The 144,179-nt window shown below is 37.4% G+C and overlaps 1 protein-coding gene across 1 annotated transcript; it reads right to left on the reverse strand.

Moving 5' to 3' along the window:
* Positions 1-59,228: 59,228 nt before the first annotated feature.
* MAP3K7CL (MAP3K7 C-terminal like) lies at positions 59,229-120,487 on the reverse strand. The gene is made up of 5 exons (XM_053705983.1): positions 120,100-120,487; positions 118,784-118,889; positions 78,576-78,637; positions 75,328-75,443; positions 59,229-60,356 (listed from the first exon to the last, which is right to left on the reverse strand). Exons 2-5 carry the CDS (start codon positions 118,848-118,850, stop codon positions 60,176-60,178), a joined length of 426 nt encoding a protein of 141 aa, XP_053561958.1. The 5' UTR covers positions 118,851-118,889; positions 120,100-120,487; the 3' UTR covers positions 59,229-60,175.
* Positions 120,488-144,179: the final 23,692 nt, after the last annotated feature.

Consider the following 144,179-nt stretch of genomic DNA (forward strand, 5'->3'; position numbering starts at 1 on the left):
TGTATGTATGATGTTAACAATAATACAAACATGTACATGTAACAGTCATTGTGCCTGAGTTGGGGGCATCATATTTGTGTTGGGGGCATCATTTTATTGCAGGGGAGATGGGGCATATTTTTATTTCAGGGGCATCATTTTATTGCAGGGGGACTGGGCATCATTTTATTGCTGGGGGCATCATTTATTGCAGTGGGGCTGGGGGCATCAATTTATTGCAGTGGGGCTGGGGCATCATTTTTTTGCAGGGGGCTAGGGCATCATTTATTGCAGTGGGGATGGGGCATCATTTTATTGCAGGGGGGGCTGGGCATGATTTTATTGCAGGGGAGCTGAAGGTTTAATTTTATTGCTGGGGGCATCATTGCAGTGGGGCTGGGGGAATCATTTATTGCAGGGGGCTGGGGGCATCATATTTTTGCTGGGGGCATCATTTTATTGCAGGGGCATCATTTTTGTGCAGAGGGGAATAATTTTTTGCTGGGGGCATAATTTTTTGCAGGGGGACTGGGCTTCATTTTATTGCAGGGGTCTGGGACATCATTTTATTGCAGGGGGATTCATTTTATTGCTGGGGCATCATATTTTTGTTGGGGGCATCATATTATTTTAGGGGAGATGGGGCATAATTTTATTGCTGTGGGGCTGTGGCATCATTTTATTGCAGGGGTGCTGGGGGCTTCATTTTATTGCTGGGGGCATCATTTATTGCAGTGGGGATGGGGCATCATTTTATTGAAGGGGGACTGGGCATCATTTTATTGCAGGGGGACTGGGGGTTTAATTTTATTGCTGGGGGCATCATTGCAGTGGGGCTGGGGGAATCATTTATTGCATGGGGACTGGGGGCATCATTTTATTGCAGTGGCATCATTTTTGTGCAGGGGGCTGGGGGCATAATGTTTTGCAGGGGGGCTGGGGCATATTTTTTTTGCAGGGGGCTGGGGCATAATTTTATTACAGGGGGGCTGGGGGCATATTTTTTTTGCAGGGGGCTGGGGCATAATTTTATTGCAGGGGGTTGGGACATCATTTTATTGCAGGGGAGATTCATTTTATTGCTGGGGGCATCATATTTTTGTTGGGGGCTTAATAGTATTGCAGGGGGCATCATTTTATTGTATGGGAGATGGGGCATAATTTTATTGCTGTGGGGATGGGGCATCATTTTATTGCAGGGGGGCTGGGGCATCATTTTATAGCAGGGGGGCTTCATTTTATTGCTAGGGGCATTATTTATTGCAGTGAGGATGGGGCATCATTTTATTGCAGGGGGGCTGTGCATCATTTTATTGCAGGGGGCTGGGGGTTTAATTTTATTGCTGGGGGCATCATTGCAGTGGGGCTGGGGGAATCATTTATTGCAGGGGAACTGGGCTTCATTTTATTGCAGGGGGCTGGGACATCATTTTATTGCAGGGGGGATTCATTTTATTGCTGGGGGGCTGGGGACATCATTTTATTGCTGGGAGCATCATATTATTGTTGGGGGCATCATTTTATTGCAGAGGAGATGGGGCATCATTTTATTGCTGGGGCATCATTTTTGTGCTGGGGCATCATTTTTTTCCCAGGGGGGGGGGCTTTATTTTATTGCTGGGGGCATCATTTATTGCAGTGGGGCTGGGGGCATCATTTTATTGCAGTGGAACTGGGGTATCATTTTATTGCTGGGGGGCTGAGGGCTTCATTTTATTGCAGTGGGGCTGGGGCATCAGTTTATTGCAGTGGGGCTGGGTGCTTCATTTATTGCAGTGGGGCTGAGGGCATCATTTTATTGCAGTGGAGCTGGGGTATCATTTTATTGCTGGGGGGCTGAGGGCTTCATTTTATTGCAGTGGGGCTGGGGCATCAGTTTATTGCAGTGGGGCTGGGTGCTTCATTTATTGCAGTGGGGCTGGGGGCATCATTTTATTGCAGTGGTGCTGGGGCAACATTTTTTTATTGCTGGGGGGCTGGGGGCTTCATTTTATTGGTGGGGGCTTTATTTTATTGGTGGGGGCATCATTTATTTTTTTGTGTGTGGGGGAGCTGTGTGTGTGTGGGCTTTGTGTGTTGTGTGTACACCTGTGTATGTATATATTTGTGTACCTGTGTATGCGTCTGAGTGTGTGGATGTATGTGTATATAAGTATCTCTGTGGGTATTATATCTGTGTATTTGTGTGGTACAATGCATTGCTCCATTTCTTTTAAGTTTTTTTTGTTCTGGGTAGAGGCCCCGGGCTGTCATTCGTCATTCACAATGTTATAGTGCTCCACATTAGTGGTTTTATATTTATATATATATATACACACCTTAAATGATTTTTCTTCATTTTTTTTAATTTTATTTTAAAAGCTGTGGGGCGGAGATTGGGCGGGGTTAGATGCGGAGATTGGGCGGGGAGAAAGGGGGCCCCATTTTGTCATCCTGCCTTGGACCCCGCAATGGCTTGGCCCTGACAAAGAAATTACCAAAATTAAAAAAGTTATTCCAATTCTAATACCCCAAAATAAAAAAAGCCTCCCCCCCAGAAAAACTATTCTAAAATAAAACTACAAATAGCCCTTAAAAGGGCCTTTTGTAGGGCATTGCCCTGAAGTGATCAAGCTCTTTTTCTTAAAAAAAAAAACAAAAAAAAACTACAATCCTCTAACATTAATCCCACCCCGCCGAAAAACGTTCTAAATAAAAAACTAATCTAAATGTGCAATTAATTGCATTGCCCTTTTGCTGCCCAGATAAACAAACTAATTTAAAAAAACACCCAAAAAACTAACACTAAAGCCCAAGATGGTACTCACCAAAGATGATGAGGGCAGCACTCCATCTTCATCCCAACGGTGGTCCTTCTTCATCCTTGCACCAGTCCATCTTCTTATCTTGATCCTGGCAGCGGTGGCGGTGGTAATTTTGTGCGGATGGTGATGGCATGAAGAGGACCTACGTGTTCAAGGTCTGAAGATGAAGACCACCGTTGCCACGCCACCGCCGCCGGGATCAAGATAAGAAGATGGACTGCTGCCGTGATGAAGAAGGACCACCGCCAGAATGACGATGAAGCGCCACCATCATTATCTTTGGTGAGTACCATCTTGGGCTTTAGTGTTAGGTTGTTGTTTTTTTTGTTTGTTTTTTTAGTGAGGTTTTTGCAAACAAAGTAAATAGGCAATAAAGTTTTTCATACTCACAAATCAGAACAGAGAATTATACATAGCCAGATAAACCAAATCAAGCATCTATAAAGCATGGCCATACAAAAGATATATCAAAAGCGCCTGTAAAAAAACATCACCTCAATTTAAGGGGAGGAGGGGATATATCAGTTCCTTCTAGATTTAAACACATCAAAACATAATTAGGAGTTTCAAGTGGGGTCTGTGCCCCTAAGCTTAACCAGTAAGCTATATAAACAATATAGAGGGGGGAATAACAGATCATAGAAGAAAAAAACTGTTTATGCATATATCTTTTTGTGCCCAACTATGTTTTACATAGCATACCTGCTATCTGCATATCAAGCCAGGTAGCCATTTGCCAGAACAGTATAAGCCAGTATTGACCCATCGTGGTGCAGTAGGAATCCATATTGTAATACAAAGGGACTATGAGCTTATTAGCATAGGCAGTGCGGTGATAAGCTGAACATTTTAGGGCTACCAATTATAACTTCAGGTGGAGGTTGGGTTTTAAGATATGGGTCTAAGCACCTTCAATAAACATCTATAAGAACACTGCTCGCTAAAAATACTGTATAAGGGTTCATAGCAACCTAGCTGAAATATAGGTACGATTGATGATTAATTTTACTCTATCTCTGCCGCTGGCAGGAAAATTCAGAGGACTAAAGTTAAGATTAGTATAGCAATGAACTGTGTACAATGCCCGCCAAGATTATATTGAGGGGGACAAGTCCGGAGTCTCACTATAGCACAGCCTTCAAGTATTGTAAAATCCAAGAACAATTCTATGTAAATGAGTTTGTGTCAGCATATCTATCTATCATCATATGGGGTCATCATGTGGTCACTACATGTTAAAGGCATACGTATTTCTATAGGCTGACATTGAACAGATATCAAGTATTTAAACACTCTAGAGAACACTATCACATCCATTCTTAACATATTAAGGGGGCAATACCTCCAAAAAAGTTTGTCAATGACTGCGTAATTTCCCAAGAGTTCTGAACCCATTAGGTGCTTGGCAATAACTTGGCGGTTTAAATATAGCCGTGAATCATAACTAGCGGTGACATAAAAAACTATAGCAATAAAACCATATTGAAATTAGAAGAAACAATATCAATAAATATCTATATACGTCTTAACAGCTCTTATCATACAGACTTATATTGCTTATACTACAGGTGAAGTTCAGCTCAAACTAGCCATGGCAATATATAGGTTGCTACAGATTACAGCACAGCAAGGTTCATATGATGATGTAGAGTCCCGTAGCAACTTGATAAAGCTATTAAAGTACATCACTCTATTCCCGACCTCCAGGATTGGGCCAAACATCCAGCTTTCACCCCACGCTCCAGAGTTAGTCTCAGGTAGTCTCCTAGGGAAGCTGTCACCCAGAGCATGCCACATAGCTGGGGTAACTCAGTGTCTTTTAATAAATCTGTAGGCTTAGCTACCGAAGTGTTCACCAGCCATGAGGAATTCATATTCAACAGTTTCCAGCTGATCCTCAAAATGACATTATTTCCTTTTTCACTTGTTCTTACCGATGTCGCATTTAGAAAAGCATAGATCCCGTAGGGCTCCAGCTCCTCTGACAAGCGTGGGACCTCATTCTCCTGCCTTGACGGGAAGCCAGCGAAAGTTAGGGTTTGCTGCTCACATATCGTAGCCTCTAGTTTGCCCTTGAGCACATGTGGAGGGGCCATTTGCCGAACGGCAGCCACAGAATCTTCAGCGGGAGCAATAGATGTCTCCCTCAATGTCTCCTCCATGGCAGCTTGGAACACATCCAAGAGTCTGCCTAGTCTGGATTCAATCCACGCTGCAGTCGCCATGTGGGTCATCAGTATTCGTTCTAGAATTCTTTAAAAGCTCCCAGTTAATGGCACTTCTTAACACGTTAATAAAGGGTTCTTTTTAGCATGTAAAGCTAATTAAACTGAATGATCAGTATAATCGGAAGGGTAGATGAAGGTCCAGGCCCTTCCTAGGCCTCCGCTGCGTACCTCATCAGGTCTGCTTAGCTGCTCCAACTTGGAAACCAAAAAGTTGATCAGGTCAATCTACAAGTGTCCATGTAGCCTATTAGACAAAAACCAATGCTCAAACTGTAGATTGAAGAAGCTATAAACAGCGGGTTCATTAACTCCTATGTGCAGCTGTAGCTAAAAGCAGCCATCTTAGTCGGTATTTGGACACACCCCCAGGTTGTTGTTTTTTTTGGGGGGGGTTTGGGTGTTTTGTTTTAAGATTAAGGTTTTGTTTTTATTTTATCTGGGCAGCAAAAGAGCTAAATGTCCTTTTAAGGGCTCTGCCCAGCCAAATTCACTTTTCAGGGCACTTATTAGATTACTTTTTTTTAGATATTATTTCTTTTTTAATGTTAGAGGATTGTAGTATTTGTTTTTTTTTTAAGAAAAAGAGTTTGATTACTTTAGGTACGTTTTATTTTTTTTAAAAGGTAGTTAGTTTTTTTTTGGTAAGTTTAGTCTATTTTGGGGTAAGGGGGGTGTTAGGTTAAGGGGTTTAGATGTTAGTGGGTTATTTTGCATTGGGGGCCTGGTGTTTTAGGGGTTAATAGTGTAGAGGTTTAGTTTGCGATGTGGGGTTTGAAAGTTTAGGGGTTTATAGTATAAAGAGGTAGTTTGTGATGTGAGGAGGTGGTGTTTTAAAGGTTCATAGTGAAGTAATGCAACTGTTTTATCCAGACAAATTATTTCAGGTTGTGTAAAAAGTTTCACGCGATTGCAGTTACTTTCAACTTACTACTAGCAGATATTACTGCTCTACGCTAACAATAGAAAATATGGGGAACATAAATTACTGTGAGTTTGCAGAAACGAATTGGCAGTAATTTTAACAGCGCGCCACTTGTAATATGGATTTCAGCATAAAGAACACTGTGATCTCGTGATTGCGATTACACTCCTCGCGCTAACAATAGCACTCCACTTGTAATCTGGCCCTAAAGCTATTTCAAATGCCAAAATAAGACTAAATGAGCTAATTGTAAACAATTTAATATACTCCAGTAGGTAAAATGGATCACTGGGAACAAATTAAAGGGTAGAAAAATAAATTTAGGATAAACTGTCCCTTTAAGGCTTCTAAAATATTAATCTGAAACCCCATGTATTAGGAAGCTAGCCATCCCTGTTTTACACTAACTACATGGTTATTGGTGACTCTCAGTTTCATTTAAATACTTTGGAAAGTATTATAAATTAATATGGAAAGGTTTATTTTTGCAAATATAGGGCCAGATTAAGTTAAAAAAATCTATTTGTATGAAAACGTTATTGAAATATTACATATAAAATATTTTTTAAAATTAATAAAAATTATTTAAAATGATTAAACATACTGTAAAATATTCTAAATAATCCATAGAATATATCAACTATTTTTTTTAAAAAGTGCTAATACCAATGTAAATTAATATTCTCAGGGATTCCTATGCTGTGTTATAACACCAAGCAATAGTATTAAATACACCAATTGGATACATGCAAAATCTATAAACAAAAATACATTTGATGAAGTCCAGTTGTAATCCAGATGAAACACATAGAGGTGTTACTTATTGACTGACTCTCGTCCGGAACTCGACCTGTGGAAGCGGCCACGTGGTTTTGACGCTTACGGCTGAGAATGCAGCTTGGAACTTACCTTGCGATACAGGACAAACTTTGAACCCAGGACCGTTATACCAGGCAGACCGGGAGGTCATAGACACTCAAGTTTTTGCTGATTTTTACCGTAATAAATTAAATTGAATCAAAGCTGCCCTTCTTCCATTTAACTTTGTACTAGACTATGGCCTCTAGTTATTCCGCAGCGTATTTTTAGCGAGGCTGATTTGCCTTAGTTATCAAGCCCTACACACCGGCAAAAGTAGAATTTAGTGACGTAAGCTTCGATCCGCCAGACTCAGTCCAACACAGATCGATTCTTACGTCACTCCAGATGTTCCGAACACAAGTTCGGCACAATCTGACTACTTTTGCTAGTTATCAAAAAACTAGCAGGTACGCTCGGCACTTTTCCAGCCCAGCGTACCTGGTTTTCAATCCGCCGCCCTGGAGGCGGCGGATCCCATAGGAATCAATGGGAGTCTGACCATAGCGAAAGTTCATGTTCGCTGCTGCCCGACATCCCATTGATTCCTATGGGAGCTTTGTACACCTAACACCCTAACATGTACCCCGAGTCTAAACACCCCTAATCTGTCCCCCCCTACACCGCCGCAACTAAATAAATGTATTACCCCCTAAACCGCCGCTCCCGGACCCCGCCGCCACTATAATAAATATGTTAACCACTAAGCCGCCGCTCCCGGACCCCACCGCCACTATAATAAATATGTTAACCCCTAAACCGCCGCTCCCGGACCCCGCCTCCACCTACATAATACCTATTAACCCCTATCCTGCCCCCCTACACCGCCGCCACTATAATAAATTTATTAACCCCTATCCTGCCCCCCCTACACCGCCACCACTATAATAAAATTATTAACCCCTAAACCTAAGTCTAACACCCCCCTAACTTAAATATTAATTAAATATATCTAAATATTATAACTCTTATTAACTAAATTAATCCTATTTAAATCTAAATACTTACCTTTAAAATAAAGCCTAATAAAGCTACAATATAAATAATAATTATATTGTAGCTATCTTAGGATTTATTTTTATTTTACAGGCAACTTTCAATTTATTTTAACTAGGTACAATAGCTATTAAATAGTTATTAACTATTTAATAGCTACCTAGTTAAAATAAAGAGAAATTTACCTGTAAAATAAAAACTAACCTAAGTTACAATTACACCTAACACTACACTATACTTAAATAAATTATTCCTATTTAAAACTAAATACTTACCTGTAAAATAAACCCTAAGATAGCTACAATGTAATTAATAGCTATTTTAGGATTTATATTTATTTTACAGGTAACTTTGTATTTATTTTAGCTAGTTAGAATAGTTATTAAATAGTTATTAACTATTTAATAACTACCTAGCTAAAAGAAATACAAAATTACCTGTAAAATAAATCCTATCCTAAGTTACAATTAAACCTAACACTACACTATCATTAAATTAATTAAATAAATTACCTACAAATAACTACAATTAAATACAATTAAATAAATTAACTAAATTACAAAAAAAAAAAAAAAATAAGTTACAAACATTTCAAAAATATTACAACAATTTTAAGCTACTTACACCTAATCTAAGCCCCCTAATAAAATAACAAAGCCCCCCAAAATAAAAAAATGCCCTATCCTATTCTACATTAAAAAGTTAACACCTCTATTACCTTACCAGCCCTTAAAAGGGCCTTTTGCGGGGCATGCCCCAAAGAAAACAGCTCTTTTGCCTGTAAAATAAAAATACAACCCCCCCAACATTAAAACCCACCACCCACATACCCCTACTCTAACCCAAACCCCCCTTAAATAAACCTAACACTACCCCCCTGAAGATCATCCTACCTTTAGATGTCTTTAGCCAGCCGACCACCGATGGAACAGAAGAGGACATCCGCAGCGGCCGAAGTCTTCATCCAAGAGCGTTGAAGAAGTCTTCCTTCCGATTGAAGTCATCATCCAAGGGGCGCTGAAGAAGTCTTCCATCCGATTGAAGTCATCATCCAGGCGGCGTCTTCAATCTTCATCCATCCGGAGCGGAGCCATCTTCAGACGAGCCGACGCGGAGCCATCCTCTTCTACCGACGGACTAACGACGAATGACGGTTCCTTTAAGTGACATCATCCAAGATGGCGTCCCTCAAATTAAGGTAGGAAAAATCTGATTGGCTGATTTAATCAGCCAATCAGATTGAAGTTCAATCCGATAGGCTAATCCAATCAGCCAATCAGATTGAGCTTGAATTCTATTGGCTGATCGTAACAGCCAATAGAATGCAAGCTCAATCTGATTGGCTGATTAAATCAGCCAATCAGATTTTTCCTACCTTAATTCCGATTGGCTGATAGAATCCTATCAGCCAATCGGAATTCGAGGGACGCCATCTTGGATGACATCACTTAAAGTAACCGTCATTCGTCGTTAGTCCATCGGTAGAAGAGGATGGCTCCGCGTCGGCTCGTCTGAAGATGGCTCCACTCCGGATGGATGAAGATTGAAGACGCCGCCTGGATGATGACTTCAATCGGATGGAAGACTTCTTCAGCGCCATTTGTATGATGACTTCAATCGGATGGAAGACTTCTTCAACGCCCTTGGATAAAGACTTCGGCCGCTGCGGATGTCCTCTTCTGTTCCATCGGTGGTCGGCTGGCTGAAGATGTCTAAATGATCTTCAGGGGGGTAGTGTTAGGTTTATTTAAGGGGGTTTGGGTTAGAGTAGGGGTATGTGGGGGGTGGGTTTTAATGTTGGGGCGGGGTTATATTTTTATTTTACAGGCAAAAGAGCTGTTTTCTTTAGGGCATGCCCCACAAAAGGCCCTTTTAAGGGCTGGTAAGGTAATAGAGCTGTTAACTTTTTAATGTAGAATAGGGTAGGGCTTTTTTTTTTATTTTGGGGGGCTTTGTTATTTTATTAGGGGGCTTAGATTAGGTGTAAGTAGCTTAAAATTGTTGTAATATATATGAAATGTTTGTAACTTATTTTTTTTTATTTTTTGTAACTTAGTTTTTTTTTATTTTTTGTACTTTAGTTAGTTTATTTAATTGTATTTAATTGTAGTTATTTGTAGCTAATTTATTTAATTAATTTAATGATAGTGTAGTGTTAGGTTTAATTGTAACTTAGGTTAGGATTTATTTTACAGGTAATTTTGTATTTCTTTTAGCTAGGTAGTTATTAAATAGTTAATAACTATTTAATAACTATTCTAACTAGCTAAAATAAATACAAAGTTACCTGTAAAATAAATATAAATCCTAAAATAGCTTCAATGTAAATATTAGTTACATTGTAGCTATCTTAGGGTTTATTTTACAGGTAAGTATTTAGTTTTAAATAGGAATAATTTATTTAAGTATAGTGTAGTGTTAGTTGTAATTGTAACTTAGGTTAGTTTTTATTTTACAGGTAAATTTCTCTTTATTTTAACTAGGTAGCTATTAAATAGCTAATAACTATTTAATAGCTATTGTACCTAGTTAAAATAAATTGAAAGTTGCCTGTAAAATAAAAATAAATCCTAAGATAGCTACAATATAATTATTATTTATATTGTAGCTATATTAGGGTTTATTTTAAAGGTAAGTATTTAGTTTTAAATAGGATTAATTTAGTTAATAAGAGTTATAATATTTAGATGTATTTAATTAATATTTAAGTTAGGGGGGTGTTAGGGTTAGACTTAGGTTTAGGGGTTAATAAATTTATTATAGGTGGCGACAGTGTAGGGGGGCAGATTAGGGGTTAATAAGTTTAATATAGGTGGCGGCGGGGTTCAGGAGCGGCGGTTTAGGGGTTAAACAATTTATTTAGTTGCGACAGGGTCCGGGATCGGCGGGATAGGGGTTAATAAATTTATTATAGGTGGCAGCAGTATGGGGGGGCAGGATAGGGGTTACTAGGTACAATGTAGGTGGCGGTGGGCTCCGGGAGCGGCGGTTTAGGGGTTAATACATTTATTATAGTTGCGGCGGTGTCCGGGAGCGGTGGTTTAGGGGTTAATAACTTTATTTAGTTGTTGGGGGCTCTGGGGGCGCCGGTATAGGGGGTAGAACAGTAGTGTTGGTGCTTAGTGACAGCTTGTCAATAAAGCTGTCAAAAAGCCGAAGAGCAGTGAGATCGGATGAGTGATAACTATCACAGTCCGCTGCTCATCGCCCCGTATGTGGTGCACAGCTTTTTGACAGATTTATTGATAACTTTGGAGAGAGTATTCAGGTCAGCGGCGGCGATGGTAGGCGAGCTTAGGCGGACGTATTGGGGCCAGCGATGGCAGGTAAGTAGACACGTTGATAACTAGAGGCCTATATATTTTACAGTATGTTTAATAATTTTAAATAATTTTTCTCTTGTTAAGTGTATTCAGTCCACGGATCATCCATTACTTGTGGGATATTCTCCTTCCCAACAGGAAGTTGCAAGAGGATCACCTACAGCAGAGCTGCTATATAGCTCCTCCCCTCACTGCCATATCCAGTCATTCGCTTGCAACTCTCAACAAAGATGGAGGTCGTAAGAGGACTGTGGTGTTTTATTCTTAGTTTATTTCTTCAATCAAAAGTTTGTTATTTTTAAATGGTACCGGAGTGTACTGTTTATCTCAGGCAGTATTTAGAAGAAGAATCTGCCTGCGTTTTCTATGATTTTAGCAGAAGTAACTAAGATCCTTTGCTATTCTCACATATTCTGAGGAGTGAGGTAACTTCAGAGAGGGAATGGCGTGCAGGTTTTCCTGCAATAAGGTATGTGCAGTTAATATTTTTCTAGGCATGGAATTTGCTAGAAAATGCTGCTGATACAGAAGTAATGTAAGTAAAGCCTTAAATGCAGTGATAGCGACTGGTATCAGGCTTATTAATAGAGATACATACTCTTATAAAAGTCCTTCATTCCATTCCACGCCCGTCAGTGGCTCAGTGCATGGAAGTAATCGGCTTAATGGTAGCGGCAATGTACATAGTGCCATTTGCGCCCTGCATCTCAGACCGCTGCAATTATGCATGCTAAGTCAGTGGAATGGGGATTACTCAGATTTGTCCCCTCTACTAAATCTGGATCAAGAGACCAGAGATTCTCTTCTCTGGTGGCTATCTCGGGTCCATCTGTCCAAGGGTATGACCTTCCGCAGGCCAGATTGGACGATTGTAACAACAGATGCCAGCCTTCTAGGTTGGGGTGCAGTCTGGAACTCCCTGAAGGCTCAGGGATCGTGGACTCAGGAGGAGAAACTCCTCCCAATAAATATTCTGGAGTTAAGAGCAATATTCAATGCTCTTCTAGCTTGGCCTCAGTTAGCAACCCTGAGGTTCATCAGATTTCAGTCGGACAACATCACGACTGTGGCTTACATCAACCATCAAGGGGGAACCAGGAATTCCCTAGCGATGTTAGAAGTCTCAAAGATAATTCGCTGGGCAGAGTCTCACTCTTGCCACCTGTCAGCGATCCACATCCCAGACGTAGAGAACTGGGAGGCGGATTTTCTAAGTCGTCAGACTTTTCATCCGGGGCAGTGGGAACTCCATCCGGAGGTGTTTGCTCAATTGGTCCATCGTTGGGGCAAGCCAGAACTGGATCTCATGGCGTCTCGCCAGAATGCCAAGCTTCCTTGTTATGGATCCAGGTCCAGGGACCCGGGAGCGACAATGATAGATGCTCTAGCAGCTCCTTGGTTCTTCAACCTGGCTTATGTGTTTCCACCATTTGCCAAAATCAAACAGGAGAGAGCATTGGTGATTCTGATAGCGCCTGCGTGGCCATGCAGGACCTGGTATGCAGACCTAGTGGACATGTCATCTCTTCCACCATGGACTCTGCCTCTGAGGCAGGACCTTCTAATACAAGGTCCTTTCAATCATCCAAATCTAATTTCTCTGAGACTGACTGCATGGAGATTGAACGCTTGATTCTATCAAGGCGTGGCTTCTCCGAGTCAGTCATTTATACCTTAATACAGGAACGAAAGCCTGTCACCAGGAAAATCTACCATAAGATATGGCGTAAATATCTTTATTGGTGTGAATCCAAGAGTTACTCATGGAGTAAGGTTAGGATTCCTAGGATATTGTCCTTTCTCCAAGAGGGTTTGGACAAAGGCTTATCAGCTAGTTCTTTAAAGGGACAGATCTCTGCTCTGTCTATTCTTTTGCACAAGCGTCTGGCAGAGGTTCCAGACGTCCAGGCATTTTGTCAGGCTTTGGTTAGGATTAAGCCTGTGTTTAAAACTGTTGCTCCCCCGTGGAGCTTAAACTTGGTTCTTAAAGTTCTTCAGGGAGTTCCGTTTGAACCCCTTCATTCCATTGATATTAAACTTTTATCTTGGAAAGTTCTGTTTTTGATGGCTATTTCCTCGGCTCGAAGAGTCTCTGAGTTATCTGCCTTACAATGTGATTCTCCTTATCTGATTTTTCATTCAGACAAGGTAGTTCTGCGTACCAAACCTGGGTTTTTACCTAAGGTGGTTTCTAACAGGAATATCAATCAAGAGATTGTTGTTCCATCATTGTGTCCTAATCCTTCTTCAAAGAAGGAACATCTTTTGCATAATCTGGACGTAGTCCGTGCCTTGAAGTTTTACTTACAGGCTACTAAAGATTTTCGTCAAACATCTGCCCTGTTTGTCGTTTACTCTGGACAGAGGAGAGGTCAAAAAGCTTCGGCAACCTCTCTCTCCTTTTGGCTTCGGAGCATAATACGCTTAGCCTATGAGACTGCTGGACAGCAGCCCCCTGAAAGGATTACAGCTCATTCTACTAGAGCTGTGGCTTCCACCTGGGCCTTTAAAAATGAGGCCTCTGTTGAACAGATTTGCAAGGCTGCGACTTGGTCTTCGCTTCACACCTTTTCAAAATTTTACAAATTTGATACTTTTGCTTCTTCGGAGGCTGTTTTTGGGAAAAAGGTTCTACAGGCAGTGGTTCCTTCCATTTAAGTTCCTGCCTTGTCCCTCCCATCATCCGTGTACTTTAGCTTTGGTATTAGTATCCCACAAGTAATGGATGATCCGTGGACTGGATACACTTAACAAGAGAAAACATAATTTATGCTTACCTGATAAATTTATTTCTCTTGTAGTGTATCCAGTCCATTGCCCGCCCTGTCCTTTTAAGGCAAGTCTAAATTTTAATTAAACTACAGTCACCACTGCACCCTATGGTTTCTCTTTTCTCGGCTTGTTTCGGTCGAATGACTGGATATGGCAGTGAGGGGAGGAGCTATATAGCAGTTCTGCTGTGGGTGATCCTCTTGCAACTTCCTGTTGGGAAGGAGAATATCCCACAAGTAATGGATGATCCGTGGACTGGATACACTACAAGATAAATAAATTTATCAGGTAAGCATAAATTATGTTTTATTAATTTTTTAAATATTTAATATTTATAATTTAAATAACCTGCCTTAAGAATATCAAGTTCTCATGTGCGTTAACTTTACCAAGTTAAGATCTAAATCGAGAAACACGATGCGCAAAATGCACATTTTACATTCCTATGTTCTTCCCATTGAAAATAATGTACTTTTTATTATGAAATATATGTTTATATATATATCTCTGATACTGTACATGTAAAATACAATATCTATACCTATATATCTATAGGAATAGAAATGCAGGTATAGGTATATACAAAAATAACATTATCTTGTAAGTGAAGAACATTGGAATGTGAAATATATACAGTAAATATACAGTAAAACACATGTAAACTCATAAATACACATGTACACACACACACACATATATATATATATATATATATATATATATATACATATATACAGTGTATATATATATATATATATACACACACTCATGGCCACTTTATTAGGTACGCCTTGCAAGTACAGGGTTGGGCCCCCTTTTGCCTTCATTCTTCATGACATAGATTCAACAAGGTGTTGAAAACATTCCTCAGACATTTTGGTCTATATTGACATGATAGCATCACACAGTTGCTGCAGATTTGTCGGCCACACATCCATGATGCGAATCTCCCATTCCACAACATCCCAAAGGTGCTCTATTGGATTGAGATCTGGTGACTGTGGAGGCCATTAAAGTACAGTGAACTCATTGTCATGTTCAAGAAACCAGTTTAAGATGATGTGAGCTTTGTAACATGGTGCATTATTCTGCTGGAATTAGCCATCAGTAGATGGGTACACTGTAGTCATAAAGGGATGGAGATGGTCAGCAACAATACTCATGTAGGCCCTGGTGTTTAAATGTTGCTCAATTGGTACTAAGGGGCTCAAGTTTGCCAAGAAAATATCCCCCACACCATTACACCACCACCAGCCTGAACTGTTAATACAAGGCAGGATAGATCCATGCTTTCATGTTGTTTACGCCAAATTCTGACCCTACCATCTGAATGTCGCAACTGAAATTGAGACTCATCAGACCAGGTAACGTTTTTCCAATCTTCTATTGTCCAATTTTGGTAAATCTGTGCGCATTTTAGCCTCAGTTTCCTTTTCTTAGCTGACAGGAGTGGCACCCGGTGTGGTCTTCTGCTGCTGTTGCCCATCTGCTTTAAGGTTTGACGTGTTGTGCATTCAGAGATGGTATTTTGCATACCTTGGTAGATCAGCAGTTTTTTAAATACTCAGACCAGCCCGTCTGGCACCAACAGCCATGCCATGTTCAAAGTCAAATCCCCTTTCTTCCCCATTCTGATGCTAGATTTGAACTTCAGCAAGTTGTCTTCACCACGTCTAGATGCCTAAATGCATTGAGTTGCTGCCATGTGATTGGCTGATTAGCAATTTGTATTACCAAGCAATTGAACAGGTGTACCTAATAAAGTGGCTGGTGAGTGTATATATAAGTGTATTTGGATCCCACTGCAGTTAAGTAGCTGAAAACATTAAATATATTTAGGCAATGTTCATATTTAATAAAGTGTTTAACTGTGTATGTAGAGTAAATATTTCACATTCCAATGTTCTTTGCATAGAGGAATATGGTCTGAGTATTTATAAATAGATATTCATATATATATATATATATATATATATATATATATATATATATATATGTATACTGTATATATATATATACACACACACACATATATATATATATATATATACACATACTCATATACATATTTATATACACACTTATTTATATATTTTTATATATATATATATATATATATATATATATATATATATATACACATATATATTTATTACCACAAAAAACACCAGATATATAAAGAAATATGTATCTATGAATAAATAGAACATATTCTTCTATGAGAACATTGGAATATGAAATATTAATATTTCATGTCAGGTTAAGTGCAATCGGGTTTGTGCGACTTGGGTGTGTTTTTTCCCACTTTTCGCTCTCCATTAAAGTCCATGGGAGAATATGATAATGAGATTGCCATATTTTAACTACAGCTTTTTGCACGCCTTAGGTTTGCACTTGAGCGAAAACATTTTACTTTCAACTTGTAATACGTGCGGTATCCTACGCCCGCAAAAAGCAGAAGTCGAGCACAGTTAAAGGACTAAGCAAATTTGAAATAGAAGTCATTTGGAAAGTTGTTTAAAATGTCATGCTCTATCCAATCAGTTTATGTTTAATTTTGATTTTCCTTTACCTTTTTAAGATGACTGTTTGTTCAGCTAAATACCATACATAGTGGCCAACATACCCCTGACACTTAATACAATGTCTAAGCAATTGAGCCTTTAATACAGAGAATATAAATAATGTGTTAATGTATCTTGATGGTTATAAGTGATTTACAATAGCTTTGAGCTTAAATAAAGTGAAGTAGAATAACGAGAATTTAGCAAGAGCTCAAACACAATAGCAACAGAACTGATTACTGTTAATATTAATTTTGGGTTATTGCAATGAGGCTACCGCTTACTAATTGTCAACAGGATAATTAAGAGAATACCACAATGTATAACAACAATTTTGTAGTAATAAAGCAAACTTGTTACTCTCAAGTATATCTCCCATGAGATATAACCCTGAGTTTTTTTGGTAGTAGCTAAATATATAAATATATGTGTATTTAATGCTTTGCATACATTTAAGACTAGGCGCATGGGCATACTATAGGCAGATTTTTAAATTCTCTTTTCAAATACCCTGCTGTAATAATTTCTTTATATGGAGAGCATAAGTTTCCCTTAGGGCCAGATTACGAGTGGAGCGTAAATGTTTAAGAGGTTTATCGCAGGGGTTTGCACTCATTGGGCTTACTACTGGTATTACAAGTTGAAAATAAACGCGATTGCGCTCATTGATTACCGAGACTTCAGTGCTCTGGTTAACTGTTTCGCAAAACATAAAGGCCTAGATTTAGAGTTTGGCGGTAGCCGTGAAAACCAGCGTTAGAGGCACCTAACGCTGGTTTTAGGCTACCGCCGGTATTTGGAGTCAGTGATTAAAGGGTCTAACGCTCACTTTTCAGCCGCGACTTTTCCATACCGCAGATCCCCTTACGTCAATTGCGTATCCTATCTTTTCAATGGGATCTTTCTAACTCCGGTATTTAGAGTCGTGTCTGAAGTGAGCGTTAGACATCTAATGACAAAACTCCAGCCGCAGGAAAAAAGCAGGAGTTAAGAGCTTTCTGGGCTAACGCCGGTTCATAAAGCTCTTAACTACTGTACCCTAAAGTACACTAACACCTATAAACTACCTATGTACCCCTAAACCGAGGTCCCCCCCACATCGCCGCCACTCGATTAAATTTTTTTAACCCCTAATCTGCCGACCGCCACCTACGTTATACTTATGTACCCCTAATCTGCTGCCCCTAACCCCGCCGACCCCTGTATTATATTTATTAACCCCTAACCTGCCCCCCACAACGTCGCCACCAGCTACTTACAATAATTAACCCCTAATCTGCTGCCCCTAACACCGCCGACCCCTATATTATATTTATTAACCCCTAATCTGCCCCCCTCAACGTCGCCTCCACCTGCCTACACTTATTAACCCCTAATCTGCCGAGCGGACCTGAGCGCTACTATAATAAAGTTATTAACCCCTAATCCGCCTCACTAACCCTATCATAAATAGTATTAACCCCTAATCTGCCCTCCCTAACATCGCCGACACCTAACTTCAATTATTAACCCCTAATCTGACGACCGGAGCTCATCGCTACTATAATAAATGGATTAACCCCTAAAGCTAAGTCTAACCCTAACACTAACACCCCCCTAACTTAAATATAATTTAAATCTAACGAAATTAATTAACTCTTATTAAATAAATTATTCCTATTTAAAGCTAAATACTTACCTGTAAAATACATCCTAATATAGCTACAATATAAATTATAATTACATTGTAGCTATTTTAGGATTTATATTTATTTTACAGGCAACTTGGTAATTATTTTAACCAGGTACAATAGCTATTAAATAGTTAAGAACTATTTAATAGTTACCTAGTTAAAATAATAACAAAATTACCTGTAAAATAAATCCTAACCTAAGTTATAATTAAACCTAACACTACCCTATCAATAAATTAATTAAATAAAATACCTACAATTACCTACAATTAACCTAACACTACACTATCAATAAATAAATTAAATACAATTGCTACAAATAACTACAATTACATAAACTAACTAAAGTACAAAAAATAAAAAAGAACTAAGTTACAAAAAATAAAAAAATATTTACAAACATAAGAAAAATATTAGAACAATTTTAAACTAATTACACCTACTCTAAGCCCCCTAATAAAATAACAAAGACCCCCAAAATAAAAAAATGCCCTACCCTATTCTAAATTAATAGAGTTAAAAGCTCTTTTACCTTACCAGCCCTGAACAGGGCCCTTTGCGGGGCATGCCCCAAGAAAATCAGCTCTTTTGCCTGTAAAAAAAAACATACAATACCCCCCCCCCCCCAACATTACAACCCACCACCCACATACCCCTAATCTAACCCAAACCCCCCTTAAATAAACCTAACACTAAGCCCCTGAAGATCTTCCTACCTTGTCTTCACCATCCAGGTATCACCGATCCGTCCTGGCATCCGGTGCTGAAGAGGTCCAGAAGAGGCTCCAAAGTCTTCCTCCTATCCGGCAAGAAGAGGACATCCGGACCGGCAAACATCTTCTCCAAGCGGCATCTTCGATCTTCTTCCATCCGGTGCGGAGCGGGTCCATCTTGAAGCAGCCGACGCGGATCCATCCTCTTCTTCCGGCGTCTCCCGACGAATGACGGTTCCTTTAAGGGACGTCATCCAAGATGGCGTCCCTCGAATTCTGATTGGCTGATAGGATTCTATCAGCCAATCGGAATTAAGGTAGGAATATTCTGATTGGCTGATGGAATCAGCCAATCAGAATCAAGTTCAATCCTATTGGCTGATCCAATCAGCCAATCAGATTGAGCTCGCATTCTATTGGCTGTTCCGATCAGCCAATAGAATGCAAGCTCAATCTGATTGGCTGATTGGATCAGCCAATAGGATTGAACTTGATTCTGATTGGCTGATTATTTTATTAGGGGGCTTAGAGTAGGTGTAATTAGTTTAAAATTGTTGTAATATTTTTCTTATGTTTGTAAATATTTATTTATTTTTTGTAACTTAGTTCTTTTTTATTTTTTGTACTTTAGTTAGTTTATGTAATTGTAGTTATTTGTAGCAATTGTATTTAATTTATTTATTGATAGTGTAGTGTTAGGTTAATTGTAGGTAATTGTAGGTATTTTATTTAATTAATTTATTGATAGGGTAGTGTTAGGTTTAATTATAACTTAGGTTAGGATTTATTTTACAGGTAATTTTGTTATTATTTTAACTAGGTAACTATTAAATAGTTCTTAACTATTTAATAGCTATTGTACCTGGTTAAAATAATTACCAAGTTGCCTGTAAAATAAATATTAATCCTAAAATAGCTACAATATAATTATAATTTATATTGTAGCTATATTAGGATGTATTTTACAGGTAAGTATTTAGCTTTAAATAGGAATAATTTATTTAATAAGAGTTAATTAATTTCGTTAGATTTAAATTATATTTAAGTTAGGGGGGTGTTAGTGTTAGGGTTAGACTTAGCTTTAGGGGTTAATCCATTTATTATAGTAGCGATGAGCTCCGGTCGTCAGATTAGGGGTTAATAATTGAAGTTAGGTGTCGGCGATGTTAGGGAGGGCAGATTAGGGGTTAATACTATTTATGATAGGGTTAGTGAGGCGGATTAGGGGTTAATAACTTTATTATAGTAGCGCTCAGGTCCGCTCGGCAGATTAGGGGTTAATTATTGTAAGTAGCTGGCGGCGACGTTGTGGGGGGCAGGTTAGGGGTTAATAAATATAATATAGGGGTCGGCGGTGTTAGGGGCAGCAGATTAGGGGTACATAGGGATAATGTAAGTTGCGGCGGTTTACGGAGCGGAAGATTAGGGGTTAATAATATAATGCAGGGGTCAGCGATAGCGGGGGCAGCAGATTAGGGGTTAATAAGTGTAAGTGTAGGGGTGTTTAGACTCGGGGTACATGTTAGAGTGTTAGGTGCAGACGTAGGAAATGTTTCCCCATAGGAAACAATGGGGCTGCGTTAGGAGCTGAACGCTGCTTTTTTGCAGGTGTTAGGTTTTTTTTCAGCTCAAACAGCCCCATTGTTTCCTATGGGAAAATCGTGCACGAGCACGTTTTTGAGGCTGGCCGCGTCAGTAAGCAACTCGGGTATCGAGAGTTGCATTTGCGGTAAAAATGCTCTACGCTCCTTTTTTGGAGCCTAACGCAGCATTTTTTTGAACTCTCGATACCAGAGTTAATTTTATGGTGCGGCCAGAAAAAAGCCCGCGTAGCGTTAACAGCCCATCTACCGCCAAACTCCAAATCTAGGCCAAAATTTGCACACTATACATCAAAAATACATTGCAAAGTACAGTTTCACTCATAATAAGACTCATAATATGAGTGCATCCCGATGAGCACAAAAAGCTTACTTCTAGCGCTATTAATTGATTACAGAATATATAGTCAGTGCCAAAAATATGTACCACACAAACTACTCCTCATATATAGTGAGGTCTCTCAACCAGACCTCAAATTTCAGAGAAAAAGGGATGCTTAGAGGGAGCGCTACAACAAGCCTAGAAGGGGGTGAGTTGCTTAAGGTGGAATCCAAAAGATATAGTTAGGATAGAAATGCAAAGGGAATCCAAAAAAGGAAATCCAATGAGGGATGTATGATGTTCAAATAAAATAATAAGTGTGCAAATTATATAATAAGTGTGCAAATGATGCAATAGATGCTGCAATAAATATTGGATGTGTATCAATTGATATAGGATAAATTACAATGCTGGATGTGTATCAATTAATATAGGATAAAAAACAATTTATTGTTTGTTGTTATCAAGACCAGTCTTGAAAAAGGTCCCCAGGGACCGAAACGCGTTGACTATACTGGTATTATGGCTCAGGTTTAATTGGTAAGTTCAATAACTATTTTATTCACATATAGTAGCATTATTGCACTATGTCTATTTTTACTCTTTTCTAGGAGATTTTAAAGCCATCCACTACTGGACTTTCTAAACGTCATTTATTATTATCTACCACTGGTTTTCTAAACGTTATCCACTATGGCCAAATTCCATTAAGAAGAGGAACACTATTCCCCATCACCACTATATGGGTTATCATATGGGACATCATATTTAGGATTACAACACAAATTGCACAGAATATTTAATTTTTATTTTTAGATTTACACCTCATTTTTCTATATAGTTTTCTATGTAGTTTTCAGCTCACCATATTTTGACCACAATTTTACACAACTTTTTTGGTCTTTTTCACCTTATTTACATTTTTCCACGTAGATATTTTTATATTTTTGATTTCGATTTTTATATTTTTATTTTTCATATATTTTTTCTATTTTTTCACACACATATTTTTATTTTTTCATATAAACTTTTTTTACTTTTATCCAGTTTCTCACGGATTTGCTCTATACAATTTCACGGATTCACCAGCCAATTGGATTTACTAATTCATACTGCATAGACTTGGATCTTTGTTCATTTTGGACACTTATTGGGACGTTTCAGTTTGGACATTCCCCAACATTAGGTTTTTTATTGCTCTTAGCCATCCAATAGATAACCTCTTATATATCCTGTGCATTTTAGCCTTTGTTTTTAGCTTGATGTATTAGCCTTATAAATAAGATTCATCACTGTTCACAGGAACTCTTTTTAACTGATTCTTTTTAACTGTTTTTTCATTTATTCTCTGTTTTCTTTCGCTTGTGATCAATTGTATTCATTTTACTTTTAATTATTATTATGTGTGATAACAACAAACAATAAATTGTTTTTTATCCTATATTAATTGATACACATCCGGCATTGTAATTTATCCTATATCAATGGATACACATCCGATATTTATTGCAGCATCTATTGCATCATTTGCATATCATTTGCACACTTATTATATTATTTGAACATCATACATCCCTCATTGGATTTCCTTTTTTGGATTCCCTTTGCATTTCTATCCTAACTATATCTTTTGGATTCCACCTTAAGCAACTCACCCCCTTCTAGGGGTGTTGTAGCGCTCCCTCTAAGCATCCCTTTTTCTAGCGCTATTAACGTTCGTGCTGGAGCGTTGATTAGTGCACCACTTGTAATCACTGGCCCTTAATATTTGGAAAGTCACTTTGATATCTTTTCTTTACATTTTTGACTAGCTTATATATTTATATTCAGTCTGTAAACTATTCCAAAGTGATGGTTTATTCTAAACGTAGCATGATATAACATTTGAATAAAGTCCAGGATATTAATATAGATTTCATCACCTTATCTTGCAACAAAAATAGAGGTTCTATCCAGCTTCACATTTATAATGTCTATAAATACAGTGTCTTGTGAATTTTTAAAATATCCCATTGCCCACATTCCAGTCGCATGTGGTTTGCTAATCCCAAACTAGCACAAATAAATAAACACACAGATACATAATTTAACACTTTCTAATTTAACTACATAGAAAAAGTCAGGATTCTACAATTAGCAGAAATCAAATGAAGCAATTAGTTAACTTTGCCAGCTGTCCTTTGCAACTAAACCAGTGTTCAGATCGAGACTTTAGTGCAATTATGGGACTCTGAAAGTCAAAGCTAAAGTATTACGTGTCTAACATTTTGATAACTCAAGTATCCCTCAATCCTTGCTATAAACAATCCTTGCCACATTCATAAAGCAATATGTATATCTAAATATGAAGTAGCACCATGCAGTGATACATATTTAATGTGATATTTGGCAGTTGCTTACCATCTGATTAAAGAAGTGAATGATCATATATGGAGCTATATACTATAAATACCATTATATTTGAAATTAGTAAATATAGAAATGAAATGGCTAATAACTTAAAGGAACATGAAGCCCATTATTTTTTTCTTTCAGGACTCAGAAAATACATTTTTAAACAACTTTCTAATTTACTTCTATTATCAAATTTGCTTAATTCTCAAATCTATTCATCAAATCTAGTTAGCCAATCAAAAGAGACAAATGTGTGCAGGCACCAATCAACAGTTAGCTCCCATTAGTGTAGGATATGTACATATATTTTTTTTCAACAATGGATACCAAGAGAACAAAGCACATTTAAAAACAGAATTGAATTTAAAAGTGTCTTAAAATGACATGCTCTATCTGAATCATGCAAATTTAATTTTGGCTATCCCTTTAAATTCATGCTTGAGTTTGAAAGCTAAAATACAGTAAAAGATGTTTGCTATTTGTTTGTGAAACAAATAAACAACTTAAAAAAAATGGTTCTCCAAAATGTGTTGAGTAACTAAATAAATAAAATTCAATCATTTAGTTTTTCTTTTTAATAGTTTGGGGTACTAAGGTCCAGATTACAAGTGGAGCACAATAATATTAGCGCTGTTGAGCGCTAACAACGCTCAAGTTAAATTAATAGAGATCTTATTCATGTGCTTATATTACAAATTAAAAATTAAAAGGTAGTGCTCATGCGAAAGCTCAGGCACTTTAACAACTGGAGGTTGGATAGAGTAACTGTGCTAAACTGCTCACCTCATAGACCTCTATAGGGTGCGCTACAATACTCTTTTCTGGCTTTTACTCGAGCACTAAGACAAAGAGAAATAGTTTAAATAGCTTTTATATATATATATATATATTTATAGTGCAAAATAGATCCACACTCACTGGACTTTAAATAACAAAACAGGGTTTATTGTCGTGACGTTTCGGAGATCAAACCGTCCCCTTCATCAGACCATTCATTGGTCTGATGAAGGGGACGGTTTGATTCCCGAAAGGTCACAAAAATAAACCACGTTTTGTTATTTAAAGTCCAGTGAGTGTGGATCTATTTTGCAGTATTGAAAACCATTGTTCCTGACACCCTGGCCAGTCGATGAGGAGGTGAGAGTGCTTATCCCACAACTATTGAGATATATATATATATACTGTATATATATAAAGGATCCACACTCACTGGACTTTCCACACAAGGGTTTTAATGTGTATAGTGACGTTTTAGGGATCAAACCATCCCCTTCCTCAGACCAAACAAAAACTTAGTTTGGTCTGAGTACGGTTTGATCTCCCAAAAGGTCACTATACACATTAAAACCCTTGTGTGGAAAGTCCAGTGAGTGCGGATCCTTTCTTTGTGTTTGAACTTTGATGTTCCTTACACCCTGGCAAATAAACTTAGAAGTGAGAGTGCAAATCCCTTTGGATTATTATTTATTTATCTTCCAGGACTCATTCTTCTTTATGCTGAAGTTAGTTCTCAAAGAAATATAGACCCCAAAATGTTTCTTTCATTTTTCAGACAGAGCATGCAACTTTAATCAACTTTCTAATTTACTTCTATTATCAATTTTTCTTTGTTCTTGGTATCTTTTGTTGAAAAGCAGTGCAAGTCTCTGGAGCACTATAAGGCAGCAGTTTTGCAAGAATGGTATCTATTTGAAAGAGCACCAGATGGCAGCACTATTTCCTGCCATGTAGTGCTCCAGACACCCACCTAGGTATGTCTTCAATAAAGAATACCAAGGGAACAAAGCAAATTTGATAATAGCAGTAAACTGGAAACTTTCTTATATCCCCTTAATGACGTTGGCTGCATGTTTGGGGTCATTGTCATGCTGCAGAATAATTTTGGGGACTCATATGCCTCCCTGATGGTACTGCATGATGGATGAGCATCTCCCTGTCCTGGAGTTTAGTATCTAGCCCTAGAGGTTGGATGCTTTGTCCCTTGCCCTGGAGGTTAAGGTCCCTGTCCTGAAGGTTGGAGGCCCTTGTGGGGGCGAGTCAGTGAGTTGGTGGGGTGAGGGAGGAGCAGATGATGCTGGGCTGGGCATAGGGTACAGGTGGGGAGCCTTTATGGGGCCTTCCCTAATTTTCTCCCAGGGACCCTGGTTGCTCCTGGTCCTCCCCTGTTTAATTAAACCTAGTAAAAAATGTAAAACACAATAATTATTTACATTGCCCACTTTCTTGTTTTTTAATTCTGATAATGGTCTGCTATTCTATTTGGTGCCAAAATAGGGGGAAAAGGTTAAATGTTTAAAATGTTTTGTGCCGATAGTATAACACTGATTTAAAATAAGGTCTATTTATTTCCATTTATAAAGGATTTTATTGAATTCTTTATATCATACAAAGCATAGTTCCACACACTTGTAAACAGTGAATTAATATAAACAAAGTGTGAAGATTAATAGGGCTAGATTACAAATGGGGCGGTATTTGCGTTTTCGCTATAGGGAAAAATCCACTAGGATTTTCATTTTTGCGCTAGTTGGTTTGCGCTGTTATTACAAGTTAAAAGTAAACAGTCTTTTCTCCAGTGGTAACCCGACTTGTGCAAAAAGTCAGAAATCGAAAATCGTGATTGTGTTTTCGCATTTCCCTATAGAAGTCAATAGAGAAAAAAAGTTGGAAAAATAACCCCACTCTTGCGCAAATACCATAACATATTTGCAATAGCACTAACCCGACATGAAAATATGAATATTTAATTTTCTAATGTTATTTGCATAATGGAATGTGTTCTATTTCTTCATTAATAAATATTTCTACATATACATGATGGTTTTTAAACAAATATATATTTATACCTATATATAGATGATTATATATAGGTATAGATACTGTATATACAGATGTACATAGGAATATCTATTTATAAGTACTTGGAACATATTCTGGTATGTGCAGAACATTGTTATGTGAAATATTTACAGCAAATACATAGTTAAAACCTTTATTAAATATGAATAGTGCATAAATATGCTTTAACATGTTTTCATCTGTTTAATGGGAAAAGACTCCAATGCACTTATATATATATATATATATATATATATATATATATATATATATATATATATATATATATATATATATATCAGTGGCGTATTTAGGTTTTGTGCTGCCCTAGGCACTCAAAATTCTGCTGCCCCCTAACCCCCCTACCCCCTAGGTTTTAGGCTGTTTTTTGGCCATAATACTTTTTGGTCAGGGTATAATGTAACTTTCATTAAACCTGCATACACCCAGGTCAAATATCTATATATGTGTCTGTCTATATATACTATATATATATATATATATAAAAATATATATTATATATATATATATAAATATATTAAAATATATATATATATATATATATATATATAAAGATATACATATACACACAAATATATTTATATACATACATTTATACATACATATACATATATATATAAAGATATACATATACACACAAATATATTTATATACATACATTTATACATACATATATATATATATATATATATATATATATATATATATATATATATATATATATATATATATATATATATATATATATATATATGTATGAGAGACCCACTATTTTTTATAGAAAGTAACTTGCAGTTTACAGGAATTCCTACACTGGCCCATTTTCTTAATTTCCTCCATAGGGTCTGAGTGCAGATATCTGTGTGATCCGTGAGCTGCTAAACCCAATGAGGACACTAAAATATATAGCTAATAGCATATAGCAAATACAGATTTATACATGGAGCCATAGTGACAGCTCCCATTAGAAGGTTGCTGGCTGGGCTGTATCTGCCTTATATACTATTCAGTGTTTTCTGTGTAACTATTACAGTCTCTGTTGTTTTCATTGCCATATTGTATTTTTAATTCTTCATTATGGAACCAAACAGACCTGTCTCTTCTGGATCTATATCAGATCCCCTAGAGGGACGATTCACACATTATACTTACACTCAAACTTTTTGTCTAGATTTTAAAACTGTTCCATTTTTCCCTCTAGCACAAAGTGCTATAGAGTCTGCAAGAATTGTCCCCTCAATAACTCTTTCAGATCCACTACAGGGTAGCTCCTCTGGCCATGTTTTGCTTTGTTTTTTTCTCAGGCATGTGTTTAGTTTTGCAAATCTGTCACAGTTTGCCAGCCAGCTCGATAATGCTCTAATTGTGTTATTATACAACTTATGCATTCTGGTCAATCCACTACCCCATTGCACGACTGTTTGTAACCATATGCAAGACGTGACTAATTTAATGTATAGCAGTGAAAATAAAGTGGTTGTCCCCGTTGTCACAGTCTGATCAATAAACTGACTGCTCACCTGACCGCTCTATATGCCGGCTCAAGCACTCTCCTCTCCTGCACTGAAAAAGGCTCCAAAAGCAGATAGAAGAAACTGGCCACGATAAGGATGAGGATAAGCAGAAAGTGAAGATTGCTAAAACGCCGCTCCAAGAGTTTTCGAGCGCCAGGAAACAACGGACACTGATGGGCCAGAGTCAGAGAGTAAATAGAATTCAGACACTCCAGTGCGGTACACGCTGTAACGGCGCCGCTGAGCAAACCGTAAAATACAAAAAGAAAAACAGCTGCACTCAAAAAGGCTCCAAAAAATAAATATGTATTCCTGACAATTTAAATGGCACAAGGAAGGACACTCATCATTGTGCCATTCAAATTGTCAAGAATAAATATTTATGCCGTTATGACGTGTACCGCACTGGAGTGGATTCTATTTTCCTCTCTCACATGCCCATCAGTGTCAGTTGTTTGCTGGAGCTCGAAAGGACTTGGAGTGGTGTTTTAGCAATCCTCACTTCCTTAACTTCATGGCTGCATTAGAGACGAGTGACCACTGACCAGTAACAATTCTGCTCTAAGCACCAAACCATCCACTGCTTGTTGTGCAGCCGCCGCTATAATGAATGTTGCCAGCCACTGGACTGGAGTCAGACACCAATGAATAAAGGGCCAATTCTTGAGTGCCTCGGCCTCCAAAAAGTGCTGCCCCCTCAAATCTGTCGCCCTAGGCCCGTGCCTTGTTGGCCTAGGCCATAATACGCCCCTGATATATATATATATATATATATATATATATATATATACAGTATATATACTAGTGGTAAAGCCTGTGTACATGGCCATTTTCTGTAGTGCAGCGGTTCCACCAACCTGATCTCCCGCCTGCACTCCCGCCTAGACACGCCCCTGCCACGCTCGTTCCTGCACGGTCACGCCCCCGCTCCCATCCTCATTCGCTCACTCATACTTCATACATACTAGAATCAGAAAAGAAAAAGAAATGTAAATAAAGAGTGCAAGCCCCAAGGTGTCCCAAGGGGGAATGACTGACATCACTGATACAAGTAGTCACTTAGGTGTATATTGGACCCAATTGTAATCCAGCAATGCAGAGGTAATGGTATATTGGAATAACAGGATTTTTAGTAAATGTCTTTTGAGATGATCCTGTTACAGAATTCATAGTGTATACACCCCTAAGTTCAGCAATTAGAGATGCCACAATTTCTATGTCTGTTGCAATTAGAGTGCAACCATCTGTATTCTATTGTGCCTGTGGTAGTGGCCTACTGTTGCCCTGTTCATACACAGAACTGTTACATAGATCCCAACGTTCATGTGTGGTGGTAAATGGTAACCTGCTCATACGCTCATTATGATTTAACAGTACATGTACTTATGGATACTGTGACTCTGCTCACTCTTACAAGCCGTTTCCCCTATAAGAGCCTACAGCTCGACATACTATATACACATTCAACATCTCATATTTGCGGTTGAAGTGCACCTTATGCCTAGGGATATGATTCATTAAAGAACTATTTGTATTGCAGTGCTGGGATCTTTTTGTATTTTTTATATATATTAATGTGTTTATATATCTATATTTATGTCTGTAAATACATATACACTATACACATATATAATTGTATCCCTAGCAATGCTTCAAATGACCCAGCTATGCTGCTGGTTGGAAAAGCCACCCCAAAGCCTTTTAGGTTGCACCACCATTCTGCTTGATAATTTAAGGGGGATAATGAACATTACCCCTCTCCTCACTTTCTCTTACCCCCAAGCTAGTCTTCTAGACTGCCCAGCCACCACACCCATATCACCCAACTCTACTTATTACATGCCCTCCTCTGGCCATGAAACACCCACACCTACAACACCACCACTGTGACTTTGCCTCACAGAATTCTTATGACTCACGTCAGACCTCTGACCCCGTACTTAGAGCTCTACATAGCCAGTGTTTGCCACTCAAAGTTTGAGTTCTAGAACTGACATTTTTCTGAAGTCATGGCTGAACAGTTTGGATTTGTTTGGGTATTTGTGGGTTAGAAGAGATACCGTTAAACATACCTGGAATTATGCTGTAAAATGCACATGAGAGCTCTACATAAGCTGAGAAGCAAAGGATCATCTAATTCACACCACCAGCAGTGTAAATCGGAAAAACTTCACCTGACATAAATCACAATTTTTTTAAAAACATACATTTATTCAAATTGTTTTCATAAATAATAAACTAGCTAAACATCAATATATTTACAAAAATAGGAACTATATATTTTCCAAGCAAACAACTAAGTAAATAAAATGCTAGCTACTTTGTTAAGTTCAAGCAAATGCACTCATGATCTGGCTATTAACAGGAAACACGTATGTTGGCTTTAGAACTTTTCTATATTCAACTGGAGGGGTAGACCCCAAACCCGTTCAAGTCATAGTACTAGTACATATCATGACAAAAATATTTGCTTATTGCACCATTTTTTCCCAAATAGAATATTAAAATCTCTCTCCTCAGAAAAATATATTAGTCTACCTAAATATTTTATTATATATTATTGATATTTTTAAATCTTCTGTGAAATTTCATGTTTGAAATTATTAATATCCATGATTTAGCAGATACAATTGTATTTTATTTTTATATTTGTATACAATATTGCTTAGTTTAATTTACATTGTCTTAAAACATAAAAATATAGAAAGTAAAAATGATCCTGCAGATAATTATCTGACAATTTGTACAATATCTCTACAACAAATCTGTTACTGTAATACATTAGTTAAAGTTAAAATTAATGTGTACTAATAAGTTAATATACAGCTGTTTGTATTATTAGCTTACAATTCTTGTCAAGACTAAATCTGGCTTTTTGATCTTACCTCATCTTACAGTGGAAAGTCCCTTGGTTAAGAAACAGGACACTAATGAACAAAGATAATATAAAATTAGAATTTACCAGGAAGAACTAATTTGGGGAAATGGTGATTCACCTTCAGGTATTTTTAATCCCAGACAAATGAGATAATCTCTTGTAAGATCTGTTAACACTGATTTTTTTCTGGATAGCCTTTTGGGTGTACTATGTTGATTACATCAAAAATAAAAAGCTAAAAATATTTCAACCTAATATAAAATTGTCTTTGATTAACATATCATCAGATCATAAAATATTAATAACTGTACAAAAAAATCTGACAGCACACAGTTTAATAATACATTTTAGATGTATTTACTTGAGAAAATGTTGACCAACCTTTCTTAAAATGATGGACTTCTATGGAACTTTTTTCCACTCTAGTAGGCAAACCAATTTTAGAATTTGAAATAATCAAAATAAGTATATATATATATATATATATATATATATATATATATATATATATATATATATATATACACACACACACATAGTATACATATATACAGTATGTATATACAATATATATATATTCTTTTTAATTTTTTTGGTAAGCTGTATCACCATGCATATTGCTGCACATTTGCGAAAACAACAGCTTTTGAACCCAGAGGTGGCAAATTTAAATAATCTCGGACTGACTCGAACTGAATGATTGACAAGCCTTGCTACTGTGGAATTTAATGCATTAAATTAGGGCGAGGGTGGCATGAGTAAAATTGTGTGCAATGATAAATGCAGGTAATGGATGCTGTCTTGCTGGCCCTAAAGGTGGATGGACAGGTTTCCTGTCTGGGAACTTTAACCACTTGGTCCCAAAGCATTAAAAAAGGCTGCTTTAGCCTTTTGCAATTGCTTAAATCAGCACAGTGTTTTTGTGCCTATTGCTTGTCACTCAAATTAGTTAGAGGAGCAAAACTAGCCAGAAAAAAAATGCAGATGGCTGAGCATGGAGTATAACAAGAGCAGTTGCTAAGTTTCCTCTCTGATAAGCATCCTTGTGTTTTAGTGGTGTCAATATTGTGCTAAAAAGACTTAAAGGAACCCAGTACGTAGTATTCATATTAACAAAACAAAGTGCAACCAAATGTAAATATGGTTGTGGGAGAATTAAAATATCAGTTTTTACATTTTTAAAATGTATAGCTTAGTACTTCCTCTTTCTCCTTCACTGAACCACGACTATCTGCCCACTGAAGATGGCTATTTACCCTAGACCTTCATTATTATAAATCTATATCTCCTCCATTGTGTCATCTCATGCATCCAACCCCAAAAAGATGTTTTCAACCTTTAACTTCCTTGTATGTTCGCCTGCACCCCCGCCCACTACCAACCACACTGCTCAGATTATTGCTGATCACTTCAAAAATAAAATTGACATAATTAGAAAAGATATCTGCACCTCACACCCCTCAAAGTTGACCATCCTCTCCTCCTAAAAATACTAAATTCATTTGGCAACCGAGACACAGCCATTTCCTGGTTTGCTTCATATCTCTCATACCGCTCGTTTTCTTTAACATCATATCTTCTGATCCTATGCCTCTCTCAGTTGGCGTACCGCAAGACTCTGTCACATATCCCCCTCCCCAGCGGAACACTATAGGGTGAAGCAGCCATAGCTGTAAGCACATGCACCCGGGGTAGTGCGTCAGCATTACCATGTAACAGGCCAGCCCGGTGTTTCACCATAAAATTGAAAGGCTGGAGAGGCAAGAACCATCTTTTGATCCTTGAATTACGGTCCATATTGTTGTGCATCCACCTCAATGGGGCATGGTCTGTGATCAGGGTAAAGTGCCTGCCCAGTAAATAATACCTAAGAGTTTCAGTAGCCCACTTGATTGCTAAACATTCCTTTTCTATTGTAGAATAACGCTGCTCACAGGGTAAAAGTTTCCTACTTAGATAAAGAACTGGATGTTCCTCTTTGTCTATGTATTGTGAGAGTACAGCCAACAACCCAACATCAGAGGCATCAGTTTGCAAAAAGAATTATTTGTTAAAATCTGGAGCCATGAGGATAGGTTGTTGACAAAGTGCGGAGCGAAGGTCTGCAAAAGATTCCTCAGCCTTACTGTTCCATCTCACTGTATCAGGACTTTTTGCTTTATTAAGATCAGTGAGAGGAGCAGCCCTTGTTGAAAAGTGAGGAATAAATCGTCTGTAATAACCAACAATTCCTAGGAAAGCTCTAACCTGTTTTTTCCTGAGTGCCCTAGGCCATCTCCGTATTGCTCCTATCTTGTCTACTTGGGGTTTCACAACTCCCCTACCAACAATATAACCTAAGTATTTAGCCTCAGCCAAGCCAATAGTACACTTCGATGGATTGGCTGTTAACCCAGCCTTTCTAAGGGTTTCAATTACAGCCTCTACTTTTTGTAGATGAGAATCCCAATCTGGACTGTGTATTATGATGTCATCCAAATATGCAGCAGCATATTGTGCATGAGGTCTGAGTAACTTATCCATCAACGTTGAAATGTTACTGGTGCAAACCAAAAGGCAACACCTTATAGTGAAACAGGCAATCTGGAGTAGCAAAGGCCATTTTCTCTCTAGAGCGCTCAGATAACGGTATCTGCCAATAACCTTTAGTGAGGTCCAAAGTTGAGAGAAATCTGGCCTTGGCTAGTCTTTCTACAAGCTAATCTACCCGCGGCTTAGGGTAGGCATAAAACTTTGATATCTCATTTGACTTTCTGAAATCATTGCAGAACCTAATAGAGACATCAGGGCTAGACAAGTTACTGTGAGACTCCTCAATAACCCCAAGCTCAAGCATTTTTCTAACTTCTGCCTTTACAGCTTCCCTACTGGCTTCAGGTATTCTATATGATTTTATCTTAAGGGTTATCCCAGGCTCTGTGATTATGTCATGGGTTATTCCACTAGTTCTACCTGGCATAGGTGAAAAGACAACTCTATTCATTTCTACCATTTCTTTAGCTTCCTCTGCTTGTTCCGGTGTGAGCTTTGGGGAAATTCCTACCGAAGGTTCTAAGTGCATGGAGTCAACTCTTGTGTTTTCCATTACAGCTATACAAGCCTCTCTATCTCTCCATGATTTTAAAAGATTAACATCGAATATTTGTTATTTCCTACGGCGCTCAGGCTGTCTGACTTTGTAATTCACAGGCCTTAATGTTTCTATAATTTCATAGGGACACTGCCAACGAGCCAGAAGCTTACTCTCAGCTCTTGGGACTAAAACCATTACTCGATCACCTGCCTGAAATGGTCTCTGTGTAGCACTCTGATCATAGTTAAGTTTTTGAGTTCCCTGAGCTTTCTCCATATGCTGGCGGACAAGGGAAACAACATGGGCCATGCATTCATGTATCTGCTCAACATGCTGCACTACATTGTTTCCTGGGACCCCTTGTTCTTCCCAAGTTTCTTTAAGAATATCTAACATACCCCTAGGATGCCTGCCATACAAAAGTTCAAATGGGGAGAAGCCTGTTAAACTTTGAGGAATCTCACGGAATGCAAACAACAAATAGGGAAGAAGTATGTGCCAATCCTTACCATCCCTGCTAACAACCTTCCTTAACATGGACTTAAGGGTGCGGTTAAATCTTTCTTCTAACCCATCTATCTGAGGGTGGTATACTGAAGTTCTTAAAGCCTGTATCTTAAACAATTGGCATAGCTCCCTCATGAGTTGTGAGACAAAAGGTGTCCCTTGGTCAGTGAGTATTTCTTTCGGAATGCCCACCCATGAAAACACTTGTACCAACTCTTTAGCTATATTCTTAGCAGTAGCTTTACGTAGTAGTATGGCTTCGGGATATCAAGTGGCGTAGTCTAGAGTAACAAAAATATACTGGTGACCTCGAGCTGATTTCTCCAAGGGACCTACGAGGTCCATGCCTATCCTTTCAAAGGGAACATCAACAATTGGGAGAGGTATAAGTGGAGCCCTTAGTTTTGGCTTTGGGGATGTCAACTGAAATTCTGGACAAGAGGCACAATACAGCTTTATTTCCTCATACACCCCAGGCCAAAAAAAATCTTCTTAGGACCCTTTCCTGTATTTTTTCCACCCCCAAGTTTCCCCCCAAAAGATGCGAATGAGCAAAAGATAGTACCTTCCTAGTATAAGATGACGGTACTACAAGCTGCTCAACCTCCTGACCTTCTTCTGAGGTTACTCTATATAGAAGGTCATTCTTGAGGATAAAATATGGATATGAACTCTTTGTTTGGCCCTCCACTAGTACTCCATTTATTTCTATCACTCTACTCCTTCCATTTTGTAATAATGGATCATTTGTCTGGCCACGCCCAAAGCTAACATTAGAAGTATCCAAAATACAGGGGTCACTCTCATTAGTCACCCTTTCTTTATCAGTTACAGGTTGTTGATTTTCTTCTAATATCTCTGACTCAGTACACTGGGTTGCTACACCTTTGCTAGAATGTTTTCCCCTTTCATTTAACAAAACTTCAGATAAAGCTTTATTAAATTTATATCGGCAATGCCGGTGTTCCTTTTTGGTTTTACCTCTTTTTGGATGGGTTACAAACAACTCAGGATGGGTGAAGGGAAACATTTCATGGGGGCTTTTGTCCTCTGAATCACTTTTTTGTTTTTTCCTGTTTTGAGGACAATTGAGAATTAATTAGGGAATAGAACTCAGGAAAATTTCTTCCTATGACCAATGGATATGGAACCTGGGTACAACCACTGCTGAGATTTTTACTTCTCTACCCATAACAAAAACCTCTATTTTAGCAGTGGGATATTGTACAGTGCACCCATGGATACACAATAACCCCATTGTTTTATGTTTTCTCAGTTGAGAAGGCTCAATCAAGTCTCCTGACACCAAGGTCAGAGCACTGCCAGAGTCCACCAATGCACCAGTGTCTTTATTATTTAAACCAACGGAAACTTTGAAAGTAGGTATACCTTCAACCATGCCTGCTTGGCATATCAGTCCACAAAAGTCTGAGGGGTTTTCTCCTAGTCCACAATGCATCGGTTCTGACATATTCTTGTTCTGATATTCCCCTTTTCACCAAACTCAAAACAGGTAATTGCGTTTTTTTTCCTAAATGCTCTTCCTTTACAAATGCATAGTTTCTCTCTGCATTCCAGGGATGTGTTTCTATCTCTGACCTGATTTCAGACTCTGCCTTTCTGATACCAGGCCTCTGAATGTTACTTAGCAACTTAGTCTTGAAAGTGTCTGTTTTCTCTAGGTCCTTGGCAGATAAGTATCTTTCCACTAGCGCCACCATGGCATTATATGTAGTAGAGTTTCCTTATCCAACCAAGTTACGGAGGCCACGTGGAAGTTCTCGCATATATCTGTCAATTATTAGAATTTTCCATGATCTGTGCAGGACTTTTGCTCCTCTGGTCTAAGCCACTTTCGTGCCAGATGAATCAGATCAAACATCTGTGATCGTGGAGCCATTTCCTCATTGAAACGCCAATTATAGAAATGTTGGGCTCGGACTGTAGTTGTCACACCCATTCGGGCTAGGATTTCAGCCTTTAGTTTGGTGTAATCGGCAGCAGCCTCTTCTTCTAGGTCATAATAAGTCTTCTGGGTCTCACCAAGGAGGAAGGGAGCAATAATTCCTGCCCATTGCTCAGGTGGCCAGGTCTCACAGGTGGCTGTGCATTCAAATGCCAACAGATAGGCCTCTACATCGTCCTCTGGTGTCATTTTCGGTAGGCAGCTGCTAGCCCGTATTCTGCTTACAGCTCCTGTTTGTGCCAGCAGTCCCTGGGTAACAATGCAGTCTTCAATTTCTTTCAGCATTTCATGGTCCCTTTTTTGAGCCACACTCAAGGCCCCAATTTGCATAGCCATAAGATGGTTTCTCTCCTGCTGAGCTGCTAGAGAGGCTGCAGCCTGTCGGTTTGTTTCTTGCTGTACTGTGGAAGCTTGTAGCAGAACTTTTACAATATCCTCCATGTTTGGCAGGTACTGTTACTTTAAGGTTTCCACTACACGAAACTTGGCACCATTCAAAAATCCCACCGCTGCCACCACCTTGTGGTAAGGTCACTGGAAGAACAGTCTCAATGGCGTGGTAACTGTATTTTCAGTTTTATTCAGAGAAAAAAAAAAAGTATTTTAACATAACAGGTGTACTGTCTCTTTAAATACAGCAACATCAAAGCAGCCTGCAAAACAAAGCACACAAATAAAAAGCCTACTCCTGTCAGGAGCCTAACTATACATATAATTTCCCTTACAAATGATAAACTGGTCAGCTAATCTGAACCCAGTTTAGTACTTCATAGATATGACATAAGTAAAATACAAAACAAATCAAAACAAGTTTGTCTCACCGGTGTGTCTCTTTACAGGCAATCAGCCATGCTAACTGGTCTCCAGCCTCTCTTTCACACTGGAAAACAGCCTGCTCCCTGAGACACATACTGTTCCTAGATAGCTGCTTATAAAGGTCTGGGCTAACTTAATAGGAAGCAGCTGTGAAAATGACCCAAGAGATTTAACTCTTTAGTTGCAGGGGAAAATTGCTCTCTCTCAGCACCTGCTAATGTACACACCTTCCCTCACCCTTTCACAATATATATATATATATATATATATATATATATATATATATACTTAGCAAGGAGCCCAGTGTGTGTTTATCAAGTTCACAGTTCTCTGTTTTGCAAACAATAAAGCAGAATAGCTGGCAATAACAATCTGTAATCTATCACCATATCAAGATATTGTTAAAGTAGCTGATATATTCAAATATGTTATCTATCACTATGTAATGCTAGTGGCTTAGATGCATAGGAACTTGTGAGTTTGCCTTGTTGTAAAGGTGAGATCATGTTTTTAAATCATCGTTTCTCTTCTCATTTCCAGTATTTTATTAGTGGCATTTCTGGTATTAATTTTATAGTTGCCTGAGGTACCCAGTACATGATATCTCGCACATTAAACGAGAACCCCTAGCAAACATGCTTGCAAAGGGCATTATGTAAGTTTTTGTGCTTGTAAAATATGTCTTTATCGTTAGGGTAAAGTAGTCTCACTGGACCTTATGGAAAGGGATAGATTTCAACATGGCGGCATCCATGACTAGACTAAAGGAAGAATAACCCTAATACTATGCTTATAAAATGTATTTAGTGTTTACTATCATTTTATCTTTGTCCTTTTATGTATATTGCAATTTTCAAGTTGAGATGTTGCAGCAAGTTTTTTTTCCCCAGGAGATATTAATTTCATGAAAGAGGTAATAATGTTTATTTAGTTAATATAATTGCTGGTTTATGAGACATAACTTAAGTTTCATCTCACGCATCCAACCCCAAAAAGCTGTTCTCAACCTTTAACTCCCATCTACGTCTGCCTGCACCCCCGCCCACTACCAACCTCACTGCTCAGATTATTGCTGATCTTTTATTATTGCTGATCTTTTATGTATATTGCAATTTTCAAGTTGAGATGTTGCAACAAGTTTTTTTTCCCCAGGAGATATTAATTTCATGAAAGAGGTAATAATGTTTATTTAGTTAATATAATTGCTGGTTTATGAGACATAACTTAAGTTTCATCTCACGCATCCAACCCCAAAAAGCTGTTCTCAACCTTTAACTCCCATCTACGTCTGCCTGCACCCCCGCCCACTACCAACCTCACTGCTCAGATTATTGCTGATCACTTCAAAAATAAAATTGACACAATTAGAAAAGATATCTGCACCTCACACCCCTCAAACCCAGCACTCCTACCCACCCCTTCTATTAACAAAACTCTATGCTACTTCCCTCCTGTAACTGAGGAAGAAGTCTCTGTACTCCTATATTTGGCTCATCTCACGACCTGCTCACTAGACCCTATTCCTTCACAACTTCTTCCCTCTCTCTCTCTCTCTCTCTCTCTACTTCTCTAACCCCTACCCTAACTTATCTCTTTAACCAATCTCTCACTGCTGGCACATTTCCCGATACATTCAAGCATGCGTCATTCATACAATCCTAAAAACAACCTCGCTTAACCCCTCCACTTCTTCTAACTATCGACTGGTCTCCTTACTTCCCTTTGCTTCAAAATTATTGGAACGACTGGTCTATAATCGGCTATCTAAATTTCTCACAACTAACTCCTTACTTGATCCACTACAATTTGGTTTCTGCCCTAAACACTCAACAGAAAACGCTCTTACTAAAGTAACAAATGACCTGTTATCAGCTAAAGCAAAATGCCACTACTCCTTACTAATTCTTCTTGACTTGTCCACTGCTTCTGACACAGTTGGCCATCCTCTCCTTCTAAAAATACTTCATTCATTTGGAATCCGAGACACAGCCCTCTCTTGGTTTTCCTCATATCTCTCAAACCATTCGTTTTCAGTTACCTTTAACAATATATCTTCTGATCCTATGCCTCTCTCAGTTGGAGTACCGCAAGGCTCTGTATTGGGCCTCCTTTTGATTCCAGCACCACTTATATGCTAATGATACCAAAATCTATCTTTCCTCTTCTGATTTTTAACATAGTAGATGAGGTTCAAAAAAGACCGAAGTCCATCAAGTTCAACCTATACAAATACAAAATACTTGCAAAAATCTCCAGTTAAGATTAAATAATCCCACTAAAATACAATGCTTAATACAAGCAATCATATCCATGAATTTTGTTTCTAGACAGAAATGTATCCAAACTATTTTTAAATGTATCTAGGGTATTGGCATTCACTGCCTCCTTTGGTAATGAGTTCCACAATGTTATTGCTATTACAGTGAAAAAATATTTCTGTTGCAGGAGATTAAATCTCCTTTCCTCCAAACAATTTTCTTGGAATATATTTATATAAAGTAATCATGTCACCTCTCAAGCACCTTTTTTCTAAAGAAAACAGAGCCAGCTTGGCTAGCCTCTCCTCATAGCTTAAATTCTCCATTCCCCTTATTAGCTTTGTGGCCCTTTGCTGAACTTTTTCTAGTTCTGCAGTATCTTTTTTTGCGATTGGTCCCCAGAACAGCACTCCATACTCAAGGTGAGGTCTTACCAGGGATTTTTATAGTGACAGAATTATGCTTTCCTCCCTTGAATCAATGCCTCTTTTAATACATGCTAGTATATTATTAGCCTTTGAATCCGCTGCCCTGCATTGTGTACCCATCTTTAGCTTGTTATTGTTATCTATTACTACTCCAAAATACCTTTCCTCCTGTGTTTGGCTAAGTCTAGTCCAATTTAAATAATAAATTGCCTGCTTATTTTTACTTCCAAAATTAAGAACCTTGCATTTTCCCGTATTAAACACATTTTCCATTTACTTGCCCATACTTTTAATTTTTGCAGATCCCTTTGTAATGAAAGTTCATCCAGCTCTGACCTAATGACCTTACTTAACTTAGTATCATCTGCAAAAATAGAGATGTCGCTATTTATTATTATTTATTTATTATAAGTCAATAATAAAAATATTAAAAAGAACAGGGCACAGTACTGATCCCTGGGGGACTCCACTGATTACTTTTGTCCAATCTGAGTATGATACATTCACTACTACTCATTGCTCCCTATCTTTTATCCAGTTATTTATCCATGAGCTAACATTTTCAGATATTCCCAGTCCCTTAATTTTGTGCATTTATCTCTCATGTGGCATTGTATCAAACACCTTTGCAAAATCTAAGTATATCACATCAACTGATTCCCCTTTATATTTTTACTTACTTCCTCATAGAGTCTTATTAGATTAGTTTGACATGATCTATTTCTCATAAAACCATGCTGATTTGAACTCATAATCTTGTTTACAAGAATATGCTCTTCAATATAATTCCTTATAATCCCTTCAAATATCTTCCCCACTATTGATGTCAGACTAACTGGTCTATAGCTTCCTGGATCATCCCTGCTTCCCTATTTGAAGAGTGGCACCACATCAGCTTTACATCAATCCCGGGGGACCATGCCTGAGGATAATGAGTCTTGAAAAAGTAAGAGTAGAGTTTGTCTATAACAGTGCTAAATTCCCTTAACACCCTTGGGTGAATCCTTATATCTGCTATAAATAACCCAGTTAATGGTATGTGCTGGCATGTTCTAGTTTGTTCCAAAGTATCCTCCATGGGTTCCTCTCTTGTGTATACTGAAGAAAAGAACTGGTTTAGTACCTCAGCCTTCTTCCTGTCACTATTAATCATGCTATGCTCCACGCATTTTAATGTACCTATTTTGTCCTTCTTAGATTTTTTACTAATTGTATACTTAAAGAACCTTTTAGGGTTGGACAATTTGGGCTAATTTGATTGCTTTTTTTAATGCATTATTACATTCCTTATGAATATGGTATGTTGAGTCCTTAGTTTTTTCCTAACTTCTCTTAACACATTTTTATTTAGTCACATTGGCTTGGATTTTTTAGTTTTATAACCATATGGTATTTGTTGATATGTATATTTATTTAACAAAGTTGTAAATGTTATCCATTTATCCTCTGTATTTTTATTAGAGAATACTTTGTCCCAATTTATGTTATTTAATGATTTCCTTAAATTGTTGAATTTTACTTTCTTAAAATTAAAAGTCTTAGTTAAACCTTTAAAGGGACATTCAAATCAAAATTTAAATGCACATAAATTAATTACATCTTTGAATAGAAACATATTTGCAATATACATGTATTAGCAAAAATGCTTCTAGTAAAAGTTATCACTGTTTTAGTGTTAACATTTTTGACGTGCACGTAAAGCATAGCTAGATATTGTCACTGCCCCCACATTTTAAATAATGCAGCTGCTCAGATCATCAGTGGGGCTTGTATCATGTCAGCAATTAACAAATTGAGTCATTACTAGATGGTACAAGCACCTTAGGCTCTCTGAGCAAGTGCTGTGTTTAAAATGCTGGTGCACGGGTCATACTTAAATACACTTTTGAAACAGCTATAGCTTTTAGAGTGGGAGGATTTTTAGAGTGGGAGGATTTTTCCTCCCACTCTTTATTTCAACCCACACGGTCTCTATATTGTCTCTTGTATCGTAAATATCTTCCCTTATTGTAGGTTTAAGGTTAGGTTTAATATACAATCAGATTCCTCCACCCCTTTTATTATTCATGTCCCTCCTAAATAAAGTATACCCCTCTAAGTTAACTGCCCAGTCATGTTAATCATCCCACCAAGTTTCAGTTATACTGATAATGTCATACTCCTCTTCTGCAACTAAGAGCTCCAGCTCCCCCATTTTACTTGTCATGCTTCTTGCATTTAATTTTCATGTGCTTTTTGCTGCTACTTGGTGTGCTTTCCTCCATACTTTCTAATGTGACATTTCTTAAGTCACCCCTTCCTTGAGATACTAATGGAGTGAATATGTCACTCCTATACTATAGGAGTGACATATTCAAAGACTCTCCCTCTTTACCCAGGCACATTTCCAATTGCCTCTCTGCAATTTCCTCTTGGATGTCTTCACACTACCTCCAACTCAATCTGTCCAAAACTGAGCTGCTTCTTATTCCCCCCTCTTCGAGACATCCAACACCTGGCATTTCTCTGATGGTTGGAGACTCTATTCTCAACACCTCACCCCAGATCCCTGTTATGGGGTCACACTTGACTAAGAACTCACATTCAACACACATATACAAGCACTTACCAAATCCTGCTGTTCACACCTATGCAACATTTTCATAATTCGTCCCTTCCTTACTCAAAAAACTAAAAAAAAAAAAATTCCCTTATTTTGTCACGCATTGATTATTGCAATCTATTTCTAAATGGCCTTCCAAAACACCGCCTCTCCTACCTTCAATCTATTATGAATGCTTCTGCTAGACTCCACCTAAGTTGCCAATCTACATCAGCTGCTCCGCTCTGCCAGTCTGTACACTGGCTCCCCATACACTCCAGAATACAATTTAAAGTATTAACCCTAACTTACAAAGCACTCAACAGTCTAACTCCCAACTATATTTCCTCTCTCATCGTGAAATATTCCCCATCCCGTCCTCTTCGATCAACCTCTGACCTACGTCTGTCCACTCCTGTTATCTCTACCTCCCACTCCCGTCTCCAAGACTGTCTCCAACCTTGTATAGTTTCAGACGCTCCTTGAAAACCCACCTATTCAGAGAGGCTTACCATCTCTCCTCCATCTCCCACCCTAACCAAACTAATGCATGAACTGCCTGATTCATTGCTGCAACTACAACCAATGTGACAAGCTACCCCAACCTTATGTCTCTGCACCCTAAACCTGTAGACTGTGAGCTCTCCGGAGAAGGGCCCTCTCCCTCCTGTACTAGATTTGTTTAGTTTTGTTACGTTATGTATTATATTTTATCACAAATCCTTGTCATTGTATACCCCTATCATACCCAGTGCCATGGAATTTGGCGGCGCTATACAAATAAATTATAATAATATTTATCTCCAATTTAAATTCATTTGTAAAATAGCATTTGCAGAAAAGTGGAAGCACAATAGTTCTTACTGTGTGAAGTATGGTATCTGGCATGCTCCATTATTGGAACATGAACAATATATATATATATATATATATATATATATATATACAGTATATATATATATATATATATATATATATATATATATATATACTTATCAAGGAGCCCAGTGTATGTTTATTAAGTTCACAGGTCTTAGTTTTGCAAACAATAAAGCAGGATAGCTGGCAATAACAATCTATAATCTATCACCATATAAAGATATTGCTAAAGTAGATGTAGCTGATATATTCAAATATGTTATCTATCACTATGTAATGATAGTGGCTTAGATGCATAGGAGCTTCTGAGGTTGCCTTGTTGTAAAGGTGAGATCATGTTTTTATTAGTGGCATTTCTGATATTAATTTTATAGTTGCCTGAGGTACCCAGTACATGATATCTCGCACATTAAATGAGAACCACTAGCAAACATGCTTGCAAAAGGCTTTATGTAAGTGTTTGTGCTTGTAAAATATGTATTTATCATTAGGGTAAAGTAGTCTCACTGGACCGAATGGAAAGGGATAGATTTCAACATGGCGGCATCCATGACTAGAAGAATGGAAGAATAACCTTAATACTATGCTTATAAAATGTATTTAGTGTTTACTGTCCTTTTATCTTTGTCCTTTTATGTATATTGCAGTTTTTAAGTTGAGAGGTTGCAGAAAGTTTTTTTTCTCAGGAGATATTAATTTCATGAAAGAGGTAATAATGTGCATTTTGTTAATATAAATGCTGGTGTATGAGACATAACATAAGTGGCTAAATTAATAAAAACAGGGGCCTGATCATATATTGCTTACTGATAATGTAATTCAGAAATACGGTGTTGACCCCTAAATAATCTTTGTATTTGATAAAGAATTAAAATCCATCAAGTAATAAGGCAGGTCAGGCTATAGGAGTAAAGACTTCCCAATAGTAAAAAATAAAAATTGCCTTGACAAGACTCCTTATAGAATATTACCAGAGCTTTATAGAAGCAAACTTTTAGAGAGAATTTATCATATATTATATGGTTTGGTCCCAATGTGACTTTAAGAAATTGAAGTAACAGTATTTTTTGCTACTATAGAGATAGACTCAAACTGTAAAGATGATTGTTAGTGATGACATTGTAACAAGATAGTTAATAGTTCTTTATTATTTGTAGAATGTCAGGTGTTGTGTTATTAGTCAGAGCAAGTTAGTGTAGGCCATTATCTTAGGCACAAGATTCTAATTTCTCATCTAGCTTTTCTCCCTGGGTTAGGGCCACCACTAGAAATTTTGGGGCCCCTTACTTGACTATTGATCACCCCCCTTCACATGTGCAATTTTTGACCAAGTGACTAAAACGTATATGCATTTTATTTTTAAGTGTATTCCAACCTGGAAATGTTGTAAAGGTAGTAACATTAACACACAGACACACTCATACACTGAAACACACACTCACACATAAGGATTTGCATATAGACACTCTAGCAGACATGCAAAGAAACACACTCAGACACATACACCCACACAAACACTCAGCACTTGCTTACATTGACCTGACAAGTAATGAGGTAGACTACAGTTTTGTCAAAAAAGGAGATTTACAAGACAAAATATGGAGTTCTGATTATCTTTTTGTCAAGGAAGATGCCAACTATATGATGACAACAGCATGCAGTGGCTGAAAGGAAGGACCCTGAACTGCCTAAACAATAATATAAAGGTTAAGTGGTGGATTGGTGACTTACGGAAAGATCTCATTAGTCTCAAAGTCTGTAGAAAGATGTGAATAATCAGTAGTAAGGTCAAAATGTCATAAAAAGGAACAGATAATGGACACACACACAAACTCAAACACAAACTTGCAAATACACCCAAGGAGACACCCACAGAGACAGCATCTGAAAACACACAAATACATACAGACTCACAGACACCCACAGAAAACATACAAAGACATACACACTCACAGAGAGACAGCCACAGAAAACACACAAAGACATACATACACAGAGAGAGAGAGACACCCATGGAAAACACACAAAGACATACATACACACACACCCTCCCTGAGACATCCACAGAAAACACACAAAGACATACACGCACCCTCACAGAGACATCCACAGAAAATGCACAAAGACATACACACACACCCTCACAGAGAGACCCACAGAAGAAAATACACACTCATAGAGACACCAACAAAAGCACAAAGACATAAACACAGACACCCACAGAAACACTAACAGGAGGTAATATGTATGCACATTGCCATCCCCTAAATCAACAGTGTGTGACATGCATGAAAAAAATAGCAGAGATTAAGAGATTACATTTTATAGAATCATAAATGTGCAAACAAAAATACTTCTGTGAATTCAAAATTGTATGATGATCTGTAGATGAATGGGTAGATGAAGAAAAGTACTTTTGAAAGGTTGACATATGTTGGGGGGGGTTCCCTCCATTTGTTTCATGTAAGTGGACAAGAGTCCATGAGCTAGTGACGTCTGTGATATACATTCGTACCAGGAGGGGGCAAAGTTTCCCAAACCTCAAAATGTCTATAAATACACCTCCCACCACACACATACCGCAGTTTTACAAACTTTTCTTCCTATGGAGGTGGTGAAGTAAGTTGTGCTTGATTTCTTCTATGATAGGTGCTTCTAAGCATTTTGAAGCCCAATTCCTTTCAGAGTACAGTGTTTCTCAGAGGAATGCGAAGGGAATATTACCTGTTGATTTAGTGGTTTCACCCATGGGAAATCCTTTCAAAGGCTCTCTGTAATCGGTCACAAGGATTTATCCCCTGCCTCCCTTTTCAGATCGACGTTATACTCCTATACCATTACCTCTGCTGATATTTTTAAGTACTGGTTTGGCTGTCTGCTATATGTGGATGGGTGTCTTCGGGAAAGTATGTATCATTTCTTAAGACACTCTCAGCTATGTTTGACGCTTTATATTATATTGTAAAGTTTTAAATATATGTGTTTGCTTATATTAGCCATGAGTCAGGTCTAGGTATATTTCCCTTTTTTTGCAGACTATCAGTTTCAGTATAAAATTTATGTTTGGGAAGATTATTTAATTTTTTCTTACCTGGGGTTCCAGTTTTTTCAATTTGACTTTGCTTTCCAAAGTTTTTATGGTGTCATTTTTGGCGCGAACATTTTTTTTGCATGAAAGTGTATCTATGGTGACGCATGTCTCCTAATTTCCTGTGTCTTTGTTGACGTTAGTTATTTTGGTGCAAAGTTGCGTTGGTTATAACGCAAGTTGCATCATTTCTTGGTGTTAGCTTTGGCGCCAAAACATTTTCACTTCCTTTTGCGTCATGCGTCATACTTGGCGCCAAATTTTCTTTTGGTATATTACCCCTCTTCTGGTTCTCTAAATATTTTCAAGAGCGATAATGCTTATTTTTTGCATCTTACTTCAGCATAAGCATTTTTTCCCATTCCTGAAACTGCTATATGAGGAAATTGGATATTTTGTTTAAATGTTGTTTTTTCTTTTTACATTTCACAAGATGTCTCAGTCTGATCCTGCCTCTGATGTTGCTGTAGAAACCATGATGCCTTAATACAGTTTTACCAAAGTGTGTCTGTTGTAAATTAACTGATGTTATTTCTTCAGCTCAATTATGTGGCATATGTCATGACAAGCTTTTGCATGCTGATAATGTTTCTATTAGTACTAATACATCGTCTGTTGTTCCTTCAAGTCTAATGTACCTGCTATTCCTACAGATGTTAAGAATTTTATTGCTGCAGCTATAGATAAGGCTATGTCTGCTATTCCGCCTTCAAATAAACATAAAAGGTCTTTTAAAACTCATAATTCTGATGAAATTTATATTGACCGACAGCATACTGAAGTATCCTCTGCTGATGAGGACTCCTCTGGTTCAGAGAATCCTGGTTCAGATTCTGAAATTGATAAATCTTCCTATCTGTTTAAGATTGATTATGTTTGTTCCTTGTTGATGGAAGTTCTGAATACTTTTAAATTCTGTTTTTAAACCTTCTAAGGCTTCACCTGAGGATTTTCCTATTCCAGATGCTGTTTCTGATTTGGTTACTAAGGAATGATCTAAGCCTGGTTCTTCTTTTAATCCTTCTTCTAGGTTTAAGAAGTTGTATCCTTTGCCTGTGGCTAATTTAGAATTTTGGGGAAAAGTCCCTAAGGTTGATGGGGCTATTTCCACTCTTGCCAAATGTACTACTATTCCTATGGAAGATAGTACTTCTTTTAAGGATCCTTGATATAGAAAGATTGAATCTTATCTAAGGAAAGCTTATTTACATTCTGGTTATATTCTTAGGCCTGCCATTTCTATGGCTGATGTGGCTGCTGCTTTAACTTTTTGGTTGGACAGTTTAGCTCGTCAGGTAGAAGATCCTGATTTGTCTAGCATTATTCTTCTGTTTCAACATGCTAATCATTTCATTTGTGATGCTATTTTTGACATTATTAAGATCGATATTAAATCTATGTCTTTAGCTGTTTTAGCCAGAAGAGCTTTATGGCTTAAATCTTGGAATGCTGGCATGGTGTCTAAATCTAGATTACTATCTCTATCTTTCCAGGGTAAGAATTTATTTGGTTCTCAATTGAATTCTATTATTTCCACTATCATTGGAGGGAAGGGAGTTTTTTAACCCCAAGATAAAAAGTCTAAGGGTAAATTTACTCCTTCCCCTAAGGCATCTGGTTCCAATTGGAGACCATCTTCAAATTGGAATAATACCAAGCCTTATTAAAAACCAAATCCAGCCCCCAAGACTGCATGAAGGTACGGCCCTCAATCCAGTGGGGGGCAGATTAAAATTATTTCAGGAAATTTGGTCCGGTTCTGTTCAGAATCAGTGGTTTCAGAATATTGTGTCTCAAGGGTATCAGATAGGTTTCAGAATAAGACCTCCCGTGGGAAGATTATTTATTCCTCATGTTCCAACAAATCCTATGAAGGCTCAAACTTTTCTGAAATGTGTTTCAGATCTAGAGCTTTCAGGGATGATTGTTCTAGTTCCTCTACAGGAACATTTTTTGGTGTTCTTTTCGAATCTATTCATTGTCCCAAAGAAGGAGAATTCTTTCAGACCAGTTCTGGATCTGAAACTTTGTAATCATTTTTTAAGAGTCCCAACTTTCAAGATGGTGACTATAAGGACTACTCTGCCTTTTGTTCAGCAAGGGCATTTTATGTCCACAATAGACTTACAGGATGCTTATTTTCATATTCCAATTCATCCAGACCACTATTGGTTTCTGAGATTCTCTTTTCTAGACAAGCATTACCAGTTTGTCGCTCTTCCATTTGGCCTAGCGACAGCTCCAAGAATCTTTTTGAAGGTTCGAGGTGCCCTTCTATCTGTAATCAGAGAGCAGGGTATTGTGGTGTTTGCTTATTTGGACGATATCTTGGTACTAGCTCAGTATTTTCATTTAGCAGAATCTCACACGAAACAACTAGTGTGGTTTCTTCAAAGGCATGGTTGGAAGATCAGTTTACAAAAGAGTTTCATAATTCCTCAAACAAGGGTAACCTTGTTAGGTTTCCAGATAGATTCAGTGTCCATGACTCTGTCTTTAACAGACAAGAGGTGAATGAAATAGGGTTTAGCTTGTCTAAACCTTCAGTCTTGATCGTTCCCTTCAGTGGCTATGTGCATGGATGTTTTAGGTCTTATGACTGCAGCATCAGACGCGATCCCCTTTGCTTATTTTCATATGAGACCTCTGCAGCTGTGCATGCTGAATCAATGGTGCAGGGATTATACTCGGATAGCACAACTGATATACTTAAATCCCAACATTCAACGCTCTCTGTCTTGGTGGTTGAACCATCACCGTATTTTTTGAGGGGCCTCTTTTGGTCATCCTTCCTAGACTGGGATCTCAACGGACGCAATCTTACAGGTTGGGTAGCTGTCTGGGGGTCTCTAACAGCACAAGGGGTTTGGAAACCTCAAGAGGCGAGGTTACCAATCAATATTTTAGAAGTCTGTGCTATCTTCAGAGGCCTCTTTTAAAGAGAGAACTATCTTTGGCCTCTTTTAAAGAGAGACCTTTTCATTCATTTTCAGACAGACAATATCACAACAGTGGCATATGTCAATCATTAGGGAGGGACTCGCAGCTCTTTAGCAATAAAAGAAGAAGTATATTGGATACTTTCTTGGGCGGAGTCCAACTCTTCTCTATTTTCTGTGATTCATATTCCAGGTGTAGACAATTGGGAAGCTGATTATCTCAGTCATCAGACTTTGCATCCGGGAGAGTGGTCTCTGCAACCATATGTGTTTCATCAGATTGCACAGATGTGGGGTCTTCCAGAAATAAATCTGATGGCCTCTTGTTTGAACAAGAAACTTCCCAGATATCTTTCCAGATCCAAAGATCCTCAGGCAGAGATGGTGGATGCTTTAGCAGTTCCTTGGTTTTACCAACCTGCTTACATTTTTCCACCTCTAGTTCTTCTTTCAAGGATGATTTCCAAGATCATAATGGAACAATCTCATGTGTTTCTGATAGCACCTGCATGGCCTCACAGGTTCTGGTATGCAGATCTTGTCCGGATGTCCAGTTGTCAGCCATGGCCACTTCCTTTAAGGCCAGACCTTCTGTCCCAAGGGCTGTTTTTCCAACAGGATCTCAAATTTCTAAATTTGACGGTATGGAAATTAAACGCTTAGTTCTTAGTAATAGAGGTTTCTGATACTATAATACAGGCTTTCTCAAGTCTGTTTTGAGGAAGATTTATTATCGGGTTTGGAAAACCTATATTTCATGGTGCTCCTCTCATGATTTTTCTTGGCATTCTTTTAGAATTCCTCTGATTTTACAGTTTCTTCAGGATGGTTTGGATAAGGGTTTTTCTGTAAATACTTTGAAGGGACAAATCTCTGCTCTTTCTGTTTTATTTCATAGAAATATTGCTAAACTTCATGATATTCACTGTTTTGTTCAGGCTTTGGTCTGTATCAAACCTATTATTAAGTCTATTTCTCCTCCTTGGAGTCTTAATTTGGTTTTAAGGATTTTGCAGGCTCCTCCTTTTGAGCCTATGCATACTTTGGATATTAAACTACTTTCTTGGAAAGTTTTATTTCTTTTGGCTATCTCTTCTGCTAAAAGAGTTCCTGAGTTGTCGACTCTCTCTTGTGAGTCTCTTTATCTGATATTCCATCAAGATAAAGCGGTTTTACTGACTTTGTTTAAATTCTTGCCTAAGGTTGTGAATTCTAACAATATTAGTAGGGAAATTGTTGTTCCTTCCTTGTGTTCTAATCCTAAGAATTCTCGTGAGAGATCTCTACATTTTTTGCATGTGGTGAGAGCTTTGAAATACTATGCTGAGGCTACTAAGGATTTCAGAAAGACTTCTAGTCTATTTCTTATTTTCTCTGGTTCCAGGAAAGGTCAGAAAGCCTCTGCCATTTCTTTGGCATCTTGGTTGAGACTTTTGATTCACAAGGCTTATTTGGAAGTGGGGCATTCTCTGCCTCAGAGAATTACAGCTCATTCTACTAGATCAGTTGACACTTCTTGGGCTTTCAAGAATGGAGCTTCAGTTGATCAGATTTGCAAAGCAGCAACTTGGTCTTCTTTGCATACATTTACAAATTTTTACCATTTTGATGTATTTGCTTCTTCAGAAGCAGTCGTTGGTAGAAAAGTTCTTCAGGCAGCTGTCTCAGTTTGATTCCTTTGCCTATGATTTGAGTTCTTTTAGAAAACTTAATTATTATTTGGATTTAATTTTTTCAGCAACAATAGCTGTTTTTATTATATTTCTCCCTCTCAAGTGACTCTGTGGATTTCCACATCTTGGGTATTATATCCCATACGTCACTAGCTCATGGACTCTTGCCACTTACATGAAAGAAAACATAATTTATGTAAGAACTTACCTGCTAAATTCATTTCTTTCATAGTGGCAAGAGTCCATGAGACCCAACCTTTTTTTGGTGGTTATGATTTTTTTGTATAAAAGCACATTATTTTTTCCAGTTCCTCTTTTTGTAGGCTTTTTTACTTCTTTTTACACCTCACTACTTGGCTATACATTTATACTGAGGTATGTGTGTGGTGGGAGGTGTATTTATAGGCACTTTAAGGTTTGGGAAACTTTGCCCCCTCCTGGTAGGAATGTATATCCCATACGTCACTAGCTCATGGACTCTTGCCACTATGAAAGAAATTAATTTATCAGGTAAGTTCTTACATAAATTATGTTTTTCCCCAACCAAGAGCACCACTTCAAATCTGGTGTACAAATGTCCCATCTGTCAGCTGTACTTATGGATTTTGAAAATGTAGAATATAAAGAAGAACAGAGGGGCACCTCATGTGCAGGATCATCGAACACAAATATGAACTTGATATAATATAGGCCAAATGGGTACTCACATATTAATAGAGCACACCAATGTGCTAGTAGGTGCAGGCTATAGAATTATCGGGTGTAACAGCTCACCCACAGCTGGGATTTTCAGTGTGCTGCAATGGATATAAAGCATAGATAGAAGGCACTACATGTGCAGATCAATCAGAGTATAACCATATATTTTACTAATGTCAAATGGGAACTCACATATTTACCAAGCACACCAATGTGCTGGTAGATGCAGACTGACAGATTTACAGCAGGTGTGTCAGCTCACCCCACTGTGGTTCTCCCAAAGAGCAGGATTCAGGTGCAGGGATACCATTATTCCACTTTTGTATTGGTTTTTAAACCTTTTTAATAAATACCATATTTTACAAAAATCCAAATTGAGTGGAAAGACCTTACCTGCCTGTGATTATTGAGTTTCTATTAGAGTACCATTATTGGCACTTCCCTGCACCTGGATCCTGCTCATTGGGGGAACCACAGTGAGCTGACACACCTGCTATAAATCTGTCAGTCTGCATCTACCAGCACATTGGTGTGCTTGGTGAATGTGTGAGTACCCATTCGACATTAGCAAAATATATGGTTATACTCTGATTGATCTGCACATGTAGTGCCTTCTATCTATGCTTTATATCCATTGCAGCACACTGAAAATCCCAGCTGTGGGTGAGCTGTTACACCCGATAATTCTACAGCCTGCACCTACTAGCACATTGGTATTAATATGTGAGTACTCATTTGGCCTATATTATATAGAGTTCATATTTGTGTTTGATGATCCTGCACATGAGGCACCCCTCTGTTCTTCTTTATATTCTACAGCTTTAACCCGAGTCAATCGGTGAGGAGGAGGCAGCCAACATACAAAAATTTATTTTAAGGAGGATTCTCCTATATCCAAGAAATATATTTTGTTCACTTGGGACATTTCTTTGTAAAATCTGTATGTATACTTATATGGTTATTTGTATATTATACATTGTATCGGACATACTGTATACTGCCAACTATTAAGCAGTTTTACTCTTTTACAAGCGCCTCCTTAGATTGTATTATATGGATTTTGAAAATGTTGTACTCTATATGGTCTTGGTGGAACCATAAGCTGTGGTACTCGGTCTCATACCATTAGCTATGGTTAAATACAGGATTTAGGCTTGTTTGTATGTATTTCAAAATTAAGTCAGTTGTATTGTCAAGTTAACCTGTCTCATTTCAAACACTGAGCAATCTTAGCCTGAGAGTATAACATTTTATGCAGATGTAAAAATCTTAAATGAAATGCATCCTGGTATCCGGAAAGTCCTTGCATAAAGGGGCAGTAAACTGGAATGTAATTAAAATATATATACAAATAAAAAAAATCATATCTGCCAAAAGGGCACCTACCATTTGTGTATTGAGGTGGAAATATTTCTGCATGGTTTTAAATATAGAATTTCTACAGCATTGTCAACTAATCATAAATATACTGCTGCATATGGCTAAAAAAATAATGTGTTTTTATGGACCCCTGGCCCCACCATACAACAACCACACTGAAGTTGCAATCCGAAATTGCACAAAGAAATAAAAAACATATACTAAGTAAGTCCTACCTCCTCTGCAAATGAAAGCGATCGACCTCAGGCACACACTGTAAAAACTGAAGTGCCAAGTCTGTCTCACACTGTGCATAGTGGTTTAGTGCACACTCAGAAATCCTTTCAAATGCTAATGCTTTACTCCATATAATGACATTTCCTGCACTCAACAGCACTCTGCTGTAGCGCACTCTGGTGACCCGCAAAAAAATAAAATTGTTTTAAAATAATAGTTGTACTTGCCTCATTGGGCCCCCTGGCCCAGTGGGCCCCTGACAGGGTGTTAAACTTTGTGTTGTTATGAGCTATATATCTCCTTATGTGAGGGCAAGTTTTGCTTAATCTTCTTTTCTGAAAGGATCAGCACAAAACCGTTAAAGCAGCCCCTCTGCTACCATCAGAGGGGTTTACACTGATAAACTGAAATGCCTTCAGGTTAACTAGCTTGGCATACAATCTGTATTAGCCTTTTTCTGGTTTGCAAGTGTTGCTATTTGTGTGTTAACATGGTCTATAATTTGCTCTGGTCTTATCTCTAGTGTTACCTCATGGTTCAGATTTTGTGTCAATCACCCCTCTAATAAGTCAGCAAATGTTGGGAGAAGGTTCAAGAGTCTGAGATGTTTGGCTCAGAAACTGTCTGCATTACGACTGCATTAGCGTTTGCACTTCATGAAAAAACTCAAGCCTGAATATGAGGTGTTAAAAGGTCATCTCAACTCCCATTCAGTGCTTGATTATTTGTATAGAGACTAAAACATTCTAGTTCCGGGTCGGTTTCCCTGATATTCATCCTGGCAAAGTTTTTTGGATTATGCTATTACCCAAAATCCAGCCAATTGCTGCCTTTACAGCTCCTCCACTGCCCTGACATATCTTGTTTTGACCTCCAGGTAAGCATACTTACCTGATCCATTGACCACCAAGAATTGAAGTGTGTTCTCTTTCAAGCCTGCAAGCCAGGTACAGCCAATCAGTCTTAGTACCACTCGCTCCTATGCTCATTAACAGAATTCTCCCGTTGCCTGCTTTCCTGAACTTTTATTCTCAATTAAAGGTATGAAAAGGATTAGGAAAATAGGTGATGGGAGTGAGCTATAACAGAGTATAAGAGTAAGTGAATATAACTCTTCCAATAGTAGGTAAGTAATGAAGGTAAGTAACAAATACTTATATTTAATTATAGTTCACCGTAAACACTCAGTCCAATATAATCATAGTTTTCCAGAGTTAAAAAGATCAGAAAAGAACAACTGTTGCTATGTTGCAAACATTTATAAGATTGGAGGTTGTGATATTTAATACAGTACTCACATTTACCAGAGCTAATGTCAGCTCTGGATTTGTAGCACTCTGGTTATTTAGTTTTTTTACCATGGACTTGTAATACCAGATTGTGAACTAATCTTAGTGGGGTTCACCGACATTGATATCACATCCTGTGCAATCAATAGCGCTCCACATGTAATCTAGGTTTTAGTGTTTAATGTTCCTTAAGGTTTAAAGTAACATGAAATCTACAATTTTTCTTTCATGATTCACATAGATCATACAAGTTTTTCCAATTTACTTATTTTATGTAATTTGCTTCATTGGTATCCTTTGTTGAAGGAGCAGTAATGCACTACTGGGAGGAAGTTGAAAGCCAATGACAAGAGGCACATATGTGCAACCACAAATCAGCAGCTACTGAGCCTACCTAGGTATGCTACAAAGAAAAGGAAACAAATTAGATAATAGAAATAAATTGTAAAGTTATTTAGAATTGTATGCTCTATTTGTATAATGTCCCTTTAAGTAAAGACTCATGAAAGGCTGGGTAAATACTGATAGAAGACGGTCGTTGGAGCTTCAAATCAACAGGATTCATTTAAAAGATTATAGGTTAAAAATCAATAAGCTTAAAGGGACAGTAAAGTCAAAACTAAACTTTCATGATTCAGATAGGGCATGCAATTTTAAACAACTTTGAAATTTACTTTTATCATCAAATTTGCTTTGTTCCCTTGGTGGTATTTTTGAAAAGCTAAACCTAGGTAGGCTCAAACTGATTTCTAAACAGTTGAAAACCGCCTCCTAGCTCAGAGCATTTTGAAAGTTTTTCACAGTTAGACTGTGCTAGTTCACATGTGTCATATAGCTAACATTGTGCTCACTCCCGTGAAGTTATTTAGGAGTCTTCACTGATTGACCACACTGCATGTCTGTCAAAGGCACTTAGATAAGGAGGCTGTCTGCAAAGGCTTAGATACAAGGTAATCACAGAGGTAAAAATAATATTAATATAACTGTGTTGGTTATGCAAATGGGAATGGGTAATAAAGGGATTATCTATCTTTTTAAATAAGAAAAATGTTGGTGTAGACTGTCCCTTTAAAGGGACACTGAACCCAAAAATGTTGTTTTGTAATTCAGAAAGAGCATGCAATTTTAAGCAACTTTCTAATTTACTCCTATTATCAATTTTTCTTTGTTCTCTTGCTATCTTTATTTGAAAAAGAAGGCATCTATGCCTATTTTTTGGGTTCAGTACTCTGGACAGCAATTTTTTATTGGTGGATGAATTTATCCACCAATCAGCAAGGACAACCCAGGTTGTTCACCAAAAATAGGCCGGCATCTAAACATACTTGCATTTTAAATAAAGATACCAAGAGAATGAAGAACATTTGATAATAGGAGTAAATTAGAAAGTTGCTTAAAATGTCATGCTCAATCCGCTAGCCACAGATGATGAGTAGACAGATAAATGTCCAGTAATATACTATAATAACAAAACCAAGCACAAACCAAAACTCAAAGAGCTGTATTGTTTGTGTGTTCAATTCCATGCACTATGTTAACTTTATGAGGATACTGTCAATGTGTTTGCTCTAAAGTATTTTTGAATAATATCCAATTATATACTTTGGAGCACGTTATGGAAGGATGCCTCAGCAGATAGTACAACCATTACAGTATTTATTGTATGGATGGATAGTGTCTCCAAATAAGTCCCTATTTCATGTAGACAGCAAACACCATACACTACACACAAATACTCCTCATATGAAAGAGGACAATATACTCTTTCAAATGAAAAGTTTCATACCTATCTTGTAGCAGATTATTGCTATAGGTATTGGAGTTACCTGTCTACTAGGTGACATTTAGAGTACTCCGGGCTATAGAAGGTACTGCAGAACTCCCATCTAAGTACTAAAATGGAATGTGACTCTTTTTTTCATATGATGATGATCACCATGTCAACCACAAGAATCTACCATATGCACATGGAATAAATCATAGGGATTGAGTTAGCTCCCAGTCACTCCTCACAGTTGACAGCCCTTATATGAAAGAGGCAGTCCTCTACTTTCAAATGAGCGGTACTGTTCTTGCTTTTAGGTAATTTTAGTAACAACAATGACAAATACCACACAGCACTTGTACTATTATGGGTGTCTCAATTCTAAAGAAGCTCTTGTAATTACCCTAACAATAGAAATATACCATCTGTACCCTCATTTTAAATATGTAAGTCATACCATTCAAATTAGGAGCCTCTTGTTTTATAGCTATCTTGTTATGGTCATAGTAATAATAATGAACACCTGAATACAACCAGCAGACTAATTTAAGAGTGTTGTTGATGTCAGGTTCATAATGTTTAATGTTTTCATTAAATTGGCAAACAAGCTGAGTATAATAAGGGTTGACATTTTAAGAAACTTCAGTATAAAATTGTTGCTTGATGCAAATATGTTATAGCAAATTTTTTAGTAAAGTCCCCATTGTGTGAGATGAGTTTAGCTTTAAACAATATCTATATTTTATGGTTATATTATGCCTCCTTATTTTCTGCAAGAAATTGCAAAAATATCTTCTACTTTTCACTTAATCATTTTACACTTTGGCATATAATTCTTAAAGGGACATGAAACCCAATTTGTTTCTTTCATGATTTGGATAGAGCATGTGATTTTAAACAACTTTCCAATTTACTTCTAGTATCTGTTTTGTAATCAGTATGCTTTGTTAAAAAGCCTACCTAGGTATGCTCAGTAGCTGCTGATGTGGCTGCACATATATATATCATGTTACTGGTCACCTTATGTGTTCAGCTAGTTCCCAGTGGTGCACTGCTGCTTCTTCAACAAAGGACAACATGAGAATAAAGACAATGAGATAATAGAAGTAAATTGGAAAGCTGTTTAAAATTGTTTTCTCAATCTGAATCATGAAAAAAAATGTTGGGTTCCATGTCCCTTTAAGTACTTGGTCTGGTTAAAAGAAAAAAAATCAGAGGATGCAGTAAATGTAACAAAGACAAAAGCCAAAACATTGCCTCTTCACAGAAATATGTATACTAGTCCTAAAGCCCGTGTACACAGGACATTTTTTGCAGTACAGCGGTCCCACCCCTTGCTCTCTCTCTATCCCCCCTCTCTTTTGCTCTCTCTTTCTCCCCTTCTCTTTTGCTCTCTCTTTCTCCCCTCTCTTATGCTTCCTCTCTCTCCCCTCTCTCTTACTCTCTCCCCCCTCTCTTTTGCTCTCTCTCTCCCCCCCTCTCTTTTGCTCTCTCTCTCCCCCTCTCTTTTGCTCTCTCTCTCCCCCCTCTCTTTTGCTCTCTCTCTCCCCCCCTCTCTTTTGCTCTCTCTTCCCCCTCTCTTTTGCTCTCTCTCCCCCCTCTCTTTTGCTCTCTCTCTCCCCCCTCTCTTTTGCTCTCTCTCCCCCTCTTTTGCTCTCTCTCTCCCTCTCTTTTGCTCTCTCTCCCCCTCTCTTTTGCGCTCTTTCCCCCTCTCTTTTGCACTCTCTCCCTCTCTCTTTTGCGCTCTCTCTTTCGCGCTCTCTCCCCCTCTCTTTTGTGCTCTCTCCCCCTCTCTTTTGTGATCTCTCTCCCCCTCTCTTTGCGCTCTCTCCCCCTCTCTTTTGCGCTCTCTCCACCTCTCTTTTGCGCTCTCTCCCCCTCTCTTTTGCGCTCTCTCCCCCTCTCTTTTGCGCTCTCTCCCCCTCTCTTTTGCGCTCTCTCCCCCTCTCTTTTGCGCTCTCTCCCCTTCTCTTTTGCGCTCTCTCCCCCTCTCTTTTGTGCTATCTCCCCCTCTCTTTTGCGCTCTCCCCCCCCCCTCTTTTGCGTTCTCTCCCCCTCTCTTTTGCTGTCTCTCTCCCCCTCTCTTTTGCTGTCTCTCTCCCCCTCTCTTTTGCTGTCTCTCTCCCCCCTCTCTTTTGCTGTCTCTCTCCCACTTGTCTTTTGTGCTCTCTCCCCCCTCTCTTTTGCTATCTCTCTCCCCCTCTCTTTTGCTGTCTCTCTCCCCCTCTCTCTTTTGCTGTCTCTCTCTCCCTCTCTCTATCCCCCCCTCTTCTGCTCTCTCTATCCACCCTCTTGAGAGCTCTCGACAGCCGGCATCTGGCCCCGCCCAGCCCCACCGCGTCATTCCCGGACCCAGGTCAGTTGGAAGACCAGGTCTGTTTGTCCTTGCGCACAGTCTCTACTGAGCATGACAGCTTCGGACAAACACACTTGGCCTTTTATGATATAGGATATAATTAAATTGTGTATATATATATATATATATATATATATATATATATATATATATATATATATATATATTATGCAGATATCTGTGTGTTCCTTTTTTTCCTAATAGTTTCTATGCTAGAATGTGCTGAATGCTGCAGAGGTGCTTCAATGTTTGGTATTTATCTTACAAATAACAAATCCCAAATATTTGCACATCTAATCTGTAGTGTTATGAGAATGTTAATCTGAATGTGATTTATATACAAAACTCCATTCATACAAAACCTACACTGTCTTTATTCATTGATGTAAATGAAAATCATGAAATATCTTGATAAAAATGTCTTCCTCTTTTACTATTAAATTATTGGGACACAACACAAGATGGGATGAGTTTAAATAGATTTTTTTTTATTGAAGAATTGCATTAAAGGGAAATGAAACACAAACATTTTCTTTTGTGATTCAGACAGAGTATACACTTTTTAAAAACATTTCCAATTTACTTATTATCAAATTTGCTTCATTCCTATTGTATTCTTTGTTGAAGAGATACCTATGTAGGTATCTGGAGCACTACATGATAGGAAATAGTGCTGCCTTATAGTCTTGCAAATGGATAACATTCTTGCAAAACTGCTACCATATAGTGATCAAGCACATGCCCGCTCCTGAGCATATATCCCTGCTCTGCAACAAAAGATAACAGAAAATTTGATATTATAAGTAAATTAGAAAGTTTAAAATTTCATATCTTATCTGAATTGTGGACATATTTTGGGTTTCATGTCCTTTAAATATAAGATTTAGAAATTAAAAAAAATAACAAGACAAACAATTAGTTTTACATATACAGTTTTAATAGGAAAAAAAAAACATACATAAATGGAATTGTAAGAAGGATTTTTCATTGATAAGCACAACATTACTCAGTACCTAACAAATATTTATCTGCAAACAAGCATCATTTTATTTATCCTTGTAAAATAAAGCGCACATGATCTACATGTATTCTCAGTAAAAATAGATCATTTTAATACTCAGAAGAATTTCCCTTGTAACATCCTTTACAATTATTACTACTATTTACATGTTTGAGTTTGTTGCTAATTTTAATTTTCCCCCAAATAATTTGTCTTTATCAAACTATACAAATAGATGAAAATGACAAGATCTCAATTAATATTGTAGCAGATTGATTTAATATAATAAATATGAGCAGAAGCTTTATCTGTTTTAATCTGCAGATGGATATCTAAAAAAAACGCCAAATTGGCGAGTTGATAATATGTATTTTGAGACTGAATCAGACATTTTTTCCACTCAGACTAATTAAAACACACTAATAATTATCTGCTGGAACAGGATTATCAATATATTATTTGTTAGCGAACTCTTGCATAAAAAAACTGCTTATTCAGATCATAATTACCCTACAAGGTTTAACACATTTTACATATTATAACAAATTCACAAAAATCTATCTTAACATTGTGTTAAACAGCTGTCAATTTTGCCCAAAATTTGATGTATTTGATCTATATAAATTTGATGTATATCTATCCTTCAAGAAAAAGAATATGTAAATAATATGGTCTCATTCCAACACAAAAATAATAAAAATAAAGATGTTCCACTTACAAAAATATACACCCATCACATTTCTGAGGATTTTGGGTCAGTAACGCATATCAACATTACAACGTTTTGTCATAAAAATACAGATGTATTCATTTAACCAGATAATCTTCTGTTGTTTACCAGATAGTATTATTCATATAATGGCTAGGAAGAACCCTGCCTTTTTTGATACTGTATTCTGAGTTTTTCTAATTGTTCTTTACAGCGAGAGTGAGCTAAATTGAGGCTCTGATTTTCTTTTGACAGGTCCTCGTATTCCAGAGCTATATGATCAGCATCTACGTTTTCCTTTTCCACTTGATCTAGTCGGGCCATCAGCGCTTTTCTATAAATAAAACACAAAGTAATTTCTATGTTAAGAGCTTCTATATTTGTGACTAAGTATCTAATATTAAAGGGACAGTATAAACAATATTAAACTTTCATGAATCAGTTAGAGCATGCCATTTTAAACAACTTTCCAATGTACTTATTTTACTTAATTTGCTTCATTGTCTTGGTATCATTTGTCGAAAAGCATACTTAGTTAGGCTCAGGAGCAGAAATGCACTACAGGGAGCTAGCGGCTGACTGGTGGCTGCACATATATACCTCTTGTCATTGGCTCATTGATGCGGTTCAGCTAGCTCCCAGTAGTGCATTGCTGCTCCTTCAACAAAGGATATCAAACAAATGAAATCAATTTTGATAATACAAGTGAATTGGAAAGTTGCTTAAAAACATAATTTATGTAAGAACTTACCTGATAAATTCATTTCTTTCATATTAGCAAGAGTCCATGAGCTAGTGACGTATGGGATATACATTCCTACCAGGAGGGGCAAAGTTTCCCAAACCTCAAAATGCCTATAAATACACCCCTCACCACACCCACAATTCAGTTTAACGAATAGCCAAGAAGTGGGGTGATAAAAAAGTGCAAAAGCATATAAAATAAGAAATTGGAATAATTGTGCTTTATACAAAAATCATAACCACCCCAAAAAAAAGGGCGGGCCTCATGGACTCTTGCTAATATGAAAGAAATGAATTTATCAGGTAAGTTCTTACATAAATTATGTTTTCTTTCATGTAATTAGCAAGAGTCCATGAGCTAGTGACGTATGGGATAATGATTACCCAAGATGTGGATCTTTCCACGCAAGAGTCACTAGAGAGGGAGGGATAAAATAAAGACAGCCAATTCCTGCTGAAAATAATCCACACCCAAAATAAAGTTTAATGAAAAACATAAGCAGAAGATTCAAACTGAAAACCGCTGCCTGAAGTACTTTTCTACCAAAAACTGCTTCAGGAGAAGAAAATACATCAAAATGGTAGAATTTAGTAAAAGTATGCAAAGAGGACCAAGTTGCTGCTTTGCAAATCTGATCAATCGAAGCTTCATTCCTAAACGCCCAGGAAGTAGAAACTGACCTAGTAGAATGAGCTGTAATCCTTTGAGGCGGAGATTTACCCGACTCAACATAGGCAAGATGAATTAAAGATTTCAACCAAGATGCCAAAGAAATGGCAGAAGCTTTCTGGCCTTTTCTAGAACCAGAAAAGATAACAAATAAACTAGAAGTCTTTCGGAAAGACTTAGTAGCTTCAACATAATATTTCAAAGCTCTAACAACATCCAAAGAATGCAATGATTTCTCCTTAGAATTCTTAAGATTAGGACATAATGAAGGAACCAGAATTTCCCTACTAATGTTGTTAGAATTCACAACTTTAGGTAAAAATTCAAAAGAAGTTCGCAACACTGCCTTATCCTGATGAAAAATCAGAAAAGGAGACTCACAAGAAAGAGCAGATAATTCAGAAACTCTTCTGGCAGAAGAGATTGCCAAAAGGAACAAAACTTTCCAAGAAAGTAATTTAATGTCCAATGAATGCATAGGTTCAAACGGAGGAGCTTGAAGAGCCCCCAGAACCAAATTCAAACTCCAAGGAGGAGAAATTGACTTAATGACAGGTTTTATACAAACCAAAGCTTGTACAAAACAATGAATATCAGGAAGATTAGCAATCTTTCTGTGAAAAAGAACAGAAAGAGCAGAGATTTGTCCTTTCAAAGAACTTGCGGATAAATCTTTATCTAAACCATCCTGAAGAAACTGTAAAATTCTCGGAATTCTAAAAGAATGCCAAGAAAAATGATGAGAAAGACACCAAGAAATATAAGTCTTCCAGACTCTATAATATATCTCTCTGGATACAGATTTACGAGCCTGTAACATAGTATTAATCACAGAGTCAGAGAAACCTCTTTGACCAAGAATCAAGCGTTCAATCTCCATACCTTTAAATTTAAGGATTTGAGATCCTGATGGAAAAAAGGACCTTGCGACAGAAGGTCTGGTCGTAGCGGAAGAGTCCACGGATGGCAAGAGGCCATCCGGACAAGATCCGCATACCAAAACCTGTGAGGCCATGCCGGAGCTACCAGCAGAACAAACGAGCATTCCTTCAGAATCTTGGAGATTACTCTTGGAAGAAGAACTAGAGGCGGAAAGATATAAGCAGGATGATACTTCCAAGGAAGTGATAATGCATCCACTGCTTCCGCCTGAGGATCCCGGGATCTGGACAGATACCTGGGAAGTTTCTTGTTTAGATGAGACGCCATCAGATCTATTTCTGGAAGCTCCCACATTTGAACAATCTGAAGAAATACCTCTGGGTGAAGAGACCATTCGCCCGGATGCAACGTTTGGCAACTGAGATAATCCGCTTCCCAATTGTCTATACCTGGGATATGAACCACAGAGATTAGACAGGAGCTGGATTCCGCCCAAACCAGAATTTGAGATACTTCTTTCATAGCCAGAGGACTGTGAGTCCCTCCTTGATGATTGATGTATGCCACAGTAGTGACATTGTCTGTCTGAAAACAAATGAACGATTCTCTCTTCAGAAGAGGCCAAGACTGAAGAGCTCTGAAAATTGCACGGAGTTCCAAAATATTGATCGGTAATCTCACCTCCTGAGATTCCCAAACTCCTTGTGCCGTCAGAGATCCCCACACAGCTCCCCAACCTGTGAGACTTGCATCTGTTGAAATTACAGTCCAGGTCGGAAGCACAAAAGAAGCCCCCTGAATTAAACGATGGTGATCTGTCCACCACGTTAGAGAGTGTCGTACAATCGGTTTTAAAGATATTAATTGAGATATCTTTGTGTAATCCTTGCACCATTGATTCAGCATACAGAGCTGAAGAGGTCGCATGTGAAAACGAGCAAAGGGGATCGCGTCCGATGCAGCAGTCATAAGACCTAGAATTTCCATGCATAAGGCTACCGAAGGGAATGATTGTGACTGAAGGTTTCGACAAGCTGAAATCAATTTTAGACGTCTCTTGTCTGTTAAAGACAGAGTCATGGACACTGAATCTATCTGGAAACCCAGAAAGGTTACCCTTGTCTGAGGAATCAATGAACTTTTTGGTGAATTGATCCTCCAACCATGATCTTGAAGAAACAACACAAGTCGATTCGTATGAGATTCTGCTAAATGTAAAGACTGAGCAAGTACCAAGATATTGTCCAAATAAGGAAATACCACAATACCCTGTTCTCTGATTACAGACAGAAGGGCACCGAGAGCCTTTGTAAAAATTCTTGGAGCTGTAGCTAGGCCAAACGGCAGAGCCACAAACTGGTAATGCTTGTCCAGAAAAGAGAATCTGAGGAACTGATAATGATCTGGATGAATCGGAATATGCAGATATGCATCCTGTAAATCTATTGTGGAGATAAAATGCCCTTGCTGAACAAAAGGCAAGATAGTCCTTACAGTTACCATTTTGAACGTTGGTATCCTTACATAACGATTCAATATTTTTAGATCCAGAACTGGTCTGAAGGAATTCTCCTTCTTTGGTACAATGAAGAGATTTGAATAAAACCCCATCCCCTGTTCCAGAACTGGAACTGGCATAATTACTCCAGCCTACTCTAGATCTGAAACACAATTCAGAAATGCTTGAGCTTTCACTGGATTTACTGGGACACGGGAAAGAAAAAATCTCTTTGCAGGAGGTCTCATCTTGAAACCAATTCTGTACCCTTCTGAAACAATGTTCTGAATCCAAAGATTGTGAACAGAATTGATCCAAATTTCTTTGAAAAAACGTAACCTGCCCCCTACCAGCTGAGCTGGAATGAGGGCCGCACCTTCATGTGGACTTAGAAGCAGGCTTTGCCTTTCTAGAAGGCTTGGATTTATTCCAGACTGGAGATGGTTTCCAAACTGAAACTGCTCCTGAGGATGAAGGATCAGGCTTTTGTTCTTTGTTGAAATGAAAGGAACGAAAACGATTATTAGCCCTGTTTTTACCCTTAGATTTTTTATCCTGTGGTAAAAAAGTTCCTTTCCCACCAGTAACAGTTGAGATAATGGAATCCAACTGAGAACCAAATAATTTGTTACCCTGGAAAGAAATGGAAAGTAGAGTTGATTTAGAAGCCATATCAGCATTCCAAGTTTTAAGCCATAAAGCTCTTCTAGCTAAAATAGCTAGAGACATAAACCTGACATCAACTCTGAAAATATAAAAAATGGCATCACAGATAAAATTATTAGCATGCTGAAGAAGAATAATAATATTATGAGAATCATGATCTGTTACTTGTTGTGCTAAAGTCTCCAACCAAAAAGTTGAAGCTGCAGCAACATCAGCCAAAGATATAGCAGGTCTAAGAAGATTACCTGAACACAGATAAGCTTTTCTTAGAAAGGATTCAATTTTCCTATCTAAAGGATCTTTAAACGAAGTACCATCTGACGTAGGAATAGTAGTACGTTTAGCAAGGGTAGAAATAGCCCCATCGACTTTAGGGATTTTGTCCCAAAATTCTAATCTGTCAGACGGCACAGGATATAATTGCTTAAAACGTTTAGAAGGAGTAAATGAATTACCCAATTTATCCCATTCTCTGGAAATTACTTCAGAAATAGCATTAGGAACAGGAAAAACTTCTGGAATAACCACAGGAGATTTAAATACCTTATCTAAACGTTTAGAATTAGTATCAAGAGGACCAGAATCCTCTATTTCTAAAGCAATTAGTACTTCTTTAAGTAAAGAACGAATAAATTCCATTTTAAATAAATATGAAGATTTATCAGCATCAATCTCTGAGACAGAATCCTCTGAACCAGAAGAGTCATCAGAATCAGAATGATGATGTTCATTTAAAAATTCATCTGTAGAGAGAGAAGTTTTAAAAGATTTTTTATGTTTACTAGAAGGAGAAATAACAGACATAGCCTTCTTGATGGATTCAGAAACAAAATCTCTTATGTTATCAGGAACATTCTGCACCTTAGATGTTGAGGGAACTGCAACAGGCAATGGTACATTACTAAAGGAAATATTATCTGCTTTAACAAGTTTGTCATGACAATTAATACAAACAACAGCCGGAGGAATAGCTACCAAAAGTTTACAGCAGATACACTTAGCTTTGGTAGTTCCAGCACTAGACAGCGATTTTCCTGAAGTATCTTCTGACTCAGATGCAACGTGAGACATCTTGCAATATGTAAGAGAAAAAACAACATATAAAGCAAAATTGATCAAATTCCTTAAATGACAGTTTCAGGAATGGGAAAAAATGCCAATAAACAAGCTTCTAGAAACCAGAAGCAAAGAAAAAATGAGACTGAAATAATATGGAGACAAAAGCGACGCCCATATTTTTTGGCGCCAAATAATACGCCCACATTGTTTGGCGCCTAAATGCTTTTGGCGCCAAAAATGACGCCACATCCGGAACGCCAACATTTTTGGCGCAAAAGGACGTCAAAAAATGACGCAACTTCCGGCGACACGTATGACGCCGGAAACAGAAAAGATTTTTTGCGCCAAAAAAGTCTGCGCCAAGAATGACGCAATAAAATGAAGCATTTTCAGCCCCCGCGAGCCTAACAGCCCACAGGGAAAAAAAGTCAAATTTTTAAGGTAAGAAAAAATGATTGATTCAAATGCATTATCCCAAATATGAAACTGACTGTCTGAAAATAAGGAATGTTGAACATTCTGAGTCAAGGCAAATAAATGTTTGAATACATATATTTAGAACTTTATAAATAAAGTGCCCAACCATAGCTTAGAGTGTCACAGAAAATAAGATTTACTTACCCCAGGACACTCATCTACATGTTTGTAGAAAGCCAAACCAGTACTGAAACGAAAATCAGCAGAGGTAATGGTATATAAATAAGAGTATATCGTCGATCTGAAAAGGGAGGTAAGAGATGAATCTCTACGACCGATAACAGAGAACCTATGAAATAGACCCCGTAGAAGGAGATCACTGCATTCAAATAGGCAATACTCTCCTCACATCCCTCTGACATTCACTGCACGCTGAGAGGAAAACCGGGCTCCAACCTGCTGCGGAGCGCATATCAACGTAGAATCTAGCACAAACTTACTTCACCACCTCCATAGGAGGCAAAGTTTGTAAAACTGAATTGTGGGTGTGGTGAGGGGTGTATTTATAGGCATTTTGAGGTTTGGGAAACTTTGCCCCTCCTGGTAGGAATGTATATCCCATACGTCACTAGCTCATGGACTCTTGCTAATTACATGAAAGAAATTGTTTGTTATATCTGAATCAGGAAAGAAAGATTTTGAGTTTCATGTCCCTTTTAATGATTAATTAATTGCCTTTGGGTATATTAAATTTATACAACGTTAGATAATGGGTTGCACTGAGATTATAATTATTCTTATTAAAATACTTGATTTTTTTAATCTTTTGCACACAAATTATGGCTGCACTTTAATGCATGCACATTGTTTAGTTTAATTAAAGCAAAGCTGTTTTTGTGTGGCATAAGCATTTTAAAATTTGGGTTGCTAACATAAACTATAAAAGCCAGACTTTATTTGCTCAGATTATGTTCTTTATAAATATATATAGTGAAATGGAAAATCAAAATTAAACAAAGAAATTAAGAGGTATAAATGCATTGCTGTACTATATTAAATTTGACAGAAAACAAATCTATTATGCATATAAAAAAGAGCAATATTTGAACGTTAAACATATTTTTCATGACAAACAGGTAAAGATGGAGCTGTTTATTTTGATTTGAAGCAGGAAGTGAAAACAGGAAGTGAATGGGGTCCAAGTCGTAATTGTTCATTGGCTGATTTGCAGATCACATTGTTTTATTAACGGGCTGCAACACCCCCCCCCCCCCCTTATTATTAATAATAATAATAAGTTTTAAAATGCTCTCTTTTAGAAGCAACAAATAAAAAATAAAAACAGCTTTCTTTGTCATAAAATTTCAACCAACTTCTTAATGTATTTACTGTACAGATGCTGTTCCTCTTTGCAATATGGGGAGTTACTTTCCCTCTAGATAGCAAGTGAAAGAGTCACATACTCAGGTTGCTATCAGGTAATTAGTTAAAGACTACAAAAATAGAATATTAGTATCCGGTATATACAGTGGGGCAAAAAAGTATTTAGTCAGCCACCAATTGTGCAAGTTCTCCCACTTAAGAAGATGAGAGAGGCCTGTAATTTTCATCATAGGTATACCTCAACTATGAGAGACAAATTGTGGAAACAAATTCAGACAATCACATTGTCTGATTTGGAAAGAATTTATTTGCAAATTATGGTGGAAAATAAGTATTTGGTCAATATCAAAAGTTCATCTCAATACTTTTTTTATATATCCTTTGTTGGCAATGACAGAGGTCAAACATTTTCTGTAAGTCTTCACAAGGTTGTCACACACAGTTGCTGGTATGTTGGCCCATTCCTGCATGCAGATCTCCTCTAGAGCAGTGATGTTTAGGGGCAACACAGACTTTCAACTCCCTCCAAAGGCTTTCTATGGGGTTGCGATCTGGAGACTGGCTAGGCCACTCCAGGACCTTGAAATGCTTCTTACGAAGCCACTCCTTCGTTGCCCGGGCGGTGTGTTTGGGATCATTGTCATGCTGAAAGACCCAGTCACGTTTCATCTTCAATGCCCTTGCTGATGGAAGGAGGTTTGCACTCACAATCTCACGATAAATGGCCCCATTCATTCTTTCATGTACATGGATCAGTCGTCCTGTTCCCTTTGCAGAGAAACAGCCCCAAAGCATGATGTTGCCAGCCTCATGCTTCACAGTAGGTATGGTGTTCTTTGGTTGCAACTCAGCATTCTCTCTCCTCCAAACACGACGAGTGTGTTTCTACAAAACAGTTCTACTTTGGTTTCATCTGACCATATGACATTCTCCCAATCCACTTCTGGATCATCCAAATGCCCTCTAGCATACTTCAGACGGGCCCGGACATGTACTGGCTTAAAGGGACAGTACACTGTAAAATTGTTTTTCCATAAATGTATTTTAAATGACTTGTTATACCAACTGCAGAGTATAAAATATTTGAGAAATTGCATTTTCGGGTTTATTTGTGTGAATAAATTAGCTGAAGTAGCTGGTTTTGGGCTTTGAAACCACAGTCTATTACAATGGGTTGAGCTTCAGGTAATATCAGATCTCATTATGTTATCACTTTAATGTACACAGACTTGTTTCCTTATCTTATATTTGTCTGGAACACCAAAGCTCAATACATATAGAGAACAATGGAAAATTATCATTTTATTACTTAACTATCATGCCCCCACTGAGGGTGTAATCTCTTCTGCTGGCTGTGTTTACTTAGGCTTGTCAATAGCATATACGCCAGTATCAAAACTTTCAGTATAGGTTGGGAAACCACAAGCTAAATCAGCTATTTCAAATGCTGAAATATGAGTAAAGGAGCTACTTGCAACCAATTTAATACACTCTAGCAGGTAAAAAGGATCATTGGGAATAATTTAAAGGGGAGAAAGTTTTTGGGTGAACTGTCCCTTTAAGCAGGGGGACACGTCTGGCATTGCAGGATCTAAGTCCCTGGTGGCGTAGTGTGTTACTGATGGTAGCCTTTGTTACGTTGGTCCCAGCTCTCTGCAGATCATTCACTAGGTCCCCCCATGTGGTTCTGGGATGTTTGCTCACCGTTCTTGTGATCATTTTGACCCCACCGGGTAAGATCTTGCGTGGAGCCCCAGATCTACCATTTTCTAATTATTGCTCCCACAGTTGATTCCTTCACACCAAGCTGTTTGCCTATTGCAGATTCAGTCTTCCCACGCTGGTGCAGGTCTACAATTTTGTTTCTGGTGTCCTTCTCTTTGGTCTTCACCATAGTGGAGTTTGGAGTGTGACTGTTTGAGGTTGTGGACAGGTGTCTTTTATACTGATAACAAGTTCAAACAGGTGCCATTAATACTAATAACAAGTTCAACTAGGTGACCAAATACTTATTTTCCCCCATAATTTGCAAATAAATTCTTTCCAAATCAGACAATGTGATTGTCTGGATTTGTTTCCACATTTTGTCTCTCATAGTTGAGGTATACCTATGATGAAAATTACAGGCCTCTCTCAACTTCTTAAGTGGGAGAACTTGCACAATTGGTGGCTGACTAAATACTTTTTTGCCCCACTGTATACATATTATAATAGTATCCGGTGTCATGAAAAGCAATATATATGTAGGATCTATGTACACCCCCATTATTTCAGGGCACTACCATTACAAGGTCAGTGCAGCTAGACAATCATCAGACCTGTATGTCAGTTCCCATAAAAGATATTAGTCAATTTGTCAATTGATGGGTAATCTGATTACATAACAGTCCAGCGTGTTAAGTATGGTGCAACTCACACTTTAAAACTTGCCAAAAAGAGGAAACTTTTTTCAACTTTTAATGGGATACATTGTCTGGATTGCTCCCGTATTTGGCTTTTTGGAACAGAAAGAATAAGCGCTGGAAGTCGTAACTACAATGCTACTTGTTCAAAATAAACTTGCAGTTTAAAGTGTTAGTTGCACCATACTTAACATGTTGGATTGTTATGTTATTTAATCAGATTACCCATCAATTGACCATCTGAAATAATGGGGGTGTACATAGAACCTACATATATATTGCTTTTCATGACAACGGATACTATTATAATATAGTGGTGCCCTCTGAAATTGGTGTTGTACACACCCCTTGTCAGGGTACGCCAAATTCTCTATACATGTATTATAATTTTGCACAGTATTACAAATAATACGAAGTTCTAAGCATAGATCCTCTTGAATTACCATGGTAACCACTTTTTTTGCCTGTGAAGCGAAGTTACCCTCTGGTGGAGGTGTTGCTATATACTTAACATAGGCCTTGTACCTATCACTGTGTATTAATGTCTACTCTGTATTTACATGTATATATACAGCGAGTAATTGTGACTATTCGTATAAGCAGAGATCCTCATGGAGCACTATGGTGGCCGTTTTTAGCTTATAACGCAAAGCCACCCACTAGTGGAGGTGTTGCTTTATCTGCTTTATCTATAAGTTTAATCTCACTGTGTTTGCTTTTTCAGGCTCTCCTGACCACTTGTATACTGTGGTATGTATGTAATATAAGGCTTACACGGTTCATTGTATATCTAATAAATTTGCAACTTCTTGCTTCTCTGTGTGTACATATGGAAGGTTGTGCATTGCATTTGTTACTATGGATAATTGGTAAGAGATTTATCCTTACCTCCAGATAAAACTACGGTATGCTGAAATCCCTGTCTTGTAAGTGGTGACTTATTACGTTCCTATTTTTCTCTTTCTATTTTTATAGTCTTTAACTATTTATTTTTAAGGGTCTGCATTCCTGTCCCTTTAAAGGGTTATATTTAAATATCTAAACTGAGAATCGAAACTTCAAGTATATCTCCCTATACAGGGAGTGCAGCATTATTAGGCAAATGAGTATTTTGACCACATCATCCTCTTTATGCATGTTGTCTTACTCCAAGCTGTATAGGCTCGAAAGCCTACTACCAATTAAGCATATTAGGTGGTATGCATCTCTGTAATGAGAAGGGGTGTGGTCTAATGACATCAACACCCTATATCAGGTGTACATAATTATTAGGCAACTTCCTTTCCTTTGGCAAAATGGGTCAAAAGAAGGACTTGACAGGCTCAGAAAAGTCAAAAATAGTGAGATATCTTGCAGAGGGATGCAGCAAGACGACCACCACTGAACAAGACACACAAGCTGAAACATCAAGACTGGGCCAAGAAATATCTCAAGACTGATTTTTCTAAGGTTTTATGGACTGATGAAATGAGAGTGAGTCTTGATGGGCTAGATGGATGGGCCCGTGGCTGGATTGGTAAAGGGAAGAGAGCTCCAGTCCGACTCAGACGCCAGCAAGGTGGAGGTGGAGTACTGGTTTGGGCTGGTATCATCAAAGATGAGCTTGTGGGGCCTTTTCGGGTTGAGGATGGAGTCAAGCTCAACTCCCAGTCCTACTGCCAGTTTCTGGAAGACACCTTCTTCAAGCAGTGGTACAGGAAGAAGTCTGCATCCTTCAAGAAAAACATGATTTTCATGCAGGACAATGCTCCATCACACGCGTCCAAGTACTCCACAGCGTGGCTGGCAAGAAAGGGTATAAAAGAAGAAAATCTAATGACATGGCCTCCTTGTTCACCTGATCTGAACCCCATTGAGAACCTGTGGTCCATCATCAAATGTGAGATTTACAAGGAGGGAAAACAGTACACCTCTCTGAACAGTGTCTGGGAGGCTGTGGTTGCTGCTGCACGCAATGTTGATGGTGAACAGATCAAAACACTGACAGAATCCATGGATGGCAGGCTTTTGAGTGTCCTTGCAAAGAAAGGTGGCTATATTGGTCACTGATTTGTTTTTGTTTTGTTTTTGAATGTCAGAAATGTATATTTGTGAATGTTGAGATGTTATATTGGTTTCACTGGTAAAAATAAATAATTGAAATGGGTATATATTTGTTTTTTGTTAAGTTGCCTAATAATTATGCACAGTAATAGTCACCTGCACACACAGATATCCCCCTAAAATAGCTATAACTAAAAACTACTTCCAAAACTATTCAGCTTTGATATTAATGAGTTTTTTGGGTTCATTGAGAACATGGTTGTTCTTCAATAATAAAATTAATCCTCAAAAATACAACTTGCCTAATAATTCTGCACTCCCTGTAATATTAAATACTTCACATTGGTCCTATTTTTGGGTCATGTGACTAAAGAAGTCCTTATCGTTCCCTCACTATAGAAGGATAGGATGAGTCTTTCATTGGGCATTTTGTACTCTAATAGTTGTCATGCGGTCGTTATGGTAATAATGAATACTGCTAGCCCCATTTCATTGTTCTTGTGACGGTTCATGAGCTAATAAAAAATGTAGGCATCCACATAAAAATGGATAAAATGATACAAATATCTAACTTACTGATGCACTTCTATATGCTAGGGTTTTTGTTCCATATTTGGGTACTTCTGTAAATTAAGTATGATGTGCGTGGATAACTACCAGAAAAAGACACTGATTTCATGCGTAAATGTAATTGAGTAAGAATGACTAAAAATAGCTCCAGCTCAAGGATGTGAAATTGGTCAGCAGTGAATAAATAAAAGAAAGCTACAAGCAGAACTTGGCAAACATGAGTGACCTATGGTGGAGATGGGAGAAATTTGCTGGTACAAGGGGATTGTCCTATAAAAATAAGGACATTGATAGGGTTTAAGCTCTTGTTCCATTTGGACATAGGTACTACGTCACACAATACTTTACCCAACATACTGTGTTGACGTAGCAACTACGCTCAACACTATGGCGCATGGTGTGGTCCCAGCTGTCAGCTTAGACAGCGGAGACTGCAACGGGGGCAGAAGTCATGCCTTCATATAGTAAGGGAGTGCTGATCATGCTCCCTTATTATATGAAGCCATATCACCGATGGTTACAGAGAGTGACACAGTCTGTGTCACTCTTTGTAACAATGATCATTGGTGCCAAGTGAGAGCAGTGGATCAGCCCAAAGAGGAGGTGGTAGGAAGGTTGGTGTTCACTATGCTACAGAAAAATATATTAGAGCAGAGAGAGGGAGGGTAGGGGCTCTACAGCTATGGAAACGATGGGCTGGAGGGGGAGGGGGACACACAATGTTGGAGGAAGGAGGGCAAAGTGGTCCACAACACTACATAAAAAAATAATTATTAAATATAAAATAAATATAACAAAGATGGTGGGGGTAGTGTGAGAGAGAAGGGTTAGAGAGCTGTTTTTTAGGGGGGGGGGGTCAGGCAGGTGGGTTCCCTACACTACAAATTTTTAAAAAAGAAATATAAAAAAAATCTTTAATATAATCACAATTGGTGGCAAAATGGTAGCATCAAATATACCAAAATGGGCCTAGATCAATACCATGGGTTGTCTAATATATATATATATATATATATAGTTTTGATAGGGAAATAAAAAAGGCTCTATTTCGGTTTAAATGGGGTGATAGCAAAAATGCTAAAAATTCTCTGGTACTTTGGGCAAGTTTTTCTCTGAAATTCACGGTACTGAAAGAGTTCATGGAAATTATTTTATTTGCACCATTAAAACTGAAGTTGTCCTTCCTTACCCAACACAGCTGTGTATATATTACTTCAGGTAGTGCTGCAGGGATACTTTACTAAATTTGCATACGAAGAGAGAAGCGCGAACAACAGCTCAGTGGCTTGTTCTATGGCGATTTACCACCCGGAAGCAGCCTCTTTTAGACCAGTGTGCTTTTCACAGAAGAAAACTTTCCTTAAGTATATCAGTCTGATCCTGCCAAGTAAGGTCAGTACAGCCCCGAAATACCAGGCAATTCTCCTCTGAACAAGGAACATGACAACCCCAGACGATCGTTTCGGCCTCCTATGGGCCTCATCAGTGATGTGCAGCCACATTCCTCTAAGCACACTGGGCAAGGAGTCCATGTCTGGTTTCCCCCATCATCCATAGGGAGACTTCCCCAGGGTCATAATAATTTGCATACGAAGAGAGAAGCGCTCTACCAGGAATGAACAACAGCTCAGTGGCTTGTTCTATGGCGATTTACCACCCGGAAGCAGCCTCTTTTAGACCAGTGTGCTTTTCACAGAAGAAAACTTTCCTGAAGTATATCAGTCTGATCCTGCCAAGTAAGGTCAGTCCAGCCCCGAAATACCAGGAAATTCTCCTCTGAACAAGGAACATGACAACCCCAGACAATCGTTTCGGGCTCCTATGGGCCTCGTCAGTGAGGTGCAGCCACATTCCTCTAAGCACACTGGGCAAGGAGTCCACAACAGGCCGAAACGTACATATGGGGTTTTGCTGTTTCTCTTGTTCAGAGAGGGATTGCCTGGTATTTCGGGGCTGGACTGCACTGTTAAGTCAGGATCAGACTGATATGCTACAGGAAAGTTCTTCTCTGTGAAAGGCACACATTGAGCAAAAAGAGGCTGCTTCTAGGGTGGTAACTAGCCATAGAACAAGCTATTATGCTATTCTTCGTTCCCAGGTTGAGCGCTTCTCTCTTTTTATTTAAGCAAATTATGACACTTAGGGAAGTCTCCCTAAGTGTGATGCGGTAATCCAGACGTGGACCCGTTGCTCAGTGTGCCTAGAGGGATATGGCTGCACCTTACTGACGAGGCCCACAACAGGCCGAAATGTACGTCTGGGGTTTTGCTGTTTCTCTTGTTCAGAGAGGGATTGCATGGTATTTCGGGGCTGGACTGCACTGTTAAGTCAGGATCAGACTGATATGCTACAGGAAAGTTCTTCTCTGTGAAAGGAACACATTGAGCAAAAAGAGGCTGCTTCTAGGCTGGTAACTAGCCATAGAACAAGCTATTATGCTAATGTTCGTTCCCAGGTTGAGTGCTTCTCTCTTTTTATTTATGCAAATTATGACACTTAGGGAAGTCTCCCTAAGTGTGATGCGGTAATCCAGACATGGACCCGTTGCTCAGTGTGCCTAGAGGGATATGGCTGCACCTCACTGACGAGGCCCAAAACAGGCCGAAACGTACGTCTGGGGTTTTGCTGTTTCTCTTGTTCAGAGAGGGATTGCCTGGTATTTCGGGGCTGGACTGCACTGTTAAGTCAGGATCAGACTGATATGCTACAGGAAAGTTCTTCTCTGTGAAAGGCACACATTGAGCAAAAAGAGGCTGCTTCTAGGGTGGTAACTAGCCATAGAACAAGCTATTATGCTATTCTTCGTTCCCAGGTTGAGCGCTTCTCTCTTTTTATTTATACTTTACTAAATGGTAAACCAGACTTTTTGATTCTATTTGATAACAAAGCCTCAAAAATAGAGAAAATCTAATTAAAATATTATCAGTCGTTATGCCATTAACCACATTCATTTATCTTACACAGTCCTTACTTTCTCTCCTCCAGAAGAGCAATTTCCTTTTTAACTTCATGGTATTCCTCAGCAATTTTACAATGTTGTTTAAACACTTGCATCGATTCTTTAGATGTGTTACATGGTGGAAGCGGCTGCAAGAAACAAAAAAGAATAACACAGATTAGTGAATACTTTAAACAGTTCCATAAAAAACATTGGCTATATATTGAGCACCTATACAGTGTGGAGTCCCAAAGTCAAGTATGGGGATTGTATAAATATGTATCCTTACACCAGACGTATTCGATGGAAGTAATGAGTCATTGTTACATTGTGTTGCCCTATAAATTTGGAATCTAGTTCATAAAAGGTTTTTCTAGAATTTTTTTTTTTTTAAAAAAGATCTTCCAAGTATTATTTGTTAAGCTTAACCCTTAAGTGTATCTTTTCTATCTTTGCTTTGAACTGTAGAGAAATTCTGACAAGCCTATGTGTGTATGCTTTAAAGAGAAGAACAAATATACATGGTGTTCTCGTTTTCTATGGGTTTTACTATTCACAGTTTTGATTATCCATGAGTAATAACACACAAAAAGCATGGCAACCTAACACTTTTCACATTACACACATAGGGGCCCATTTATCAAGCTCCGAATGGAGCTTGTGGGCCTGTGTTTCTGGCGAGTCTTCAGACTCGCCAGAAACAGCAGTTATGAAGCAGCGGTCTAAAGACCGCTGCTCCATAACCCTGTCCGCCTGCTCTGATGAGGCGGACAGGAATCGCCGGAAATCAACCTGATCGAGTACGATCGGGTTGATTGACACCTCCCTGCTGGTGGCCGATTGGCCGCGAGTCAGCAGGGGGCGGCGTTGCACCAGCAGCTCATTTCTCTCCGCATTCAGCTAGGTCTTGCGGGTCAGATTAGCACCTAATCTGACCCATCGGGTCAGATTAGCACTTAATTATTATTTTTTTGCTCGTGCGCAAACACTGCTCAAAATAAAATTTTAACACTGGTGGGTTAGTGTACGTATTACAAGTTAAAAGTAAATTGTGTGTGAACAAAGACCCAATGCATGCTAACTTCGGGACTACGGATATTGCGTTAACCTTTTCTCTCCATAGACTCCAATAGAGCACGCTAAAGAAAAAAGCCTAACACTTATCACTCATGCGTTAACCCAACACAGCGTTAGACCTAAAGCATTAAACCCAATGTTACTTATAAACATTTTACATTCCAATGTTCTTCACATAGAAGGATATGTTTCATTCTATTTCTAAATTAAAATGTTTAATAATATTTATATCAATAATAGCTATAAGATAAAGTATATATGAGCGTAACACTTTATTTTTAATGTATTTATGTTTTGTTTGGTGCACTTTTCTTTTTTTAACCCTTACACTTTACGCTAGGGGGCCGATTTATTAAGCAGCGGATGCTGCTTATTCCGCACAAGCTTTTTGGCTCGCCAGAACCAGGAGGTTCTTAAGACCGCTGCTCCTTAACTCGTCCACCACCACTGAGGTGGCGGACTGCAATCCGCTCGTTTGAATACGATCAGGATGATTTACACCACCTGCTAGCGGCCAATTGGCACCAGAAATGCTTGTGCAAGCGATGTCGGACAGACCTGATTCTATACAGCGAGTCATATCATATTCACTCAGGCAAACCCGACACGCAAAATTAGTTTGCTCTCTAGCAAATGTGTTTACGTTCAACTTATAATATGCATGCAGGTTAGCACAGTCACAATATTAGTTATCGTTGCCCACGCTAACAATAGCTTGCCACTTGTAATCTAGCCCATATTGTTTCCTCAGCATTCCCAAATTTTTGTAGGTGTACAAGATTTATAATCCATCTGACACCACTGATATAGCTAATATGAATTGCAAATAATATGATACTCACCTTAGTAGCAGAGATACCCATATGAATCAGAAGAAAATGACTTAGAGGCTATTCATGATACATAACTAGGCATTACAAGTGACTGGTTATTGCTACTGCGAGTTTGTGGTAGCAATTAGTGCTCCAAAAATTAAGCAGAGATCAGATCTCTGGTTAATTTTTCAAAAGTGCCTCAATTGACGCTAAAATAAATAAATTTAAGATTTTCAATTAAAAAAAAAAGCTGCACAAAGAACTTTTTAGGGGTTAAAGTTGGCGGGTGTGGAGTGTTTGAAAAAAACAGCACTGAAAAGTGCCTTTACATTGTGGTCTATAGGCATATATATTTATGTGTTAATATGTGTATATTCACATAAATACATACATACATATATATATATACAGGTAGCCCTCAGTTTACGCCAGGGTTAGGTTCCAGAAGGAATGGTTGTAAATCGAAACCGTTGTAAATTGAAAACCAGTTTATAATGTAAGTCAATGGGAAGTGAGGGAGATAGGTTCCAGGCCCCTCTCAAAATTGTCATAAGTAATACCTAATACATTATTTTTAAAGCTTTGAAATGAAGACTTTAAATGCTAAACAGCATTATAAACCTAATAAAATAATCACACAACACAGAATATATAATTAAACTAAGTGAAATGAACAAAAACATTTGCTAAACAGCATTATAAACCTAATAAAATAATCACACAACACAGACTTCAGTTGCATTTTTCTGCAAACATTTCTTTCTATGCATTCCAATCTGGACTGCTTTATAGACAGAAAGATCTTGTTCCTTTGAAATCGATAGCTCAGGTCTGGTTAAACTGATTAATTTCAGCTTGCTTGGCTTTGCTGCAACACAAGCAGACAGCTCCACCTATTGGCTATTTTAATAAATGCACTGCTTCTCAATGCTTTTCAATAGCAGTCACATGACTGGAAAAAAAGGTTGTTATTCTGAAAGGGTGTAAATTGAACCGTTGTAAAACGAGGGCCACCTGTATATATGTTTATGTTCATGTACATATATATTTTTGATCTGCTGCGCTTAATTCTTTAAGAATGTGTGAACCACTTTTTGAAGCTTTATGTAAAAACAGAACTAAGACTGTGCATGTTACTTTTTCTGACCCTGGGGAAAAAAGAGGAACTATAAGTATGTATTTTATAGACAAACAAGGTGACTGCAACTCACAAGAGCACTCTGGGGTGGGGGCAAAGAGGGAAAACAGCAAACAGAAGATACCCTGCAACCTTACCTATATCTGGAGTTGTACCCCTGGACATGTTTTAGTAATAATGGAGTTATTTGTGTGTTTATCAGTCATAAAACATTTATTAAGTTATCCATTACAGTCTTCAACCACACTTACTTGAAGCCTCTGATCTAGATCTGGGAACGCAAGGGGAAAGACATTCTCTGTAGATGATTCATCTAAAAGTAAGCAAAATTAACTATAAGAAATCATTTAACACAAGCAGATTAATAATTATCATAAAGCTTATATTGCCAATTGGGCTATATTCAAGAAAATGTAAGCGAAAAGAATACAGAGGTGGCGGATGAGCGGAAACATTGGGCGGAGCAAGCAGTATCCACTGCTTTATAAATCTCCCCCTAACTCTTAGCCCCATGTGCAAGTAGAACAGCTATAATACATAGTGTAATGTAAAAGGCCAGCATCCTCTGACTCTTTATCTGATTGTTTCACAGCCTTTAGCATCCGTTTGTTATCTCAACCATCCTTGGCCTCCTGTGCCACCTTTTGCTACAGGAAGGTGTTTGGAGGTGTCCTACCTATCTCTTCTCCATCTGTATTGTCTGGCTTCTATGTTTTTCACGTACTGTAGCAAGGTTGTACAACACACCTTTTATTGGTTCCTGTTGTTCTCTAGTGTGTATTGTGTCTGCCAGCGTATGCATCTCAGTCTATTGTAGATTCTACAATCAAGTACGCAAAGTGTTTCTATTCATCTGTCCCTTAAAGTGTTACATTTCAGTAAAACTTATATTGTGCATGTCTGTCTCTTATCTACACTTACAGTACAAGGTGTCTGTCTGATGTCAAGCTTCAAGTATAGAGTGCCAGTTTACTTGCCTAGCTTCTAATGTCTGCTCACTGTCTAACCCCAAGTACAAAGCATATGACTGTTGCCAAGTTACAGGTATAGAGTGTCAGCTCATTTACCTAGCTTGCAGTGATGTGCAGTCCCTAGAGGCAGGTGAGGCAGAGCTTCACCTCTCATATGGGCAATAATATATATTTTTTTTATTGGCTTTAAAAAAAAAAAAATGTAAAAAAAATTGCAATTTTTCTTTCCCCAGCATTTTTTTTAATCTACATGTTGTGCAATGGAGAGGCACAATCAGGTCTGCCCACCATTACACAACATGCTGCGCCACCTACTGGATGAAAGTGGTTAAGATCATTTCATGGCCCATAAGTGCTTTATTTGAGGCAGTCCTATTTGGGCTGACCCAATCCAGTGAGAGGCATTAGTAAGTGGAACTTAGGGTTGGGGCTGGATGTTAAATGATATAAAACAAAACAAAAACGGAAAAAACAACTTTCATTTATTTTGTTGCTGTCCTGTGAAGCTGCCAGCTTTGCTAAAGTGAAAAAGAGAGTTCTGTACTACCCCTCCAAGTGCATTGGAATGTGCCACTGTCACTTCCTTACAGAGCAGCCAGGAAGAGATGCAGAGAGCAGTGTTTTAGCCACATCTTATGGAAGTAAGTTCTGCAACCTTAGATTTTGCTGAAAGGGATTCTGTTAGTGAAAATGATAATTTAATGAATGTGGTTTAGTGTTTTTTTACTCTTTTACAGCAGTTTAAGGATCGTTTTTGTATTTTGTTTACTCAAAATTTACACCCACCCACTACCTTAGCAGCTTGCCTCTGTACTTCACATTAATTTATAGTCTCACTTTCTAAACTCTCTGTAGATCTGCTGTTTTATTACTTAAAAATGCAGTGGTCCCTCTCAACCCCCCCCCCCCTTATGTGTGTGTGTGTGTGTGTCTCTCTCTATTTCGCTCTATCTCTCTCTATCTATCCATCCATCCCTCTCCTAATGTGTCGTTCTCCCCCATGGTCTATTTCTCTCTCTGTCTCTCTTCCTCCCCCTCTGACTCTCTCATCCCTTATGTGTCTCTCTAACCCACTGTGTGTGATTGCGTCTCTCTCTCATTCTCTAACCTTCTGTGTGTGATTGTGTATCTCTCTTTCTCTAATCCTCTGTGTGTGATTGTGTCTCTCTTTCTTTCTCTCTATCTAACCCTCTGTGTGTGATTGTGTCTCTTTCTCTCTCTCTCTCTCCCTCTGTGTGTGATTGTGTCTCTCTCTCTTTCTCTCTCTAACCCTCTGTGTGTGATTGTGTCTCTCTCTTTCTCTCTCTCTAACCCTCTGTGTGTGATTGTCTCTCTCTCTAACCCTCTGTGTGTGATTGTGTCTCTCTCTCTCTCTGTGTGTGTGTGATTGTGTGTCTTTCTTTCTCTCTAACCCTCTGTGTGTGATTGTGTCTCTCTCTCTCTTTCTCTCTCTCTCTAACCCTCTGTGTGTGATTGTGTCTCTTTCTCTCTCTCTCTCTCTCTCTCTAACCCTCTGTGTGTGATTGTGTCTCTCTCTCTAACCCTCTGTGTGTGATTGTGTGTCTCTCTCTCTTTCTCTCTCTCTCTCTAACCCTCTGTGTGTGATTGTGCCTCTCTCTCTCTAACCCTCTGTGTGTGATTGTGTCTCTCTTTCTCTCTCTCTCTAACCCTCTGTGTGTGATTGTGTCTCTCTCTCTTTCTCTCTCTCTCTAACCCTCTGTGTGTGATTGTGTCTCTCTCTCTTTCTCTCTCTCTAACCCTCTGTGTGTGATTGTGTCTCTCTCTCTCTCTTTCTCTCTCTCTCTAACCCTCTGTGTGTGATTGTGCCTCTCTCTCTCTAACCCTCTGTGTGTGATTGTGTCTCTCTCTCTAACCCTCTGTGTGTTATTGTGTCTCTCTTTCTTTCTCTCTCTCTAACCCTCTGTGTGTGATTGTGCCTCTCTCTCTCTCTAACCCTCTGTGTGTGATTGTGTCTCTCTCTCTTTCTCTCTCTCTAACCCTCTGTGTGTGATTGTGTCTCTCTCTCTTTCTCTCTCTCTAACCCTCTGTGTGTGATTGTGTTTCTCTCTCTCTCTAACCCTCTGTGTGTGATTGTCTCTCTCTCTCTCTCTCTAACCCTCTGTGAGTGATTGTGTCTCTTTCTCTCTCTCTCTAACCCTCTGTGTGTGATTGTGTCTCTCTCTCTTTCTCTCTCTCTAACCATCTGTGTGTGATTGTGTCTCTCTCTCTCTTACTCTCTCTCTCTCTAACCCTCTGTATATGATTGTGTCTCTCTTTCTCTCTCTATAACCCTCTGTGTGTGATTGTGTATCTCTCTCTTTCTCTCTCTATAACCCTCTGTGTGTGATTGTGTCTCTCTCTCTAACCCTCTGTATGCGATTGTGTCTCTCTCTCTTTCTCTCTAACCCTCTGTGTCTCTCTCCCCCGTCTCTCTCTCCCTCTCCCCGAGTGCTTTTCTGTGTTTCTGTCTACCTTTTATTTAATTAATTAATTGGTAGTGCCATCTGATGGTGTGGCTTTATTTAAAGGGGTGGGGTCAAGCGCCGCACCATCTTTAAATTTCACCAGCCGCCACTGGATCAAGACATTTTTATATTTACTGAATAATGAAAGAATCTATAAGCATAATTTGTAGCATTAAAGTCAAAAGTATGTTTTAAACATATTTTAATGGGCATGGATTGCTAGATCTCATAATCAGAGCAAGCATTTTGTTATCTGGCAAGAGTTTATGTTACAATCCTTTAGAATAAAATCAGATGTTTACTAAGTTGACCAGTTTTCCAAGACACCATTTAAAGGGACATGAAACCCATATGTTTTCTTTCATGATTTAGAAAGAACATGCAATTTTAAATAACTTTCCAATTTACATCTCATATCAAATTGTCTTCATTCTTTTGATATCCTTTGTTGCAAATCATATCTAAATATACTCAGTAGCTGCTGATTGGTGGCTGCACATAGATACCTCATGGGATTGGCTCACCCATGTGCATTGCTATTTCTTCAACAAAGGATATCTAAAGAATGAAGGAGTATCCTATCCACTGCCTTACCAGCCTCTGACGTCACTGCACGTCTCTAGTGTCTCTAGTGTATGCTCACCAACCCCATGTACAAAGTGTCTGTCTGCTGCCAAGCTTCAAGTATAGAGTGTCAGCTCACTTGCCTAGTTTCTAGTGTCATCTCACCAACCCCAAGTACAAAGTGTATGCTCACTGAACTAGTTTTTCTGTCACTATTTATTTTCTTACTCCAAGTGAGCATGTTTATTCTCTGTTATGAAGTTCCACCTGTTTTTCATTCTTTGCTGCGTTGTTGAAATCTTATTTTGTTTATATAGATTTTAATTATATAAATTTTGTTCTGTAAAGTTAGGGTGACCATATTGCCGCTTTAAAAAGGGACACATATGAAAAATACATATGTCAGGGCTCTTATACAAAACATTTATTTAAACAGCCCTGAAAACAGCCCTGACATAAGTATTTTTCATATGTGTCCCTTTTTAAAGCGGCAATATGGTCACACTATGTAAAGTTTATTCTTAATAAAGTTACGTAACCTTTTACTGCTTGCATAATGGCTTCCTTCAGTACCAAACATGACTTAATATTAAATAGGCAAGGTATTTACTCAAGTAAAGGAAACTAAAGATTGATGACAATGCATGAATAATCGCCAAATTCAATCCCAAATTGGGGACAGTGAAATATTTAAATGTCTTCCTCTGAAATAACATAAGTGACAATGGTATATAAACTGAGGTCAGGGATATTTTATAATCAGTCCTAACTCATCTCAGGCTTGGGGAATTTTGCCAAATTTAATTTTATAGAAAGAAGTATGATCTTATTAAATATTTGTTTGGAAGCGACTGAAGGTTTAAGGGTGTACTGGGTGATGCTATGCATGCCCAGTCATTGTTTCTTCTCAAATGTGTCAAAGGGGATTTGCAAGCTAAAAGCATAAGAATAAGTAATTCAAATATATGACCCACCACCTTTAAAATATAGATTGGTGTCAGGCAGAAGTGTGGTATGATTCTGGTTGGGGATGGGGGGTTATCAGTTTTTGTTTTATTGCATGGTGCCTTCCCATGATGCTCAGCAAAATATTTAGTTATTAATTTTCATACAGATCCTTTGTTGTCTAGTGGGGGTACATAACCCCTATATACTCCTTTCACCTCTTATAAACAAATGTTGGGAGAGCCAACAGATTTCCCAGTGCTAAGGGCAGCATATAAACTAAGAACATCAAAGTTTTGATATTTATTTGTGCAAAATTATTAAACTTTAGTGAATCCACATCCTTTAAATAGTAGTAAGAAAGGAATTTAAAGGGCCACTAAACCCCAAGTTTTCCTTTCATGATTCAGATAGAGAATACAATTTTAAACAACATTCCAATTTACTTCTATTATCTAATTTGTTGCAATCTTTAGCTATCCTTTGTTAAATAAATAGCAATGCACATTGGTGAGCCAATCACATGAGGCATCTATGTGCAGCCACCAATCAGAAGCTACTGAGCCTATCTAGATATGCTTTTCAGGAAAGAATATCAAGAGAATGAAGCAAATTAGATAATAGAAGTAAATTAGAAAGTTGTTTAAAATGGTATTCTCTATCTGAATCATGAAAGAAAAAAATTGGGTTTAATGTCCCTTTAAATCAATGTTATAAGTCTGAAATAGGAAATTAACAGTCCCCTTGGTAATCAAACCCTACAAAAATGCCTACAGCCCCTTACTGATATAAAAAAGAATCTTTAGGAAATGTAAACTCACTTTTTTTTCTTTTTTGAACCTAAATGAGAGTACTTCTAAAATGTATTATTCATTTAATAACCCAAAATAAAAACAGAGATTACATTATTATTATTATACTTTATTTATTAAGCGCCAACATATTCCGCAGCGCTGTCCATAGATACAATTCATTTAAAAAAAACAATACAAGACTTGTAAGATACAGGACAAAATTTACAAACACATACAGGAGGGATTGAGGGCCCTTTTCCCGTGGGAATTTACAATCTAGAAGGGTAGGAGGTTGAGAAACAGGAGGTGAGGACTGCAAGATTTAGAAAGATGTTAATACAGAGTTAGATGAGGAAAATTACATCAATATAAACAATACAATCACAAGTACTTAAATAAAATATAAAAACAACACTTGCAGGATATAAAAAGTTGCCACTGAGGAAGAGACGTGGCCTTGAAACGCGTTGTGAGGAGCGAGTCTGGCCAGACTCCTGAGTGCTACAACCATTGTTGCAGCTTTCATTAGTATAATTTTCTACTAGTATAGTTCATTACTTGATTGTTGGATTTGGAACATATTGATATTGCTGCAACTTTTTATGAATAGTATTATTTTTTATTTGGTATTTGAGTGATTTTATTTTATAGTGATGCAATTTCTTTCAATATTAAAATTGCTTTTTGTATTTATTTATTTTTTTGTCCACAAATGTGAGCTCTGTTTTCTTTCTGGGTTGTGTGGTTTGCTTTTAAAGGGACACTGAACCCAATTTTTTTTGTGATTCAGATAGAGCATGCAATTTTAAGCAACTTTCTAATTTACTCCTATTATCAATTTTTCTTCGTTCTCTTGCTATCTTTATATGAAAAAGAAGGCATCTAAGCTTTTTTTCTTGGTTCAGCACTCTGGACAGCAGTTTTTGATTGGTGGATGAATTTATCCACCAATCAGCAAGGACAACCTAGGTTGTTCACCAAAAATGGGCCGGCATCTAAACTTACATTCTTGCATTTCAAATAAAGATACCAAGATTATAAAGAACATTTGATAATAGGAGTAAATTAGAAAGTTGCTTAAAATTTCATGCTCTATCTGAATCACAAAAGAAAAATATGTTAACCTAAATAATATCAGTACATTATCTGATAAATAATATATATATCAATAATATATAAAGACCTTGCATCTTTCTTTTACTTAAAGGGACACTGAACCCAATTTGTTTCTTTCTAATTTACTCTTATTATCAATTTTTCTTAGTTTTTGCTATCTTTATTTGAAAAAGAAGGCATCTAAGCTTTTTTGTTAGTTCAGTACTCTGGACAGCACTTTTTTATTGGTGGATGAATTTATCCACCAATCAGCAAGAACAACCTAGGTTGTTCACCAAAAATGGGCCGGCATCTAAACTTACATTCTTGCATTTCAAATAAAGATACCAAGAGAATGAGGAAAATTTGATAATGTGAGTAAATTAGAAAGTTGCTTAAAATGTCATGCTCTATCTGAATTACGAAAGAAAAAATTTGGGTTCAGTGTCCCTTTAAATTTCATAATATGTAATTTATATTTTATCGTTTTAAATCTTAAAACACAATTTTTCTTTCATATTTCAGATACAGCCTACAATTTTAGAAAAAAATGTTTCCAGTATTCTTTGTTGAAGAGGATACCTAGGTAGATAGTGTGCACAGGTCTGGAGAACTGTCTAGCAGCAAATACTGCTGCCATCTAGTGTTCTTCAAAGTGTATGACATTGTTAAAAGCATTCTTTCAGAACTGATGCCATCTAGTGTTCTTCAAAGTGTATGACATTGTTAAAAGCATTCTTTCAGAACTGATGCCATCTAGTGTTCATAACACTTAACGGCCACCCCCGAACATCCCTATCTTTTTTTCAACACTTGATAAAAACAGAACAAAGTAATAATGATAATGAAACTCAGTTTTTATTTTTTGTATTTTAAACTCTAATCTAAATCTAAATCATGAAAGTAAAATTTGAGGTTTCCTGCCCCTTTAATGCAGCCCTATGATAGTGTTACATTAAACTATTATATATTCTTTAATCAAGAAAAATAACCACTTCCTTTCAAATGTCTTCTTAATTCAACTTTTAGAACCTATTTATTGTCAACATGAAAATGTACATCATTAAATCTCCATGAGAGCATATTTTAAGCATTTATTTATCTATCTATCTATCTATATCTATCTATTTATCTAATATATATATATATATATATATATATATATATATATATATTATATATATATATATATATATATATATGGAAAGCAAGGGTATGGGTGACCAGCGCTCCAAAAGGTCTAGTGTTCAGTATTGAATTGGATATCTGTGACTTAGTGTAGATTAAAAAGTATATATGTATGTCAGTAGATATCTGATGTTTTGAGGTGTGGTATTGTGCAGCTAAACCAGACGAAATGTGTACCCCTAGCACAATGGGTGGAAATAATAGATAAAGAGAACGGATATGTCTGGTTGGTACAGCGCAACGAAATAAAAAATTATTTACACCAATTATTTACACAATAATAATGATATGGTAAACACTGTAGTTGGTAATTAAGTGCACCTTCAGAATTGAGAAAGTTCTAATATATTAATGGTTGTCTTGTTTTGCAAATGCAATAGTCTTATTAAAGTTCTGTAACTTGTCTATTCGGATATATAGATAGTTGAAAGGATGTCTCCTTACCAGATGTTACCCCAATCGTATGAGGTAAGGTTTGTTCATATAAGGAGTATCTTTGTCTTGTCTGTAGTGCCCACTAGTCCAAGTGTCCCAGGTATACCGGTTCAAACAAGAGGGTCTGATTTCTTTCTCAGGATTCCGTCGCTTTGGTATATACGATCTTTGCCCAGTAGAACCTTTTTCCGATGGTTGGAGTCTTAGTGGCTCATGGGAGTATGGTACTTCGATTAGGATCTTTCAGACTCTGCAGGTACTTACCCACATCCTGACTTGCTATGTGGTAATATAAAAACTCAAACAGCCAACTAATTCAGCTGTGCGCACCCAGAGCAGTCACTGCTCGCACTTTCCATAGATGCGTCCGTAAAAGTTCGGCCCAATCAAACAGAACAGCCCACTGCCAAGCCAAGAATTAGCAAACCCTGTGCTGAAACAGCTGAGTAAGGCAAACCACACCCTGGTTTGCCTTACTCAGCTGTTTCAGCACAGGGTTTGCTAATTCTTGGCTTGGCAGTGGGCTGTTCTGTTTGATTGGGCCGAACTTTTCCAGACGCATCTATGGAAAGTGCGAGAAGTGACTGCTCTGGGTGCGCACAGCTGAATTAGTTGGCTGTTTGAGTTTTTATATTACCACATAGCAAGTTAGGATGTGGGTAAGTACCTGCAGAGTCTGAAAGATCCTAATCGAAGTACCATACTCCCATGAGCCACTAAGACTCCAACCATCGGAAAAAGGTTCTACTGGGCAAAGATCGTATATACCAAAGCGACGGAATCCTGAGAAAGAAATCAGACCCTCTTGTTTGAACCGGTATACCTGGGACACTTGGACTAGTGGGCACTACAGACAAGACAAAGATACTCCCTATATGAACAAACCTTACCTCATACGATTGGGGTAACATCTGGTAAGGAGACATCCTTTCAACTATCTATATATCCGAATAGACAAGTTACAGAACTTTAATAAGACTATTGCATTTGCAAAACAAGACAACCATTAATATATTAGAACTTTCTCAATTCTGAAGGTGTACTTAATTACCAACTACAGTGTTTACCATATCATTATTATTGTGTAAATAATTGGTGTAAATAATTTTTTATTTCGTTGCGCTGTACCACCCAGACATATCCGTTCTCTTTATCTATTATATATATATATATATATATATATATATATATCAGATATCTATATCTATTTATCATCTATCTATCATCTATCTATCATCTATCTATGCTCTGTCTATTATGTATCTATCTAATTATCTATCTATCATCTATCTATCATCTATCTCTCTATTCCTAAATCCATCTGTTTACTTATTAGTGCAAATTAATAGTGGTGAAGACATATTAAAATAAAAAAACAACTACTACATATTTCAAAAAGTATTTAATAAGTCAAATTATGTGTGTGCATCTGCTTATCCTGTAACTAAATGATTAGCCTTGAAGGTACAGAAAATAAGTTAGTGATGAAGCCTAAAATGATTTCTTACTCCATAATTCATAACACTGAGTATGAAAAGTGGAATCAACCATCTTCATTTCTCTCAGTGAGATATCTTAATCACTTTGTAGTAAAGTTTGCAAAACAATCAAAGTCCCACACTCCAGGAGGAAGGAAATCTTCCATCTAAAGCCAAGTATTAGATACTGCATTTAATCCTAATATATATATATATATATATATATATATATATATTTCAATCTTGAATCTTTTTTTTTTGTGACAGAGATATTGAACAAAAGGGAATACAGTTTCTTTGTTCTTTGAGAATGTTTATGATAGCATATGTCATACTCAGCATTTTTATCCTTCTGCCTATATATCTAGTAGCCAGGGCGGCCTTATGAATTTCATGGGACTCTATGGAAATTTGCCTTTATGGGACACCTTTCTCCAAAAAATATTAAAAATTATATTTTATGACTGCATTGTTATAATGATTACTATAATCCAGGGTGGATTATAGTTGTCTTTATACCAAATCAGTCAAATTATTTTGAGAAGAAAAATGCCATGAGGCTAAATGGGCCTACTATACGCGGTCTTTCAGTTGGCGACTTCTGCATTGCCAAAGGGTTGCCAAAATGGCACCTGCATTATGGCTTGCCCCACACAACTGTGAACCTCCCTCCATGATCTGAGACTGAGCCTGTGATACTGTGTGCTCTGACATCACTGACATAAAATGGTTGACTAATGTATATAGGGAGGCTGAGACAGACCACACTGGATCAGGACTTGAGGAGGCATATTAGGCACTGTGCCTAATGGATATGTCACTGATAGCAACAGTTACATCACAAACATTTCAAGCTGAGCAAAAAAAAATATATAGTGCCTAATACAAAACAACTGTTAGAAATTTATCATATGTCCAATGTTATTTCACTGGCTTTTCTATTATTATAGCAAAAGGTGACAGCATTATTTCACAGATGAGCAAAGATGCCATAATATAACTCATGAGCACATAAGCCATAATATAACTCAGATGGGTCTGCTGCAATATTAAGAACCAAGACTAAACAAGATGATAAGATGCTATTAACTTTCAATTTCTTGGCTATAAATATCAGTTATGAGCGGTGTGGCTCGCTGCTACTTTATCACTATGATAAATTTAACTCCCTTCATAGCATGCTGTCAATCCACATTTCCTGTGTGTTTACTTTAAAGATGATAATTGCCTTCTTTAAAAATAGGCGAAAGATCTAAAAGCAGAGGAATGAATCACTCTGTATGGCACATGAGTACACGGAATGAGTCAATCTTCTATCTACAGCTGTTTCTGATTTATTTTGCCAACGAGCTCCAAAGTGGTTTGTGATTATTTATCATGCTCTGTAAATATTATATTTCTAAAGGGTGGGTTGCATCATTTTGTATGCTGCAACACATTCAGCACAACTGCAGCATTTTGCAGTGGTTACTGATTATCATTCAATGATGGAAATTATTTTCCACAAATACTAATATAGTGAAAGGAACATAAAACTCAAATTAAAATCCAAATAAACTGTTAATGCTAAGTAAACTACTTAGTAATGCACATCATTTTGTTCTCATTTTCCTGTAGTTTATAGTGCTACCAAAAAAACATTCAATCTATTTAGAAAACATTGGGCTAGATTTCAAGTGGAGCACTAAATTATTATTGCGCTCCCGCAAGCGGGCAAATTTGCGCTCTGAAAATTAACCAGAGATTATATCTCTGGTTAATTTTCTGAAAGTGCCCCAAATGCCCTCAAAATATAGTGTATTGTTGTTTTCTTTTATTAAAAAAAAATTCAGGCAGTTTTTGGGGCTTTAAAGTTAGTTGAAGTGGGATGTTAAAAAAAAGAAGCACTGAAAAAAGCCTTTAGATTGCGGTCTATGGGAACTGTGTGTTCCCATAGACCGCAATGTGAATATATAAATGTATATGAATATATACATATATATGTATGGGTTATAAAAGTAAAAAGCCCTACCCAAATCTGACAGTCACTCAGGCACAAGCATTAGTTATTGATGACTTGGTGATAAAGCAATCCGATAAAGGGGGCAGTATTGTTGTACAAGACAAAGCAACATATAGGAGGCAGCTGTCTGATGAAAATGTTTATTTAAAACTAACTAGCAACCCTACTGAGCGGCCCAAGGGGGAGTTTATGTCCCTACTTGATGATGGTCTCGAGGCGGGTATTTTAGATCAAAGTACGGTTGATTTTCTCTTTGTGGCTAATCCTATTACCCCAATCTTCCATCACCTCCCCAATGTACATAAATACTTGGAGGAGGTGAAGGGGAGACCGATAGTGGCAGACATAGGATCCCTCTTTGAAAATATGTCTTGCTGAGTCGAATCATTACTTCAACCCCTTGTGTATCAACTCCCCTCCTACATTAAAGACACCAAACACCTCCTTAACTGTGTTAAGAAGGTGGTCTGGAATGACCATCAGTATGGGTTGGAAGCTATTAAATATTTATTGAATACCCTGAGTAACTATGATGATGCCCTTAAACAATAATACCTAATGAGGTCCCTTGACTTCCTGTTGACTCATAATTTCTTCCAATTTGATGGCGATTTCTATCTCCAGAGACATGGTACAGCTATATGGGGGCGAATTTCGCCCCAGCCTACACCAACCTTTTTATAGGTTGATGGGAGGCTGTCCACGTCTTTAGGGATAGAAACACCCATAAGAGCAGTATCATAATGTATAAGAGGTACATTGATGACCTCCTGTTCATTTAGACAGGGGTTCAACAGAAGTGTTTAGAGTTTGTGGAAGTTCTTAATGACAACAATGTGAACTTACAGTTCACATATGCCCATGACCCACTATCGCTGCATTATCTTGATCTTTTGCTCATTGGGGATATTGATTCACAATCAGTGAAGAGCACTCTATACAGGAAACCGATAGCTTTGAATGCCATCTTACATGCTTGCAGTAACCACCTGAGACAAACTGGATTTGGGGTGGCTAAGGGGCAATTTGTTCACATCAAGCAAAATTGCACAAGCGACGAGGACTGTAAATGTGAGAGCGATCTTTTGACGTCTCAACTCCTAGAGAGGTGAAATTCCAGGAAAACAGTAAATAGAGCATATTTGGAGGTTTCACGTATAGATAGAAATCAGATACTATCAGATAAGAAGAGCCATGAACTTAAAATCCACTATGACGTCCAAAAACCAACATTCATAACTTCCTACAGTGCCCTGTTTGCCCAGATATGCGATATCATTAATAAACATCTCCCCATACTTACTGCTGAAGACAATCTGAGGAACTATGTGTCATGAGGCTGTAACTTTGTATCTAGGAGAGGCTGTACTCTTGGTAACATCTTGTCCCCTAGCATGTTGTGGCCTCCAAGGGCGGCAGCTGGTAGTTGGTTGAATGTAAAGGGACATTATAGATGCCACTTTTCCAATTGCATAGCTTGCGGCCACACTGAAATGTCTAAGAATTTAAAATCTTGAGTAACCCAGAGAGTTTATGATGTCAACAGCTATACAAATTGCCATACTACATTTGTAGTTTACCTGGTGTAGGGCACCCAGTGCGAAAAGCAGTATTGGGTGCACCTCCAGGGAGGCATGTAGTAGAATTAGAGAACATCTGAAAAACATTGAGAATGGCATTGAATACTCGGATTTGATTAGACACTTCATTTATGTCCACCACAAGACAGATCTTACTTTTAAATGGCAGGTCATTGAACATATCAAAATGTCAATTAGAGGTGGTGACAGAGTCAAAAAGCTTTTCTATAGATAGACTTTTTGTATTTTTTATCTAAAAACTAGGAGACCAGCAGGTTTCAACATTGACGGGGATGTTATTAACTTCTGGTCACGTCAGTAATGCATAGTTAAAGCCAATAACATTTCTAACCCTCTTGCATGAACGATTACACCATTTTCATTTGGTTGTGCCCACATTTAAATGTTAAATTTGTACTTAGGTATCATTGGATATACAGAGTATGTTTACCAATGATCTAACATTGTATACTAAACCTGATGTGGCAATTGTCCCAAGTATAATGTATTATATGTGTATTCCATAGAACACAATTAAATATATATGGGCACCTTATGTACAAATGGTGTGACTGTTTATGCTGATATGTCTATATCCAACATTTCTGATATGACTTGTTGCATCAAGCTACCCCTTGGTCATATAATATGTGTATATATATATATATATATATATATCCCAATGGACTAGACCAGTACTAGTTTCCCTTATTTTTGTGATATACAGGGTTATTATATTTGTGAGTCTTTTTAGGCTAATTTGTTACAGGTTATCCCCAAATTACACTTATTACATATGTATTGAGTAATTGTCCATACTAATATTACTTCATATACTTCATATCCATGTCATTCAGGGTTAACGTATTGTTAGTCTATTTCTGACAGCTCTGAATCAATTAATAGGGCCAACAGGCTGTAATCAATGTAATTATGGGTAGAGTATATAAATCATGTGTAAACACTTCCCCAGCATGTCTATGATTAAGGCAGTTTTCTGCCAAAACGCGTAAGACGATCTATCCCAGGCTTGTTTTTTTAACACACTTGATTTTAATGTGTTTTTTTGCCTCTGTATCAATAAAGTAAACTTTGTATCACACCTTGAGACTCGCCGGTCCTTTTGTTCCTTACATAAATATATATGCATATATTCATATACATATATATTTAAAAATGCTGCCCATCGCTACACTACTTAGCCCCTTCGCTGCAGAAGGTTCTGATGCCGTCTGTGACGGCACCAAAACGAGGCTCCCTTAGGAGCCTAAGGAAGCGCGCTTTTGTGAGCACAATGCTTCCTAGCAATGGGAAGCGAGCTTGTAATTTTTAGCGCTCCACTTGTAATATGGCCCTTTATTTAAAAGCTAATTGCCTTCTCTTAATATGTTTTCACTTCTTCTAAAGGGTTAAACTCAAATTTGCTCTCCAGGAATTTTGCCTTCAGATTAGAATATATCGTTTTGGGCATACGCATGTATGCCTCCATCTAATTTTCATACCAGCAGTAATACTACAGAGCACTAATGCACTACCGGGAGCTACTTGAGCATATCTGGTGAGACAGTGACAAGAGGCATATGTGTATAGTGACCAATCACCTAGCAGTGAATTGGTTCTCTTGAGCCTACCTAGGTATGCTTTTAAACAAAGATACCAAGAGAAAGAATTACATTAACAGCACTAAACTGATGTCTCTTAAAACCATGAAAATTAAATTTTGACATAATCTCTGATTTACTCTGAAAATTGAGTTTTGCAATTTATGCAAAATGTTGGATCATGTGCTGCAGACTTCAGAAGCCTAGCCCTGCTATATGCTGCATGTTACAAAAGATTGCTTAATTATTACTATTATCTTTATTTGTAATGCATTGACTCCACAGCGCTGTACATGAAGTTCAATAAATAATGACAAGCCAGAGAAGGTAGACTGGGATAGAACAACTGAAAGGTTGAGCTCCCTAGAGAGATTATAATCCATGTGCATTTATATATGTGGCCAGCTTTTCAAAGGGTGTGTTGATGAACAATTAGACCTTAAAGTGATAGTAAATACTCCCCTTATACCTACTTGTAAACTGGCCCATAAAGGAGGAAGTTTACCATAACTTTAAGTGCTGTATGCAGAAATATGCGCAATAGTTGCTTATATATCATTTTCATGTATAAGAAAATTAGTTTAATTTCTCTTTAAAGGGACATGAAACTAAATAGTTTTACTTCAGATAGACTATACAATCTTAAACAATTTTCCTATTTTCTTCTATTATCTAGCTTGTTTGTTCTCTTGGTATCGTTCATTGCAAAGCATACCTAGGTAGGCTCAAGATTAGCAATGTGCTACTGGGAACTAGCTACAGATTGGTGTCTGTATATATTTGCCTCTTGTCTTTGGCTCACTTGGTGTGTTCAGCTAGCTCTCAGTGGTGCACTGCTGCTCCTTCAAAAAAGGATACCAAGAGAATAAAATACATTTGATAAAATAAGTAAATTAGAAAGTGGTTTCAAATTGTATTTTGTATCTGAATCATAAAAGACAAATTTTGGGTTTCATGTCCCTTTAAGTGTTTTTAGAATATAGTACTTAGTAACCTTTCAGAAGGCATACAGCAGAAAATCACTGAATATTCTATGCTTATTTTTCATTAGTGATATGAACATCACAGATCTTTATGTTCTCGGGTTGTATAATTCCCAAATAAAAGCAGATACTTTGTATTTTACACCTTTAGGGGTTGTTTAGTGTATGTGTGTATATGCATAAGTTATATGAATATTCAAATTATTCATATACTGATATTATATTATATTATGGCCTTAAACCATCTTCCCTTGTATACAAGGAGCTCACCTTGTCATTATACAATACAATACATTTTTCCTACTGTTTTTTAGTATAGTAAGGGGATTACAGACCTAAAGCAAAATCATTCATGAGAAATACCAATGAGATAGTGAAAGAACATGAAGCATTACTGTAGATTTGAAATAGTATTGCTATCATCATAAAACTGATATAGTCATATATAGTGATTCTAAACCAGTTCTGTTGGACTGAAGTACTGAGCTTTGTTATCAAATGCAAATGTAAACTGCTACTGAGAAATGTATCAAATAAATCATCATGGCAGTTATTATAACTCACATAAATATCAATAACATTAACTGAGCTCAGTTGTAGTCTTCAGTTTGACAGCAACATTAATATAAATGGTCTGTCAGTGTTTTTTGTGTAAATACTTTTTTGGTAACAGAGTACATAAATATATATTTACTGTTTTATTTCATGTCCTGGTTAAACACCAACAGCACATATTTAGGTAATAAAAGTGTATAATTGTATTATATGTGTTGCAAAGGCACAGGGAGATCATGTTAACAAGTGCAACCTTTGACCCGTGTGGTGTTTTTTTTCATGGATTCTTCCACATGTAAATTATTAAGTACAGACACGTTTTATGTTATATTTACTGACAGGTTTGTAACTAAAAAATAAAGGCTTAGGTAAAATCCCTAATCCTAAATTTGTGCATGTTAGCATATATGTGTGTATATATGTGTAATGTGTGTGAAGATATGTGTGTATATATGTGTAATGTGTGTGAAGATATATGTGTGTATATATGTGTAATGTGTGTGAAGATATATGTGTGTATATATGTGTAATGTGTGTGAAGATATATGTGTGTATATGTGTGTAATGTGTGTGAAGCTATATGTGTGTATATGTGTGTATATATGTGTAATGTGTGTGAAGATATATGTGTGTATATATGTGTGTAATGTGTGTGTGAAGATATATGTGTGTATATATGTGTAATGTGTGTGAAGCTATATGTGTGTATATGTGTGTATATATGTGTAATGTGTGTGAAGATATATGTGTGTGAAGATATATGTGTGTATATATGTGTAATGTGTGTGAAGCTATATGTGTGTATATGTGTGTATATATGTGTAATGTGTGTGAAGATATATGTGTGTGAAGATATATGTGTGTATATATGTATAATGTGTGTGAAGCTATATGTGTGTATATGTGTGTATATATGTGTAATGTGTGTGAAGATATATGTGTGTATATATGTGTGTAATGTGTGTGTGAAGATATATGTGTGTATATATGTGTAATGTGTGTGAAGATATATGTGTGCATATATGTGTAATGTGTGTGAAGATATATGTGTGTATATATGTGTAATGTGTGTGAAGATATATGTGTGTATATATGTGTAATGTGTGTGAAGATATATGTGTATATATATATATATATATATGTGTAATGTGTGTGAAGATATATGTGTGTATATATGTGTAATGTGTGTGAAGATATATGTGTATATATATATATATGTGTAATGTGTGTGAAGATATATGTGTGTATATATGTGTAATGTGTGTGAAGATATATGTGTGTATATATGTGTAATGTGTGTGAAGCTATATGTGTGTATATGTGTGTATATATGTGTAATGTGTGTGAAGATATATGTGTGTATATATGTGTAATGTGTGTGAAGCTATATGTGTGTATATGTGTGTATATATGTGTAATGTGTGTGAAGATATATGTGTGTATATATGTGTGTATATATGTGTAATGTGTGTGAAGCTATATGTGTGTATATGTGTGTATATATGTGTAATGTGTGTGAAGATATATGTGTGTATATGTGTGTATATATGTGTAATGTGTGTGAAGATATATGTGTGTATATATGTGTGTAATGTGTGTGTGAAGATATATGTGTGTATATATGTGTAATGTGTGTGAAGATATATGTGTGCATATATGTGTAATGTGTGTGAAGATATATGTGTGTATATATGTGTAATGTGTGTGAAGATATATGTGTGTGTATATATGTGTAATGTGTGTGAAGATATATGTGTATATATATATATATATATATATATGTGTAATGTGTGTGAAGATATATGTGTGTATATATGTGTAATGTGTGTGAAGATATATGTGTATATATATATATGTGTAATGTGTGTGAAGATATATGTGTGTATATATGTGTAATGTGTGTGAAGATAAATGTGTGTATATATGTGTAATGTGTATGAAGATATATGTGTGTGTATATATGTGTGTATATATGTGTAATGTGTGTGAAGATATATGTGTGTGAAGATAAATGTGTGTATACATGTGTAATGTGTATGAAGATATATGTGTGTATATATGTGTAATGTGTGTGAAGATATATGTGTGTATATATGTGTAATGTGTGTGAAGATATATGTGTGTAATGTGTGTGAAGATATATGTGTGTATATGTGTGTGAATATATATGTGTGTATATATGTGTGATGTGTGTGAAGATATATGTGTGTATATATGTGTAATGTGTGTGAAGATATATGTGTGTATATATGTGTAATGTGTGAAGATATATGTGTAATGTGTGTGAAGATATATGTGTGTATATATGTGTGTATATGTGTGTGAAGATATATGTGTGTATATATGTGTAATGTGTGTGAAGATATATGTGTGTATATATGTGTGTATATGTGTGTGAAGATATATGTGTGTATATATGTGTAATGTGTGTGAAGATATATGTGTGTATATATGTGTAATGTGTGTGAAGATATATGTGTAATGTGTGTGAAGATATATGTGTGTATATGTGTGTGAATATATATGTGTGTATATATGTGTAATGTGTGTGAAGATATATGTGTGTATATATGTGTAATGTGTGTGAAGATATATGTGTGTATATATGTGCAATGTGTGTGAAGATATATGTGTGTATATATGTGTAATGTGTGTGAAGATATATGTGTGTATATATGTGTAATGTGTGTGAAGATATATGTGTGTAATGTGTGTGAAGATATATGTGTGTATATGTGTGTGAATATATATGTGTGCATATATGTGTAATGTGTGTGAAGATATATGTGTGTATATATGTGTAATGTGTGTGAAGATATATGTGTGTATATATGTGCAATGTGTGTGAAGATATGTGTTTATATATGTGTAATGTGTGTGAAGATATATGTGTGTATTTATGTGTAATGTGTGTGAAGATATATGTGTGTATATATGTGTAATGTGTGTGAAGATATATGTGTGTGAAGATATATGTGTGTATATATGTGATATGTGTGTGAAGATATATGTGTGTATATATGTGTAATGTGTGTGAAGATATGTGTGTATATATGTGTAATGTGTGTGAAGATATATGTGTGTATATATGTGATATGTGTGTGAAGATAAATGTGTGTATATATGTGATATGTGTGTGAAGATATATGTGTGTATATATGTGTAATGTGTGTGAAGATATATGTGTGTATATATGTGTAATGTGTGTGAAGATATATGTGTGTATATATGTGTAATGTGTGTGAAGATATATGTGTGTATATATGTGTAATGTGTGTGAAGATATATGTGTGTATATATGTATAATATGTGTAAAGATATATGTGTGTAATGTGTGTGAAGATATATGTATAATGTGTGTAAAGATATATGTGTGTAATGTGTGTGAAGATATATGTGTGTATATGTGTGTACTTTGTTTGAATATATATGTGTGTAATGTGTGTGAAGATATGTGTAATGTGTGTGTGTGTGTGAAGATATATGTGTGTGTGTATGTGTGCATATTTATGTTTATGTGCATGAACATTTATATGTACTTGTGCCTGTGTGCATATATATTGGTATGTGAGTGTGGGCATATTTGTGTGTTTCTGTACGTATTTATGTGTATGTGTTCTGTTTGTGAATAAGTGTATGTCAGTGAATATTTATGTGTGTGTGTGCTTACTTATGTGTATGTGTGCATATTTATGTACATGTGTATCTGTGTATGTATGTGAGTGTGTGCATATTTCTGTGTGTCTGTACATATTTATGTGTATGTGTGCTGTTTGTGCATATGTTTGTGAATATTTGTGTATGTGCATACTAATGTGTGCATCTGTGTGTGTATGTTGTGAGTGTGTGCATATTTATGTGCATATGTCTGTTTGGTTATGTGTTTGTGCATATATATGTAAACAAGACAGATATTTGTAACATATTGTTTTCTTTTCATGTAAAATTCCAATCCACAATAAAAATAATATTTCCCCAGTATGATCTTGTCTACACTAAAACATTTTTTGGATTGAAAGAGTTGAAAGTAACAGTTGCTTTACTGAAATACTCAAGTTTTATGTTAGTCTACATTGCTTGTGACCTTGTGTTTAAATTACTTTATTACTGTGTTCTCAAAAGATTCTAAAAATAGCAGCCAAAATAAGTGTCAGGAATTCACAATGCCTGTAAACTCCCTTTTTGTACAGCAATGTAAACCCTGTAAGGATTATTTATTATGTACACTGTCATGTGAATAAGCAGAACAAGCACTTTTAAAAGCAAAAAACAACTGAGTCAATGGCTACAAAAATAGCTCTGATTGGTATGCAAAGCATTATTGCATACCGTAGTACATTTCATAATGGGCCTGTCCGAGCATCTATTGAACAGCTGCAATTTATTTTTATAGTTGTACTACTCAAAGACATCTTTTAAATCTGGGTGCAAATTCAAATTACTGGAAATGTCTGGGTCAATTACTTTGTTTAAGATGACTGCATGGAGAAGGACGGTCTTAGACTTCTAAACTTCAGTAAAATTGTAGACATAAATCAGATTTGTTCAACTCTACTGTATATTTAAAGCCTATCTGAAGCAGTCCTTCATGGTTCAGAGCATTTATGGTAGAATAGGAAAGGTAAAGAAGCAGAAACAAATTATATTATATGGCAAATGCTGTATGCTGTGCTTTACAAGCACAACCAGACATGCATAGTGGCAGATTGTTTATTAGGCATTCCACAACTCCCACAATTCCATTGTGCATCATTAACAACAAATGTTATGTATGAATATATTACTTAGATCTGTCCAAATTATAATATAATTCAAATTTCAAGAAACTAATTTGAATAATTCTATGTAAGATTGGTTGAAAATAACAGTTCAGAATCCCATACATTTTGGATTAGACTTCATTATATATAATATTTTATATCTTCTGGTGGAAGCCATTTTTCTTGCCTACTGTCTTTATCATTATAAAATGAGGTTGATGTGAAAACGTTATTATAAGTATTTTTTTGCTATGTAAATATTAATATCTTCGTGCATTTTTATGTTTTGTTTTGTCCCAGAAAAAAAAACTTCTGCATGCAAATGGTTATTACCACCATCTGTTAAGTTTACGTCTTTTCTATTAAGTCAGTGCTTATTGTAAGGACAAAATCTCACTGCATGTTAAAAGGAGTTCAACATTATTTAGTTGTGGAAAGAATTATGTTCATGCCAGAGTTAAAGATACACTAAAATAAAATTTAAACTTTCATGATTCATACAGAGCAAAACTTTCCAATTTATACTTCCATTATCAAAATGCGCACAATCTTTTTATATGCACCCTTTTATGATTGGCTGTGAAGTCCCTTCACTGGCTCCCCATTCACAGCAGAGTTAAACTTTAAAGTCTCACCCTGACCTAAAAAACGCCCTTACCAATGCTGCCCCACCCTACCAGTCCTCACTCATCAACAAATATACTCCAGCCCACCCCCTAAGATCCAACAATAACCTGCTCCTTGCGTCTTCTACCATCACCTCCTCTCATGCTAGAATACAGGACTTTTATTGTGCGGCACCAACCATCTGGAATGTTCTTCCTTGGGCTGTCAGACTTTCCCCTAACCTGTCCTCCTTTAAACGTTCCCTAAAGACCTTTTTGTTCAGGGAAGCTTATCACCCGACTCAGTAACAAATGAATTTCACTTAACTAACAGTTGCCCTCATCTATCTCCTCACTAATATCATTCTCACCTTTGCAGTCCCCATCTCCTGTTTTCCATCCTCCTACCTATCTAGATTGTAAGTTCCCACAGGAATAGGGCCCTCAATTCCCCCTGTATTTGTCTGTAAAATGTTGTCTTTTATTATATTGTTTCTCCTTTGTACTTTTATCTTTGTACCCATGGGCAGCGCTCCAGAATCTGTTGGTGCTTTATAAATAAAGAATAATCATAAATAATAATATATTCACTATATATGTGGTCACCACTGTTAGTCATAGTAACATAGTAGATGAGGTTGAAAAAAAGACTGAAGTCCATCGAGTTCAACCTATACAAACTAATAGACTTACAAAAAGCTCCAGTTGAGCTTAAATTAATTCCATTAAAATGTGACCCATTTAACACAAGCAATCATATCCCTGAATTCTGTTTCTAGCCAGAAAAGTATCCAAACAATTTTTAAATGTATCTAAGGTATTGGCATTCACTACCTGTCAGGGTTTTTTCCCTGTTGTTTGCCATGTGCTACTGGCAGCAATTTTACTCACCTCTCTTCCTGACTATGGTGCATTGTGGGGGATGCTGCTCATTTCCTACACTTCCTTTAATGGCCAGACTGGTGTGCATCATCCATGTGAGACAGGATGCAGTCTCAGAATTGTGATGTCATCACTTATTATTTAAAGGGCCTCTGTTCAGTATGCTTTGCCTTTGCGTTGTCTCAGACCTGTTTGTGAGAGTTCCTGTGTATTACCTGGCTGCCTGATGTCCTTCCTGGTTCCTGATCCCTGGCTTGTTCCTGACTCTGCCTATTCGCTTTGGCTCCTGACTCGGCTCGTCTGACTACCAGCTCTGGTTTTGACTCTTGGCTTGTTATTTGACTTGTGAACTTTTTATTATTTTTTGCTATTAATAAAGGTGTGATTATTTTTGCACTTCTTGTCTCAGTCTGATTCCTGGCACCCTGACACTACCTCCTTTGGTAATGAGTTCCACAATTTTATTGCTCTTATAGTGAAAAAACGTTTCTGTTGCAGGAGATTAAATCTCCTTTCCTCCAGCCTTAAATTGTTTCTTCTTGTCACAAACAATTTTCTTGGAATAAAAAGAGCTTCTGCCACCTCTGTATATGGACCGTGAATATATTTATATTAAGTAATCATGTCATCTCTTGAGCACCTTTTTTCTAGGGAAAACAGACCCAGTTTGGATAGCCTCTCCTCATAGCTTAAATTCTCCATTCCCCTTATTATGTGGCCCTTCTCTGAACCTTTTCTAGGTCTGCAATGTTTTTTTTTGAGATTGGTCCCCAGAACTGCACTCCATACTCAAGGTGAGGTCTTACCAGGGATTTATATAGTGACATAATTATGCTTTCCTGCCTTGCATCAATGCTTCAAAAAAAAAAAAAAAATTTTAATAAGAAACCTATAGGGTATTGGACATGTATATATAGTTTGGTATATTCATTATACTGGAAAATATAATATTATTTATTTGAAGTCATTTTGTTATTTTCAAAAAAAAAATTTTTTATTGATAAATAATATTCGTAATTCCAGAACTAACATAGTGAATGTTTGTGGAGCACGCAGGCCCCTACAAGATATATAAGCAAAGAATTGAAACAAATTCAACATTTCAGGTTGGGATGTATTCATAAAATGAAGAGTGAGCGAGGTATAGCTCTTATCAGAAAAGTTAGGTTGGTTGGGGTGGGGGAAGGGCTGGGAAGAAGGGGTGGGGAGGAAGTGATGCTAGAGGAAGGGAGAGAGATCTTTTGCAGAGGGTATAAAGCAGAGGTCATCTAATGCGTATTTACGCTAGTATTTGGGGACCAATCAGTGGTGTGGCAGGATTGCCATTCTGCCCAAACTAGTTCGAATAGGTCCGAATTATATAGGGAGTAAAAGATAGGTTTCTCCATGTTATAGATATATGCCATATAGTTTAGAATGCATGACCATTTTGGGGGCGTCTCGGTTTTCCATGCCTTGGCTATGGTCACTTTAGTAGCTGTTAGCAAATATATTGCTAGGTATGCTTGGTGCTTAGGTAGTTTAGAAGTGCCTATATGTAGAAGGGCATTGGATGGAGTTATGGGAAGTGTTATGCCTAGTCTCGCTAATGCACGGAAACAAGTATTCCATAAGGGTCTCAGCTTGGGGCATTCCCACCATATGTGTAAAGAATCTCCTTTTCTGCCGCAATTACGCCAGCATAGGGGAGATGCAGAGTTAAACATTTTATTCAGTCTAGCAGGGGTGAGATACCAATGCGTTAAGAGTTTATAATAAGTTTCAAAGAGTGTAACTCAGTGTAGTGCTTTTTTGGTGAGAGAGATTACATGTTGCCATGCCTGTGGGGGTACGGTCTCATTCAGAACCGCTTCCCATTTGAGTAAATGAGGGAGCTTATTCTCAGAGTCTGAGTCTCCTATTAAGGTGTAGTGTATTGATAGGGGCCTATGTAGTTTGTTGCCTTGTTGCCAAGTCATTTCCCAGAGTGTTCGGGGTCTGTGCAATTCAGGTTGGAAACCCCAACTGAGAAGAAAGCTCTTCAGTCTGGTATATTCAAATGTCATGTGCCTGGGTAGGTTGAAGCCAGCCTTTATTTCTGAGAGTGTCATGAAGCGTGGGGTTGGTGAAGTGACCCAAATGTCAGCTACTGTCTGTATTCCGACTCGTGTCCATCCGTGAGGGTGAGAGTCAGGTAAACCTCGTAAGAGACCCGTCATGGGAGTGATAGGTGAAGGGTGTGGGGCGATATGTGGATAATGTCTCAGCTTATCCCACATGGCGAGGCATTCTCGTATTATGGTGTTATTAACTATTAATGTGTTATTTTCTTTTTAGGAACAAGATTTCATGGTATATTAATTTGCCATAGAAAACAGTTGCTGTAGCTTTTTTATTTTACCAGTGTGTTTTTGTTTCTAGCTTTGCACTGTATAAAATGTGTTTTTTGGAATTTATCGTTTTTTTTTTAACATTGTATTTGTATTGCTGCTATAGGTTTACACTGTACTGTACATATTTTACTTCTAATATTGTGTTCACAAGATTTGCTAACAATGTTACACATACGATGCTCACGACACATATATTTACAATTAGAGAACTCTTTCCTAAAGACAGACTGAATTAAAAAAACATAATCAATAAAATCCAAATGTGAGAAAACTCAACACTGTGCACTTATAATCAAAGAATATAGTCCTTAACATTCTTAAGCACGTTGTCATTTCCAGGGCTTGGGCAGATGACCTCAAAAAAAGAGAATACATCATAAAGTGAAGTTCTGTATAAATAAAGGCAAAAGGTATAGAGGAGCTTCACTCACGAGATAATACTGAAAATATGTATAAAAACATGGTAAAACATATAGAAGCACAACTTAAAATAACCAACCTCATGACTGAGAGAACACAGAACTGCCACCTGGCACTCTCTGCCAATCTTGGAACCAACGTCTGTGTAACTAAGTAGTGGTCCCACCTCCTGTGATGTATAAGCCTGTATATGAAATGGTATTCAAGAATTTTAAGGACTATATCCTTTGATTATAAGTGCACAGTGTTTGTTTTGTATTACATTGAGAAACCATGTTTAAATGACAGTATGTGTGTGAAGGAGGGGATTTTAGAACATCCTTGTGAGTTAAGAGCCCGATGTAACATATTAAAAAATTGAGGTATGTTCCAATAGAATAAAAGAGATTAAAACAATCTTAGAAATCTATGTTGTGGGTTCTTTCATAGGATTTGCAATACATAAACTCCACAAGAAATTGCATTTGGATATCTTGACTGTTCCAATAGCTTTTTTTCCAATGTTAAATGTGTTATACATACTTAATTCACAAATTAATGAATGTCATTGTTTCCAAAGCTAAGATATACCCATATATTATTTGATCATTCTATCCTAGTAAACCAAATAATAAATGTAAAGTGGTACCTAGGGATTGTAATAATAAAATAAAAAAATCTCAAAGAAAAATGAAGGAAATAAAGTTAAAATCCCCTCCAAAAGCAATCCTATTCTGCACATGACCACGGATGTCTTATGTACAATTATGGAAATAACTGTAAAATTGCATAAAGAAAGAGAAGTGCTCTACCAGGAACGGTCAACAGCTGCGTAGCTTGTACTATGGTGAGTTACCACCCCGGAGCAGCCTCTTTTAGCCCAATTGTGCTTTTCACAGAGGAGAACTTTCCTAAAGTACATCAGTCCAGCCCCACAAAAACCAGGCACTCCTCCTCTAAACAAGGAACATTAAAACCCCAGACGATCGTTTTGACCTAACTGTACAAAAACAGACATGTTAACAATACATTTTTATTCTAATGGAAATTAGAAAGAATCAACATTATTACTAACTAGCCGGACAGATAGGTCAGCATGCTAAGGCACTGTAGCTGAGCTCTGTAGCAACCCAAGGGTTGCAGGTTTGATCCCCGGCGAGGTCCACTCAGCCTTTCATCCTTCCAAAGTTGATAAATTGAGCAGCGCCTTGAGACCCTTACGGGTGATTAGCCGCACTTTACAAGTACCCAATACATACATACTAACAAGATTAAACCAGACCTACTAATAATAGTAATAAAGCAAGTCCAGGTAATTAAAATACAGTCTATATAGTCAAATTTCAGTAATAAAATGTGAAAATAAATGGGAGCTACCTGAATTCTTTATTGCAAATCATTGATAATTTATCTTAAATAAAACATAAAAAAATTGTTAAAAAAGAAAACATTTAATGACTAAGAGGTAAAAGAGTTGCAAGTTTCAGGTCGTTAAAGTCCCTTTGTCAGACTCCTGTGTCCTCAGTATTTTGGTTCTTTGGGCATAATGTGAGGTCCTTCCTCGTGTTCATTGCCAGAGATCAACTACAGCTGGTTATCATAATACACAATGGGTTAGTGGCCAATGTCAAAAGCACTTCCTACAGGGGTCAAGTCCTACAAAAAAATAGCATGGAACTCACCAAGGCTTCCACCACCCCTCACAATTAATTGTTATATATATATATATATATATATATATACACACACACACACACACACACACTGTATTTAAATGTATTATATGCATACATTCTATACACTTTGGTTAATGCAAGCAAATTAAATCCAGTGAAGGGTTTAATGGTTGCTTTTGGGCCTGAGAATCCTCGTCTTTCACAGAGTCTCACCCACTTAAGGTGAAATAGTCCTTTTTCTGTTTTGTTCCCTGTCCAGAGGGAACTTAGTTCCTCCTGCAAAAATAGCGCAGGAACTCCATTCCCATGCGTTCCCGCTGGACTTGACCCCTGACTTCCTGTATTTACTGCAGGGAGATAGACCTATAGTAACCCATACAGCATTTAGAGAGAAAAACAACCCCTTATTTGAAGTAATCTGCTTTATAAATGTGGGTGTGTAGATAGTTAAAAAAGTTGCTTCTTTATTCTGGTAAGGCCTGGGAATTCATTATAACTACTGCATACATAAGTGGTGCTCCACATTTATAGCTAATCTATTGTTCTACAAGCAAAAGGAAATAACAGCATTAGCAGAACATGCACACATTTAATGGTGTCTGATTCTCTTTCATTGTTTTACAGACAAGTTCAGCACTTGCACACCTCATGTGGGGCAAGGGTAACAGGGACACTTGTTCCTCTAAGACACAGAAGATCACTGTGAAACAATGATCTATAATACTATCTAGAGAGTGAAAATTTAAATTTGAAGAGGGATTTCCCTCTACATTAGAGGTTACTACAGGGAGTGCAGAATTATTAGGCAAATGAGTATTTTGACCACATCATCCTCTTTATGCATGTTGTCTTACTCCAAGTTGTATAGGCTCGAAAGCCTACTACCATTTAAGCATATTAGGTGATGTGCATCTCCGTAATGAGAAGGGGTGTGGTCTAATGACATCAACAACCTATATCAGGTGTGCATAATTATTAGGCAACTTCCTTTCCTTTGGCAAAATGGGTCAAAAGAAGGACTTGACAGGTTCAGAAAAATCAAAAATAGTGAGATATCTTTCAGAGGGATGCAGCACTCTTAAAATTGCAAAGCTTCTGAAGCGTGATCATCGAACAATCAAGCGTTTCATTCAAAATAGTAAACAGGGTCGCAAGAAGCGTGTGGAAAAACCAAGGCGCAAAATAACTGCCCATGAACTGAGAAAAGTCAAGCGTGCAGCTGCCAAGATGCCCTTGCCACCAGTTTGGCCATATTTCAGAGCTGCAACATCACTGGAGTGCCCAAAAGCACAAGGTGTTCAATACTCAGAGACATGGCCAAGGTAAGAAAGGCTGAAAGACGACCACCACTGAACAAGACACACAAGCTGAAACGTCAAGACTGGGCCAAGAAATATCTCAAGACTGATTTTTCTAAGGTTTTATGGACTGATGAAATGAGAGTGAGTCTTGATGGGCCAGATGGATGGGCCCGTGGCTGGATTGGTAAAGGGCAGAGAGCTCCAGTCCGACTCAGACGCCAGCAAGGTGGAGGTGGAGTACTGGTTTTGGCTGGTATCATCAAAGATGAGCTTGTGGGGCCTTTTCGGGTTGAGGATGGAGTCAAGCTCAACTCCCAGTCCTACTGCCAGTTTCTGGAAGACACCTTCTTCAAGCAGTGGTACAGGAAGAAGTCTGCATCCTTCAAGAAAAACATGATTTTCATGCAGGACAATGCTCCATCACACGCGTCCAAGTACTCCACAGCGTGGCTGGCAAGAAAGGGTATAAAAGAAGAAAATCTAATGACATGGCCTCCTTGTTCACCTGATCTGAACCCCATTGAGAACCTGTGGTCCATCATCAAATGTGAGATTTACAAGGAGGGAAAACAGTACACCTCTCTGAACAGTGTCTGGGAGGCTGTGGTTGCTGCTGCACGCAATGTTGATGGTGAGCAGATCAAAACACTGACAGAATCCATGGATGGCAGGCTTTTGAGTGTCCTTGCAAAGAAAGGTGGCTATATTGGTCACTGATTTGTTTTTGTTTTGTTTTTGAATGTCAGAAATGTATATTTGTGAATGTTGAGATATTATATTGGTTTCACTGGTAAAAATAAATAATTGAAATGGGTATATATTTGTTTTTTGTTAAGTTGCCTAATAATTATGCACAGTAATAGTCACCTGCACACACAGATATCCCCCTAAAATAGCTAAAACTAAAAACAAACTAAAAACTACTTCCAAAAATATTCAGCTTTGATATTAATGAGTTTTTTGGGTTCATTGAGAACATGGTTGTTGTTCAATAATAAAATTAATCCTCAAAAATACAACTTGCCTAATAATTCTGCACTCCCTGTAGTATGCAAATGATCACCAGCTGACCCTGGCACTCCCATTTAAACATCAAACTAGGGCCAGTGTCACTTACAGTATATTTGGAAAGGAAAGAGGGCATGCATACCTTGCCCAAAAATGCAGCTACTTCTCTCTTAAATCAACATTTTATATAGTTTTAAAATGTAGCATTTCATGAAAAGACATTTTTTCTTAACTAAATTTCTGGTGGTATTTGATGTTGAAATATGCCAAAACATTAATTGATTTTCCATTGATTCATTGTTCATTCCAATTTGTATTAAAAAAAAGTAGGTGTATTAGGGGTAGAGGTATAACTGGATCTCATGGGGTCCCAGGGTAAAGGTTGGGGCCCCCAAGTTCCCCTCTCTGGTTGTTTGCACTAAGCAAAACCTGAGCCAGCAGCCACACATGAGAAAGAGGAGATGCATCTGTGTAACTGTGAGGCCAATTTAACAAATGTCTTGCGGACCTGATTCGACAGTGCGGATCAGGTCCGCAAGACATCGCTGAATGCGGAGAGCAATACACTCTCCGTATTCAGCATTGCACCAGCAGCTCTTGAGAGCTGCTGGTGCAACGCCGCCCCCTGCAGACTCGCGGCCAATGGTCCAACCGGAAGGGAGGTGTCAATCAACCCGATCATACTCGATCGGGTTGAATTTCGGTGATTCCTGTCCGCCTGCTCAGAGCAGGCGGACAGGGTTATGGAGCAGCAGTCTTTGTGACCGCTGCTCCATAACTTGCAATTCTGGCGAGTCTGAAGACTCGCCAGAAACACGGGCCGTCGGAGCTTGATAGATAGGCCCTTATGAGTCATCTACCCCCTGATTAGTCTGAGGCAGGAGATATGCACTTGTGCAGACTTCCTCTACAAATATGGTGGCAGGATTTTCTGTGTCAGTCATATTGGAAACTCTATGTCATTGTAAACATATCCATCATTTGAATGACATGTTATTACATTACAGTATACTATATATGACAGTGTATAAAAATATAAGGGAAGCGGTGGGGTTTTTATTTTTTATTTTGCATTTGATAATAGTTGCAGCATTAAAGGGACATGAATTAAATTTTTCTTCTTTCATGGTTCATATAGAACTTTGGATTTTTAACAAGTTTAAATTTTGCTAATATTATTACATTTGATTGATTCTCTTTGTATCCTTTATTGAAGAAGCAGCAGTGCACTACTGGGAACTAGCTGAACACATTGGTAAGCTAATAATACGAGTCATAAATATTACGAGTCATAAATGTACTACTAGCTCCCAGTAGTGGATTGCTGCACCTGACCTAGGTATGCTTTCCAACAAAGGATACTAAAAGAACAATGTTTAAACTTGCATGCTCAAAATCAGGAAAGTTTAAATGTACTATCCCTTTAAAGGGACATAAAACTAAAAAGTTTTCTTTCATGATTCAGATATAGAATATTTGAAGGAGTAGCAATGCACTACTGGGAGCTAGCTGAATGCATTGGGTGAGCCAATAACATGAGCCATATATGGGCAGCCACCAATCAGCAGCTCCTGAGCCTACCTAGGTATTCTTTTCATCAAAGGAGAGCAGGAGGACAAAACAAATTAGATAAAAGAAGCAAATTAGAGAGGTGCTTAAAATCCCATGTCCTATCTGAATCATGAAAGGAAAAAATTGGGTTTCATGTTACTTTAATGCCTCATAAAAAATTTGGATTTCAGTAAAACAATAATAAATATTTATTTAAACATCAATTTTTTTCTTGTGACATCTAAAGAGTATTTCAAAATGTGTCATTTTAGAAAAATCTATCGGCTAGATTTAGAGTTTTGTCGGTAACGACCCGCGTATCTAACGCTGGCTTTTTTCCCCCCGCACCTTTTAAATACCACTGGTATTTAGAGTTCACAGAAGGGCTGCGTTAGGCTCCAAAAAGGAGGTGTATAGCATATTTACTGCCACTGCAACTCTCAATACCAGCGGTGCTTACGGACGCGGCCAGCTTCAAAAACGTGCTCGTGCACGATTCCCCCATAGAAAACAATGGGGCAGTTTGAGCTGAAAAAAAACCTAACACCTGCAAAAAAGCAGCGTTCAGCTCCTAACGCAGCCCCATTGTTTCTTATGGGGAAACACTTCCTATGTCTGCACCTAACACCCTAACATGTACCCCGAGTCTAAACACCCCTAACCTTACACTTATTAACCCCTAATCTGCCATCCCCGCTATCACTGACACCTGCATATTTTTTTTAACCCCTAATCTGCTGCTCCGTACACCGCCTCAACCTACATTATAGCTATGTACCCCTAATCTGCTGTCCCTAACACCGCCAACCCCTATATTATATTTATTAACCCCTAATCTGCCGCCCCCAACGTCGCCTCCACCTACCTACAATTATTAACCCCTAATCTGCCGACCGGACCTCGCCGCTACTCTAATAAATGTATTAACCCCTAAAACTAAGTCTAACCCTAACACCCCCCTAAGTTAAATATAATTTAAATCTAACGAAATAAATTAACTCTTATTAAATTAATTATTCCTATTTAAAGCTAAATACTTACCTGTAAAATAAATCCTAATATAGCTACAATATAAATTATAATTATATTGTAGCTATTTTAGGATTAATATTTATTTTACAGGCAACTTTGTATTTATTTTAACCAAGTACAATAGCTATTAAATAGTTATTTACTATTTAATAGCTACCTAGTTAAAATAATTACAAAATTACCTGTAAAATAAATCCTAACCTATGTTACAATTAAACCTAACACTACACTATCAAAAAATTTATTAAATAAAATACCTACAATTATCTACAATTAAACCTAACACTACACTATCAATAAATTAATTAAATACAATACCTACAAATAAATACAATTAAATAAACTAACTAAAGTACAAAAAATAAAAAAATATTTACAAACATTAGAAAAATATTACAACAATTTTAAACTAATTACACCTACTCTAAGCCCCCTAATAAAATAACAAAGCCCCCCAAAATAAAAAAATGCCCTAACCTATTCTAAAATTAAAATAGAAAAGCTCTTTTACCTTACCAGCCAATCAGATTGAGCTAACATTCTATTGGCTGATTGGAACAGCCAATAGAATGCAAGCTCAATCTGATTGGCTGATTGGATCAGCCAATCGGATTGAACTTGAATCTGATTGGCTGATTCCATCAGCCAATCAGAATTTTCCTACCTTAATTCCGATTGGCTGATAAAATCCTATCAGCCAATCGGAATTCGAGGGACGCCATCTTGGATGACGTCCCTTAAAGGAACCTTCATTCTGTTTTAGGACGTCGGAAGAGGAGGATGGATCCGCGCCGGAGGTCTTGAAGATGGAGCCGATCGTCATCGGATGGAAGAAGATAGAAGACGCCGCTTGGATGCCGATGTTTGCCGGTCCGGATCTCCTCTTCTGCCCGGACAGGATGAAGACTTCTGCCCGATGATGGAATTCTTCAGCCGCCGCTTGGATCAAGACTTCAGCCGGAGGATGGACGTCTTCAGCCCCCGCTTGGGCTTGGATCAAGACTTCAGCCGGAGGATGGACGTCTTCAGCCCCCGCTTGGGCTTGGATCAAGACATCGGAGCCTGGACGGATCGGTGGTACCCGGTGTGGTGAAGATAAGGTAGGGAGATCTTCAGGGGCTTAGTGTTAGGTTTATTTAAGGGGGTTTGGGTTAGATTAGGGGTATGTGGGTGGTGGGTTGTAATGTTGGGGGGGGGGTATTGTATGTTTTTTTTTCCAGGCAAAAGAGCTGAATTATTTGGGGCATGCCCCGCAAAAGGCCCTTTTAAGGGCTGGTAAGGTAAAAGAGCTTTTCTATTTTAATTTTAGAATAGGGTAGGGCATTTTTTTATTTTGGGGGGCTTTGTTATTTTATTAGGGGGCTTAGAGTAGGTGTAATTAGTTTAAAATTGTTGTGATATTTTTCTAATGTTTGTAAATATTTTTTTATTTTTTGTACTTTAGTTAGTTTATTTAATTGTATTTATTTGTAGGTATTATATTTAATTAATTTATTGATAGTATAGTGTTAGGTTTAATTGTAGTTATGAACTATTTAATAGCTATTGTACCTGGTTAAAATAAATACAAAGTTGCCTGTAAAATAAATATTAATCCTAAAATAGCTACAATATAATTATAATTTATATTGTAGCTATATTAGGGTTTATTTTACAGGTAAGTATTTAGCTTTAAATTGGAATAATTTATTTAATAAGAGTTAATTTATTTCGTTAGATTTAAATTATATTTAACTTAGGGGGGTGTTAGTGTTAAGGTTAGACTTAGCTTTTGGGGGTTAATACATTTATTAGAGTAGCGGTGAGGTCTGGTCGGCAGATTAGGGGTTAATACTTGAAGTTAGGTGTCGGCGATGTTAGGGAGGGCAGATTAGGGGTTAATACTATTTATTATAGGGTTATTGAGGCGGGAGTGAGGCGGATTAGGGGTTAATACATTTATTATAGTAGCGGTGAGGTCCGGTCGGCAGATTAGGGGTTAATAATTGTAGGTAGGTGGCGGCAACGCTGGGGGGGGCAGATTAGGGGTTAATAAATATTATGTAGGGGTCGGCGGTGTTAGCGGCAGCAGATTAGGGGTTCATAGGGATAACCTAGGTGGCGGCGGTGTGCGGTCGGCAGATTAGGGGTTAAACATTTTTAATAGAGTGGTGGCGATGTGGGGGGACCTCGGTTTAGGGGTACATAGGTAGTTTATGGGTGTTAGTGTACTTTAGAGCACAGTAGTTAAGAGCTTTATGAACCGGCGGTAGCCCAGAAAGCTCTTAACTCCTGGCTTTTTTCTGCGGCTGGAGTTTTGTCGGTAGATTTCTACCGCTCACTTCAGCCAAGACTCTAAATACCGTTAGAAAGATCCCATTGAAAAGATAGGATACGCAATTGGCGTAGGGGGATCTGCGGTATGGAAAAGTCGCGGCTGCAAAGTGAGCGTTAGACCCTTACCTGCAAGACTCTAAATACCAGCGGTAGCCCAAAACCAGCGTTAGGAGCCTCTAACGCTGGTTTTGACGGCTAACGCCAAACTCTAAATCTAGCCGTATGTGTCTTTACTGAGTACGGCTTGGCCTTATCCACCAATACAGCTGTTGGCGCTGTCTCTACCATCCGGTGACCATTTAAATAACAGGTGGGCAAGGCAAGCTTGCGGGAATATCAAGGTTTTTTGTTCTTACTAAAACAATTTCCTTCACATTTAGGGTAGTGTCACCTTTAGCAACTCCTTCAAATATTTATCTCAATTAATATATAATTATTTCTTCAATGTTTCCCCCAATATTCTAATAGTCAATCTCCTGCACTAAGGACAATATAGAATGCTATGGATTTAGGGTCTTGCTTTGAGAAGATCAGAAAGGTCAAACAACCATTGATTGAGTAAAATATTTTTACTAGTTATAGTCAAGATGTATAGGAACAAAGTCTCAAATTTCCCTGTAACAGAACATAAAAGTTTGAAGAAAAAAAAAATGAAAAAATATATATTCTGGGAATTATTTTAAAATAAAAGGCACATAGAAGTGATGCATTAACTCTCTTGCATACCTTCCAGTGTGCTATCTAATCTACCATAGGGTAATTTTAAAAAGGCAGTGTACTATAAAATAGTTTTTCCCTTAATGTGTTTCCAATGATCTATTATACCAGTGGAAGAATATAAAATGTATTTGAAAAAATATATATACTATTTAAGTTTATTTTTGTATTTGAAATAGCTGGTTTTGTTCTTTGAAACCACAATCCATTAAAATTTGTTGAGCTTGCAGGGAATACAGATTTCATTTTTTATCACTTTATGTACACACCCATGCTTTTTATAGTATCTCTGTCAGTATGCCAAAGCCCAATACTTAGAGAGAACAATTGAAAATTAACATTTTATTGCTTATCTCTCATACCTCCCACTGGAAGTGTAATTTCTTCTGCTGGTTATGTATACACATATTTTCTATAGCCTATACATAAGTATAGTGTATGTAGGGATACCACAGATAGGTATTTCAAATACTGATATAAATGTAAAGGAGCTGATTGTAAACAATTTAATACACTCCAGCAGGTAAAATGGAAAATTGGGGGTAAACTGTCCAATTAAAGAAATTGGTTTTTATTTTTGTTTTTAATAGAATTAAATTAACTTTTTGCCAGGTCATTCTCCATAATAGCCCCAAGCTTCTGTCTCCATCTTTAAATACCAATGGCCAATGAACCTTGCTTGTTGCTGTAGGGGAAGTATCAGTATACATGAATCACTATAATGCCCTGTTAAAAATCTTTTGAAACAACAAATGTTCAGATGGTTGTCAAACTTCTAATTTAACAGCTGGTCAGTATTTGTTGTTACAAATTAGTTACATCACTATTACCTACATCTCCAGCACAGATTAGAAGCATCTAAAACAAATCTATTCCGCACTATGGCCTGAAATACCAGAGAGCAAATAAAGAGTAATATTAATGTATTGCTTGTGTTACTTTTGAAGAAGAAAACGTAGCCCTAAATATGCCACTCGCTAAACAGCCTGATTAATACTGGTGCGGATTACAGCGCATCTTCATCTTTTTCGCAGAACTTTCAAATTTGAAGCTGTTCTAAACCATTACAAAGCACTGTGTTGTTTGATATTTGTTTTTAAAATGACTAATGAATTTTTTTTTTTTAGCAGCATTTGTTCATTTCCAGCAACAAATTGAATGAACAAATAGAGCGCTCTGTTTATTCTGTTTGTTACTGAAAATGGTTGCTGCAAATCACAACTTTTTTATTCTTTTTCAAAACAAATGAGGTTTGTGCGTGTCTGTTTAAGTGAAACTAAACACTAAATACATTTCGTACACCGACCTCTAATCATGGAGGCTGCCATATTGGAACCTAGGTTACACTACAGGTTGCTGCACAGGAGTTGCTGCACATGTGTAAACAAGTCAGCACTGAAGTGCAGTGAAAGATACATTTCAATATGGCGGCACTCATGACTAGAGAGAGGTGAGGAATAACCTGAATAATATGCTTGTAAGATGTATTTTGTTTTTAATGTCCCTTTAATAAACACTTGTTTTGTTTTATTAGAATTTAAAATATTGCTCTAATTACACTTTTAAAACATGATACCTGTACATCAATTAAATATAATTATCAGAATATTAATTCATTATTGCAATTAAATGTTGGGAAGTTTAAAAAATGTAATTAGAAAATAACTCAAAATGTTTGTTAATTGCACATCATGAATAGACAGTAAAACCCAATACATTGTATATTAATTAGCTACCTATGTTTAGGCTGCATATCATTTTCTTTGTTGCAGATATATGAAAAAATCTTACAAATGATTTCATTGAAAAGTCTGTGATCCCCTGGTTTAATATATTTCTTACTTTTTTTTATCTTGCAATCAAAAGGAAGATTATCCTGAGAATTATATGCAGATGTATTCTATTTAAACTATATTTATATTTAAATATTGAAGAAATAAGTAAAGATTTTTTATTTTATGTAAAATACTTTAGTTTCTATAAAGTAAATATCACCACCGTTTTGACATCTATGTTTTCCTCAAGTTGCTAAAGAAAATACGGGACGGATAAACCGTGCAAACAATGTAGAATATCACAATTTTATTATAACTATTTAAAGTCCCTTTAACATTGATATATTTCACACAACCATTGTTTGCACACAAGTGCTTGTCCCTAACTGCCGTCAGCAGAAGAGATTAAATAAAGGAAAACCTAGATGTCAATATTATTCTGCCCATTACTTTTTTTGGAAACTTACGGGTATTGGAAAGCCCCAATTTTACAAAAATAATTATAGGAAATGGGGATAAAATCATTTTTGCTACATATTTAAAATTTTTATATTACAAACTCAAAATATTTAATGTCTCTTTAACTAGATTTTGCTGGCAATTTGCTTACTAATGAATTTAAATGGAACATATTTTAATGTCTCAGAAAAGTAAGCTAAAAATCTCCAAAACTGCCCTACCATATTTTCACATAGGAATTCTGATAAAGTGGATATGGGGCCACTGTCTCTGATGCGTGATATTATTTAAATGAATGAACGCTGACTTGGGGAATGCAGATTTAAAAGGACATTAAACACAAAATAGATAGAATGATGCACTCAAAGAAAAGATTAGTCTCAGAATAACATGTAAATGTGTTTTTTAAAGTTTCATTAGTTGTTTAAATATTGAAAAAAATAAGTGTAAAATTGTAGTGTCTATAAAACAGTGGTAGCTGCCATGTTGTAACTTAGGTTACCTTCTCTGCTGTGGCCAATTAGGGACAGTTATAAATAGGTCCCTAGAGTGTGCAGCCAATGGCTGTGTGGAATATAACAGTTTTTCTGTGTATACAATGTTTCATTTTATATTGCAATCTCAAACTGTTTAATGTCCCTTTAAGTAAAAAAAATGTACTTTACAGGAGTGGATTGTTTTTTTTTCTAATTAGATGTTTTCTATATAATAAGCATTAGATACAGCTGCAAGTGACATTTAAAGTGTTGTTCACATCAAGCAGTGCATTATTGTAGCATGTCAGTGTATACAAGCCATTTAAAATAATTCCTAGTATGGGTTTTGCACAAAGGTAATTTCTGATGGATTCAAAGTAACTTCCAAGGAAAATTTAACCTAAATTATATATTAGAAATGTAGTGCTGCATTGCAAAATGTCTTAGAAAAAAATGGCATGTTAGCACAATTTACAAGGTTTTGCAAATGAAGAGCAGTTCAGAGATACAACTCTTGTAAAGACTGATGGAAGCCATGTTCTTGATCTCCTTTGCTTTTAGTCATTTATGATGCATATGATAAATGTGTTCTCTGATCTAACCAATCACTGCGTAGATCGCTGCAGGCTCAGGTAAGAGGGCATGAAAGTCATGATTCAGACTGATAATGCATTGTTAAGACAAATTTAAATTCACTTATTTTATCAAATGCACTCTGTTCTTTTGATATCCTTTGTTAAACGCCATAAGCACATATATTTAGCAGCAGCAATACTCTACTGGGAGATAGCTGGTGGCTACACACATTTTTGTCTTGTCTTTGGCTCACCAAATGTGTTCCGTTAGCTCCCAGTAGTGCATCGCTGCTCTGAAACTGACTTTAACTATGTGTTTAAACTTTTCAGCCGTTAAACACATAGTTGCATGCAAAAAAAGTACAATATCAAAAAGCTGTAACACATTAGAACATTTTCTTTTTGCACTTTTATATCCCTTTAAATATGATGGAAAACGTTAGCCTCTCTGCAGGGAGTGGAACTAAAATAATATTCAAAGCAAGTAAATAACAAGTGTATATTAAAATGCTGTTTTATATCCCTTAAAGTGACGGTAAATCCAAGTGTTTCAAAAATGCCAGGATTTACCAGCACCAAAAATAAACTTTCATTGATTACTTTGTAAAAAAAGGTGCGCTAAACTTACCCTTTCTGTGCCACTGCCTCCTCTATAAACTCAGCGGCTCCGTGATCTGAAGTGAAATTGTCACCTCTAAACCAATAGCCGTGCTAGCATAGAGAACAATGCCGTATGGCAAGCATGGCTATTGGTTTAGAGCTGGAAATGTGACCTCTTTGAAAGAAAAGAGTGTAAGTTTAGCATACTTTTTTACAAAGTGATCACTGAAAGTCCTATTTTTTTTTTAGGAAAAATTATAATGTTTAATATCCCTTTAAACAGTTTTATTAAAAAAAGGTATTATTATTTTTTTATATAAATGTTATTTTTCTTTAAAGGGACATGGAACCTAAATATTTTCTTTCATGATTCAGACAGAACATACAATTTTAAACAATTCCCCAATGTACTTCTATTATCAAATTTGCTCCATTCTCTTGGTATCCTCTTTTAGTAATGTACTACTGGGAGCTAGCTAAACTTCTGGTCAGCCAATGACAACAGGCATATATGTGCACTACTGATCAGCAGCTAGCTCACAGTAATGCATTGCTGTTTCTGAACCTACCTAGGCATGCTTTCCTACGAAGGATACCAAGAGAATGAAGCTAATTAGATAAAATAAGTAAATTGGAAGTTCTTTGTAATTGCATGGTCTATCAATCATGAAAGAAAAAATGTGGATTTCTTATCTCTTTAACAAACGAGTGATATATTAAAGGGACATGAAACACAATTTTTTTCTTGCATGATGCAGATAGAGCATACAATTGTAAACAACTTTCCAATGTACTTATTTTATCTAATTAGTTTCATTCTTTTGATATTCTTTGTTGAAAAACATACCTTGGTGGGCTCAGGTGTTGGGAGCTAGCTGCTAATTGGTGGCTGCCCATATATGCCCCTTGCCATTGGCTTACCGATGTCTTCTGCTAGCTCCCAGACTATAGTAAAGTAAATGCTGCTCCTTCAATAAAGGATACCAAAAGAGTGAAGTAAATTTGATAACAGAAGTAAATTGGAAATTTGTTTACAAATGTATGCTCTATCTGAATCATGATGAATCATGTATCTCTTTAACACGTCTTTAGCAGTGTTTATTAGCATATAAATACCTTGATGTATTTCTTTAAGACTTTCCCCGTTATACTCTCATATATTAAAAACAAAATGTTAAATTTGTTATATAAGAAGTTTACCTTGATGATAGACCCCAGTGTTGATGAAACAATTTACTGACTACTTGAATAATTTAATTTGCAAAACAGGGGTATTGTGAAGTAAAAAAAACGAATTACCTGGAGAGTCGTTAAGACTGAAGGAAATGCGAACCGGTTTGTCAGTGGGTATTCTTGTAGTAATCATGAGGGCAATGTGACTGAGACTTTTCAAGCCACGTTATTACTGTAAACAAAAAAATATTGTTAAGTTTACAAAGCAGTAGCGCATGAAAAAGGTACACGAAATAGATAGGTCATAGTACAATTCATTTTTTATTATACGGATATCAAAAAATAATTTAATAGCTTCAATTTGTTAGATAGTAGATATTTATAATTTCAAAAATTCTATCATTTTTCAATTGGGATGTCCTTGTGTATAAAGCAGGAATAGATTTTATATTGTTTCACATTTAAAGAGCCTTTTTAAATACTGTTTCATTAATATGATGATAAACACAATAGTAAACCAATGATACAATTGTACAATAGATCATTATTTAATCTCATTCACATGTTTAATTGTTATAGGGAAAAACAAACACATATTTATTGCCAAGTTTTAAAACTATTTCAAAACCAAAATCTAAAATGATTTGCTCTGCTCCACTTTTATGAAAAGGGGTAAGATGCATATTTAGGAAAGTTTTCCCTAGAACATAAAATGCAATGCATTATGGGTACTTGAACAGATGGAATTTGACCAGATCTTCAATTCTAAAAAAAAATAAATTTAAAAGCTATTTGATTTAAGTGTGCGTGTTTGTGTGTATATACCCAGTATATTTTTTAATATGTCTTTTCACATTATGTAAATGTATGTGTGTGTATATATATATATAAATATATATATATATATATATATATTAACAAATACATAAAAAAAATCTAGAAATCTATATATTACAAAATGTAATTATTATTAATAATAATAATAATAATACATTATTTTAGTTAGAAACCAAAGCATAAACAAATGTTTGTGTGCTAGAACAATAGCTTTACAGGGAACAGCAAAAGTAAATTGATTAATATCTCTATCTCTTTGCAAACACAATCAATTTATTTTTTTTGTTTGTTTTTGTAATAAAACTTAACCCTTAGTTGTATGCATTGGATAAGACTATAGTAAATGTGCTTGCTCTATAATAAGAGGGGGCTTTAAAGTTGACTCTTGTTTTCACACATAAGCAGACGCACATAGGGACAGTAGCAATATGCGGTGTGAGATGATTTTGAAATGCTCAGACAGGAAATTAGTGTGTAGCTCAATGACTTAAACAACTGTCTGTAATAGTGGCAGAAGTTTATTTGCAAAATCTGTATCACAACTCAGATTAAGTGATGTTACAGCCTCAAGGGGTCTAGTTCTGCTTCCACACCTGTTGTCTTACCTCACTCAGTTGAGTGTGTCTGGGCTTGATTAATCCTGGGTCTGCCACTAGCTTGGCCAATCTTTGCCTGTATGGAGTAAAGAGTCAACAGCAGTACAGTCTGCACCTGCTGCATAGCACACACTGACAGGGCTGAGAGGTTGTAGCAGCTGTTATGGCAGCATGGTATGGGCTACCTGCACTGCAAAAAGGCTTTGCTCTCCCAAAGGACGTTCCTTTTTCCACTTCTGTCCTGTGAGCTGCTTTCTTTTTTTCCTTCTTTCCTTACACTGAGCATTTAGGATGTTCCATGCTGCATACTCCTGTCAGTGGCTTTAAGAAGTGACAAACCAGGGAAGTTCAAGGCTTTTAATTGATTACTTCAGAGGACAAGAATGTTTTCAGCATGACCCAATCAGTGTCTGAGTCTATTCCAGCTAACTGGCAAAGATAGCATGACACCAGTCAGCAAAAATGTCTGCAGTTTCAATCAGCTAAGGATGACATCGTCAACTGGGACTGACTGCAAGCAGGTTATCAAATAATAGCATTAGCCAACAAAGCCACAGTAATAACTGGATGAAAGCTGTATGTTTTACCATTTTATATTGCAAACATGTCTGACTCTGTTCAGTGGCTCTTTAACACAAGCAGCTACATTTTATTTATCTCAATTTTAATTTCTTCTCAACCTTCAAAAGCACAAAAATTAAGTAGTCAAAACCTAAAATATATTGAAGTATTTGTGAAATATGTGCATAGTGTATATTAGCCATAATGCACTGCAATTTTAAATACATGTTTTACAAGTATTTGACACTGACGTTTTGTCAGGAAATAAAAGCAAACTCAGAGTGATCCAGGAATACAACTACAATCTAAACATTAGTTCACCCATCCTTTTATTTACAGCTTATAACAATATAGTTTAGATGATTTTTTAAGACAATTATTTTATCTTCCCTTGCATTTATTTTCTATAGCAACTAATTATAATTTTATTTATTTTTTACAAAAATTGTTAATTATTTATGCAAGAACTGTGTAGATTTTACAAAAATGGCCATCAAGGTTTTTTTTTGGATAAATAGTGCAGCTATATAATTCTGTACCTTTTTTATTTTTATTTTTTAACAACGTATCATCATTTTTTATAAACCTGTAATATAACTGAAATAACTCCAGTCTTAGCATTTTTAATTTACAAAGTGACAGGCCTACTGCCCCTAGTCTGCGCTAACATTATTAAACCCCTTAACTGCTGATCTATCCCCCCCCCCCCCCTGTACTGAGCTGTTTTGGAGTTTTAGCTTACATATTAAATCTTTTTTTTGTTAGGAGACCCAGCAGATTCAAACTATACCATTGTTTAATGTGTATATCATGACATCTGAGAAACCAGCAACTAAAAGTGTGTTTTTTAAATTAAACTTTTAATTAACAAGGTTATAAACAACAGTTTATGTGTTTTTTTTTTGGCCTAAATTATATAGTAAAAAGGAAAGGACATCCTAATAAAAATATGGGTCTTTCATTGTAGTTATTTAAGGGGCCCCATGAGATTCAAATAAAGGGACATTTATTCATGGCAAATGGTCACTATAGCCAAACCTAATCCCCTGACCAGTAAAACATATTGGGATTTATTTGAAAAAAGGTCTTCTTGGATTTAAAACAAGGGGTCTTTGGGGTCTCTAGGCATTTTTGATAACCTATTATAAGTCTCTAGAGACACCCCCATTAAAAAAAGTGTATTTCAAACTTCTTTTTTTAAACATGTGTGCTTTTACTTTCAAAGGGTGGTTTCTATGGCCTAAGGGAGCTGAGATCAAAGTATTTGAATGCATACACCCCATTTAGCTCTCTTACGCCCTGTGGTCTAGCCCAACACTTCTGGGTTTCCAGGGCTTGGCCCAGCAATGGCAGACCACTTGGCCACCAGGGATGTGAGGTAAGTGCAGGAGTGGGCCACCACGAGCTCTGAAAGCACCCCCCAACATATGACAACACATGCTGACCATCCACACTGAAAATGTTGTGCTTAAGGGGTTAAAGAGAAAGAAATAGGACCATGACCTTTAAAGTCGTCAATCCCCGGCCTTAACCTTATAACCATTATAAGTTAAAATAATAACATAAATAAAAGAGTTACACACAGCTTTGGTATAAAATTTGGCCGCAGCCATTTTATTAACATAACAATTTAAATATTGAGTAATAAATATTTTCAAACATTTTCAAACATTTTTTCACAGAACATACCTGATGTTCATAAATAACATTACTGACAAATAAAACATAAACCACAGCGGTGCTAGTTCCCAAACCCACAAAAACAAGATGGCCGTTATTCAACAACTGGACTCAGCTATATCCCTGTTGAGTCCGTCCAAGGACACCTAAACTTTAATAGGGAACCCCTTGCCCCTATAAAACCAGTTGTCCACTCACCCCATGGAGAGGCAACTACTTAAAATCCTCCAAATCACTTGGCCATATTGCATACCATATTTGTCTGGGAACTAGCACCCCCGCCTTGCTGCGACGAACACGAACAAGGAAGGAAAACAAAGATTAGGGAGGGAGGGAGGGAGGGAGCACTTTCTAGAAAGGTTTGAAAATTATTCTGATGACAGATTCTCCCGCTCTTTCTTTAAATGCGTAACAGCGCGTGCTAAGCCCGCCCCCTTACAGTAACCAACCAATCACACCCAAGGCCTAATTCCTCCAACGGTCAAGTCCCCTTCCCGTTACTTCGAACTCCCAGGGGTTCCCTGACCTTTAAAGTCGTCAATCCCCGGCCTTAACCTTATAACCATTATAAGTTAAAATAATAACATAAATAAAAGAGTTACACACAGCTTTGGTATAAAATTTGGCCGCAGCCATTTTATTAACATAACAATTTAAATATTGAGTAATAAATATTTTCAAACATTTTCAAACATTTTTTCACAGAACATACCTGATGTTCATAAATAACATTACTGACAAATAAAACATAAACCACAGCGGTGCTAGTTCCCAAACCCACAAAAACAAGATGGCCGTTATTCAACAACTGGACTCAGCTATATCCCTGTTGAGTCCGTCCAAGGACACCTAAACTTTAATAGGGAACCCCTTGCCCCTATAAAACCAGTTGTCCACTCACCCCATGGAGAGGCAACTACTTAAAATCCTCCAAATCACTTGGCCATATTGCATACCATATTTGTCTGGGAACTAGCACCCCCGCCACCGACTGGACTGACCGAACAGCCCAGTCCCGCCAAACCCAATATTTTTCCCAAAGCTTCTTTTATATCAAAAAGAAATAGCTGCAGCCCAAATTGGTTAAAATGAACACCATCTTTTAAATAAAATTCCTCAGCCCCATCTACTTCGAAATCTGGGTGGAAAACTACACCTCCCCCCAACCTCTTAACAAAAGAGCTAACTATTTTGTTAATTTTCTTACGACTCTTTTCTAGCCTATCATAATCCCTCGCTGATCTCCAAACCAGCCTAGGAGTAATCTGTGACCAAATTATTTTAATTCCAGGATAAAGTTCCTTTATGTTGCCCAGATCCCTTTTGATTCTTCTAACTAGTTCTTTTTGAGGAATCATACCTAAATCATTTCCCCCCAAATGCACTATCAAAACATGAGGACGAGGAAACATTCTGCCATAATCTAGAAACAACGGAAACAAGAGTTCCCAGCACATCCCCCTAATCCCAAACCATTTGACCTCCCATTGATCCACAGGACACCCAAGCTGAAGGCCGCCCATTTTCTTACTGGCCTCAGCATTGGCCCAGTATATAAACGAATGCCCCATCACCCATACGATCTTTACACCTAAAATAAGAGAAAAAGGAGTATTCAGGATGATTACAACTCAAACATTCCAAAACATACGCTCTATTCAAGGGTTTTTTTTTTTTTTTTTTTTTTTTTTTTATCCTTAAATCAGGCCTAACATAAGATTTATAACGACTTGAACCCCATCTACCAATCTTTTTAACTATATCCTCTCTGAGACCTAACATAGCGGCTTCAGTAGCAGCTCCAATCCGGAAAGAATGAGATCCAAACTCTAAAGGATTAAGACCCAATAAAACAATTGAACCTCTTAAAATGGCTCTAAATTGATACTGTGATAAAAAAGAACCATCTGAGTGAACCAACAAAGGGCCATCCTGCAAAGGCCGTATGGACCCATAAAGCATCATTACCTGACATGGACATATTTCACCACCACTAGGGAATAGCACTATGTTCTTGCCTTTCCCATATATGTCCGTTTTACTACTTCTCAGTAATATTTCTACTCTGTTATCATTCCATATTACATCTTCTTTTTGTAAACCACCTGAAACTTTTTTGCTAGGGCTTACCAATTCCGAAACTCTAAATGCCCCAAAAAAGGCCAATACAAAGGCCGTTCTAAATAATATTAATTCAAATCTTGATGCACAAATCTCTGCTAATACCACCCAAATTTTTTGAAGTAAAGAAAATGTAATAGGTCTTCTCTTATCTCTAACCTTTGTCTTTTTCTTCAAGCCTTTAAGAACTTGACAGACCCAAAAAACCTTTGTAACATCAGACAAACCTAATAAGCGAAATCTAAAAGCAAGGGCCGCCAATCTTCTTTCCATATTAGATGGTGACAAACCCACATTTCCCCAATGCCACATCCATTCCAATAAGCAACCTGTGACATCATCAGACCCTTCTTTAATTTCAGATTGACATAACCACATTTCCCATTCCTTCCAAACTGATACATAGGACGTCCAAGTACCTGGAGCCAAAGATTTTTTAATTAATTCAGCCAATCCTCCGTCCCAAGCTTCCAAAGTTGGACAGGAAACGTCGCTCCAACTACGTCCGCCTGAGGAGCCAACTCTCGAAAGCGAGACCACTGTGAACGAGATAAAGAATCTGCTATCAAATTAAGCTTACCAGGGATATGCTTTGCCCTGACAAAAACATTCATACTTAAACATTTCAGGACTAGCACTCTTAATAAACGCAAAACTGGTAATGATGATGCAGATAAAGAATTAATAGCAGAAACAACACCCATATTATCTGTATGGAACAATATGGATTTATTCATCAAATCAACTTCCCACACAAACAGAGCCACCAGAATAGGAAATAGCTCAAGGAAAACTAGGTTCTTGGTTAAACCCAAATTGACCCACTCTTGAGGCCACACTTCAGCACACCAATGCCCTTGAAAATAAGCCCCGAAACCGACACCCCCAGCTGCATCAGTTATCAAATCCAAATCAACATTAGAGACCCTAGCTTCCATGAATATTGCAACACCATTAAAATTTTTAAGGAATTCCAACCAAACTTTCAAATCATCCTTGTGGCCTTTTTTAATCCTTACAAAATGATGAGGCTTACTAACACCAGACGTAGCCAATGACATTCTTCTAGAAAAAACTCTACCAATAGGAATGATTCTGCAAGCAAAATTCAACTTTCCAAGCAAAGATTGCATTTTTCTCAAAGTCACCTTACGGACCGCCAAAAATTGCTGAATCATTTCTGACAAATCCACAATCTTTTCCACAGGTAGCCTACATTCCATACTTTCAGAATCTATTGTAATACCCAGAAATTTAAGGGCCGTAACTGGACCCTCAGATTTTTCCATTGCAATAGGAACCCTAAAATCAGATGCCATTGAATAAAAACAATCCCTTAATTTCAAACAAACGTCCGAATCATGGGGACCAACAAAAAGAAAATCATCCAGATAATGAACTACTGACTAGAAACCAGACTTGAATTTAACAACCCATTCCAAAAAGGAACTAAAGCATTCAAACAGAGAACAAGAAATAGAACAACCCATCGGGAGACATAAGTCAATGTAGAGAAAACCCTCAAAACAACAACCCAACAAATAATGTAAAGAAGGATGAACTGGAAGTAACCGAAAAGCCGCCTCAATATCCACTTTAGCCATTAAAGCGAATTGACCAGCCTCTCTAACCAACTTAACCGCCATGTCAAATGATGTATAAGACACAGACGATAATTCATCCGGAATATCATCATTAACAGATCCACCTTTTGGAAATGATAAGTGGTGAATTAAACGAAATTTACCAGGCTCTTTCTTAGGAACCACTGCTAAAGGAGAAATACGCAAATGGGGGATAGGAGAGATTTTAAAAGGACCTGCCATTCGACCCAAAGAAACCTCCTTCTCAAGCTTACTCCTAACAACCTCAGGCCATTCCCTAGCAGACTTAAGGTTACCCCTGTAATGAACAACACCCAATGAAGATGGAATTCTGAAACCAAACTCAAAACCATGTAGCAACAACAAGGCCTTATCACCACAACCCTTCTGTTTAGCGTAAAGTACGAGCCACAGCTCCATCCCGCTTAGCCTCACCGGAGTTAATCCCTTTTTCAGGCAGCTCCTGGGTTCCTCCCAATTTGTTCTTTTTGAAACACTTACTGGAAGGGTGGGATCCACCACACCCAGAGCATTCGTGTCTGAATTTACATGATGCTCCCCATTTACAGAACTTTTCATTGAAAGCAAAACAGAAACCTTTTTTGGCTGTTGCCGACGAACCGTTTTGAAGAGATCCGCCGGCACTCCCTCGAAAGGGCTGCGAAGACCTTAACGGGGTCATCACTTTTAGCCATAGACCCATATCACGATCATCCCATTTCATCTCAGGCTTAACCGACAAACGTTGTCTAAATTGTTCATCATAATACCACCAAGCCATACCACCATATGTTCTCTGAGCAGCTGCAATTTCATCTAAATAACAAAAGAGGGCCGCTCCTTGATCAGGGAACTTAACAGAAAATACACTAGCATAAATAACAAAAGCCTGGAACCAGTTAGTAAATGTTTTTGGTAATTTTCTGTAACGTCTTTTCCTTTCCTCCTCTTCCTTCTTGGCCGAATCCTTTTTTGAGTCTTCAGGTATCTCAAAAGACTGATCAAGAGGGAGGAGGGAAAATAATTCAATAAAATCTCTCTTGTATATCTTTTCTCTTAACTCGACCGTCAAATGCATGCCCAAAGGCCCGATAGAACACAAACAAGACCTGGCCAAAGCCGTGTCAGCAATCTTCAGCTCAGGACCCCCAGCCGTTTTATTATCAACATTAGCCCCCTTTTGCTGAGATAAACCGACCATTTGAGATTGAGGTACTGACCCTACATCTTTTATTCCCTCACCAACAATCCCTAATACCCTATTTTGGATAGCCAATTCAGGGGGAACCCATGAATTGGCGACTCCCCCCGTGACTTTGGCTCCTTCTAATTTGGCTAACAAGTCCCTTAAACCCGCTACAACAGTTATAGATAAAGGATCAGCATGCGCACCAACTGTATCAACCCCCACATTCAGATTCACCACACCGGATCCCTCATTACCTGTACTCGGGTCCTGAGTCACTGCAGACTGAACCCTTTGAGATGCAGCCGTAACCTTCTCTGTATTCTGGAAACCAGTAGCCCTGGGATCCGTGTTAGTCATTAATTGCTGCCCTTTTTCCGTCTGTAAAAAAGAAACATGTGACAAACCCCCAGAAGGTGCCCAAATTCCAATGCCCCTACTAGCTGTAGACATACCCAACCTACTATCCACTGAAACACACTTACCCTTCTTAGCTGATGGAACCTCAAACCCTTCTCCCTTTAAATCCCCATACCTCTTGCGTTGTCTACCTCTACCTTGTATTCTCCCAATCCCAGACCTGTTTGGACGTTGAACAGAGTTAACCGAGCTATGAAATGTATTATTAATACTCTGACCCATCATGCCCTGAAGACCAAAATTAAAATTGTTGGCCGTACTCACCCTTGTTTCTTCTCCCTTTGCATTAAAACATTCCACCCCTGGAACGCCGTCCTCAATATCCAGCCTGATATTTTCCGTCCAGGATTCCTGCAGACCATAAGCATCCCCACTTAGGCCGTCATTTCCCACCATTAAAAGACCCTGGGAATTCTCAGGCCGTGACCCAGTTTCATTCCCTTCTAAAAGAAAAACATCATTAGTGACAGGTAAATTTTTAATTACTTCAACATTCCTATCCCTCAAATTTCTTAACTCGCCCTTTAAAACCGAATCACCCGTGACCCTGACTGACGGATTAAACTGGCTAATAGTGTTAACTACATTGGGAGAAGGTGGAATAAAATCCTCCTCAGAAGAATCTAAATATAAATCTAATTCTACCACACCGTTATCAACCACGGTATCATGCTGACTATCGCTGACTTCAGGCCTTTCCACCCTCTCGTCTAACACCCGATAAGCCTGATCTTCCATATTATTGCAAGGTCTTAAAATCTGAGCCGACTTAGAAACATTATGTAACTGTTCTGAAACTGCCTGAGGTAGTTCAATCGGCCCTGATCCAATCAAACCCTCACCTTTCTTTTTCATTAAGGCGCTACCTAAACTACATATACTCGCTTGTTCATTACCCCCACACGGAAAAATAGGCCTCGGCGGGCCGTCACTTTTACTAGCTTGCCTTTTTCCTCTAATTACTACTTTATGGCCTAAATTGGCCATCTTACCCTTAGGCAAAGAATCACCCTTCATTACAGGCTCACTGAATTGTTCCGTAATGGAACAGGTGCTCCCGGACTGCATCACATTATCAGCAACCTCCGCTCTGGTCTGCCGACTTCCGGAACTAGAACTTGACTTCTTCCTCACAGACGCCTTTAACCCCCGACTGGGGCTGGATTTTCTCCGACCGCTATTACCCCCTTCAGTATCCGGATCCGAACGAACTGGAGGCCTCGAACGCCTCGATGGTCTCGAAGCCACCTCCACGATATCCACTCTGGGTTCAACAACCGGGCTAAGCAATGGACGTAATTTTTCTTCGAGCCAGGTAGGGCCCATTTTAGCAGCTTCCAACTTAAGTTGGTCAAAAATCGCATCAAAATGCGACATCGCAGAATTACTAACTGACAAGCACAGCACTTTCTAGAAAGGTTTGAAAATTATTCTGATGACAGATTCTCCCGCTCTTTCTTTAAATGCGTAACAGCGCGTGCTAAGCCCGCCCCCTTACAGTAACCAACCAATCACACCCAAGGCCTAATTCCTCCAACGGTCAAGTCCCCTTCCCGTTACTTCGAACTCCCAGGGGTTCCCTTTTAAATATTTTTGCATGGAAGTTAAAGCTGTTTATTTTGAATTTGAAGCTGTAAGAAAGTACTTGTCTATGTACAGCTGATCCTTAAGGACTGATTGTTAATTGGCTGATAAGTAGAACTCCCATGGCTCTGTTGGTGGACAGTGACGTCTCACACACATAAAGCCAAAAGTTGTTTATTTTTTCTCTCTGTTCCGTAACAGCCATTTTAATATATATATATATATATATATATATATATATATATATATATATATATATATATATATATATATATATATACAGTTGTATGCAAAAGTTTAGGCACCCCTGACAATTTCCATGATTTTCATTTATAAATAATTGGGTGTTTGGATCAGCAATTTAATTTTGATCTATCAAATAACTGAAGGACACAGTAATATTTAAGTAGTGAAATGAGGTTTATTGGATTAATATTAAATGTGCAATATGCATCAAAAAGAAATTAGACAGGTGCATAAATTTGGGCACCCCAACAGAAATATTGCATCAATATTTAGTAGAGCCTTCTTTAGCAGAAATAACAGCCTCTAGATGCTTCCTATAGCCTGTAATGAGTGTCTGGATTCTGGATGAAGGTATTTTGGAGCATTCCTCCTTGCAAAACATCTCCAGTTCAGTTAGGTTTGATGGTTGCCGAGCTTGGACAGCCTGCTTGAAATCACCCCAAATATTTTTAATGATATTCAGGTCTTGGGACTGAAATGGCCATTCCATAACATTGTACTTGTTCCTCTGCATAAATGAAAGGGCAGTGTTTTGGGTCATTGTCTTGTTGAAATATCTAGCCCCCACGTAACTTCAACTTTGTGACTGATTCCCCAACATTATTCTCAAGTATCTGCTGATATTTAGTGGAATCCATGCAACCCTCAACTTTAACAAGATTCCCAGTACTGGAACTGACCACACAGCCCCACAGCATGATGGAACATCCACCAAATTTTACTGTGGGTAGCAAGTATTTGTCTTGGAACGCTATGTTCTTTTGCCGCCATGCATAACGCCCCTTGTTATGGCCAAATAATTCAATCTTTGTTTCATCAGTCCACAGTACCTTCTTCCAAAATGAAGCTTGCTTGTCCAAATGTGCGTTTGCATACCTAAAGCGACTCTGTTTGTGGCATGTGTGCAGAAAAGGCTTCTTCCGCATCACTCTCCCATACAGCTTCTACTTGTGCAAAGTGCGCTGAATTGTTGAGCGATGCACAGTGACACCATCTGCAGTAAGATGATGTTGTAGGTCTTTGGAGGTGGTCTGTGGGCTCTTTTTGACCGTTCTCAACCATCCCTTCCCTTTGCCTCTCCGATATTTTACTTGGCCTGCCACTTCTGCCCATAACAAGAACTGTGTCTGTGGTCTTCCATTTCCTCGCTATCGCCTAGATTTAGAGTTTTGTTGGTAAAGACCCGCGTAGCTAACGCTGCTTTTTTCCCAAGTGCACCTTTCAAACAACGCTGGTATTTAGAGTTGTCTGAGTGGCTGCGTTAGGCTCAGAAAAGGGTGCTTTGAGCCTAATTTAGCTCCACTTCAACCCTCAATACCAGCGTTGCTTACGGTAGCGGTAAGCTGGAAAAACGTGCTCATGCTCGATATCCCCATAGGAAACAATGGGGCAGTTTGGGCTTAAAAAAAACCTAACACCTGCAAAAAAGCAGCGTTCAGCTCCTAACGCAACCCCATTGTTTCCTATGGGGAAACACTCTCTAAGTCTGCACCTAACACCCTAACATGAACCCCAAGTCTAAACACCCCTAATCTTACACTTATTAACCCCTAATCTGCCGCCCCCGCTATCGCTGACAACTGCATTTTATTATTAACCCCTAATCTGCCGCTCCGGACACCGTCGCAACCTACATTATCATTATGAACCCCTAATCTACTGCCCCTAACATCGCAGACACTTATATTATATTTATTAACCCCTAATCTGCCCCCCAATGTCGCCGATACCTAACTACACTTATTAACCCCTAATCTGCCGACCGGACCTCGCCGCCGCTATAATAAATATAAATATAAACTACAATTAGCTAAACTAAAATACAATAAAATAAACTATTCTATAATACAAAAAAAACCCACTAAATTACAAAAAATAAAAAAGAATTACAAGAAGTTTAAACTAATTACACCTAATCTAAGCCCCCTAATAAAATAAAAAAGCCCCCCCCCAAAAAAAAAAATGCCCTACCCTATTCTAAACTACCAAAGTAATCAGCTCTTTTACCAGCCCTTAAAAGGGCTTTTTGTGGGGCATTGCCCCAAAGTAATCAGCTTTTTTACCTGAAAATAAAAATACAATACCCCCCAACATTACAACCCACCACCCACATACCCCTACTCTAACCCACCCAAACCCCCCTTAAAAACCCCTGAAGATCATCCTACCTTGAGTCGTATTCACCTAGCCGAGCCAAATTCTTCATCCAAGGTGCGCAGAGGAGGTCCTTCATCCGGTAGAAGTCTTCATCCAAGCGGGGCAAGAAGAGGTCCTCCATCCGGTAGAAGTGTTCATCCAGGCGGCGTCTTCAATCTTCATCCATCCAGAGTGGAGCGGAGCCATCTGCAAAGGAGCCGACGCAGAGCCATCCTCTTCAACCGACGACTTCCCGACGAATGAAGGTTCCTTAGAATGCGAGCTCAATACGATTGGCTGATTGGATCAGCCAATCGGATTAAACTTCAATCTGAGAGAGGATGGCTCTGCATCGGCTTCTTTGAAGATGGCTCCGCTCCGGATGGATGAAGATTGAAGACGCCACCTGGATGAACACTTCTACTGGATGGAGGACCTCTTCTTGCCCCGCTTGGATGAAGACTTCTACAGGATGAAGGACCTCCTCTGCGCACCTTGGATGAAGAATTCGGCTTGGCTGGGTGAAGACGAATCAAGGTAGGATGATCTTCAGGGGGTTAGCGATAGGTTTTTTTAAGGGGGGTTTGGATGGGTTAGAGTAGGGGTATGTGGGTGGTGGGTTGTAATGTTGGGGGGGTATTGTATTTTTATTTTCAGGTAAAAGAGCTGATAACTTTGGGGCAATGCCCCAATGGTAGTTTAAAATAGGGTAGGGCATTTTTTTTTGGGGGGGGGGGCTTTTTTATTTTATTAGGGGGCTTAGATTAGGTGTAATTAGTTTAAACTTCTTGTAATTCTTTTTTATTTTTTGTAATTTAGTGGGGGGGGGTTGTATTATAGAATAATTTATTTTATTGTATTTTAATTTAGCTAATTGTAGGTAATTTATTTAATTAATTTAATGATAGTGTAGTGTTAGGCGTATTTGTAACTTAGATTAGGATTTATTTTACAGGTATTTTTTTACTTATTTTAACTAGGTAGCTATTAAATAGTTATTAACTCTTTAATAGCTATTGTACCTAGTTAAAATAAATACAAAGTTGCCTGTAAAATAAATATAAATCCTAAAATAGCTACAATGTAATTATTAATTATATTGTAGCTATATTAGGGTTTATTTTATAGGTAAGTATTTAGTTTTAAATAGGATTAATTTATTTAATTTTAGGAATATTATTTTGTTTAATTTAAATTATTTAGGTTAGGGGGTGTTAGGGTTAGGGTTAGAGTTAGGTTTAGGGGTTAATAATTTTATTATAGTAGCGGCGACGTTGCGGGCGGGAGATTAGGGGTTAATAATTGTAGGTAGGTGGCGGCGATGTTAGGGAGGGCAGATTATGGGTTAATACTATTTATTCTAGTGTTTGTGAGGCGGGAGTGCGGCGGTTTAGTGGTTAATACGTTTATTATAGTGGCGGCGAGGTCCAGTCAGCAGATTAGGGGTTAATAAGTGTAGTTAGGTAGCGGAGACGTGGGGGGGCAGATTAGGGGTTAATTAATATAATATAGGGGTCGGCGATGTTAGGGGCAGCAGATTAGGGGTTTATAGGTATAATGTAGGTGGTGGCGGTGTCCGGTCGGCAGATTAGGGGTTAAAAAATATAGTGGCGGCGATGTGGGGGGGCCTCGGTTTAGGGGTACAGCTTATGGGTTTTAGTGTACTTTATAGCACAGTAGTTAAGAGCTTTATATTCATGCGTTAGCCCATAAAGCTCTTAACTACTGACTTTTTTTGGCGGTAGGAGTCTTGTCGGTAGAGGGTCTACCGCTCACTTGTTCCAAGACTCCAAATACCGGCGTTAGGCAGATCCCATAGAAAAGATAGGATACGCAATTGGCGTAAGGGGATCTGCGGTAGCCTGGAGTCGCGGTAGGGAAGTGAGCGTTAAACCCTTTCCTGGCTGACTCTAAATACCAGCGGGCGGTAAAAAGCAGCGTTAGGACCCCTTAATACTGCTTTTGACGGCTAACACAAACTCTAAATCTAGCCGTATGTTCCTCACAGTGGACACTGACAGCTTAAATCTCTGCAATAGCTTTTTGTAGCCTTCCCCTAAACCATAATGTTGAACAATCTTTCTTTTCAGGTCATTTGAGAGTTGTTTTGAGGCCCCCATGTTGCCACTCTTCAGAGGAGAGTCAAAGAGAACAACAACTTGCAATTGGCCACCTTAAATACCTTTTCTCATGATTGGATGCACCTTTCTATGAAGTTCAAGGCTTAATGGGCTCACCAAATCAATTGTGTGTTCCAATTAATCAATGCTAGGTAGTTACAGGTATTCAAATCAACAAAATGACAAGGGTGCCAAAATTTATGCACCCGTCTAATTTTGTTTGGATGCATATTGCACATTTTCTGTTAATCCAATAAACCTCATTTCACTACTGAAATATTACTGTGTCCTTCAGTTATTTGATAGATCAAAATGAAATTGCCAATCCAAACTCCCAATTATTTATAAATGAAAATCATGGAAATTGTCAGGGGTACCTAAACTTTTGCATACAACTGTGTATATATAGAGAGAGTAAATCCTGGAAAAAATAAATAGACCAGGATAAAAGACAGGGAATTCAGCACTCTTTTCAAAGTTTAAATTTAAGCACAAAAAGGGTTTTTATGATGTGTCAACCATCGATGCTTGTGTAGCTGCAAAGGAGAGAACTCTCTGGCACTTAAGGTGTAATTTCAAATGTGTATTCGAATAGGTAAAAAATACCAAAGACCCAAATGGTATATATGATCACTTTATAAAGATGTTAATTAGCATAAAAAATACAACATACTTACAAACCTGACCGGTCAGGGGATAGTGTCTATACATGAACAGAAATCATTAACATGATATGTAAATGTTTACACAGGCCAGGAGAACCTTTTGAGTATACTGCAGTGTTAGAATGGGGAACAGTAATCAGACTACTACACCCTACTGCTTGCGGCACCTTAGTATGTAAGGCTTAATGCCGGGCAGATATATAACTGGGATTTAAGTAGTTACAGTTAGTGTGCCCCAAATCGCATGCAGATGAATTAATACAGTTTAAGGCCTAAACATTTATAGTATACATACATGTATCATAGAAGATATATTACTGGGGGACAAATAGTCAAGCTACTACACCCTGCTGCGTAGGCACCTTAAAGGATAAGGCTAAATGCCGGGCAGGTATTTAGATGGGATCTAAGTAGGTTGCAATAATGTGCCCCAAAATATGTACATATATCTTATTATTATGCAAGCAAACTGCGTAAGACAATAAACATATACAGTTAGCTCTGCCAGATGAATGAACAGCTGAATAGATAGGTAGTCGCATAGAAGCAGCTAGTCATGCTGTCGGTCGTAAATGTCCCTTAAGTATAGTCATGCATGCTGGAAAGTAGTTAGCCATGAAGCAAGTAAAAGTACAGGATTTTGCCTCAGTGTAGCGTGATATTAGTAAGCCTCAAGCATTTGTTAGCAGTAGCATTCTCCTTAAAGAGCTTAGAGTATAACCCTCTCATCAGGGTAGCGACATCCAAGTCAGTCATGCAAGTGCCTATCAATCAGGCAATGAAAAGGCAGTATACGACCTTTTTCCTAAGTTTTTCCTTATGACTGGTTCTTAGTAGATGAGCCTCATTGAGTATAAGGGAACCCCGTTCTAGAGATCCATCAGGCGTGTTCGCTTGCAGCGTGTCTGTTCTATGTAATCAACACCAACCACATGTTCCGGTCGGCTTGTCCAATGCCGACGTGCGTTTCACCCGCTAGGTGTGTCGGGCTTCGTCAGGGCGTGATGACGTTGGGAGCATTTTGTCTCCCTTTTAAACTTTGCTGAATAGCACGCCCCTATTGAGAAAGTCTCACAATGCCTCATTGAAAAGGATAGTTAGTAAAGGGACAAACCCCTTGAAGTGTACATCAACCAATACATATATAGTAATAATGAAGACAATTAGAATATACTCTTTTAAAACGCTTACATGCTAAGATAAAGAAACCTTATACACCTATAGACATCAATTGGGTTTTGGTCTATGAATAGTACTGATAGAAAATTTTAAAAAAGCGTAATTTACCTATTAACCTTTTTTCCCCTAGTAAGTTTTTAGTAAAAGTGCTCTAATACTTAGAAATGTATAGTATGTTATGGAATATAAAGGCATGTCTGGTCTGGGTAATATTATGGAATGCAAGTAATGAAGACAACAGCCATATTTTATAAAAAACAGGCCATGTCAATTCTATCATTTAACCCTTTAGGTATCTGAGTTTGGAGGATCATGATCCACCTGCATTCCTTCTGGAGGAGGACCTTATCATTATCGCCTCCTCTATTATTAGTAATACCTCTGTCAATACCAATGAATGAGAGAGAGTCAGAGATACAAGCATGAGCATCTTCAAAGTGCTTAGCCACATTGCTCTTAGGATTTTTAGTAATAATAGAGGAGGCGATAATGATAAGGTCCTCCTCCAGAAGGAATGCAGGTGGATCATGATCCTCCAAACTCAGATACCTAAAGGGTTAAATGATAGAATTGACATGGCCTGTTTTTTTTATAAAATATGGCTGTTGTCTTCATATTACCCAGACCAGACATGCCTTTATATTCCATAACATACTATACATTTCTAAGTATTAGAGCACTTTCACTAAAAACTTACTAGGGCAAAAAAGGTTAATAGGTAAATTACGCTTTTTTAACATTTTCTATCAGTACTATTCATAGACCAAAACCCAATTGATTTCTATAGGTGTATAAGGTTTCTTTATCTTAGCATGTAAGCGTTTTAAAAGAGTATATTCTAATTGTCTTCATTATTACTATATATGTATTGGTTGATGTACACTTCAAGGGGTTTGTCCCTTTACTAACAATCCTTTTCAATGAGGCATTGTGAGACTTTCTCAATAGGGGCGTGCTATTCAGCAAAGTTTAAAAGGGAGACAAAATGCTCCCAACGTCATCACGCCCTGACGAAGCCCGACACACCTAGCGGGTGAAACGCGCGTCGGCATTGGACAAGCTGACCGGAACATGTGGTTGGTGTTGATTACATGGAACAGACACGCTGCAAGCGAACACGCCTGATGGATTCCCTTATACTCAATGAGGCTCATCTACTAAGAACCAGTCATAAGGAAAAACTTAGGAAACAGGTCGTATACTGCCTTTTCATTGCCTGATTGATAGGCACTTGCATGACTGACTTGGATGTCGCTACCCTAATGAGAGGGTTATACTCTAAGCTCTTTAAGGAGAATGCTACTGCTAACAAATGCTTGAGGCTTACTAATATCACGCTACACTGAGGCAAAATCCTGTACTTTGCATAACGCTTTTACTTGCTTCATGGCTAACTACTTTCCAGCATGCATGACTATACTTAAGGGACATTTACACCCGACAGCATGACTAGCTGCTTCTATGCGACTACCTATCTATTCAGCTGTTCATTCATCTGGCAGAGCTAACTGTATATGTTTATTGTCTTACGCAGTTTGCTTGCATAGTAATAAGATATATGTACATATTTTGGGGCACATTATTGCAACCTACTTAGATCCCATCTAAATACCTGCCCGACATTTAGCCTTATCCTTTAAGGTTCCTGTACGCAGCAGGGTGTAGTAGCTTGACTATTTGTCCCCCAGTAATATATCTTTTATGATACATGTATGTATACTATAAATGTTTAGGCCTTAAACTGTATTAATTCATCTGCATACGATTTGGGGCACACTAACTGTAACTACTTAGATCCCAGTTATATATCTGCCCGGCATTAAGCCTTACATACTAAGGTGCCGCAAGCAGTAGGGTGTAGTAGTCTGATTACTGTTCCCCATTCTAACACTGCAGTATACTCAAAAGGTTCTCCTGGCCTGTGTAAACATTTACATATCATGTTAATGATTTCTGTTCATGTATAGACACTATCCCCTGACCGGTCAGGTTTGTAAGTATGTTGTATTTTTTATGCTAATTAACATCTTTATAAAGTGATCATATATACCATTTGGGTCTTTGGTATTTTTTACCTATTCGAATACACATTTGAAATTACACCTTAAGTGCCAGAGAGTTCTCTCCTTTGCAGCTACACAAGCATCGATGGTTGACACATCATAAAACCCCTTTTTGAGCTTAAATTTAAACTTTGAAAAGAGTGCTGAATTCCCTGTCTTTTATCCTGGTCTATTTATTTTTTCCAGGATTTACTCTCTCTATATAAACTCTTCTATTCTATATAAGGGTCTGCACCAGATACTTGATATATTCTAGACCATACCAGTACAAGCCTAGAAGCCATCTGGTTGGATATCTTTTTTATAAGCTCATAGCAGTTGCATCCCCTCCGTTATTAAAATTTGATATATATATATATATATATATATATATATATATATATATATATATATATATACTGTATATATATAATCCACATCAGTTGAAAGCACTGGGTCTTGTATATCAAAAAAAATTATTAACAGTAATGTTATGGGGGTATTAGCCCCATCCTCAGACCATACACAGTGTATTAAAACATACCTGACCTTATATCCCCAACATCGAAGCATCTCAGTCGCAAACCGGAACTTCCATGACGTCATGACCATTCCACTGCTCAGGCTCGGCCATTTCCATGGTTACCAGAAGCGGCATGCCATAAAAAGCAAAAACATAACAGTGGCATATATTTAAAACTATCCATAACATCCTAAGCATTCAAAGTGGTCTAGCTATCCCTAACACATTACTAGCAACTTAGTCAAGTACTGTGGCATTAACTCTGCCTACCAAAATACGAGTGAAAATAAAGGAAAAGAGGACCTAAAACATAGAATGCAATACTAAGCTTATTTATTCTAGCCACAGTGAGACGGTTAAATTTAACAGGAACATCGTATTTTGTCAATTTAACCAATACAGATTTATTAGAATATTAAACTGTCAATATAGAAAACTTAGAGAAAGCCTAACATGTCCCTCACTGTAGGCTGGAAAGTAGATCTATTGTCCAATACTAGAAGCATCATAAAAAGCAATGCCAGTCCAGGTGTGTATTCAACCCCTTAGACAGCAAAGTTCCCAGGTTGAATATCCACCTGGACTCACGTTGTAACAGCATGTTACCCCTATCACCCTCTGATTGTTACAAATATACTGGTTACACGACCTGCAATGGTCTCCGTAACACCAAATTTTTTACCCATCCTTCTACAACTAAGAGGTTTGAGATCCAATATAGAGTAACCTGCACTACGACACATATTGTTTACTTATACTTGTTTGTATATTTACTTATCATCAGTTGTACTGTGTAAGCTGTCTAAGAGAATCTTTGGAACTTTAAACAATATATGCACGAAGATACATAAAGGTGCACTGATTGAAGACTCTCCAGTATTGAAATTGATTACATACAAAGGGATGATTGTCTCTGGACCTATACCTTAACAATTAAAAATTGAACAAACGGCTGAAGATGAGGTGGGGATAATTTTGAATTTTGAAGTTACTTTGAGCACATATTTTTAGAGTTAAGCATAAGCACACTATAGAAATTTTGCTTTGTTACAATTGAATATGGATAATGGACGGGAAGAATGCTATGTCCTGAGAAACTTTAATGATGACACAGCTGACTCGTATAATGAGATTATACATACTACTGACAGCTTGTTTTTTGAGATAGATGCCTTGAGAAAGAAAGACATCAAACTAGACCTGGATATAGAATCGTTTGTAATATATAAAAATGGCAAACGAATACCAAGAGGACTCTGCATTAGGAAATTTCCATCTTTTGCAATATATGACATGGACTTTGTTTCCAGGTGGAATAGATTTTTAGATGCTTGTTCTTTTGCATTAATGGATTTGCTTATGGAGCACAAGAAAAGACAGAGACAAGATCTGTTGCAAGAAATGAAGGATGTGCAAAGCAGATTAAAAGAATTTCAAACTCATAAGGACTTTAAAGAATATGATAAGCAATTTGAAATTACCATGAATACATTCAGACAGGAAATATGGCAATTTAAATCACGCAAAATAACAAGAGATAAAAAGGATTATGACACAAAACAGGTATACAGATGGACACATGAGGAACAACCTAGAATGAGATCCAGATTCCATAAAAAACAACAAAAGAAGAAAATGGGTAAAGGTGAAAAGTCAGTGACCTTTTCTGATACTGAATATGAAATTGACTCATCTGATAACGAAATTACAACAGAAGAAGAGATACCAACAGTTTTACAAGTACCAGATGAAAAAGAAGTATCACCAAAGTCATACAAGGAGTCAAAAAACGAGGATCCTCAGACATTCCCAGGAAAAATAAAAAAATACACAGAGGTAGGCGGGGCAAAAGGAGAAAGCAGCAAGCCCATACACAGATACTACAATCAACAACAGAAGAAAAACATAACGAGATCACAGGGACAGAACAAACAAATATAGATGTTGATCTAAATGTGTTTAATCTGTCTAGTGTAGCTTTAAGTGCCATACACATTAAATTGCTATTTAAGGGTCTAAATTTTGTGCCATCTGCTCATTTCAACCCTTTTGAAACATTTTTTTGGGATGACTGAGCAGGTGACACAAAATGAGACCACTAGTACTGCTATGAATAAAATTACTGCACAAACTTCTGTCAACACTCTGTCTTTTTCTGATTTATGTGCTGTTAAGGATCTTCAGGATCTAGCAGGTGAAAGTAACAATGAAAAGTCAGATAGAATTAAAGAAAAAGACATAAAGTTCAGTCACTTAAGAAAGAAAAGTTCATTTTATCCGGTACATACTAGACCTAAGGTCCTTGAAATTTTTCAGAAGACGGTAGAGGATAAACTGAGAGTCTTAAATGAGAAAAATCTTAAAAAGAAACACAAAAAATAAACTAATTTGTCTTATAAAGAAAAGGTTGCACTAAAAACATTAAAAGATAATGAAAATATTATGATCTGGCCATCTGATAAAGGTGGCAATGTGGTCATTTTAAATACTACTAATTCCCTTAAAGAGGCAAAAAGACAACTATCAGACAAGGAGGTTTATCTGAAATTAACAGGCAATCCAACAAAAGAATTTAGGAAAGAAATGACAGGCATCATTCGAAAGGCTAAATTTGACAACATTATTAGCTTATCTACTGAAGAAGCTCTCACACCTTTAAATACAGTAACTCCAGTATTTCATTACTTCCCTAAATTACACAAAGACCCCATCTGTCCTCCAGAGCGTCCAATGATCACTGGGATAACATCTTTAAATGAACCATTATCTGACTTGGTAGATACTTTCTTGCAGCCTCTTGTAAAGGGACTTTTAAGTTACATACAGGATAGCACTGCATTACTAAATAAATTGATCAACATCAAGTGGAAAGATAGCTACACATTTTTGGTAGTGGATGTAGCCTCATTATACACATGTATAAAGCATGACTCAGGTATAACTGCCATGGAATTCTTCTTAGACCAATACAGGGATTATGAATCAGCAACTAAAGCATTTTTACTCAGTGCTATTGAATATCTCTTAACTCATAATTTTTTTTATGTTTGGAGATGAGTTCTTTCTCCAGAGATGTGGAACAGCTATGGGGGCTAAGTTTGCCCTTCCTATGCCAATCTGTTTATGGGTTGGTGGGAGCTGTTCCACATCTTTGGAGTAAGAAATCCCTTTAAAGGAAAGATCATACATTTTTTTTAGATACATAGATGATTTGCTTTTCATCTTTGATGGTGACTCAAGAGAAGTGGAATGTTTCTGCAGTTATCTTAACCAAAATGACTGTGGCTTGAAGTTCGTAGGAGAACATAATGCAGAAACTATTAATTTTTTGGATTTGAATTTGTAAGCAGATTTAGAAAGTGGACATATAAAAACTACCCTTTACAGAAAGCCCACAGCCGGGAACACTACGATACAATATAATTAATGACATCCTAGACATGTGTTAAGAGGAATCCATAAAGGTGAATTTATCAGAGCAAAAACAAACTGCTCCAATAATGAAGATTATATAATACAGTGTGAAATAATAACTGAGAGATTGAAACACAGAGGATATAATGAAAACATACTAACCAAGGCAAAATAAAGTATAAGACAAGGGAGGATTTGCTAACATATAAAACTAAAAGCTCTGACCCTAAGGATAAAAATAAACCTAGGTTTATTACTACTTATAGTACAGATTTTAAAAATATATGTAAGATCATAAAAGAAACAATTCCTATTCTACATTCAGATCCAGTTCTGAAAGAAATAACCTGTGAAGGAGTAGATTTAATATCAGAGAGGCAAAACATTATCTAATTACCTTTCTCCCTCAGATCTCCCTATTAAATTTAATAAGTGTTGGTTGAAGGAAAAAAGGGCTTTTTTAGATGTAGAAGGAATATTTGCAAAACATGTAATCACGTAACTGAAGGAAACATCTTTACCTCACATGTTACACAGCAAGAATATAATATTAATTATTATATAAATTGTTCAACAACACATGTAGTGTATTTACTTACATGTCAACTGTGTATAATTCAATATGTAGGTAAAACGAAACGTAGTATCAAAGATAGGTTTTTGCTACACCTAAGGTCCATTGAAGATGAAGATACAGATACTCCGGGATCTAGACATTTTAAAACATGTCATAACTCCAATGCATCTATGCTTAAAATTCAGGGAATTGGTCATGTTCCCATATGGAAACGTGGAGATGATAGGGAAGATAAACTTAACAAACGAGAGGTCTTTTGGATATTTTCACTAAAAACAAGTAATCCTCAAGGTATGAATATGAGAAGAGATTTAGATCTATTTGTTAGTTGAAAATATCTAATAAATTACAACTGATACTCTTCCTTTCTAACATAATGTACTAATGTTTATTACTGACATGAGATAAAATTAAATAGAGAGTTGAAAAGTAAATAATTGGATACAGTTCTATATATATACATTTAAATTTGAAAGTAACTAATACTGATAATTATATCTGCAAGCATTTAAATGAGAAATTTGAAATGTGATATATTATCATTAGTAAAAAAGGATTGTTTGATAAATGTTAGCATTGTTCTAATTTATCTGTAATAAAGAAGCAACACAATGTTGCAAACAGAGGCACTTTGCCTTTAACAAATGAGCTATAAAGCAGAAGACGGTCTTGACTGCATTCAATCAGTGACCAAGTGCGCAAACGCACGAAACATGTCTGCATGAGGTCTTGACCGCTTGCATTGTGTTTGTTTCAATAGTGTGCTTTTACAGCTTGTTCTTGCTGTTATGCATTTACTCTATTCTAATAAATGTGTGCTTTTATTACTTGAGGAATCATATTGCGCTACAGTGCGCTCTTCTTTTTTTGGATTTTATTGTTTACTTATTGCATTGTCCGTGTGGGTTATTCTATGTCGGAAAAACTATTGACGACCTCTGGACTCGTATGGCCAACCATTGCACCTCAATTCGTATGGACATAAAAAAGGGCGAGTCGGTGCAACCTGTTGCCTGACATTTTGCAATGTTTGGCTATATGGTCTCAGATTTGATGTATGTGATCATTGATCACAATCCCCCTCTCCCAAGAGGGGGTGATAGGGGTAACTTGCTGTTACAATGTGAGTCAAGGTGGATATTCAACCTGGGTACTTTGGTGCCTAAGTAGTTGAATACACACCTAGACTGGCATTGCTTTTTATGATGCTTCTAGTATTGGACAATAGATCTACTTTCCAGCCTATAGTGAGGGACATGCTAGGCTGTCTCTAGGTTTTCTATATTGACAGTTTAATGTTCTAATAAATGTGTATTGGTAAAATTGACAAAATAGGATGTTCCTGTTAAATCTAACTGTATCAATGTGGCTAGATTAAATAAGCTTAGTATTGCATTCTATGTTTTAGGTCCTCTTTTCCTTTATTTTCTACCTGTATTTTGGTATGCAGAGTTAATGCCACTACATTGCTAGTAGTGCTGTCAGGGTATCTGTGAGTAACATTAAATAAACTGCAGATGTATGATAGAATCTAATATTTCATTTTGAAGTGAATTGGTTTCATAGAAGACCAGCCCAAACCCCCCTTTTTCCTGATTACAATACATCCAAATGAGAACAAAGGAATAAACATTTGGTTCAATTAGAAAAAGGTAATCTATTTCAACAACATGTTCACTATATTGCTCTGTTTAAAGTTGATTTCCTGCCCAAGATGGGCAATAAACTTAAAATCAATCAAATAAATCAGACCCCTGTAAAGAACATTCGCTAGGTCTGGGAAAAATCTCTTTAAGGTTTAAGCATATTCAAAAATTAATTGCCCCTGCTGTGTTTGAATACATGAAGCTCAGACATACGTCTTAAATGGGAAAAATAGCAAGAGCTAAATACCCCTGTGGTGTTAGATACACAGCTGTACTGAGCCAAACAGAAACATGTCTTGCATTTTAACTCTCAAATTCATTTTAAATTACAACTTAGGTTTAATTTTCAATAAGGTATACCTCAGTCTTGTATAAAAATGTATAT

The sequence above is a fragment of the Bombina bombina genome, chromosome 3, assembly GCF_027579735.1.
Source record: "Bombina bombina isolate aBomBom1 chromosome 3, aBomBom1.pri, whole genome shotgun sequence".
NCBI lineage: Eukaryota > Metazoa > Chordata > Amphibia > Anura > Bombinatoridae > Bombina > Bombina bombina.

Bases quoted from the DNA above. Each gene is read 5' to 3' on its own strand.
- MAP3K7CL (XM_053705983.1), bottom strand. From the start codon at position 118,850: ATGATTACTACAAGAATACCCACTGACAAACCGGTTCGCATTTCCTTC. The intron at 78,638-118,783 runs GTAATTCGTTTT...GCTTACTTTTAG, and splicing joins CAGTCTTAACGACTCTCCAG to ATGAATCATCTACAGAGAAT. The intron at 75,444-78,575 runs GTAAGTGTGGTT...TGTTTCTTGCAG, and splicing joins ATCTAGATCAGAGGCTTCAA to CCGCTTCCACCATGTAACAC.